The sequence below is a fragment of the Marmota monax genome, unplaced genomic scaffold (assembly GCF_021218885.2).
Source record: "Marmota monax isolate L192 unplaced genomic scaffold, Marmota_monax_Labrador192_F-V1.1 WCK01_AAM20220418_F8-fsc00025, whole genome shotgun sequence".
Taxonomy (NCBI): Eukaryota; Metazoa; Chordata; class Mammalia; order Rodentia; family Sciuridae; genus Marmota; species Marmota monax.
The window spans coordinates 1,591,162-1,723,210 of record NW_026691950.1 but is presented as its reverse complement, the minus strand read 5'-3'; the positions used below and the strand labels follow the sequence as shown (position 1 = coordinate 1,723,210).

The following is a 132,049-nucleotide window of genomic DNA, read 5'->3' as shown; positions in this document are numbered from 1 at the left end:
TGTGATAAGATCCGGGCTCCAGCCCGACCTGCGCGCCGCCCTGACTCAGACCCACGACCACAGGCTGGACGTGCCTCGCTATCTAGCGTAGGAAAACACTGTTCCAGAACTCGGTCCGGCCCATTGTCGGTTGGTATAGCTCCAGAAAATCCACTGCGGTCGCTTTTGTTCTGGAACCATTGTAATGCCATTATTATTCGATCATCTCAAGGACTCCTAATTATTAAGAATGGTTATTTTTGGTTCCCTTCGGTGTATGAGACAGGTATTCCACGGAGAGGCCCGAGATAGGTTCAGGAGCCAGATGTTGATCTTTGACCAATTTGGATATTAATACCGAGCTGTGGAACTAAAAGCTTGGTTTTTAAACTTGAGTGTGCATCAGAATCCCTAAAGAGCTCGTCAAAAAGCGAATTGCAAGGTCTCATCCCTAGAGTGTGGGGTGGGCCTAAGAATTTACATTTAACAAGCTCCCAGCTGCCGCTCATTCAAGGACCACACTGAGAACCGCTGAATTAACTAGTGAACATTTGTATAGAAGAGAAAATTGGAGAAATAGAAGCTCCTTGGGGGATGGGTTGCGGGAGGGAGAAGATTTACTTCTGAAGCGGAGGCCCTACAAAGGTGTTTGGCGCCAGCAGGCACTCAACAAATATTGAATGAATAAGTGAATAAAGAATAAAGTACTCTGGGCTTGTGGCTCAGTGGTAGAGCGCTTGCCTCTCATTTGTGAGGCACTGGGTTCAATTATCAGCACCACATATAAATAAATGAATAAAATAAAGGTCCAACAACCAAAAATAAAAAGTAGATAAGGCCAGGGTTGTGGCTCAGTGGTAGAGCGCTTGCTTAGCATGCGCTAGAAAATGTTAAAAAGAAAATAAAGAGTAGAATATTCTCAATGGAAAATAAGTTTGAAAGTGGTTGCTTGGGTTTACAGAAAGTAACATGAGAGTGGGGGCGTTGTGGCTCAGTGGTAGGCACTGGGGGGTTGGATTCTCAGCACCACGTGAAAAATAAGTAAAGGGATTGTGTCCATTCTACTAGAAAATTTTAAAAAGTAACATGGTTTGGGTGTTGAATAATACATTTTGGAGTAATAAAGGTTATTTTAGAAGTGACTACTTTGTGCACTTCCTATACCTAGCCAATCAGTAAAGTATCTTATAAAAATATCACATATACTTGATCTTGCAAAAGTAACTAAAACTCCAGGTAAGGTGGTGCACACCTGAAATCCCAGTGGCTCGCAAGGCTGAGACAGGAGGATAGCAAGTTTGAAGCCAACATCAGCAACTTAACAAGGCTCTAAGCAACCTAGTGAGCCTCTGCATCTGCGTCAGAATGAAAAGTAAAAAGGCTGGGAATGTGACTTGGTGTTTGAGCTCCTCTGAGTTCAGTTCCTGGTACAAAAAAAAAAAAAAAAAGGAATATTTTATTCCAGTTCCCTCCCATACCATCTCTCTTGGCCAGTTTTGGTTGGTTTCCTCATCTGTGAAATAAGGAAGTTGGATTTGATGATCTATTTAAGTTTTAAAAACCTCAGAATTTTAAAGCATCATCTCAAAACAGGTCCACAAATGGGTAGACATAAATGATAAAACCCTTATAGCAGAGCCCCCTAGTGGTCCTAAGAGGAGTCAACTGTATATTCTACATAGATCATGGTACAATGAATTATTGCCATAATGTAAATCAAGCAATGCTATATGTATTTGTGCCAGTATATTTAAACTACATTATTTTGAGGTGTGTAAACTCTTCTAAAATACTTTACACCTACCACTCTCATTCAGTCCCCAATCCTAATCTTGGAATTCTAAAGAAACTTGGAATACTCAAATCACAAGGGGCCAATGAGAAATCTGATAATTTCTTTTGGCGGGGTGTGTGTGTGGGGGGGAGTTAGTAATTGTTTTTTTCAATGCTGAGAATTGAACCCAGGGCCTCTTGCATACTAAGCAGGGATTCCATCACTGAGCTATATGCCCTAGTAGGTTTGGTAATTTTTATTTGGGGAGGTACTGGGGATTGAACTCAGAGGTGCTTTACCACTGAGCTACATCCCCATCCTTTTTTTTTGAGGTGCTGGGGATTGAACCCAGCGCCTTGAGATAAGCACTCTACCAGCTGAGCTACATCCATCCACAGCCCCCCAATCATTTTTGAGACAGGGTCTCACTGAGTTTCTTAGGCCTCTCTAAATTACTGATGCTTGCCTTGAATTTGTGATCCTCCTGTCTCAGGCACCTGAGTTGCTGGGATTATAGACACATGCCACCAGGCCCAGCAGGTTTAGTAATTTTTAAAATGCACATAAACATTAACTCTGCAGTTCCACTTCTAAGAATTCATTATATAATCCTTCCAGAAAATAACAATCTCATTTTAACTGATATGAAACAATCTTTTTGCAAATACATTTTAGCTGGTAGTGGTGGTATGTGCCTGTTATGCCAGCTACTCAAGAGGCTGAGGCAGGAGGATGGCAAGGTTGAGGCCAGCCTGAGCAATTTAGCAGGACCCTGTCTTAAAATAAGTACTGGGGTTATACCTCAGTGGTAAAGTACCCCTAAGTTCAATCCATAGTATCAAAACAACAACAACAAATACATTTTCTTTTCCTTTTGGTGTATTAACAATGATATGGGGCTCTGGGTGTACCTCAGTAGTGAAGTGTGCACTTAGCATGTACAAACCCCTGGGTTCAATTCCCAGCACATAAAAAAATGCATTTTTACATATCTTTACCTATTAGCATAATATTTTATTAAGTTAATATTAGGAAAGGGTTAATTTTAAAGAAAAATAGCATAAACTTGTGGTAATTTAATATTCCACGATTTTGCATTTTTTAATTAAGGAGAAGACATTCTCATATTTCCCAACTAAAAAGTAAACAAAAGCAATATGATAATTAGAGCATCAAATGTACCTAGCAGCTTGGGAGGCTGAGGCAGGAGAACTGTGAGTTTAAAGCCAGCCTCAGAAAGTTAGCAAGGCGCTAAGCAAGTCAGTGAGACCCTTGTCTCTAAATAAAATAAAAATTAGGGCTGGGGATGTAGCTCAGTGCTTAAGTGCCCCAGAGTTCAATCCCTGGTACCCCCGCCTTTCCAAAAAAATTGTATCTAGACTGTAAGTAGACTTCACAGACTTATTGCTTACTAAGAATATTTTTTTTTAATATTTATTGAGTTGTAGATGAACACATAGTATATTTATTTATTTATTTTTTGCTGTGCGAGGATCGAACCTAGTGCCTTACACATGTGAGGCAAATGCTTTACCACTGGGCTACAGCCCCAGCCCCACCAAGAATATTCTTTCTAAAAACAAAAACCCGGGCTGAGGCTGTAGCTTAATTTGAACAACTCTTGCTTAGCATATATGAGGCCCTGGGTGCTATCCCTACCACTACAAAAACAAAACCTCATTACGCATGCTAAATGATTAGATTTATATTTATATTAAAACAAGGCTTTCTGACTTTTACACACACACACACACACACACACACTGTGTGTGTGTGTGCATGCATGCATGCTGAAGATTAAACTTCATGCATGTTAAGCAGGCACTCTTATCACTCAGCTACTTCTCTAAGACTTTCTTAGAGAAAGAGTGCTTGTCTTTCACTGGACTTCCTTAGAACACCTCATCCCAAGATTTTTATTTTTTTGTATCTATTTACTATTTTATACCTATTTACCTAGGTATTTATTTTGTGCTACTGGGGACTGAGCCAGGGGCACTCTAACACTAAGCTACATCCCCAGCCTCTTCTATTTTTTATTTTTATTTTTTTAATATCATTTTTTATTGTTGTTTATTTTTTATGTGGTGATAGGGGTTGAACTCAGGGCCTCATGCATGCTAGGCAGGTGCTTTACCACTGAGCTATCTCCCCAGCCCCCTCTAGTTTTTACGTTGAGACAGTCTTGCTAAATTGCCCAGAATGGCCTCGAACTTGCAGTTCTCCTGCCTGGACCTTCTGAGTCACTGGAATTATAGGCATGCACCACAGGGCCTGCTTTCCTAAGAATTTCTTTGTTCTTGTCCTGTCCTTTTTTTTTTTTTTTGGTTGTGGTACTGGGGATTGACTGGCAAAACCGTCTCGAACACAGTAAAAAGTGCTGGGGCATGTAATTCAGTAGTAGAGTGCTTACCTAGTGTGAGCAAGGACCTGGGCTCAATCCCCAGAGCCACAAAAAAAAATTAAGAAAAAAAAAAAAAAGGATCATTGGCATCAGAATAACTCTGGGCTGGGGGTATACCTCACTAGTAGAGGTCTTATCTAGCACTTATGAAGCCCTAGATTCAATATCTAACACTAGAAAAAAGAAAAAGAAGGACTGATTGTGGCTCAGCGGTAGAGCGCTTGCCTAGCACATGCAAGGCCCCAGGTTCGATCCTCAGCACCACATTAAAAAAAATAAACAAATAAAATAAAAGTATTGTTTCCAACTACAACTAAAAATAATATTTAAAAAAAAAGAAAAAAGAAAAGAGGGCTGGGATTATGGCTCAGTGGCAGAGTGCTTGCCTTGCAAATATGAGGTACTGGGTTGGATCCTCAGCACCACATAAAAATAAATAAATAAAATTTAAAAAAAAAGAGAAGCTGGTATATGTTGAGAGCCACAGCCGAAGGGGCCCCAGCAAACTTTCAGACTGCCAGCTGATGATTGGCTCACAGCGCCCCAGCAACTTCTAGCTGATTGGCTCCTCTGCAGTGATGCTCATTGGGCTGTTTCCCTGCCCTTTCAGACCACAGAGCTGCTCATTGGGGGACTTTTTTGGCTCCGCCCACGCGACCCAGCCAATGGGTCTCAAGAGCAGGAGGAGTGGGGGAGGTTGAGAGGCTTGTGGGAAGCCGGTGGTGGCAGTTGGGCTCTGAGGGTTTTTCCTGAGGAGCTGTTTTGTTTGGCGTGTGTGGTTCTAAAAATAAAGTTTGTTTCTTTTGACAAGTGGCTCCTGAATTGTGCCCAGCCAGACTGCGGCAGGTATATTTATTAAAAAAAGAAAAAGAAAGTAAACCACCAATAGTTAATTATAGACCAGGTATTTACTGATCACATAACCAGCATAATTTATAGAAATGAATAGGGATAAAATGATTTTTTTTTTCTTTCTACTGGTAGTGTAGGTGATCCCAAAGTTTATATTTATTGGCCTTTGAGCCACTGACCAGTTTCATAAGTAATTTAGCAATCTTATTTCAGCATTCTTTTCCCCACTGGCTATTTATTCTTAGTTCCTTTTTTCTTTTTTTTTTTTTCCCAAGGAACTCAAAATATTTTACTGGCTTTTATCTCTAATGAATTAATGAAATGAATTAACTATTTGTATGATAATCTGAAAAAAAAAAACAATTTAGTGCCTATAATGCTAGCAATTTGGGAGGCTGAGCAGAAATTGCAAGTTCAAGAATAGCCTTGGCATCTTAGCAAGTTCTTGCCTCAAAATGAAAAGATCTGGGGATATAACTAAGAGTATCCATGTGTTCAATCCCCAGTACAACAAATAAACAAACAGGAAACTGAGCTTTACCTGTGCTTAACAATGATAAGGCAACATCCCCTTCACCCACAAGAGTTGTATCAGAATGGGACTGGGAAAACACAAGATTGAAATTAGACCTACAGGGCTGGGGATGTGGCTCAAGCGGTAGCGTGCCCACCTAGCATGTGTGCGGCCCAGGTTCGATTGATCCTTGTGTCTGCTGAAAACTAAAAAATAAATATTAAAATTCTCTCTCTCTCTCTTAAAAAAAAATTAGATCTACAGGCTTAAAATACCCCAAATGCCCAGGTTTCAACAACAACAAAAAAATACCCTGAACCAGGAAGATCCCATCAAATAGGAAAAAGATATCTAGTAGATGTCAATGTCAAGATGACAATAATGATACAATTATTTGACAAGGATTTTTTTTGAGGGGGGGGCCTCAGAATTAAACCCAAAGCCTTGCATGTATATGTGCTTTACTACTGAGTTACAACCCCCAGTCCTCGATTTAAAAGGATTTTAAAGCAGCCATCAAAAAACACTCCAACAAGCAATTATGAATATGCTTGAAACAAGTGAAAAGATAGAAAATCTCAGTGAAGAAGTAGAAAATCTTTGGAAAGAAATAGAACATATAAAGGTGAACCAAATGGAAGTTTAGAACTCTAAAATGCAATAACCAAAATAAAAATCTTAATGAAAGGACTCAAAATAAGAATGAAGACAATAGAAGAATCAGTGAACTTAAAGATAAAACAAAGTAGAAACTAGCCCATCTGAATAGCTGAGAGAAAATGGATTTTTAAAAAAAAAATTTTAGTGGTAGGCATTGGACACAATGCCTTTTTGTTTTATTTATTTATTTTTATGTGGTGCTGAGGATTAAACCCATGACCTCACATATGTGAGGCGAGTGCTCTACCGCTGAGCCACAACCCCAGCCTCCCAGAGAAAATGACTTTTTATTTATTTATTTTTGATCTGGGGATTGAACTCAGGGCTTTGCCCATGCTAATAAGCATGTGTTCAGCCACTGAGCTACATCTCCAGCACTAGAAAGTAGATTTTTAAAAAATATTAACAGTCTCTGTTGGACTATAACAAAAGATCTAACATTCTTATTATAAGAATTATAGAAAGAGAGAAGAGAGTAGGGCTAAAGTATATTTGAAGATCTAGGCATGGTGGTGCACGGCTGTACTCCCAGCAACTGGGGAAGCTGAGGGAGGAGGATGGCAAGTTCAAGACTAGCCTTGGCAACTTAGGGAGACCCTGTCTCAAATAAGAATTACTGTGAGTGTAGCTGAGTTGTAGAGTGCCTCTAGATTCCATTCCTGGTACCATGATAAATAAACAATATGTTAGAAATTGTTTAATTTGTATTATAGTTTGGATCTGGAATGTCCTCCAAAGGCTCATGTTGAAGGCTTGATCCCAAATGCAATATTGTTCAGAGGTGGATCCTTGCAGAAGTGATGGGATCATGAGAGCACTGATATGAATGAATTAATCCATTTATGGATTTATAACTTAATAGGCTATTGAGAATTGGTGGAAACTTTAGGTGAAGAAACCCAGTTACAGGAAGTAGGTCATTGGGCTTGTGCCCTTAAAAGGTATATTTTGTTCTTGGTGCCTTCTTCCTGCCCCCTTTTTTCTACATGGCCAATGTGGGGTGAGTAACTCTGCTCTGCCACATGCTCCCTGCATTATCTTCTGCCTTGCCACAGGTCCATAGTGATAGGGCCAAAAGACCATGAATAGAAACCTCTGAAACTGTGAGCCAAAATAAACCTTTCCTCCTTTTAAGTTGTTCCTCTGAGGTATTTTGTCACAGCGACACAAAGCTAATGAATACAATCTGCTAAAATAGGTAGTGGACTTGAATTATGTAATTGAAATGGGGCTGGGGTGTGGCTCAATGGTAGAGCTTGTCTAGCATGTGCAAGGCCCTGGGTTTAATCCTTAGCAATCTCTCCCAAAAATTGAAATAGAATTTTATGGCCGGAAGTTCTTTTAGAAGTAATTTAGTTTCAGGGGTTTGTGGGTATAGCTCAAAGGTAGAGCATGTGCTTCACATCCACAAGGCTCTGAGCTCTGAGTTCAATCTGTAGCAACAAAAAGAGAGAGAGAGAGAGAGAGAGAGAGAGAGAGAGAGAAGAAATGTTAGACCAAAATTCCCTACATTTTTTGAATTTCAGGGTTAGAAAGTTTCCAGAAAGCTACAGCAACAGGTAGTAAGTGCTGGAGCCAAAACTAGTACCTGGAATCTTCAGGGTATGATATCACTATTCTATGCTGTAGGGAAATGGGAGAATAAGTGAAAAACAAACACCTTTCCTCTGCATTCTATATGTAGGATCATATTTATTGTGTTTGCTGTTTAGCTTTCACACAATAGTAAATGCTAATTTTGAGCATGTAGTCAACAAATGTTGGTTTTTTTATCACTTGAAATACAAATACATCCAAGTAGCCCCATTCTGTTTTTATGCAGCAGTTATTTTTAAATCTTTTTTTTAGTTGTATATGAACACACCCCTGTTTAATTTTATTTGTTTTTATGTGGTGCTAAGGACTGAAAAACAGTGTCTCGCAAGTACGAGGCAAGTGCGCCACCAATGAGCCACAATCCCAGCCCAGCAGTCGTTTTTTTTTAAAAAAACATATTTTTTTAGTTGCAGATGGACACAATATCTTTATTTTATTTGTTTATTTTTTTTTAATGTGGTGCCAGGAATCAAACCCAGTGCCTCACACATGCTAGGCAAGCGCTCTACCACTGAGCCACAACCCCAGCCCTAGCAGCAGTTATTTTTTTAAGCACACACATTCAGCTTTACATTATTTCCTGGATCAGCCTTTATAAATGTTATGCAGTCTTCATTCTGTTATTCATCTTATCACCTACTAATCCACTCTCCAGTTTGTGTAAACTGCAAATTTGATAAGCATGTATCCTCCATGCTCTTCCATGCTTAGCCATTCATTAAAATGTTTTAACAGAATGCAGTGAAAGAGGCCTTATAGAAACTGCTAGAAAATTGTTTCAACATTAGCACAAGTAAGTTCAGCTTCCAACAAATTGTACTATTGTCCAGCCTTCCTTGTCCACAAGGATTTGTCAAACACTTCTAAAACCACAGACATACAAAGTCCATACCATTTTCATTCTTCTCTCCACCCCAGGGATGCTCTGCATCCCCAGCCCTTTTTATTTTTTATTTTGAGACAGGGTCTTGCTGGCCTTGAACTTACTATCCTCCTGTCTCAGCCTCCGGAGTCATTGGGTTTATAGTAGTTGTGTTCTACCATGCCGAGCCACAAAATAAATTTTTAACTACCTTAATAGAGTAGTTTTATGGATTGGAGCTGGATCCCTCCAAAGGCTTACATGTTGACTGCTTGTTCCCCAGTGCAGTGTTCACAGGCAGGGCTTTGGGAAGTGATAATTAGATCATGAGAGCTCTAACCTCATCAGTGGATTAATCTATTGAGGGATTCAAAACTGAATGGGGCTGGGCATGGTGGCACTTAACCTGTCATCCAGTGACTCAGGAGGCTGAGGCAGGAGGATCTCAAGTTCAAAGACAACCTCAGCAATTTAGTGAGGCACTCAGCAACTTAGGGAGACCCTGACTCAAAAACTAGTTCAGTATTAAGAGCCCCTGGGTTCAATCCCTAGTACCAAAAACAAACAAAAAAGCAAATGGGGCTGGGCATGGTGGTACATGCCTGTAATCCCAGTGACTTGGGAGGCTGACGTAGGAGGATAGCAAGTTTAGTGCCAGCCTCAATAATTTAGCAAGACCCTAAGTAGCTTAGTGAGACCCTATTTAAAAACAAATACACAAACAAACAAATAAATAAAAGAGGTGGGGATGTAGCTCAGTGGTAAAATTGTCCTTGAGTTTAGTCTACAGTACAAAAAAAAAAAATCCAAAAAAACCAAAACTTTGCTGGATTATTTGGAAGTGGTGGAAATGGTAGGAGATGAAGAGCTGTGGGAGTATGTCCTTGGGGACTGTGTCTTATCTATGAACCCTTTCTCTCTCCTTCTATACTTATGGGCTCCCTATGAAATGAGAAACTTTGCTCTACCACATCCTTCCACCATGATGTTCTGCATCATCCCAGTGCAAAGCAATAGACCCAGTTGTCCTTGGGCTGAAACTATGAGCCAAAATTATTTTGTATTTTGGTAACAGCAGCAAAAAGCTAACACAATTAGTAATGAATAATAATTACTATCATTCATTACATGGCCAGGCCACGACTTCTCTTTCATTAACTTCATTTATTTATTTTTGCTGGTGCTGGGGATTGAATCTGGAGGTCTGGCAAATGTTAGGCAAGTACTCAGCCACTGAACTATATCCCTAGTTCCTGTATGTTATTTTTAGTTTAGTCCCCTCAAAAACTTTCTGAGAGGGTAGGGGATACAGTTCAGTGATAACAGATCAGTGTATTTGATCTCCAGCACCTCATACACACAAAACCTTTATACGGTAGATATTATTATTTAATTTTTACTGTAAGAGAAGAACTAAGGATCCTTACAGCATATGAAAGTGTGGTCTGTTTTTAACTAACTACCTGTTCATTGCTTTGCTCCCTTTTTTTTTTTTTTTTTTGAAACTGGGGATCAAACTCAGGGCTTTAGCCAGACCAGGAAAATGCTTTATCACTGAACTACACATCCCAGCCTCTTAAAAAAAAATTTTTTTAACTGTCTATTTATCCATCTATTTATTTATTTATTTTGATGTTGCCAGGGATTGAACCCAGGGCCTGTTGCATGCTAGGCAAGCACTCAGCCACTATGCAACATTATCACCCCTTAATTTTTTTTTTTTACTTAATTTTTTAACTTTTATTTTTGTTGTACTAGAGATTGAAGTGTCTGGCACTGAACTATATCCCCAGCCCTTCTAAATTGTTTATTTTATTTTGAGACAGGATATTGCTAATTTGCTAATTTGAGCTTTCTATTCTGTCTCAGTCTCTCAAGTAGCCAGGATTCTAAGCATGTGCCCACTGCACCCCAGATCATGTGTTCATTTTTCTAAATATTATTGGCCACTTGTTGTTTTATTGACTGGGAGGAAAGTAGAAGGTACTTGGAGAATTTGTAGAGAAAGTGTTTGCGTTTCCATTTTGGTATTTTGTTTTGTTTTGTTGGTGGTGGTAGTGGTGCTGATAGTGGTTTTATTTTGTTTTGTTTTGTTTTGTTTTAATGGAGCTAGAAATGAAGGGAATGAAATGCATCTCCTGAGGAGCAATCTTGGGGGAAAAGTTATGTTACTGATGGGGATTTTTTAAAATCGGGTCTTTGCTGTGTCATGTATACTATAATCCCTGTTATTTATCACTGGCTTCAAAGTTAGAATTTTTGTTGTTATTGTTTTGTTGTAATAAGATTCTGAGTGAAATCGGTCTCAAGGAAGTCCTTGTGAGGGCAGAACTAGCCCAAAGAAGTTCTATTACACGTGTTTTACATGAGCAGCTTAGAGGAGTAGAATATCCAAGTCTCACTTTTGGTACGTAGCACAACAAGATTAGAATTCAGTCTCATCCGATTCCCATGCCAATGCTCTTCCCTTAGCATCTGATCAGGAAATGTAAGATCATATAAGAGAAGAAAAGCACTTAGTTTATTAATTTTATTATTTTGCTTATTTATTTTATTTTGTGGTGCAAGGGATCAAACACAGAGCCTCAGGTGTACTAAGCATGGTGCTCTACCACCAAGCTACATCCCAGCCAAGAGCACTCAGTTTAAATCCAACTTCTTTTTCAGCAAATTCATGCAATGCCCTGTTTTCACCATTTTTCTGAAGAGTTACAAGCCATTTGTCTAATTATCCATTCCAGAATTTTGCCAAGGAAAATATGCTTACGGGCATATAGTTTCTTCTTTTAGAAAATGAGGACATTTGTCCATCTCCAATCATATGGCACCTCTCCTGTTCCCAACGAAGTCACCACCACATTTCAGGTTCTTTCAGAAAACTAGAGAGGTGAAGTTTTGTTAAGAACCTGGGTGGTCTCTTACCCCTTCACCTGTTGCAGATTTAAATTCCTCCTTACCATGTACATCCTACCTCTTCTAATTTGAAGAAAATTCTCTATGATGGAAAATGGAAGCAAAGTAGGAGTTGATTAATTCTGCTTTTTCCTCTATCATGTGTTATCATTACACCTTCTGTTCCTTGTTCTTGCTTGAAACATCAATTTCCCTCATATTGCCTTTATATATTACTGCTAGAGTACACCATTATTACAAGTTAGTATTTTTGGACTAACCTACTGAAATATATTTCAGACCATTTCTTTCTTTTTCTTTCTTTCTTTCTTTTGATTCTGGGGATTGAATCCAGGGGTGTTTAACTGCTGAATCATGTCCCTAGCCCTTTTCATATTTTATTCTGAGACAGGGTCTCACTAAATTGCTGAGGCTGGCCTCAAATTTTTGATCTCCCCCCTCCCACATTGCTGGGATTACAGGTGTGCCCCACCATGCCCAGGATCACAGACCATTTTATACAAAACTTGGCTTTTGAAAATATTTTAACTACTCCAAAGCATTTTTATTGCTGTTCTCTTATGTAACAAATAATATCTACAGTTCATGAAGTCTCCTATTTGTATTATTTTATCTAAAATGTAGAGTTTCACATAGTAATTCAACTACTTTTTTTCCCTTGGTACTGGGGATTGAACCCAGGGTCACTTTACCAGTAACATACCCAGCCCTTTTTTTTTTTGGTACTAGGGATTGAACCCAGAGTTGCTTAACTACTGAGCCATATCCCCAGCCATTTTTTAATATTTTATTTAGAGACAGGGTCTCAATGAGTTGCTAAGTGCCTCCTTAAATTGCTGAGACTGGCTTTGAACTCGTGATCCTCCTGTGGCAGCCTTCAAACTGCTGGGATTACAGGTGTGCGCCACTGGGCCAGCTACATCCCCCGCCCCCCTGCCCCCCTTTTTTTTAATAGATATTTTAGTTGTAGGTGAACACAATATCTTTATTTTTATTTATTTATTTTGTTATGTGGTGCTGAGGATCGAACCCAGGACCTCACACATGCAAGGCAAATGCTCTACCGCTGAGCTACAAACTCAGCCCACATTCCCAGCCCTTTTTACTTTTTATTTTGAGACACAGGCTTGCTAAATTGCCCAGGCTGGCCTCAAACTTGTGATCTTCTTGCTTCTGCCTCAGCTTCCAGAGTTGCTGGGATTACAGGCATGTACCACTGTATCCATCTTAAAAATAGAAATTCTATTCAGACTTTTTTTTTTTCAGTGCTAGGGATTGATTTCAGGGGTACCCTACCACTGAGCTACATCTCCAAATTCCCCCACTTTCTTAAGACATGCTCTCTATATATTACCCAGCTTCCTGAGTAGTAGGGATTACAGTCTTTCACCACTACTCCTAGCTGTTTAGGCCATCTCCCCCACAACCTTACATTTTAATACTTAATTTGAATTTCCATTTATTTCCCATTAAAAGAATGCTTCCATCATTTTGTGTTTCTCTGAAAGATTAGCAAGAACCCTTGGTTAGTGGTTAAATTTTACATTCATTTGCTTCATTTTTGTATTTTGAACTTCAAAAAATGTGATTCAGATTGACTCTAAATGGGCATCTTAATATTTAGCTACTACAAAGTTTATGTTTAGCATTTTCATTGCTTCATCACTTTTCTGTCTATCCTAAATTCTCTCAATGAGGCAGGATTTTCAGTTCAGTCCAATAAACTGTTCTAAAATAGCCAGCACATGTTAGTCCTGTCCTTTCCATTGGATTATAACTGTGAGTCAATCTCTTTCTTTAATGCACTAACAGCATAATTGGAAACACAGCCTTATTAAAAAATAATGTAACAGTGTGTCATGTATGAAATTACCAAAGTATGTAAAAGGGAGCGAAGTAGTGCTGAAGAAGAATCAAATAAGAATTTGAGGTTCAGAAAAGTGTCACAGATCTGTTGCAGTCAGCAGATTTGGAAGAATGAATAGGTATGGAACAAGAAGTCAAGGTGGAAAATACATCCCAGGCACCCAAAACACCCAAGGCCCAGATGGTGAGTGCAAGACACAAAGCAGTGATCAAGGTTGTAGTACAATGCAGCCTTGTGAAGATTTCGGAGTCCAGATGTAAAGAAATTAATTTTGTCCTCAGGATGCAGGGGGATCGAAAGTTCTAGGCCAGCCCGGTGTGGTGAAACAAACCTATAATCCCAGTGGCTTGGGAGGCTGATGAAGGAGGATTGCAAGTTCAAAGCCAACCTTAGTAACCTAAGGAGACCCTAAGCAACTTAGTGAGACCCTGTCTCAAAATTAAAAATAAAAATAAAGGACTTGGGATGTTGCTTAATGGTTAAGCACTCTGGGTTCAATCCCTGGTACGGGGTGGGGGGATGTTTGAAGTCAACCTGCACAACTTTGAGACCAAAAATAAAATGTGTAGCTCAGTGGTAGAGCCTCTGAGTTCAATCCCCAGTACCAAAGAAAACCAAAAACCAAAAAACATACATATACCTATTTCCCACATTTTTGTAATAGTCGACAAATGAGAATCCATTATTTTAGGGAAATGCTTGTTCAAACCCAGAAAGCTGGAACTACTGAGCTACAACTGAATTCTCACATCTGGTAAATCTCTGAAGGAATAGATCTGCCTCTTTGAGACAGATGGTCTTCAGAAAAAGATAATCAGTTCTAGGAGAAATAGAGGAGCACCAGAACCAAGGAAACATGTCTGCAAATCACCCCTAAAAGGGTTATCTTGAGAGATGGAAAGTTTGAGCAGCCTGTTTGATAACATTTCTTGTTCATGCTGTTGCCCTTCAACAATAAGCTTTTACAATTCTTTAGCTTTAGCATTATTGTAGTAGGCTTGGCAATATCATGAATTTCATCTTCTCAGTTTGTGCCTGATGGCAGCTCAGTGGAGAATGTTCTAAAATGGAATACAGTTTCCTAGCCCCTTTACATTTGGTAAGTGTTATCATCAACTTACAAGCAAATAAATGCTTTATGATTCTTGTTTTTTTAATCTATAAAACAGGGATAATAGAGCTAAGCATATACTTAATAAATATAACTGGGCACAGTGGTACATGTCTGTAATCCCAGCTACTCCGGAGGCCAAGGTAGGAGCATCCCAAGTTTGAGGTCCGCCTGGGTAACTTAGTGAGACCCTGTCTCAAAAAAAAGAAAAGGCGAGTTGTATAGCTCAGTTTAATCCCCAGTACCCATAAAAAAGTAATAAATAAATAGATAAAGAAGGAAGGAGAACTACAAAAAGTATAAAACATTTTTTTCTAAAAAATATAATTTTACTTGTCAGATGAATGGAAATTGTGCAAATACAAAATATTATTGCAAACACTAGAAGGCAATATTTTCTATAGAGGCAAAAAGGGAATATAACACAAATTTCTTGTATTTTTTTTAACATTTGTTGTTTTAGTTGTAGTTGGACACAATACCTTTGTTTTATTTATTTATCTATTTTTATGTAGTGCTGAGGGTCAAACCCAGGGCCTCGCACGCGCTAGGTGAGTGCTCTACTGCTGAGTCACAACCCCAGCCCAATTTCTTGTATCTTAAACTTCTCCTCTAGCCCAATTTCTATTCAAAACTCAGAACAAAAATTACACTATGACAAATTTTAAAAACATACATTCTTACAATGCTCTAAGCAATATAAAGGGAAAGGAAGACTGGCGAATTAAAGAATATATTGAAAAAATGTATTTCCAATAAAACAGAGAAAAAAAGCTGCAAAAGGGATAATGAGAAGAAAATGAGGTCAAAGCAAATTTCTTTCATACAACATAATATATGGGATTGTTTTCCACATCATAGCCCTTTGTCATGTTATACTGAAAATGCTAATTTATAATCAATTAGTGGTTCTCTAGCTCTGCATTGGTTTCCTTTTCCAATCTTCTCACCCATTCCATTTCTCTCAACTGAAACTTACAGGGAGGATACTAGAAATCATAAGGATCTATAATGGAGGGAGACAAGGATGAGGAGTTTGGATTTACCATGGAAATGCAAAGCTGTTTTGATAGTACTGGCTGGTAAAGTAAAGTAGACAAATTAGGACATTTATCCCTCCATAAATGATTACATCTGAACACTTACTTGAATGAGACTTATAAAGGGATTTAAGAGATTCCGAAAGACAGAAAATAGATTGGCCTGGGTTACTGTGTTCGAGGGTTAAAAAAAAGACAAAAACAAAAAAAACATTTATGGGACTTTAGGTTCCACAAGTTCTCCCTCTCCTCTCCTCTTTTATTCTTGACAATTAAAGGAAACCAGGGGGAGCCAGAGAGCTGGTTAAGATTTGATCTGGGTTTAAAGAAGGATCTAGAAGATGACTTCTATTAATTTAACCTTTTAGGAAACAGACTTGAAAATCACAGAATTGTCCAAATCAGTCATTGATTGTTTGACTTGTATCTGACTCTCAGAATACCGAGACTCCGAAAAGCCCAGGCAGTCATAGTTGGAGACTTAGGAAATGGTGCTAATTGTGGTTTGAAGTCAAAAATCAAAATGATTCATCTAGTGAACTGAGCACTAGATTGGTAGCACTCTACCATTGAGCTACACCCCCAGCCCTATTTTATCACTTCATATTAGGAGGAGTCCATAGAACATAATTGAGGGTGGTATTAATCTCTGAATTAGGGGGAAACTTTAACAAGCAGTTAGTAATTTTGTGATGTTCCCAAACTCCTTGGAGGCGAGAAACCATTGAGAACTTATTAAACTCAATAGGGTAGTTCTGATGACTGAAGATATTCTTTCTTCGGTTTAGACCTTGATATCGTCAAGAAAAATCACTAGGGGCTGGGGATGTGGCTCAAGCGGTAGCGCGCTCGCCTGGCATGCGTGGGACCCGGGTTCGATCCTCAGCACCACATACAAACAAAGATGTTGTGTCCGCCAAATACTAAAAAATAAATATTAAAATTCTCTCTCTCTCTACCTCTCTCTCAAAAAAAAAAAAAAAAAAAAAAAAGAAAAAGAAAAATCACTAATCCCAGTTACTTAGGACACCGAGGCAGAAGGATTTTAAGTTTGAGGCCAGGCTGGGCAACATTCAAAATGAAATTAAAAGGGCTGGGGATATAGATCAGTGACGCTGCAAAAGAAGGAGAGAAGGAGGAGGAAGAGGAAGAAGAAAAGGAGAAAAAAAGAAAAGGAAAATCATAATTTAAGTCCTTGAGAAATAGACTTATATAAAACCAAGGAATTTTGAAGTTCAAAATGTTACCCAAGACCACAGCCAGACATCGAAGATATATATACCTCTGGTGAAAAATTCTTAAGAGGTCCGCCTAGGAGGAGGGATAATATTATTTTGCAGCATAGTCAGCCTTCTTAACAATGATTTGTGCTGACCTCCCTCTCCTCTTATAGTCCCTGTTTGAAACCACAGGGCTTAGACTGGGCAGATCAAGGAAGAAGGACCTAGGGGAAGAAATCTTTTCTGACTTCAGGAGCAGGATTTTTTTCCTGCCCAGGAATGCACAACTAGTGTTGCGCAACTGAATGTGTTGAACCAGAGGTGCTTGAGGCAGTGCAGAAGCATGGATAGGAGCCTTCCATTTATTAATGGAAGGAGGGCCCAGAGAGGACTCTCTCCTAATAAAGTCTTTGGGTGTTTTCCCTTACGGAATGCACGGTAAAGTTCAAGAGAGCAGCTGTTAATCCTTGTCCTTTCTATATTATAATTCTCTCTTGTAAATAAGTACTTTCCTGCCCAGCATAGTCTTGTGCTAATATTGTAGACACTGAAAGGACAGGGTGGTGAGGAAAGGGCTCTTCCACATTTCTTTTAAGCATCCCAATAGAGAAAAAGGTTTAAGCCAGGTGTGATGATGCACACCTATAATCTCAGTGACTTGGGAAGCTGAGACATGAAGATCACAAGTTTAAGGCCAACCTCAGCAATTTAGCAAGACCTCAGCAAATTAGTGAGACCCTGTCTCAAAATTTAAAAATAAAATAAAAAAGGGCTGAGGATGTAGCTCCGTGATAAAGTGCCCCTGAGTTAGATCCCCAGTACCAAAAAATAAAGAGAGAAAGAAAAAGATTTAAACTCATCAAGTAGACTGCGGCTATTGATTGGAGGCCTCAATTCCTTGCTACATGGACCTCTGTGACATGGAAATTGGCTTCCCAGAATGTATGATTCAAGAGATACCAGCACAGAAGACAGCCTGTGTGTCCTAGTGTCAGTCATAAACCATATTCTATTGATCATACAGATCAATGCTAATACAGTGAAAAAACACACAGAAGATTGCATTACAAATATATAACAACAAATTCTACCTTTAAGTAAAACTACAAAGCACCAATTAAAAAATGAAAAAAATTTTTTAAAAAAGTACACAGAGGGAATAAATACCAAGAGACAAGGATCTTTAGGGGCTGTCTTGAAATTTGGCCACCACAGATGAAATTCCTAAATATAAATCCCACTCCCGCCTTTGTTTTTTTCCTATACTCCTGACCTCTTTTGTATTTTGTTTTGATACAGAGTATTGCTAAACTACCCAGGTCAGCCTTGAATTTATGATCCTCCTGTCTCAGCCTCCTGAGTGGCTAGGATTACAAGCTTGTGTCACTGAACCTAGCACAAAAACCTCTTTTGATGATAATTTCCTGTGACTTCTCATATGGAACACATTTTAGGAAATGCTGTTATAAGTAACAGAAATTCACTGAAGCTTCTACAATGTTATGTCATGGATGCATGCTTTAGAAGATTGTTAGCAGATGGAAGAGGTAGAACACCTGTAATCTCTGTGACTCAGGAGGATTGCAAGTTCGAGGCCAACCTCATCAATTTAGTGAGACCCTAAGCAACTTAACAAGGGCCTAGCAACTTGGCTAGACTTTGTCTTAAAATAAAAAGGGTTGGGGATGTAGCTCAGTGGCAAAGCACCCCTGGTTCAATCCCAGGACAAACAAACAAACAAAAAAGATTGCTGGCAGAACAGGTTGAACACATTGAAGGAAGAGGAAAAAATTAGACTCCAGTAAGAAAGTTTTGTGATGTTGTAGGAGAGAGGTGATGACAATGGGAAAATGACAATTGGGAGATTAAAAGAAGGAAATAAGATAGAGCATGGGGGCAGAGATAGTGGGGCAACGAGACTGAAAGAGGGAGATGCACAAAATGACTCCAATTTCTACTTTAAGCAAATAGGTTCATGATGTATCTATTAACCAACACTGGAAATAATGAGGAACAGATTTGGAAGAAACTTTGATGAGTCAGTTCTTCCAGTTTTGTTCTATGGATCTATTTAGATTGGTGTATCAATTAGTATGACTTGGAATACAATAAACCCATACTCAAATGGGCTGAAACATTAAGGTTAATATTGAGCTCACAAATTGGAAATCCAGAGGTGGAATGGTTGACCTAAGGTGTCCCCAGTTCTATCTCCCACTGATTCTTTGGGCATTCTTCTTCTTTACTATTTTTTTGTTTTGATTTTTTCTTTTTCTTTCCCTCCCTCCCTCCCTCCCTTCCTTCCTTCCTTTCTTTTTTTAATGGTGCTTTACCATGAAGCCGTATCCCCAATCTAATCTCAAACTGTTTTTTTAAGAAGCTACAACTATTTTGGCCTCACACCTGAACATAATTATGTTGGGGGGAAAAAAGAGGTTATCACTTCCTGTAGATCTCTCTTTACTAACTTGTCGATGCCTAGGTTGGATCTCACTTAGCTCAGGACTAAAATATTCTTTGAGGGTAGAAGGAATGTTCTGTGCTCATTTAACAAATCACTAGCAAAGGGGGTTGGATAGGATCTATAGACCTTCCCATCCATTACACCGTAGTAGGAACTAGGATGTAAAGGGTGTAGAGAAGATTACAAAGTTCACTTTAGTGAGCCCAGCCAGCAGGTGGAAATGTGATTCTAAAATACAGATTTGGAAGTCATTTGAAGTGACATTAATTTGAAGCTTTGGGAGAATTTGAGATTACTTAGGGTGACAGTGTATTGAAGAACAAGAGAACAATGAAGAAGAGTTACATTAAAAGGGCCAATGCTGAGAGATGGGAGCCAGCAAAAGAAAGTGAGATGGGGCCAGAAAGGCAGTTTGTGGAATCAGGGTAGTGACAATTATCCATTATCTCTCCAATTCAGTGTAGTTCTTCATAGACCAATGCCCTGTCATTTATTTCCTTTTCTCTCACACAATATCTATCAAAGTTTCTTGAACACACGGCAAATGCTCTGTTATCGTCTATTGATTGATTTTCTGCTGATGATGGGAAATATGATCAAGAATATGAATTGTATGGATGTATTAGGAGAAGTATAACCAAAAGCAAGAACTCTGGATTTTCACTTCCTTGTCTCTTCTTGAGACGGGGTCTTACTATGTTACCCTGGCTGGCCTCAAAGTTGGGATCTTGTTGCCTCAATCTTCCATGTAGGCATGCCTACATGCCTATAAGCCCAGCTACCTGGAAGGCAGAGAGTCAGAAGGATCCCAAGTTTCACCCTAGTCTGCTCAATTTAGTGACACCATATCTCAACAAAACAAAACAACAACAACCACAGAACTAGATTGGAGATGTAGGTCAGTGGTGTAGATCGTGCTTAGCATGTACAAGGACCTGGGTTTAATAACCAATACTGCAAATTTTATATATATAATACCCAATACTGCAAATTTTATATATATATAAATTTTCATTGTTGTTGCTAGGGATTGAACCTAGGGCCTTATGCATGCTAGGCAAAACTCTTTACTACTGAGGTACACACTGCCCTAAAAATAAATAATATTTTTAAAATTATATTTTTATTTGTAGATGGACACAATGCCTTTATTTATTTATTTTTATGTGGTGCTGAGGATTGAACCCAATGCCTCATGCATGAGGGACAAGAGTTCTACCACCCAGCCCCAATTTTTTAAGGTTTTTTTTTTTTTTAAAGAGAGAGAGATTTTTTTTTTTAATATTTATTTTTTAGTTTTCGGCGGACACAACATCTTTGTTTGTATGTGGTGCTGAGGATCAAACCCCGGCCACACGCATGCCAGGCGAGCGTGCTACCGCTTGAGCCACATCCCCAGCCCAATTTTTTAAGGTTTTTAAGGAAGCATTTCTGGAGCACACCTGTGGCTTTGGATACGTTTTTTTGAAATGTATTTACTGTGTGAACATACTTTATACAAAGATATGAAAAATTGTGCTCTATATGTATAATAAGAATTGTAATACATTCTGCTGTTGTGTATTTAAAAAATAAAATCAATAAAAATATATTTACTAATAATATAACAAATATGTTTAAAATGTAAAATTTGGGGGGGCCGGGATTGTGGCTCAGCGGTAGAGCGCTCGCCTAGCACAGGAGGGACCCAGGTTCAATCCTCAGCACCACATAAAAAAATAAAGGCATTGTGTCATGTCCATTTACATCTAAAAAATAAATAAAAATAAATAAAATTTAAAATTTTTATTTAAAATATTAAATGCTTGTCTTTTGTATTTGAAACAGTGTACATTGTATAATGTCAGTTTAGTTGTTCTCTTGTTATGTGTATACTCTCAGAAAAAGTTTAAATGTATGTGTTTGGGCTATGAGAAGATAAAGGCAAAGAATCATCTTTTTTTTTTTTTTTTCTTTTTTGGTACTAGAGATTGAACCTAGTAGTGTTCTACCACTGAGATATATCCACTCCCCCTTTTTTTTAAAAATATATTTTTTAGTTGTTGATGAACCTTTATTTATTTGTATGTGGTCCTGAGAATCAAACCCAGTGCCTCACACATGCTAGGCAAGTGCTCTACCACTGAGCCATAACCCCAGCCCCCCCCCCCCTTTTTATTTGTATTTTGAGACAGGGTGTCATGCCCAGGGTGTCCTAGAACTTGCAATCCTCCTGCTTCAGCCTTCTGAGTAGCTGGGATTATAGTGATGCAGCACTGTGCCCAGCAAAGAATCACCTCTTTATCATTCAGCTCAATCTCTGTTTTAAATTTAACACTTTGATTTTCCATTATTTTAATTGTCATGCAACGTTCTTTGGAAATTTATTTTGGTGGGATTATTTTGCTTCATTGAAAGTAGGTGAGTATCTGTTAAAAAATCCCCAACACACCAGGAAGCATAAAGACCTTTTTTTTTAATATTTATTTTTTAGTTATGGGTGGACACAATATCTTTATTTTATTTTTATGTGGTGCTGAGGATCAAACCCAGTGCCTCATGCATGGTAGGATAGCGCTCTAACTCTGAGCCACAACCCCAGCCCATAAAGACTTTTTGATTGGGTGGTTCTTTGAAAGATTTAGTATCAGGTTAGTACCATGCACTGACTACTGCTTAACAGTGGAACTTTTTTTTTTTTTAACTCAGTTTTTGTTTTGTTTTTTTTTTGTTTAGTTGTAGGTGGACACAATACCTTTATTTTATTTACTTATATGTGGTGTTGAGGATTGCACCCAGGGCCTCACACATTCTAGGTGAGTATTCTACCGCTGAACCACAACCCCAGCCCCACAGTGGAAATTTAATTTAATTTATATAATTTATAGAAAAACAGTTTATGAAGTTTTCATTTGGGGTCATCATTTTGGGTTGAATTCTCATGAGCTTTTTTGTGGGGGTGGGGAATTGAGCCCAAGATATTTAACCACTGAGCCACATCCTCAGTTCTTTTTATTTTTTTGAGTCAGAGTCTCACTAAGTTGCTTAGGGCCTCGCTAATTGCTGAAGCTGTCTTTGAACTTGTGATCCTCTTGTTTCAGCCTCCCAAGTTGCTGGGATTACAGGTATGCACCACCGAACCTAGCATAAGCTGCTTTTCCACTTTCAAAAATCACTAATCACTAATCACCCTGTATAGGTCATTAAACATTGGCCTATGGAGACTACAGTTTTGGAGGAAGGTGTTTAAAAATTCTGGCTCTGAAATCAAAGCTGAGATGACTTTATAATTCTCAGTTTCCTCATCTGTAAAAAGGTAATAATAATGTTATTGGTAGCATTATTGGGAGAATTACATACTGTGTCTTACACAAAACACAAGATCTGGCACATCAAAAGTGCTCAAATATTGCTGGCTAATGACTATTGGTTTTACTTTAGCCTGTCCCCAATAATCTATCTATTCTGCTTGAAAGTAATTGGTAGAGAGAGTCATCCATGATTTAATGGCAGTTGTTGCTTAATGTGATTTCCAGTATTTGGGTGGAGAACTGCTTATCAAAGCCAAGAACTACGTGTTCTCTTTCTATATTATGTTTATTCAAACACTTAATAATCACAGTGTTTGTGTTTGGCCTTATATTTCTTGGGAGTTCTATGACTTAATCATTGAAAATTATATCTGGTATTAAATTATGTTTCTAACTAGAGTCAGTTTTCCAGTATGAAAAGTAGGCGTCCACCCATATAGATAATCCTGTCTAGAAACATTTGTCCTAGATTTTGTCTCCAGCTCAGATACAAATACCTTGCTTTCTAAAATTTCAGGGTAGGGATTATTTGCTTATATGTTGTACTTTTAAAATATTGCCAAAAATTACCTATCTTTCATTATTATCTGTTGGACCCAACTGATCTTATGCTCTCTCACAACTTTCGCCCTGGCCTTAGTTAACTTATACTGAAAAAAAAAAAAAAAACCTGAAAATTCTTCCATGAGAAATTCCTCCTCCTCCTCCTCTTCTCCTTCTTCTTTTTGTATTGGGACTTGAACCCCAGGATACTTAATTGCTGAACCATACACCCAGCCCTTTTTTATATCTTATTTAGAGACAGAGTCTTGCTAAGTTGCTTATGGCCTACACTAAGTTGCTAAAGCTGGCTTTGAACTTGCAATCCTCCTGCCTCAGACTCCCAAGCTGCTGGGATTACAGGCATGTGCCACCACACCTGGCAGTTTTAAACTTCTTTCCAATTTCAATTTATGCTGGATGTTATAAAATATTTCACAAAGGGCTGGGGGTATAGCTTAGAGTCAAAGTGCTCGCCTAGTCTAGGCTCTGTTTGATCTCAGCACTGCAAACAACCACCACCACCAAAACTATTTAATAAAATATAACAATTTATCCATGAACGCCTCTCCTTGGATTTTCTCACAGTCTCATTTTATTATTAACTATGATGTCCTTAGCTTGGCATTAGGGATGCACATCAGATTGTATTTAATGATCATAACATCATTTGTTGGAATCTGACCATACTCTTCACAAACCGCACCCTGATATCATACCAAATGAAGGTTTTGTGTATTTTTTGGACTTAGGATCTTACTATGTTGTCCAGGCCAACCTTGAACTCCTGGGCTCCAGCAATCCTCCTGCCAGACTTCCATGTGGTTAAGTATTGTAATTTCGGATAAACTGCTATGTTTTGAGACTTGTTGGAATTGGGATTGGAGTAGCCAGTTTTGACCCCATTCTTAAGGAGTGAGATTCTGGAGTTAAGATATTCCGCTTATTAATTTTTCTCAATTTCCTCCTATATTAGGTAATATTACATCTTTTTTTTTTAGTGTGTGTGTGTGTGTGTGTGTGTTTATGTGTATGAGGGAGGATACTGGGGATTAAACCCATGGGTACCCTATCACTGAGTCACATTCACAGCCCTTTTTAAATTTTTATTTTGAAATAGCATCTTACTTTCTGAGGGTCTTGCTAAGCAATTGGAAGGCTGGTCTTGAGCTAATGATCCTTCTGTCTCAGTCTTCCTGTTGGGATTATGGGTGTTCATCACTATGCCTGGCTTCTTTTAGAATATTTTAAGATTAATCTCTATGCACATACTAATAATTGTAGTTAAATGGGGTTCATCTAATATGTTAGTCAGCTTACATTATTACAACAAAGTACCTGGGATAATCAACTTGAAAAGAGGAAAGGATAAAGCTAAGAATATTGCTCAGAAGTAGAGCACTTGCCTATCATGTGCAAGGTCTTGAGTTCAGTCCCAAGTACTAGGGGGAAAAAGAAAGAAAAGGGTGTTTTTATTGTTTCTGTTCGTTTGTTTTTTCCTAGTTTTGGAGGTTTCAGTCCATGGTTGGTTAGTTCCATTGCTTTTGAGCTTGTGGTAAGGCAGTATATTATTATAGGAGCATGTGGTGGAGAAAGACAATTTACCTCATGACTGGGAACAAAAAAAGTGGAAGGAGCTGAAATCTCACTACCCTCTTCAAGGGCACATCCCATGATTGAGATCTCCCACTGGGCTCCACCTCTTAAATGTTCCATCATCTCCAACTCCTGTTTCCCCTGAGATTAAGGTGGGGGGGGGAGATTAGAGAGGAGCAGGGAGAGAGGAAGAGGAAGAAAAAGAAACATGTCCATTTAAGAAATAAATTGCAGTGGCAGAGCAGCAAGGGCTATATTCAAAGCATAATGTGGAACTGTTACTTTCCTGCTTGTTATCTGCAATTTATTTGAAAAATACTTCTTGCCAAATTGCAAGAACCAGTGGCTTTTTTATGTATTATTTTTATTTTTTTAATAACTTTATTTAATTTATTTATATGTGGTGCTGAGGATCGAACACAGGGACCTGAACGTATGAGGCAAGCACTCTACCACTGAGCCATAACCCCAGCCCAAGCCAGTGGCTTTTGGACCCCCATGTCTGCTTCAATTCCACAGGCAGTTCTTCTCTGCAACACCCAGACATTTTTTTTTATTTTGACAGGGTCTTGCTAAACTGTCAAGGTTAGCCTGAAATTTTCAATCTTCTTGCCTCATCCTGGTATTATAGGCATGCACCACTGTGCCTGGCACCCTGCATATTGTTTGGCTTAATTTGTTAATTCACTAATTTGAGGGAGATAAGGAATATGATGTCTAGTCATTGAATGTGAATTTTCCCCCTTGTTGTACCACGTGGGCAGAGAAATTAATGTCTTTATTTAAGGAAATGTAATTTAGATGACCAGTATTTTAGTTGCAGTTTTTTAGTAGTATTGGCTTCAGTCACTAGGTATGCAAAGCCAAACTCTAATGTATTATACAGGAAGAAGAGTCCCTCAAATCCCCCACCCTCTAATGCCTCTCTCTCTCCCTTTTGTGTATGGGGTGGGAGAGTAGAGTACAGGGGATTGAAACCAGGGTGCTGTACCACTAAGCTATATCTCTAGCCCTTCTTTATTTAATTTTATTTTGGAGACAGGGTCTCACTAAGTTGCTGAGGCTGTCTAGGAATTTGTGATCCTTCTGCCTCTGTCTTTGGAATTCTAGGCAGTACACCACCACACCTAGTCTACACTTTAATACTTACGTGGGCTCTTTGGCTGGATCTAGGAACCAAATTAACACAAGGCAGATTAATAAGAAGAAAGCAAATTTAATTTTAAATATACATGAGGATTTCCACAAAACAGTGAAATCTGAAGAAATGGCTAAAACATTTATACTTTTTTTTTTTTTTTTTGCAAGCAGGGAGGGAGTGAGAGAGGGATAGGGTCTCACTAAATTTTCTGGCCTCATTTACAATCCTCCTACCTGAGCCTACTAATTAGCTGGGATTACAGGTATGCACCACTGCACCCTGTTTTTATGCGTTTTAATCATTACTTATCAAGGCTCAGTTCTGCGGGTTACATAACAGCCAATATTTCGGAGATGAGTTAGTAGGAAAGGAAAAATGAGGAAGGAAAAATGGCCAAAACCTTGTTCTAATGGCCATTTCAAAGAATTCAAGTGGTGAAAAGATTTTTATGAGGAGGGAAGAAAAGGTATGGGACAGGAAAGCTGGGTTCTGAGTTGTATATCTTCAGAGGGTGTTTTTCTTTCTCTTAGTTAGATATTCCTGTGATTACAAATGATCTTTAGCTCCTGAGGCAGTTCTGTAATTCTTTAGATAACTATATCATTTTTCATTTAAGTTAAACATTCTTGTTCATATATATACATATATATGTATATATATAGTTGTGTTATCTATCTGTATATCTTCTTCCTATATATATTAGCTGTTGATGGACCTTTGTGATGCTAAGAATCAAACCCAGTGGCAAGTGCTCTACCACTGAGCTACAACCCCAGCTCCTATTCTTTTGATTAGAGAACAAGATTAGAAAGTTTGTGGCCCACATTTTGATGTCATTTGAAGACCACCAGGTGATCCAGTTCTGAAAAACTAAAGAAATATTACTGATTAGGGGTTTCAAGCACCATTTTTTTTATCTTTGTCCCCATTTCTTGGAATAGTTGACACTACTAGTTAATATCTTAACCATTTAAAGTGTTTTTTTCTGGATATGGTGGTGCATGCCTATAATTCCAGGGCCTCAGGAGGCTGAGGCAGAAGGATCCAAGTTCGAGGTCAGCCTCAGCACAACCTAACAACCCTGTCTCAAAATAAAAAATAAGGGCTGAGGTTGTGGCTCGCACATGTGAGACCCTGGGTTAGATCCTCAGCACCACATAAAAATAAATAAGTGAAATAAAGTTATTGTGTCCAACTACAGCTAAAAAATAAATGTTTTTAAAAATAAAATAAAAAGAGCTTGAGATGTGTAGCTCAGTAGTAAAGCATCTCTGAGTTCAATCCCCAGTACTGCAAATTAATTAATTATGGCAGTTTTATTTTAGAAGTTACAACATTGAGCAAAACTAAAAACAATGATTTATTATGTGCACGTTTGAATATGTAACAATAAATCCCATTGTTATGTACAACTATAATGCACCAAAAAAGTATGGAAAAGAAAAGTAAAAATAATGAAATGTATGAATTGTATGGAACATGAATTGTATCGCAATAAAACTGTTTTTTAAATTAGTTTTTTCTAATTTGTTATATATGATGGCAGAATGTAATTCATTTCATATTACATATATAGATAAGCACAATTTTTCAAGTCACTGGTTGTACACAAAGTATTTTCACACCATTCGGGTCTTCATACATGTACTTAGGGTAATGATGTCCAACTCATTCCATCATCTTTCCTATCTCCATGCCCCCTCCCTTCCCTTCCCTCCCCTTTGCCCTATATAAAGTTCCTCCATTCCTCCCATGCTCCTCCCCACCCCATCACCATTATAAGTAAGCATCCTCATATCAAAGAAAACATTCGGCCTTTGTTTTTTGGGGATTGGCTAACTTCACTTAGCATTATATTCTCCAACTCCATCCATTTACCTGCAAATTTTATTCTCTTTTAATGCTGAGTAATATTCCATTGTGTAATATTCCAAAGTTTCCCTATCCATTCATCTACTGAAGGGCATCTAGGTTGGTTAGTTATTGTGAATTGTGCTGCTATAAACATTGATGTGGCTGTGTTCCTGTAGTATGCTTTTTTTAAGTCCTTTTGGTATAAACCGAGGAGTGGGATAGCTGGGTCAAATGGTGGTTCCATTCCAAATTTTCCAAGGAATCTCCATACTGCTTTCCAGATTGGCTGCACCAATTTGCAGTCCCACCAGCAATGTATGAGCATATCCTCCCACATCCTCTCCGACACTTATTGTTGTTTGTATTCTTGATAGCTGCCATTCTGGACTGAGATGAAATCTTAGAATAGTTTTGATTTGCATTTCTCTGATTGCTAGAGATGTTGAACATTTTTTCATATATGTTGTTGACTGATTGTATATCCTCTTCTGAGAAGTGTCTGTTCAGTTCCTTGGCCCATTTATTGATTGGGTTATTTGTTGTTTTGGTGTTAAGGTTTTTGAGTGCTTTGTATGTCCTAGAGATTACTGCTCTATCTGATGTGCTTATGGTAAAGATTTGCTCCCGTTCTGTAGGCTATTCACCTCAATTATTGTTTCTTTTATTGAATCCATCCCATTTATTGATTCTTGGTTTTATTTCTTGGGCTATAGGAGTCTTTTTTTTTTTTTTTTTTGAGAGAGAGAGAGAGAGAGAGAGAGAGAGAGAGAGAGAGAGAGAGAATTTTAATATTTATCATGCCAGGCGAGCGCGCTACCGCTTGAGCCACATCCCCAGCCCTATAGGAGTCTTATTAAGGAAGTTGGGGCCTAATCCAACATGATGGAGATTTGGGCCTACTTTTTCTTCCATTAGGTGCAAGGTCTCTGGTTTAATTCCTAGATCCTTGATCCACTTTGAGTTTTGTGAATGGTAAGAGATAGAGAGTTGGGTTTTTTTTTTTTTGTGTGTGTGTGTGTGTATGTGTGGCGCTGGGGATTGAACTCAGGGCTTTGTGCATGCAAGAAAAGCACTCTACCAACTGAGCTATATCCCCAGCTTGAGAGATAGAGGTTTGATTTCATCCATTTACATGTGGATTTCCAGCTTTCCCAGTACCATTTGTTGAAGAGGCTATCTTTTCTTCAATATATGTTTTTGGTGCCTTTGTCTAATCGGAGATAACTGTAATTATGTGGGTTTGTCTCTGTATCCTCTATTTTGTACCATTGGTCTACAGGTCTATTTTGGTGCCAATACCATGCTGTTTTTGTTACTACTGCTCTGTAGTATAGTTTAAGGTCTAGAATAGTAATGTTACCAGCTTCACTCTTCTTGCTAAGGATTGCTTTGGCTATTCTGAGTCTCTTATGTTTCCAGATGAATTTCAGATTTTTAAAAAATCTTTATTTTTATGTGGTGCTGAGGATTAAACCCAGTGCCTCACACATGCGAGGCGGGCGCTCTACCAATGAGCCCCAGCCCCAGCCCTGCTTTTTCTTCAATAAAGCTGTTTCTTAAAATTAAAAAAAAGACTTTGCAAGGTAAAGCTGATCTTGAATAAGGTGACAAACAAAATGGTGCAGTTATTACCATGGTTATACAAAAAAACAACAAAATGTGAATGACAGGACAAAGGGATCTCTGGACAGTAAAAAATCCTAGGGAAATCACTAAGACATATATGAGGAAAATAAAGATTGTGGAAGATAAAGGTTACTTCAGTGAGTTTGTTAATTCAGGTTCATTACAGTCTCAATTGTCAGTGTCTGGTGATAATGGCTATTTTCCTGCCTTTGTGTGGGGAGAATACCCCTCATAAAGGAATATTTGTGGCTTTTTGCATATAGGAAGAGACGGTCAAATGGCTTGCTTTTTTGAGACAGGTCTGTCTTATGTTGCCTTGGCTGGCCTCAACTCCTTCTCTCAAACCATCTCAGGTTCCTGAATAGCAGGACTATAGGTATATACCACCAGTTTTAGCATCCAAATGCCCTTTTCTGCAGTTACAGTTCCTAAAGTGACTTCAGCTTGAAATAATCAATGTAACAATTTGACATATTTTGGGATGGTGTATCCTTAACTCCTTCAGTATCAAGTTCTGTCTGTATCCACTTAAGTACATGTGAAGTAATAACAGGCCAATATAATATAATGTACTTGCCAGCTATGGGTTGGACTTTTCCTTCTGGGAATAATTCCAAAGTCTAATCGCAAACATTGTATTTTCTATTGGCAAATAGAATAATTATTATTATCAGGTGAGGTCATGCATGCTTGTAATCCCAGAGGTTTGGGAGGCTAAGGAAGAAGAATTTCAAGTTCAAAGTTGTTTCAGCAGTTTAGCAAGGTCCTAAGCAGCTTAGCAAGACCTTGTCTCAAAAAAAAAAAAAAATTGAAAAAGGTTTGGGGATGTTGCTCAGTGGTTAGATGCTCCTGGGTTCAATCCCTGGTAGCAAAAAAAAAATAATAATAAATATTATTATTAATGGTTTGAGCTTCTGTGACTGCCACTGGTAGATGTGGTCATCTGGCCAATTGCATAGATTGAGTTCTTTTATGTCAACCTATTTCATAGACTTAGGTTGCCATTTTAAGAGTTCAAACTAGGGCATCAACTTGTTGATTCCAATCACCTTCAGGCATTGCATGGGGTTCCTTTAGTGAGAATTACTGATTCTTCTGTTATTGCTAGGGACAAACTTATAATTCAGCTTCTGGGTCCAACTTGTTCTCTTCTTCTTTTTCAGATAGGTCTGTGTTGCTCATGCTGGGCCTAAAATCCTAGGCTCAAATGAAAAGTGACCCTCCTGCCTCAGCCTCCCAAGTAGCTGGGTTTACAAGTGTAAACTACTGTGCCTGCCTTTATATTCTTTCATGAAAAATTTTACCATATACTAGGTACAGTGTAGCTGCTTTCCATATTGAACCATGACCTTTTTTTAAAAAAAAATTTGTTTTTTTTTTAGTTACACATGACAGTAGAATGTATTTTGACATATCATAGATACTTGGAGTATAACTTTACATTTTTGTGGTTGTACATGCTATGGAGTTACACTGGTTGCATACTGAGCCATGACTCTTGATACTGAACTATTTTCAGTGAATCAGGACAATATCCTAATGTCTTTGAACAAACTGTTGAAATCAGGATCCCAGAAGAGAAACAGCAGTAGGCAAGGCCTGGCATAAGTAATTCTGAAGGTTCTCATTTTGTATTTCCAACTAGAAGTGATCAAAGAGTAGATGAATATATTATTCCTTTTAAAATTTTACCTGAGAGGCAGAAAAGTTGTGTTGGCTTATGCCTATTATCCTACCTACTTGAGAAGCTGAAGTGGAGGATCACAAGTTTGAGTCTAGCTGGGCAACTCAGTGAGACCCTGTCTCAAAGTAAAAAATTATTTGAAAAGGGCGGGGGATGTAGTTCAGTAGAAGAGCCCCTGGGTTCAATCTCTAGTGTCTCTTTCTCTCTCTCTCTCTCTCACACACACACACACACAAATTTACTTGATGGGGAAAGATTTCCATTCTAACATTATATGTATACCAATAATACATTCAAGTAAGGGAGACTCCTACATAGCATACAGTTTAAAAAAAAAAATACATTCTAGCGGGTGAGGGGTTATCTCAGTGGAAGAGTTAAGTATTTTCTTAGCATGTGCAAAAACCTGGTTTGATCCCCAGCACCATCCTCTGCCCTGTGTGATCATAAATTCTAAATTTTAACTTTTTTTTTTTTAGTTGTAGATGGACATAATACCTTTATTATTTTTTTAATGTGGTTCCAGGGACCGAATCCAGTACCTCTCGCATGCTAGGCAAGCAATCTACCACTGAGCCACAACCCCAGCCCTTAACTGTATTTTTTTTAATATTTATTTTTTAGTTGTAATTGGACACAATACCTTTATTTTAATGTGGTGCTGAAGATCGAACCCAAGGCCTCAGATGTGCTAGGTGAGTGCTCTACTGCTGAGCCAAAACCCCAGTCCCTTAACTGTATTTCAATTTGTATCACTTAAAATTTGTATCACTTAAATCAATTCTATCACTTTAAAGTGCTCATTAGCAAGTCTAACCAGTATTATACATTGAATTACTATATTCAATAGACCTGAAAGTTTCAGCCAGGTTATTTCATCCAGTCTTGTGTTCATCTCATATACCCAAACTGAACATAGGGAAAATCTAAATAATAATCTTGAGCTGAATATTGCAAAAAACAAGAACACACTAACAGATGACTAGATGAAATAACTTCCAAACAGTTTTGAACTAGGGATGAATACTGCATTGATTCTCCATTAATAATATCCTTGAACATTTATTGGTAGGAAGAGTTTTAAAGGATTATAAAATTTGTAATGCTATAGTTAGGATTTGATCAAAGAAACAGTAGCACTATGAATAAGTTTTATTATAGAAATTTGACATTACACAATTATTGGAACTAGTTAAATAGTTTATGTATGGTTTTGTTTCAATATCTGGTGCGGGGCCTGATGTTAGTGTGGCAGACAGCTGGGAAGAAAAGACATGAATGGAGAACAAGAACAAATGGAAATCCATGAGGACAAGCAGGAATCTACCTTGGTTCCTTACTATCTACAAGGCTTTGATATTATAGGGAAATTATAGAGAAGCTAGTGTTCTTGTGTGTGTGTGTGTGTGTGTGTGTGTGTGTGTTGTGGTCCTGGGGATCCAGCACATGGGCACATGGCAAGGGCTGTACAGATGAACTACATTCCCAGCCAAAAGGTATTTTTCCAATTATTTAAGGGGAATAAAAGTGTCCTTTGGAAATGTTTTATTTATTGTTACAGATAGTAATTACATGGGTGTATACATACATAATCATTAAGTAAAACTACACTTAATCCAAATGAACCTTTCTCTCTTTGTCCTTATTTTTTAATATTTATTTTGTTAGTTGTAGTTTGACACAATATATTTATTTACTTTTATGTGGTGCTGAGGATTGAACCCAGGGCCTCACACATGCTAGGCAAGCACTCTACTGCTGAGTCACAACCCCATCCCATCTCTCTTTGTCCTTAAAATGGAAGATTGCGGGGCTGGAATTGTAGCTCAGTGGTAGAGCGCTTGCCTAGCATGTGTGAAGCACTGGGTTCAATCCTCAGCACCACATAATAAATAAATAAAATAAAGGTATTGTGCCCATATACAACTAAAAAAAAATTTTTTTAAATGGAAGATTAGAGTAAGAAATGAAACATGCCTTCTTTTTACAATGGGTCTGGTTCAAAATTTTGATGTTATCGTCAAAATATTAGTTACAGGGATGGGGATATAGCTCAGCGGCACAGCACTTGATGAACGTGCACAGGTTCTGAGTTCAATCCCCAACACCCCAAAAGATATAAAACAAAAAAAAACCATGATTGCAGATAACTGTGCTAGATACCTCTCTTTTTCTTTTCACCCTTCCACTGCTTCAAATGAGCTTGCTAGTCCTTCCTTCTCCAAGTTTGCTCAAACATATTCCCCTCTAGCTGTAGTCAGTTGGACCTGGAGTGGACCAAGATGGGCTCTCTGGCTTCTCTCTCCTAAATTGGAGTTGTGATCAAGAAACTCCAGAAGTCTCTTTTGATTGCTTGAACTGAAAATTGTTATGTAGCTGCTATGAATATGCACTGCATCTATATGGGCTTGTGTATGTGTGGTGGTGGGTGCAGTTATCTAGGCCCCTGCTATACTGTGATTTTTCTTTTCTTTTTTAAAGAGAGGGGGGGGGGAGGGAGGGAGAGGGGCAGGGAGAGAGAGAGAATTTTTTTAATATTTCAGCGGACACAACATCTTTGTTTGTATGTGGTGTTGAGATTGAACCCAGGCCGCACGCATACCAGGCGAGCGCGCTACCACTTGAGCCACATCCCCAGCCCTACTTTGTATTTTATTTAGAGACAGGGTCTCATTGAGTTGCTTAGTGCCTCCCATTTGTTGGTGCTGGCTTTGAACTCCCAATCCTTCTGCTGACAGGTGTGCACCACTGTGCCCAGCTCTGAGATACATTTTTTTTAAATATTTATTTTTTAGTTGTAGTTGGACACAATACCTTTATTTTATTTCTTTATTTTTATGTAGTGCTGAAGATCAAACCCAGGGCCTTGCACATGCTAGGTGAGCATCTACCACTGAGCCACAACCCCAACCCTGTGATATATGTTTTTTTTTTTTTAATATTCTTAGTTGTCGATGGACACAATGTTTGTTTATTTAGTTTTTTTTTAATGTGTTGCTGAGGATCGAACCCAGGGCCTCACACATGCTAGACAAGTGCTCTACCACTGAACTACACCCCCAGCCCCTTGTGATATTCTTCTATGGAAATCTGAGCAGACTAATACAACCATTTTTTTTTAAATAAAAAAAATAAAAAACAAAGACACCAACCAAACCCCTGCCCCCCCCCCCAAAACCCCAACCAACCAACCAACCAAAAACACAGGTGTGGTGGTACATGCCTGTAATTCCAGTTATTTATGATGTTTGTGAGTTCAAGACCAGCCTGGGCAATTTAGCCAGACCCTATCTCAAAACAAAATTAAAAAAAAAAAAAAGGTGGGAGTGTTCTGCTTATTGGCAGAACACTTGCCTAGCATGCATGAGGTACTGAGTTCAATCCCAGTACAATAAATAAATAACGACTTTTTTATTCTAAAAAAAAAAAAAACATATGGATGTGAAAAAATTCAAACCATATAAAAGGTCAAAAAGTCACAGGAGGGCTGGGATCATAACTTAGTGGTAGAGCACTTGCCCAGCATATGTGAGGCACTGGGTTTGATCTCAGCACTGCATATAAATAAAGGTCCATCAACAACTAAAAAATATTTTTAAAAAAGTCATAGGATACAGTGGTGCTTGCCTGTAAGCCAAGCAGCTCAGAAAACTGAAGTAGGAGGATTTACAAGTTCAAAGCCAGCCTCAGCAACTTAGCAAGACCCTGTCTCAAAATAAAAAATAAAAATGAGCTGGGGATGTGGCTCAGTGGTTAATGTCCCTGGGTTCAATCCCCAACACCAAAAAAAAAAAAAAAAGTCATAAGGAACTCTTTTACTCCCTTCAAGAATGACCAATGTAATGTCAATTTTTGCTTTAGAAGAAGAAAAGTTTGTCAACATGCATGCTTTATGTATTCATAAATGTTTTGGGGAATATGTTCTCCAAACTATGACTATATATCACCAAGATTTTTAGATCCTAAGACACAATGTAACATTTATCCTTCCCATTATCATTTTACATGTCATTTATTTCTGTATTTCTCCAATTATATAAATGAAAATTAGTATCTTTATGCTATATTACTCTCATTTAAGATTATTTCATTAGGATAAATTCCTAATAGTGAAATTGGATCAATGAATGTATTTTTATGGAACTTGAAATATTGCCAAAAATTGGTTTCCCAAAAGATATGTGCCAATTTACATTTCTATCAGTAATGCTAACAGAGACTAACATGAGATACCCCTTTTTAAAAATATTTCCTTAATATGGTAGTCAAAAAAAGAAACCTTGCTTTAATTTACATTTTTAAATTACTGATATTGGAAATTTTCAAATATTACTCATTTGTATTTCCTTTTTGTGTATTAACAATTCATATTTTATATCTACATGTTTGGAGGTGTTAATATCAACCTTATTGATTTGTTATGAGCCCTTCATATAGTATATTACTTCTTTATCAGTAAATACTGATTTGTTCCATTTATAATTGATGTTTCTTTTAATTCTCTAAGCCCATTCAACAAATATTTATTCTATCTTTATGCTTCAGGTACTGTGGTAGGAATTATCATTAAGTTGCTTTACATATTGAATCTTTAGTTCATCCATTGTTTAAAGTTTATAAAGATTGAACTTAAAGATCAAAGCAAAACCCCACACAAGATGCTATAGCACAGAGTCTGTGGGTCAGAGGTTGCCCTTTCTAGCTTTCATGAGATTGTGGTAAAACGTTGAACAGGGATGGAATCATCCAAATGCATAATTAAGGTTGCAGGATCTGTGAAGAGAGTACACTCACATGCCTGGCAAGTGGGTGCCCTATTTTGCTAAAAACTTTTGTTCCTCTCCAAAGTAGAGTTTTTGTGGGCTGTTTGAATAGAATGGCAAGATGACTGGCTTCCCCCAGAGCAAGCTATCCAAGAGAATGAGATAGAAAGCTGTTATCAGTGCCTTTATGACAGCTTCAGAAGCCATATTATCTTCCTGTTGTACTCTCTTGGTTAAAGTAACCTTGACACAAATGACTAGAGAAGACTCAATCCTGAGAGCTAAGAATCACTGGTGGCCAGTCACAGAATCCCACCCTTTTGATTTTCTTGCAGAGTACTTTATAAAGAATTCTGTGCAGCACAAAATTCTAGTACATTTTAATTTTGTTCAACACTCTTAAAAACAGCTGTGTTTTCAATCACATGTGCACATGGATGCACCCAAGCACACAAAACTTTCTGTTTACAGAGTTCCACAAATTAGAGACCTTCTGCTACAGTGTCAGCTCATGAACTTCATAAAGGCAATAGATTCCACTTCAAAAATGTCTGAATTTGAATAAGTAGAGGTCAGGATTGCATTTAAGGGCCAAGAAGGGCTTTTTTTGGGTACAGGGGGTTGAACTCAGGGGCACTTAACCACTGACATACATCCTAAGCGCTTTTTTTGTACTACTACTTCTTTCTTATAGACAGGGTCTCACTGAGTTGCTAAGGGCCTAGCCATTGCTGAGGCTGGCTTTGACCTCTGGATCCTCCTGCCTCAGCCTCCCAAACCACAGGCCTCAGCCACAGCACCCGGTAAGAAGTTTATTTTGTACCAACTCCTAATAACAATTAACTAAGGAAACACTTGGAGTTTTACCAGAAATCTTTAGTTTTCTAGGAACCTTTACCGGTGTTCAATATCTACTTTATTACAAAATAAAACAAAAAAATTCTTGCAGATTATAGTAATTTGCTTAAGGTGATTCAGCTTGTAGAGGAGTAATTAACCAAATTGAGAGAGAAGCTGGGTAGGTGAAAAGATTACCAAGTCAGAACAAGAAAGACAACTATAGCTTTCACCTCTCCTATAGGATAGGGCAAGAGGTACTTCTGTAAAATCTTTGGGACTCACACTTGTTGCCCAAACGGCCTCAAACTCCCAGGCTCAAGCGATTTTCGTGCCTTAGCCTCCCAAGTAGCTGGGACTACAGACAGACACGCACCACCAGGCCCGGTACTGGTTACAGTTAATCAAAGTTCATCAATTCACGGACCTAAGAAAACAAAAGCATAGTCCTAAATTTTGCCAACTTTCCTCTTTTAGCGATTAAACTGAGGCTAGAATGGGAAAGTAGGAAGCACCAATTAAGTCTACAAAATAAAATTTAGTTTTTTTTTGAGAGACTGCGGAATGAACCTAGGGATGCTTTACCACTGAGCTACATCCCCAACCGCCCCCTTCCCCCCCTTTTAAAATTTTATTTAGAGGCAGGGTCTCACTGAGTTGCTAAGTGCCTCGCTAATCTGTTGAGGTTGGTATTGAACTCGGGATCCTCCTGCTTCAGCCTCCGGAGTTGCAGGGATTACAGGCGAGCGCCACCAAGTCCCGCCCTTCCCTTTTAGAGACAGGGTCTTCCGAAGTTGCCCAGGCTGGTCTCGAATTTGCAATCCTCCCTCCTCAGTCTCACCAAGTACCTGGGATGACCGGCATGCTCCACAGCTCCTAGCTTTAAAAAAAAAGAAAAGAAAAGAATTTCTTAATCCACAAACAGCATCCTTATTCCATTTCCTTAAAACCAAAGCAACAAAAGCTTGGGTTGGTTGCCTAACAAAAGCGTTCCCCTCCACCTCCTAACGAGCAGCTCATCTTTGGTCACCTAGTCCTTTTAATATTCCCGTTGGTTTTGTGGTACAAAAGTGTTCTAGAGGGTAAAGGGAGTCACATACTTCTTTAATCCTCAAGCTCCAATTTTCACCTGGGCTTGTTACCAATACACCACCCTCTCTACAGCTGTACCGGGTTTCAGCTGAGATCAAATTGTGCTTACTTCTACCTCTACCTCGGTATTCTAAAGACTATGGTCACGGAGGGACTCTAGCTCAGCAAAGAGAGCCTTGCGAGAAGACAAAGTCTACCAAAGAAAACGGGCTCCGCGAGATAAATCAACAAACGTGTGTCCTCACCCTGCTTCCTTCATAGTCCTCTGCCCCACCCTTCCCGACCGGAACCACATCCCCGCGCTTCGCGCCCCCACGCATGGCGTGACGTGAGAGCCCGAAGCCGCTCGAGCCCTCGCAGCCTCCCACCGACGCCCTGGACAGGCACTGGGCGGGCGCATGCTCGGCGGGCGGGGCCTCTGGGGTCTCGAGGCGCTGCAATCTGTTGCGCCGTCGTCCGCGGGAGCCGGCAGATCCGGGTCTCGTGGCTAAGAGTGACGTGGTCAATCGAATCCAAACAGAGGCGGGGGAGGACGCCGGCAGCCAGGAGCACCAGCGGCAGCGGCGTCCGGAGCAGCCGCAACGTTCCGGAAGCCCCAGGCGGTCTTTCTGCCGAGACTAGGTCCCGGCCCCCACCCTCCCCGCCCCGTCGGTTGTTGTCTGGGCGGGTGAGTGTCTCCCCTCTCCCACCGCCCTTTGCCGGCCCACCTTCCCCTCACCCCGGTTTTTCCTGGGGACTCCTCAAGCTCTTGGGGACTGCGGTGGCTGCGGCACAGAGGGGCTGTTTCTGGGTCGGTGCTTTCCCGGCCGCCAGACTGGCGGTTCAGCACCGGAGAAGCCCGCTACTGCCGAGCGTGCGTGCCCCGGAGAGCAACCAGGCAGACCGCTTGCTGTTCGGCTTTCTCTGCAGGAAGCCCGAGTCGGGGCTGGGCGAGAAAGTGAACGGGAGCCACGGGTGGTTTTATTTTTAGGGCCAGACAGTCAACACGGGTGGAGGCATATAATGGAGTAAAAAGTAGAGAGTCGTAGCTGGAAGGGAAAAACTCAGCCACCCTGAAATCCACACTATTTCGTTTACCCGTCTTCAGCCCTTTCTGGATATGATGAAGTCACTAGGATGCGTCCTTTGTTGTGACTGAGGATACAGGAAATCTGCCATCCTGGAAGCGAGAGCTTTTTGACCCCTGTTCGGTTGCGAATTTTAAGGATTCCCATTTTATTCGTTTAATAAGTGGGACCAGGGCAGACGGTAAAGAGGTAGCGCCCGGTATTGGAACGAATACTGTGCGATAAGTCCCGTGTTGCTGTTTAAAGCCAAAGTTCGCCAGAGTGAGTGGCTGTTTAACATGTTAGGATTTTAGCCAAGATGGCATTTGTTAGCCATAGAATCGGTAAGCTATTTTCACTTGCCCCCGTTAGCAAAATCAAGGATGTGGCTTTACTAATAGAATTTTTTTTTCGTTCTGCATCATACGAGTGGGATGAACTCCACTCATGTAATATCTACATTTGTGGAAAGGACCTTCCAATTTTTGTGTTGTTTTGTCAAACTGTTACATACAGCAACTTGGAAAGCAGAAAACCTTCCAGGTATTTTAGTCTTGAGACCCTTAAGGAGGCGTTCTCACTATCCAGGGAAGATAACAGAATGCTTGTGTTCCCACTTCAGGTGACTGCTTACGCAGATTCCTTTAGTGTAGCTTGCTCCCAGCCTGCTTCCCTTCGTGATAAAGACATCAGAAAACCAAACCACCTTCGCGTCCTAACGCGATTCCGAAAAATGAACATAATCCTCTCAGATAACTCACTAGTGGAGTTGTTTCTGTGGTAAACAGCAAGAAAGACCAACAAAACCGTAATCAATTGCCCCCTATCAAATCCAGGATGAGTTCTCTTAGGAGTTTGTTTCTTCCTTGAAGAGTATGTCCTTGTGGTGGAACATGAACTTCTTTGAACCTTTCATCCTGTGATTTAGAATCATGCAGATGTTGAATGAAGAAAACTGTTTTCTCTTTTTTTTAGCTTTTGACCTTGTATGCTAACCTAGGACTGAATATTTTTGCTTAAACAAAATGCTTTGTTATACTTGGAGACACTATTGATAAAAGCAGATAAGCAAAAAGAAATAATCAGCGAGGTGTGGTGTTGCATGCCTGTAACCCCAGTGACGGGAGGCTGAGGATCACAAGTTTGAGGCCAACCTCAGCAATTTAGGGAGTAGTGGGGCCCTATTTCAAAAAGGGTTGGGGATGTGGGTCAGTGGTTAGTTAGGTGCCCCTGGGTTTGATTTCTGGTACCAAAAAAGAATAATCAATACGTCACCAGAAAAGTATGGTATCATACCAAATATGCTTTTCTGCAACTTGCTTTTTCACATACGTGTACTTTTTTTGAGTAATAAATTTTTTTGCAGATTTAAACTTTGGACCTTAACTTTCAGGGAATATTTTCTGTGTTGGAAAAACTAATTATTAAAGTGGTTTTAAAAATTTGTCTCACCACCCCCCCTTCCCCGAAAAAAAAAAAAAAAAAGAAAAGTTTACCTCCCAAATCTCTATGATGCCATTTAAGATTTAAGAAATTAATCTTCATTATGTGTGACAAAGTAAGGCTTAGCTTAACTCTTGGGAAATCAGGCACAGGCCTGAGTTGACAGTATGGAAGTTTAAAATGTTTATTTAATGGTTTCATTGAGGTTAAGTTCAGTTATACTGTATTCCAAATTCTAATCAACTGTTCAGGACCTTAGTAGGAATGTCCTGGAAGATTTTACTTTACACAACATGCTTAATGTGTTTATTGACATTGGATCTGAGGGTTGTGCCCATTTAGTCTAGTTTTCAACATTGGCACCAAAATAACCTACTCTGGAAGGTAATGTTCTCTTCACCTCAGCTTCAAAGGATAAATACCATGAAGTGTCCTAAATCTGCTAATAACCTCCTTGGGATGGATTTCTCATAAACTTAGCTAAAACCTGTAAATGTCTATTTTCATTCTTTCTCTTTTTTCTTTGTAGTATTGGGGAGTGTGCCCAGGGCTTCATGAATACTAGGCAAGGGCTCTACCATTGATTCACATCCCTAGCCCTCATTTTTATTCCTTGAATAATTAGTTCCAGGTGCTTACTACTTGTTATGTGACTTAATTCTTTCACCTTGATTTGCCTTAAATTATAGCATTCAATATGTATTCACTTCTTCCCATCTCTGCTGCCACCACTTTGCCACACTGTCACCATCTCTCACCTGATCCTCTTGAATAACCTTATGGTCTCCCTCCTTTCATTTGGGCTTATATATTCCTGTTATCATAGCCTAAGAGATCCTTGAAACTCATTGTATCACCTTCTTGTGGAAAGTGTCCTATTCCAATTCAGAATAAAAAGCAAACTCCATATAAAACTTGCCAGGTACTACATATTTTGACATTGCCTTTCTTTCTTACTTTGTAACCCTCTGCCTAGTTCAGTGCTTTGGAGTCTAGTCACCTATGTGTCTTTTAGTTTCTGTTCTCTTCAGCATTGCTGTTTTTGGTACTTGCCAAGCTAGATCTTGCTTCAGGGCCTTTGCAAGTGGGTTTCATAATTCTTTGAGATCTTGCTTTTGTTGATTCTGTGGTGCCATTCAGGTGGCAGTTCAGATGTTGGCTATTCAAGGAGATGACCCTGTCTTTCCTTTCTGTTATTTATAACAACACTTCACTATCCTGAATTCCCCCCTTTAAAATTGTCTGTCTCCATTGGAGATTAGTTCTTTGAGAATGAGGGCCTTGTCTGTTCTTTTATTCTTGCTTTAGGCCAGTCCTTTCTATGAAAGAATCTAATTTTAGCCTGTTTTTATGGGATAGTGCCTGAATTCTCTTCAATAGTTTTTAAATTTATTTTTTAGTTGTTGATAGACCTTTATTTTATTTTTTTATATGCAGTGCTGAGAAACCAACCCAGTGCCTCACACATGTCATGCAAGTGTGCTACCGCTGAGCCCCAGCCCCTCTTCAATAATTCTTTAATGCAGTTCTGAGGATTGAACCTAGTGTCTCAGGCATGCCAGGCAAGCACTCTACCACTGACCTACATCCCAAGCCTTCAATAACTCTTGATATCTGGGCAAGAGAACACTCATCATATTTCAAACCAATGAAATTAAGCCCTGGAGAAATGCATCTGTAGGCTCCTCAGGTGACTGTAATATACATTAAAGTTTGCAAATGTCTCTTAATATTTTAATATTTTCTGGGAGATTACTTTTAGCTTTATAGTAGTAATGATAAGTTCTTTTATTTTTATTTTTTATTTTTTTTTGGTGGTGCTGGGGATTGAACCCAGGGACTTGTGCATGCAAGGCAAGCATACCACCAACTAAGCTACATCCCAGCCCCCCTCCTTTTTTTTTTTTTTTTTAACACTATCAGTTACTAAGCTAAAAATTACTCTCATGTATTTTTTGTTCAACTGCAAAGCAACACAGATGAGGAATTCCTATTCCCATTTACAAATGAAGTTCAGACATAGTAAGTGGTACAAGCTTGGATTTAAACCTCAATCTGTGATCTTTATCATTGTACCCTACTGCTTCTGAACTACAGCATTTGGAACTGTACACAGTACTTTGGTTAAGATAGGCTATGTTTTGTTAAAGGACAGGATATATTATTCTCTGCTTCATTTCTGATCCTGTCTTCAAGGCTCCATGTTTTTTTTGTTTGTTTTGTTTTTTTTTCTGGTTGTTGTTGTTTGGTTTAGCCTGAAGTTGTTTAGTTGGGAAATGGCCTTCAGAAACACTCTATGCTACTGGGGAAACTGAAGTGGGAGGATTTCTTGAGTTTAGAAATTCAAGGCCAGACTGAGCAATATTGTGAGACACTGTGTCAAAAAAAAAAACAAAAAAAAAAAAACATAGACTCCCAGTTTGTCTTGCTTTTTTTGTATTGAGTTCTGAGAGTCTATTGACCTAAAAATAAATTCAGAGTATTTATTCCTTCCATGTATATTACATAGCATTCCCCATATCAGAAACCATTCTACTTGCTGGGTGTGGTGGTGCACGTCTATAATCCCAGTGGCTTAGAGGCTGAGACAGGAGAATTGCAAATTCAGAGCCAGCCCCAGCAACAGCTAGGTGCTAACTAACTTAATGAGACCCTGTCTCTAAGTAAAATACAAAATAGGGCTGGGATGTGGCTCAGGGGTTGAGTGTCCCTGAGTTCAATCCCTGGTCCCCCCCGCCCCCCCTGCTCTGCCCCCACCAAAAAAAAAGAAACTCTTCTTGCTGGGCTTGCCATGATGGCCCATGCCTGTAATCCCAGTGATTCAGGAGGCTGAGACAGAAGGGTCTCAAGTTTGAGGTCTGCCTGGCAACTTAATAAGGCACTAAGCAACTTAGTAAGATCCTGTCTCAAAAAATAAGAGCCTGATATGGTGGCACATGCCTGTAATCCCAGCAATTTGGGAGGCTGAGGTGGGAGGAACAAAAGTTCAAGGCCAGCTACAGCAATTTAGTGAGACCCTAAGCAACTTAGTGAAACCCTGTCTCAAAATTTAAAAAAGGGCTGGGAATGTGGTTTAGTGGTTAAGCACCACTGGGTTCAATCTCGGGTACCAAAATCATAAATAAATAAAAAAGACTGGAGATGTAGCTCAGTGGTAAAGTACCCCTAGGTTCAATCCCCAGGTACCCCTACCATCACCAAAAAAACAAACAAAAAACCAGGAGCCTGAGGCAGGAGGATTGTAAATTCAAGATGACCCTGGTATAACTCAGTGACAGATACTTGTCTAAACATCCAATTAAATGGATTATATGTGTAACTCAGTGGTAGAGCACTTGTCTAGCATGTGTAAGTCCCTGGGTTTGATCCCCAGTACTTCCCCTTGCTCCACATCACTTATCACCTTCTACCTCTTGGTAAGTCATTTGAGTTCTTTCTTTATTGATTTTTACTTTTTGGACTGCTTTTGGATGATCATAAACTACAGAGAGTTCTTAATGTAAGACTTCTTTCCAAATGAGTGAAAATAATGTTAAATTTGATTGTTACATTGATTTTGGGGGAGACTTCAACCCAGAGAAGTACTGGTTGTTTTATAGTTTTCCTTTATAGTCTTTCAAACTGGCCACGTCTATTTCTGTGGAGACTCAGTCCTTTACCAGAGCTCTAGCCTAACCCACTTTAGACTTCTATAAACAGCCAGGCTCTCTCCTATCACTTTACCTATTTGTAAAATTGGAAAGTTGTAAAAGAAGTAATGTATAAAACCAACAATGAATGCATAACCATCTTAGAAGTACTTTCTGTATATGTATTTCCTTGTCTTTTTTTAAATTTTAATTCCAGTGGGGGCTGAGGATGTAACTTGGTGATAGAGTGCTTACCTAACATTATGAGGCCCTGGGTTCCATTCTCAATGCTGCAAGAAAAATAAAATTGATGTAAAGGGTATATACCCACATATTTTTTTAAAGATTTTTTTTTTTGTAGTTGTTGATAGACTTTTATTTTATTTATTTATATGCGGTGCTGAGACTCGAACCAAGTGCCTCACACATTCGAGGCAATCCCAGCCCCTACCCACATATTCTTTTATACTTTTGTTTTGTTTAATATAGTGAGCTTCTCAGCTTGTCCTTTAGAGACTTTCTGAACATGATTTTTATGGTGCTAGAGATTAAACCCAGGACCCTAAATATGATTTTTTTCTTGAACTACTAGATCTTGAACCCAGGGGCACTCTACCACTGAGCTATATATTCCCTGCCCTTTTAATTTTTTTATTTTAAGGCAGGGTCTTATAGGTGGGTACAGTGGGGTACACCTGTAATCCCAGTGAATCAGGAGGCTAAGGCAGGAGGATCCCAAGTTCAAGGTCAGCCATAGCAACTTTGTGAGGCCCTAAGTAACTTAATGAGACCCTGTCTCAATAAATGGGTTGGGGATGTATCTCAGTGGGTTCAATCCCCAGTACCAAAAAAAAAAAAAAGAGAGAGAGAGGGTCTCACTAATTTGTGTAGGCTAGCCTCAAACTTGCAATCCTCCTGTCTTCAGCCTCCCAAATAGCTGGGATTACAGGCATGTAACACCACGCCTGGCCTAAACATGATTTTTTAAAAAAATAAATTTTTTATTGTAGGTGGACACAATCTCTTTATTTATTTATTTTTATGTAGTGCTGAGGATTGAACCCAGTGCCTCATATGTGCCAGGTGAGCACTCTACCACTGAGCCACAACCTCAGTCCCCTAAACCTGATTTTTAACTGACTGTATATTATAAGATATTTTGAATAAACTGGCTTGGAGCTCAGTTAAGGTTGGAAATGAATGGTTTTATTACTATTATAATACTGTGATGGTCCATTGCTTTAAATAGTTAATCAAAGCTCTGAAGAATTACATAGTCTAATTTTAATATATGCCATATTAAAGACACCTTAATGATTTGAAACAAAGGATTTTAATCATAATTCAACAGCTATAAACAGTGTACATGTACTCAGGTATGCCTAGAAAATATATGAAAGTATATTTCATATATTTGCAAGTTCAAAGTAACCCTAGAATGTGAATCAAATATAGGTAAGGATGTAAAGTGTCACTGAGGAAAGAAGAGGTAATATCTAAGACTTAACACTATGATCTGAAAGTAGAAGGTGTCTCTGAGGAAAGTAACTTACTTTTCTGTTTTTTTTTTTGGGGGGGGGGGTTGGGGAAATGGTATTTGAACATTTTAACTTGAAATATCTATTGATTTAAAATAATCATCTTAGGAAAGTATGTTTTCTAAGCTAAAACAATTTTTAAGTGGATAGTAGAGCCTATACATATATTTAGTAACATTTTAAATTTTACTATTTTTATTTTGGAGAAAGTTTCCTTCTCGTTGCTTATTTTCATATTGAATTTTCACTTCCCTTTTTTCTTTTTTTAAATTTAAGTCAAAGCACAAATATATCAGCTTTGTAAAAGTACAAAATAAAGCTAGTTTATGCTTGCCTGCACGTATTGACAAGTATTATAAGTGCAAAGATTTCAAAATTTAACACCTAATAAAGGTACTCCACATCAAGTTAGGGATGCAATTATCATCTTCAGTGGTACACATGAGAATTAGAAGTCAGTGTTTGGCTGTTGTGTTTTGTCTTACAACATAGTCTGTTTTGTTGTTGTTGTTGTTGTTTGTTTCTTTGTACTGGAGATTGAATCTAGGGGTGTTTTACCCCTGAGCTACATACCCCATCCTTTTATATTTTGAGACAGGGTCTAGCTATGTCACTTAGGGCTTCACTAAATTGCTAAGGCTGGCTGGCCTCTGATGTTTGATCCTCCTGCCTCCTGAGTCACTGGGATTACTGTTGTACGCCACTATGCTCAATACAACAGTTTGTTAAAACATGAATTTATGATTGTCCTTTGGTGCCAGGACCTTCAGAGACACCAAAGTCCAAGTCTCTTAGATACACATGGTGTAGTATTTATGGTGCACATATATATGTGCACACAACCATATATCCTCCCACTCCCAGCTGGGGATTGGACCCAGGGTCTTGTGCATGCTCAGCAAGCACTGTATCGTGATCTACAATGGCAGCCAACCTCAGATATTCATTTTATTTTGAGATGGAGTTTTGTTGCCCAGGCAGGCTTTGAACTCTTAATCCTCCTACCTCAGCCTCCCAAGTACCTGGGATTACCAGCATGTGCCACCATACCTAGTTCTCATATATTCTAAATACATCCCTATATTATTTTTTGTGTTGCCTGAAAAGACCCAGGGCCTCACTTATGATCCTCATGTCTCAGCCTTTTCTGAGTAGCTGGAATTATAGACGTGTGCCACTATGCTCAGCTCATTTGTGATAAATTTTACCCCTGGACCTTGACCAGGTAGAAAGAATCTTTGGTATCATACATGAGTAAATTACAACCAGGAAAAGACAAATTAGTAGGTGCAGAACTGAGCTTCAGAATACAAGGTGCCTTTCTTCCCTTTTATGTAGAAGAATGATAGCTGTGGTCCCAGGGGAACACAAAACACTCCAGTATAGGCCTGAGTGTTAAAGGTACTTTAGATTCGAATTGGCCCATTACTTTTTCACTTATAAAGCAACCTTACAAATTCTTGGTCTTTAAAAAAAATTATTTTTAAACATGGACACGTGCCTTTATTTTATTTGTTTATTTTTTTATGTGGTGCTAAGGATTGAACCCAGTGTCTAGACAAGCACTCTGCCACTGAGCTACAACCCTAGATCCCTTACTCAGTCTTTATGTAACCTTTTAAAATAAATAGTTTTAGCTATCATTTCTCTTTTATAGATAAAGTTACAGAGAGGTTGATTATTCATTTCTTAGTAGTGCTATTACTTGAATTTTATCTAGAATATTTTCCTTCTGCTATCCCATGTTGTCTTTGCAAGTTCAAAGTAATCCTAGAATGTGAATCAAATATAGGTAAGGATGTAAAGTGTCACTGAGGAAAGAAGAGGTAATATCTAAGACTTAACACAATGATCTGTCTGAATGTTTGTGTCTCCCAGAATTTGTAATTAAACCTACAAGTGTTACACACCTGTTATCCCAGTGACTAGGGAGGCTAAGACAGGAGAATCTGAAGTTTGAGGGCAGCCTCAGTAACTTAATGAGGCCCTAAGCAATTTAGTAAGACCCAGTCCCAAATAAAAGAGCTGTGGATGTAGCTCAGTGGCAAAGCATCAATCCCCAGTACCAAAAAGGAAGGAAGAAAAATGAAAAGGAAGCAAAAAAAAAAAAAAAAAAAAAAACCCTCTAATTGGCAAAGTGATAATATTATGATATGGTAGGAGCCTTTGGGGATGATTTGCTCATGAGGGCTCCTCATGAATAGGACAAATTCCCTTATAAAAGCAGCCCTAGATGCCTTGCGTGGTGGCACACACTTGTAATTCCAGTGGCCCAGAGGACTGTGAGTTTAAGGCCAGCCTTAGCAACTTCCTGAGGTCTTGAACAACTTAGCAAGACCCTGTCTCAAAATAAAAAAAAAAGGACTGGGAATGTGGCTTAGTGGTAGAGTACCCCTGATTCAGTCCCTGGTACCAAAACACATAAACGAACAAAGCCCTTGAGGGCTATTTTGCTTCCTTTCACCTTATGAGGACACAGAAAAAAGCACCCCCCCCCCAGGCACTGAGTACACTTTTTGATTTGGGACATTCCAGCTTCCCAGATTGTGAGAAATAAGTTTCTGTTTTTATAAGCTATGCAGTCTATGGCTGGTCATAACTGGCAGATGTGGAATAAGATCTGATTGGGAATTTAACTGTGACTTCCTGTCCAAACTTTGTCACATTATATATGCAATCCTGGTCAAATTACTACCTTATCTGAAAAAGTTTTCCTCATGTTTGTTTATTTTTTGGGGGGGGATTGAATCCAGGGGTGCTTTAATAATGAGCTACATTCCCACCCCTTTTTTAATGTTTTATTTTAGAATTCATTAAATTGCTCAGTGCCTTGTTCAGTTCTGAGGCTGGCATCTAACATTTGATTCCCCTGTCTCATCCTTTTTTGTTGATGTGCCACTGTGCCTAACTGTTTTTCTCTCTCTCTCTTTTTTTTTTTTTTTTTCCTGTACCGGGGATGGAAACCATGGTTGCTTGACTGCTAAGCCACATCCCCAGCCCTTTTATTTTTGAGACATGGTCTCACTAAGTTGCTGAGGATGGCTTTGAATTTGCCTCAGCCTTCTGAGCTGCTGGGATTATAGGCACATGCCACTGTGCCTTGTTTTCCTCATTTTTTTAAAAAAAATATTTACATTTTAGTTTTTGGCACACACAACATGTTTTGTATGTGGTGCTGAGGATCGAACCCGGGCCGCACCCATGCCAGAAGAGTGTGCTACCGCTTGAGCCACATCCCCAGCCCCAGTTTTCCTCATTTTTAAAATGGATAATTTTCCTGTTTTGATGTTATCAGAAGGGTTTTTGTTTATATGTGAAAGTAACTAGTAAAGCTACATTCCTTTTTTTTTAACTTATTGAGATATCATTTTTTCTCATTCTCCATTTTTTATTGGTGCCTTATGTTTGTACATATTGAGTCAATATAACAATGTAATTTGACCAATATCACTCCCCAGCTAGTAAAGCTACATTCTAATAAAAAACTATTAAGGCATAGCTATATTTGTTTCAGCCCAATCTCTGATAAAAAATAAAGTAACTGGTCATGGTGGCACATACCTGTAATTCTAGCTACTTGGTAGACTGAGGCAGGAGTATTGCAATTCGAGGCTAGCCTCAGTAACTTAGACAAACTTAGTGTCTCAAAATAAAACATAATAAGGGCTGGGGATGTAGCTCTGTGGTAGAGAATCTCTGGACTCAATCCCCAGTACTGAAAAAAGAAAAAAAAAAAAAGAATAAAGTAGGACTAGAGGTAAATCTTAGTGGTGGAATGCTTGCCTGGTATGTGAGGCCCTGGGTTTGGTCCCCAGTACTTCAAAAAAAAAAAAAAAAATGAATAGAGTAAACTCAAATAGAACATGCTGGTGGCAATTCTAATAGTTTCTAAAATGTTTCACTATTAGTTTTAAAACTGGAACTTTATTCAGTAAAATTGGTGCTTTATTTTATTTTATTTTTTATAAAAATGCATTAGAATACTTTTTCTGAGTTTTGTATTCTGTTTTGTTTTGAGGTTCTGGTAATGGAACCCAGAGCCTTTTGCATGGTAGGTAAGCACTCTACCACTGAGCTAAGCCTCCAACCCTATTTTTCCAAAAATAAAATCCCCCTTCCCCATAATCCCAAGTCCCACAAAACAAAAAAATGGCATGCATTCTAATTTGTTACTTCTCTTGCTATGGGTTGAAAGAATGTTTATATCATTCTTCTTCATTGTAAAGATTCAGCTGGCTTTGTGAAAAAGTGATTCCATCATAAATCATGTACTTAATATACATTAAATTGTTAATTTTCTGACCTTGAGTTAGCCTTTGTTATCTCACAGGAAGAGCCTTGTAGGGTGTGAGGGAAATGGAGGAGATTGTTTGGCATCTACATAAAAACATTTAAAACCAGTTGAGATGATAGTGTGGCACATAAATGTAATCCCATCTACTCTGGAGGCTAAAAGAAGAAATGGAAAGTTTGAGGCTCCTTGGGATGTAACTCTGTAGTAAATGTACAAAGGAAGAGGTAAAATCCTGCTACCCAGAGATATGATGTTCAAGTTTTATTTTTTCCAACTTTTCTATTCTTGAGTGTTTTCCTGTACCTTTTAAAATGTGTGCATGTGCTGTTTATTTTTATATCCTTTTAAATAATAAATATGTGTAATCTTATTACACATATAGAGCACAATTTTCCATATCTCTGTATATAAAGTGTGTTCACACCAATTCATATCTTTATACATGTTTTTTTTTGCATTACAATTCTTATTACACATATATGTGTAATTTTTTTCATATCTCTGTATATAAAGTAGGTTGACACCCAATTTATGTCTTCATAGATGTACTTTGGATAATGGATGTCCATCACATTCCACATCCTTGCTAATTCCCTGCCTTCCCCTCCCATCCCTAGTATGTGTCATAATTTAAACATTCCCTTTGAGACATTTAATTGTTTTTCACTTTTTAAAGCTATGATAATTTGTATGTAAAATTTCATATTTCAGATTATTTTACTTGATATAGTAGTATACTTATTCAGGGGATGTGAACATTTTTAAACTTTTGGATTCATATTGTCAGAAAATTTATTATAGTTTATAATCTCAAATGCAATTATATGTGGCTCCTTCATATTTTTAAGAATCTGTATATTATTAAAATATCTGGGGCTGGGATTGTGGCTCAGCGGTAGAGTGCTTGCCTAGCACGAGCGAGACCTGAGTTTGATCCTCAGCACCATATAAAAATAAAGGCATTGTGTTGTGTCCATCTACACCTAAAAATAAATAAATAAATAAATATTTTTAAAAATGTGTGAATATGGGCTGGTGTTGTACCTCAGTGGTAGAGGCACTGGGTTCAATCCTCAGCATCACATAAAAATAAATAAAATAAAGGTATTGTGTCCATCCATAACTAAAAAGTTTTCTTAAATGTCTGAATATTAGTAAAAATTTTTTTCTAATTGCTTTATAATTTTTTTGAGCTTGTTTTGTTGTATATATCTTTAGAAAGTCCTTTTCCAAAGGTCGCATAAATATTCACTTAAATTATCTCTACAGCTGGGATGTAGTTCAGTGATAGAGCACTTACCTAGCATGTGTGAGACACTAATATTGATTTCCAGCACCACACATACACAAAAAAATTGCTACAATCTTTGTTTTTTTTTTTTCTTTTTTTTTGCTAGTGAGTTTTCCTAGGATGATTTATTGAAATATTTTTTATTCATATTTTATATGGAAGTAAAAATTTTATTTATTTTTTAGTTGTTGTTGGACACAATACCTTTATTTTATTTATTTACTTTTATGTGGTGCTGAGAAGCAAACCTAGGTCCTTGCATGTGCGAGGCAAGCACTCCACCGCTAAGCCATAACCCCAGCCCCCAAATTTTTTATATAAAATAAAAATTAGAAAAAAAGATTGCTTTCTATATAGTGGGTTATAATATTTTCTTACACTACTTCTTCATCCACCACCTTTTTCCTGCTTGCTGTTCCAGTAATGATAAGCATCCAGATATCTTTGATTCTGGCTATACTTTGGGAAAAGATCTAAAACAAAACTAGTCTAGGCCTTCTCTTTTTTGTTCTGTCTAACATGTGTGTTTTGTTTTTTGTGTGTGTTTAGTATTGAGGTTTGAATCCAGGAGTTCTCTACCACTGAACTACACCCATGGCCTTTTTTTAATTTTTTGAGACAGGGTCTCACTAAATTGCCAAGGCTGGTCTCGAACTTGAAATCCCCTTGTCTCAGCCTTCCAAGTTGCTGGGTTACAGACAAGTTACTGGTATTGTAAACATTTGCCACTGCCCCAGGCTTTTATTTTAGAACTAATTCAAAGACTGGGGATGGAGCTCAGTGGTAGAGCAAGTGTCCAGCATGTGCCAGGCCCTGGGTTTGATCCCCAGTACCACATAAAGCCCACAAAACTAAGAAAATACTATACCTGCATTAATAGTTGGTGGTACATAACTAACTATTCTTTCAGTAATTCTCTGTATTTCCAGTGCTGGTGATTGAACCCAGTGCCTCATGCATGCTAAGTGCTCTATAGCTGAGCTAAACTCCATTCTTAATTTGGTATGAAGTGCTCAATAGCTGAACTAAACACCATTTCTAATTTGGTACTCTTAATTATTAAGGCTTACACAAGAGAGTGAGTAGGGAGGATAAAGGTAAATTTTTAAAAACTCATTTTGCAATAAATGATTAGTTCAGATTTAGATTAAAAAAACCTTTAGGCTGGGTATGGTGGTGCACACCTGTAATCCTAGCAACTCCAGAGGCTGAGGTAGGAGGATCACAAGTTCAAAACCAGCCTCAGCAACTTAGTGAGGTCATATCTCAAAATTAAAAAAAAGGGCTGGATGTGGGCTGGGGTTGTGGCTGAGTGGTAGAGTGCTTGCCTAACGTGTGTGGCCCTGGGTTCAATTCTCAGTATCACATATAAATAAATGAATAAAATAAAGGTTCATCAACAAAAGATATTTTTTTAAAAAAGGGTTGGGATGTGGCTTAGTGGTTAAGCACCCCTGAGTTCAATTCCTGGTATCCCCCACCCCTTCAAAAGAACAAAATTGACTTTAGAAGTGTCAATTTTAGGGTCTGTTTATATACTTTATAATTTCTTCATTGATATTGGGATTTAGTTCATTCTGTACTGTATTAACTATTAACTCTAACCAGCAAATTTGGTAATTACAGAATTAGAATACCTTTTATTATATATAGCAGTTCCCCCTATCCTGTAGATAACGAAGTCCTGAAAATATTAGGTGGAAAATTCCATAAGTAAATGATAAGTTATATATTGTGTTTCATACTGAGAATGATGATGAAATCTCATCCTTTTCTGCTCTGTCCCACCCAGGAAGTGAATCATTTCTTTGTCCTAATGCATTCGTCCATACTGTATATGCTGCCTGTCAGTCACTTGGTTATCATCTAGGGTGTCAGATGGTCTCTCAGAATGTGTTCAAGAAACTTTTATTTAATAACACCCCCAAAGTGCAAGAGTCTGGTGGTGGCCATTTGAAAGTGCCAAAGAGAAGCCATAGTGTTACCTTAAAATGAAAAAATGTAATTTCTCCACTTAATAAGGAAAGGGAAAAAAAAAGGTATATGCAGAGGTTGCTAGGATCTATGGTAAGAAGGAGTTTTCTATCTATGAAATTGTGAAGGACAAAGAACTGTGTGTTAGTTTACTTTGACATCTCAAAGTGCAAAAAAATATTATGGTACAATAGCTCATAAAAGAAAACATTAATGTATTTTGAGGGAAAAACTACATTTTTATAACTTTTATTAATAGTATATTGATTTTCGTTTTAATTTTTTGGTACCAGGGATTGAACCCAGGGGTGCTTAACCAAAGCTAAGCCACCTCCCCATCCCTTTTTTATTTTTTGAGACAGGGTCTCACAGAGTTGCTTAAGGCCTTGCTAAATTGCTGAGGCTGACCTGGAATTTACAATATACCTGCCTCAGCCTCACGAGTTGCTGGGATTACAGGCATGCACCACTGTGCTCAGCTATTGTACATTGTTATTATATCTTGTTGTGCTATTATTAGTTATTAGTGTTGTGCCTAATTTTTAAATTAAACTTTATCAGAAATATGTACATATAGGAAAAAACATAGTGTATATAGGGTTTGATACCATCCTCAGTTTCAGGTATGCAGATAAGGAGTACTACTCTATTAACTATTAACTCTAACCAGCAAATTTGGTAATGATTAAAGGGTCAGATGGAGGGTCCAGATAATTTAGCATATTCATTTCAAGAGAAAATAGATGTATAATTATTTGTCCTTAAAGCCAATGGGTTTAGAAGAGGGGTTACTCTTAAAAAGTTAAGGACTAGGGCTGGAGTTGTAGCTCAGTGTTAGAGCACTAGCCTAGCATGTGTGAGGCACTAGGTTTGATGCTCAACACCACCATAAAATAAATAAAACAGAGGTACTGTGTGCATCTACAAATGATATATATATGTATATATATATATATATATATATATATATATATATATACACACACACATACATGTATGTATATAAAAGTTAAGGACTAGTTAAAGTTAAAAGTTTGGTACTGGGGATTTAACCCAGGGGCTATTTAGCAGTGAACTAAATCACTAGGATTACAGGCCTGTGTCCCCACGCCTAAAAAATAAAAACTTAAAACTCTTTGAATAATTGAAATATTCATATGGTATAAATTCAGAATAAACAAATGCCCCCTCCTTTTTTTTTCCTTAAGAGCTGAGATCTTGTTATGTTTCTAGGATTCCTTAATCCCAAATTCCTGGACTGAAGAGATCCTTTTTCCTCCTCCTTGTAGCTGAGACTGCAGGCATGGGATATTCCTGGCTACAGAAGATACAGAAATGTATACACAGTAAAGTCTTCTATTTCTGCTCCTAGGCACATAGGCCATAGTCAGCTAGTTACATAATTATTTTAAAGTATTAAATTTTTAAGGTTTAGAATTTAGAACTATCTATAAATGAACACCACTATTTTACTATTGTGTGGGAATTTCCACATCAGCATTTGATTTTTGTTTTGGGTAATAGTTTTTGTTTACATGTGGGTAAATTGTATTTATATATAAACATTTGTACCCATATATAAATGTATAATTTGATTCAAAATGTAAAATGTATAGAAAATTAGGAAACCAAGAAAAAAGTCGTTATCTGATCACCACAATAGTAACTAGTATAATCATTTTTTATATTATTTTTTAGTTGGACACAATATCTTTATTTAATTAATTTATTTATTATGTGGTGCTGAGTATCAAACCCAGGGCCTCACACATGCTAGGTGAGCACTCTACCACTGAGCCACAACCCTAGCCCTAGTGTAATCATTTTAAGGTAGAATAATCTTTTCCAAGTTTAAATTCTGGGTACATAGTAATTCTAAATACTTTTTTAACCACAAGAATTTCACATGGAGCGTGATGGATTTCTAACATCCTTTTTATGAGGGAAAGGAAATTAGTAAATGTTTTTCTTGTAAGAAGGAGCAGAGAACTACCCTCTATTGAAGAGGAAAAGGGAATTAGTGATTAGAGAGGGGTTAAATAAGGATACATATTTTTATAGTACAGCTTAAGAAAAAATTAAGGCAAAAACCCAACTTGCAGTAATTGTGGATCCTTAGAACTGTTTTTTAAAAACTTTTATTTATTATTTACTTGATGCTAGGGATTGAACACAAGGCCTTGTGTATGCTGAGCAATCACTCTACCACTGAACTACACCTCCAGCTCTTTTTCTTAAAGTAAGGGATTAATTGGAAATGTAGAGAGGATAAGCTGATAGTCAGATTACACCATTTGTTATATTTTACTATTCCATGTTTTGATGGTCAGTATCATGGAGGATTTATTTAAAAAGGAAAAGAAAGAAAAAACTTTCCAAGTCTTAAGTTCAGTCTATATCTACTACCACAATGGAGTCTGAGCAACAGAAGTCAAAGACTCAAAATCATAAAATATAAAGGTAGTGAGTGTTTGGATAAAAAAATAAAAATGACTGCTGCACAGGATTCTGCCTCAAATCAAAATTTATTAGCCTCTAGATGGGCGTGGGGACACAGGCCTGTAATCCTAGTGATTTAGTTCACTGCTAAATAGCCCCTGGGTTAAATCCCCAGTACCAAAAAAAGAAAAAAAAAAAAAAAAGTAGACTTTTGGTACAACTACAGGATGGGTGGTTCCAAGAAGATTCTGGAAATCAGTGGATAATGTTGAATAACAATTGCCTGTTATTACTAATTCAAGATAAATAAAATGTCAGTAATCTTTCTTTATATCACTTTAAAAGGGTTTTCCTAATATCATCTGGAACTAATGTTCTAACCCAAAGTTCCCATAAATTTTCCAGTTGCTCAACCCAGAGTTTCCTACTATGTTTTTTTTTTTTTTAAAACTCAGGGGTGCTTAACTACTGAGCCACATCCCCAGCCCTTTTTTATGTTTTATTTAGAGACAGGGTCTCACTGAGTTGCTTAGTGCCTCGCTATGTTGCTGAGGCTGGCTTTGAACTTGTGATCTGCCTGCCTCAGCCTCCTGAGACACTGGGATTACAGGTGTGTACTACTATATCCAGTTCTATTATGTTGTTTTTTATGAGCCCTCTTTTTTAAAGTACTGTCTTTATAGGTGCCATTTTATATTCTGCTTAATTATGTTTGTTCACTAAATACATAAACCTTTTTCTTTTACTACAATTTTTTTTTCTCACTCTGAAACCGGTATACTTTAATCAAACAAACAAAAATACAGGTTTTTTTTTCTTGTGACAAGGTCTCTCTATGTATGTTACCAAGGCTTTTTTTGAACTTCTGCACTCAAATGATCCTCTTATTTCAGCCTCTGGAGTAGCTGGGACTTCGGGCACATGCTATCAAGCCTGCATCACACAGAATGTATTACAAAGTCAGTGGTTCAGTTTTCATAGTTGGTCCACATATTTTTTTTATAATACTACCACTTGAATCCAAGGTCTCACACATGCTGAGCAAGCACTCTACTGTTAAATTACATCTCCAGCTCTAATTTTATTTTGAGACAAGGTCTCAATAAATTGCCAAGATTGGCCTTGAAATTATTGTCCTCCTGTTTCAGCCTCCTGAGTGGCTGAATTACAGGTGCATGCCACCTCTCCTAGCTCTTGTTTTATTTTTAAAATGAGTATGCTATATTATGCAGGCTAACTTAGAACTTGTGGGTTCAAGTAATTGTCTTGTCTCAGACTCCCAAGTAGTGTATACCACAATGCCTGACTGATCTGAATATTTTTAGTTCTTGATACCTATTGCCAAATTGCATCCCAGAGGGTTGAGAGTTGTAACAGTTCATTATAGGATTAATAATATATGACTAAACTTCTATTGAATTTTTTGTTTTTAGGTTAAAATTTATATTAATTGCATTTAATTAATGATGCAACTAAGGTACTTTTTCACACTGTTGGGAGAATTAAACCCAGAACCTTTTATACATGCACTCTTTCACCGAGCTACATCCCCAGCCCATTTATCTAATTTTTTCCCCCTCATTTCTCTAATTTTTAAATTAGCTGTATTGACTCATTTGGGAATTATCTTTTCCCTTAGGCTTTACCTATTTAAAAAAAAATTTAGTGGAACTGGGCATGGTGGTACATGCTTGTAATCCCAGAGGTTTTGGAGTGAGGCAGGAGAATCAAAAGTTGGAAGCCAGTTTGGGCAACTAAGTGAGACTCTATGTCTAAAAATAAAAAGCTCTGGTGGTCAACATCCACTGATAGACCTTGAACAATTTGCTGTGTTCTTTTGGTTTGCACTAGGATGCAAAAGAAAATAATCCCTGTGCTTTCTGTCTTTGTAACATTCCAGATTGAATTGGGGAACACATCTATAGAAAAAGAAAGAAAGAAAAAAAGTCTGGTGGCGGCTCAGGGGTAAAGTGCCCCTGGGTTTAATCCCCAGTACTGGGAAGAGGGATAAGTAGAGACACTACCGGCTGTTTTAACTGTTCTCTTCACATTTAAGAGATTTATTTACCCTTCTGCTCATTAGCCCTTGATTTTTAGTCATCTTCAGGGTTTTGTTTTATGTAAATCTCATGACCAAGACTTTGTTAATCCTGTTGTATTCTTTAGAAATTTTGTTTTGCCTGTTAAATTTATTAAATATGGAAAAGTTGCTAGCCATTAGTAAAAGAAGAAGAAATAAGGCCATTTTAGGTAAAAATCAGATAATGGTAGTTCCATCCAAATTAATATGAGAACTATTTTGAGTTAATTTAGTTTGTGGTTGTATTATATGCTTTAAAAATTCATGACTGATTCTCTCAAGCATTTTATTTTAAAAACATTTTTGAAATATTTACAATTTTGCATTGCTGTGTTACAAAAATAGCGAACCCTTTTGAAAATTATTTTTATGATCTTGAAGATTACATTTTATGTTTTGAGCATATTTGTTACCCCTAGGAATTAGTAAAATTTAGCCCAGGGCACTTAACCACTGAGCCACATCCCCAGCCCCTTTTTATTTTTAATTTTGAGACAGAGTCTCATTAAGTTGCTTAGGGCCTTGCTAAATTACTGAGGTTGGCTTTATCCTGCCTCAGCCTCCCTAGCCGCTGGGATTACAGGTGTGCACCACTGTGTCCAGCTCTATTATTGGCTTTTTATTATTTTTTTAAAGATATTTATTTTTTAGTTGTAGGTGGATACAAAATCATTAATTAATTAATTAATTTTTATGTCGTGCTGAGGATTGAACCCAGGGCCTCTCCTGTGCTAGGTGAGCGCTCTACCGCTGAGCCACAACTCGAGCCCCTATTATTGGCTTTTAATCTACTATTATTACAATAAGATTGAGAACTTTTTGTAGATTATTTGCTTTTCTTTCATCTAGATATCTTCAAAGTGAAATTAAAATTCTGTTTTCACATATTTTTCTACTAAAATAACTATCATTTCAGACTGTTAACGAGTTAATGAAACTATAAATCATAGAAAAATAGTTCAAATCCAAGACAGAAACTGAAAATAACATAATAACATGAAATTGGGTTGAGGAGGTAATTAAATGGTAGAACACTTGCCTAGCATGGGCAAAGGGCTCTGGGTTTAATCCCTAGCACTGAAAGCAATGTTTTTGAAGAAATATTTGGGAAGGGTTTACTTATTTATTTTGCAGTACTGGGGATCAAATCCAGGGCCAATGCATGCTAGACAAGAACTCTACCACTGAGCTACATCCCAGTCCTTTTTATTTAAATACATGGGCTTGATAAATTTGTGATACTCCTGCCTTAGCCTCCCAAGTAGCTGGATTACAGGCATGTGACACCTTACCTGGTTTATTTTAATTTGCTTTATTATTTTAATAAATATGCCAGTATCTTCCAGAGTTATGTTAACGGAATTAAAGAGTGATAATAAACCTTGGGTTTTCATTATCTGGGGGAAGGGTTTCTTTTGACAATTTCCTTCAGCTTTTTTCCTTTTTCAGAGATGATTTTTTGTGGCTATGAGGGGCTGAGGCTCTTTATTTGATATTTAATAGACTTGGAAGACATTTTTCATTATATATTTAGGGAGGAAAGTGTTTATATGATGGTAAGCGAGTGTGAGTTCACATTAGTTGTATTGATGAAAAAATACCTGGTTACCTGGTTGATATGTATCCTTGTGTGTGTGTGTGTGTGTGTGTGTGTGTGTGTGTGTGTGTGTAGAAGACTGAACCCAGGGCCCTGGGCATGCTAGGCAAGCATTCTATACTGACTTACATTCCCAGTTCTTTTTTAACTTTTATTTTTTGAGACAGGGTCTTGTTAAGCCATACAGGCTGGCCTCAAATTTTTTGATCCTTTTGCTTTTGCGGTCTAGAAGAACTGGGATTACAGACATGAGCCTCCACACCCATATGGGATATATCCTTTTAAGGAGCTTTTACATTGTAATTTTTTTAAAAATTGAAGATATTGCCAGGCTTGGTAGCTCCTGCTTGTATTCCTAGTGACGTGGGAGTCTTAGATAGGAGAATCAACAAGTTTGGAGCCAGCCACAGCAGCTTAGAAAGGCCCTAAAACTTAGACCCAGTCTCAAAAAATAAAAAGGATTGGGTATGTGGCTCAGTGGTTAAGTGCTTCTGGATTCAATTCCTGGTTTAAAAAAAAAAGCCAGTAATATAAAGTACTCCCAAAATCAGTAAGAGAAAAAAGAATTTGAACAGGAAGATATATAAATCCTGGTAAATTTGAAAAACTGCTCACTCAGTTTTGTTAAAATTGGGAAATAAAAACAGGGATACTCTTTGAGCCTGACATACTGACAGAGTTTTAAAAATTGATTATATCTACATACTACTATATAATTAGTAATCTGTAGTTGTACTCTATAATTTGTAATATATACTATGTACTGTTGGTAGAATTGTTTTAACTAGGGATGGATTATGTGTAGTTTATTCGTACAGTGCTTGTCTAGCGTCATATACAAGGCTCTGGGTTCCTTCCCCAGTACCACAAAAATAAAATGGTAAAGCCTTTTTATGCATTCCTTTAAATCTGGAGATTTCTTTTTCAGTCTTACAAAATATAGGTACAAAGATGGTTGTTGCAATATTTTTTAAAAATTGAAAATGCCATACTTAGTCTCCAATGAAGGAGTGCTTAAGTTATTTTATTTATTCATGTTTTAGAGTATTATATAGCCATTATAAAGTGAGATAGAGCCTTGTTTTTTTGTGTATATGTACCAGGAATTTTACCTGAGCCACATCCCCATTAAAAAAATAAATAGATAGATAGATAGATAGATAGATAGATATAAATAAATAAATGAATAAATGTATAAATAAATTAAATTTTTTTGGTGGGGAGGCGGATACCAGGGATTGAACTCAGGGGCATTTGACCACTGAGCTACATCCCTAGTCCTATTTTGTATTTTATTAGAGATAGGGTCTCACTGAGTTGTTTAGTGTCTCGCTAAATTCTGAGGCTGGTTTTGAGCTAGTGATCCTCCTGCCTCCACCTCCTACCTCCACCTCCCCAGCCGCTGGGATTACAGCATGCACCACCACGCCTGGCCTAAATATATATATATTATTTTTTAAAAAATATATTTTTAGTTGTAGATGAACACAATGCCTTTATTTTTTATTTTTATTTTTATGTGGTTATGAGGAACCCCGTGTCTCTATATGCAAGGCAAGTGCTCTGCCACTGAGCCACAATTCCAGCCTTAATATATATAATTTTTTAGTTGTCGATGGAACTTTATTTATTTACATGCAGTGCTGAGAATTGAACCCAGTGCCTCACACATGCTAGACAAGCGCTCTACCATTGAGCTATAACCCCAGCTCCCATATCCCCATTTTTTGAGATAGGATCTTGCTGAGTTGCTTAGGGCCTCAGAAATGTGGCCGGCTTTGAATTGTGATACTCCTGCCTTCAGACTCTGGCCTTATTAAGAACTATGCCACCATACCCAGCTGAGTTTTATATATTGAAATGAAAGTTCTCCAAGACTTAAGTTACAGAAAAGCAAGATGCAGAACATATAAAACACATACCAAACACCTCATAAAACTACACACACACACACACACCCACCCCTGTGTGTGTGTGTGTGTGTGTGTATAAATGTGTGTTAAAAGACCTGAAAGTAGGGGCTGGGGCTGTAGCTCAGTGGTAAAGCGCTTGCCCACATGTGTGAGGCAGTGGGTTCTATCCTCAGCACCACATAAAAATAAAGATACTATGTGTTCATCTACAAATAAATAAATATTTTTAAAAAGACCTGAAGGTATTCATTTGAGACTGTTAAGTGATGACCTTTGGGGGAAAGGAAGAATTATGGAGAGAATAGGAAGTTTGATATTTTCCATTGTACTTTATGTACTCTGGTGACCCACTGAAATTGATCTGATAAAAATATAAAGGACTATCTTTGCTGTTGTTACTATTTCTTACTAAGAATTTTGGCCTTATTAAGATCCAGTCCTGTCCTACCCCCACCCCGCCCACTGGGGATGTCACCCAGGGGTGCTCTACCACTAAGCTACATTCCCAGCCCTTTTTATTTTTTGAGACAGATCTTGCTAAGCTGTCCATGTTGGTCTAGGATCTGCAGTCCTCCTTCCTTAACCTCTCTAGCAGCTGGGATTACAGGTGTGCATCACAATACCTGGTACCTTCTTATGAACTGCTTTTAAGGAATCAAGTCCTCATTCTAAGCCTAATTCTACAACAATAATTTTTTTAAAAGCACTTTTTTTTTTTTTGTACTGGGGGTTGAACTCAGGGGCATTCAACCTACATCCCCATCCCTATTTTGTATTTTATTTAGAGATAGGGTCTCACTAAATTGCTTAGCGCCTCACTTTTGCTGAGGCTGGCTTTGATCTCATGATCCTCCTGCCTCAGCCTCCCAAGCAACTGGGATTACAGGCTTACTCCACCATGCCAGGCGAAAAGCACTTTGTAGTAGAAGAACGATATCTCCTTTTTAACCAGAATTGTAAGCAGGAAATTAAATTTGATTCTCCAAAGCTGAAATTACATAAATCAAACACCCTATCATGAGGTAAAGTGTTTTAAGGTTCTAATAGCCAATGATAAATTGGTTAATAGCTTTGGAAAATTCCCTCACCACATATAGAAACAGGTGACTCAACTAATTTATTACTTCCAAACTCTACGAGGAAAGGTTATATTACTTGTAATAGAGATAGAAAATGACCCAGATCAGCAAATAAGGGGAATTGTTTTTGCTTTCTCAACATACAGAGCACATTATTTCACTTCGTTTCTGTGCTGTGAATTGTTTAAGAGTGGATGGGTTTGAGAGCTTTAAATATGTGTACTTATTTTACTTAATACTACATTAAAAATGACCTATGAGCTGTGTTGGTTAGTATACCTAGAGTCACATTGCTATCATAAATATTTGTTATATTAGGAAGATGCTGATACATTGGTGTCAAATATCAATCAAATGAATATGAAAATATAAAGGAGTAGTGTAGGAACTCCTTAGTACTTATCACATAACTGCATTGTCAACTCATGTCTAGTTTATTTTCATCTAAGCCAATATATAATTCCCTTATTCCCCCTGGATGATGATGATGGTTTTTCTGAAGTACTGGGGATTACAACCAGGGCCTCTTGAATGCTAGCAAGTGCTCTACTTTTTGAGCTACATCCTCAACAATCCTCCCCCAATTATTTAAAATTTTGAAAATTTTAAGTGCATATCCATGGTTTTATGACTATTTGTAACAATATATTAACACATTTTAAAAAATTTTTGTTGTTATTATTGATGGATCTTTATTTTTTATATGTGGTGCTGAGGATCGAACCCAGTGCCTCACACATGCTATGCAAGTGCTCTACCACTGAGCCACAACCCCAGCCCATATTACACATTTTTAAGAAACAAATAGTAGCTGAGTGTGGTTGTGTACACCTCTAACCCCAACCACTCTGGTGAGTCTGAGTCAGGAGGATTACAATTTTCAGCAACACAGTGAGGCTTGTAGCAACTTAGACCCTGTCTTTAAAAAACAAAAAAAGGACTAGTGATGGGGATATACTCAATATTAAAGCACCCCTGAGTTAAATTCGTGCCAAAAAAAGTAGTAAAGGTAGTTATCCTTAATGAACATGCCTTGTGTGTGTGTGTGTGGGGATGGGGGATTGAACTCAGGGGCACTCCCACCACTGAACCAGCCCTTTTTTGTAATTTATTTAGAAACTGTCACTGAGTTCCTTAGGGCCCCACTAAGTTGCTGAGACTGGCTTTGAACTTGCAATCCTCCTGCTTCAGCTTTCTGAGCCTCTGTGATTACAGGCTTGCGCCACTGCACCTAGCCAGGATCATGCCTTTTTGATATTAGCGTTGTTTTCTAAAATTAGGGGTATAGAGGAGGCTAACAACTCTATGAATCAGGAAGGGTAAAATCATTATTTCAAATTTCTTTCTATTGAAGACCTCTTTGAGGCAGATTTACCAAGTTCTGATTCAGTAACCCTGTTCTCTCTCAGGATAGAGCAGCTTCTTGTCCTATCTGGAGACCAAGGGATTTAAATATGGGGTGGGTGGGACTGCTTTTTTTTTTTTTTTCTTTTTTCTTTTTGCTCTAGTGCTTTAGCTGTAGATATATATTGAGATTGTTCTTGGGTCTCACCAGCTGTGTCCATTGTGTTAAAAAAAAAAAAAAAAAGGTTGTAGGGAATAGACAGCCTGCTCCAAGTTCTCTGGAGCATTTTTTCATTTCTCTGAGTAGATAAAAGGTGATCTTAAAATGGAAACTGTTAACTGGAAACTAAGTAGTAATTAAAACAGTTTGAGTTTACGTGAAGGAAGTTCTTCAGAAGCTCAGCACTAAATCTCAGGAATGTCATATTTATAAATGTACTTTTTCATTTACTTGTGATTAGTCAAGACTGGAATATAATTAAAAATTCTAGTTTGTTTACATTGTTCCTGGCATTTATAGATATATAGAGAATAAACATTGTCAATAATTCAGTTAATATTTATTCAGGAATACAGTGGCTGAAACAGTAAATGAGGTGTTTGGAGATGGTAACAACTAAGGTTCCTGTCCTGAAGAATCTTCCCCCCCCCCCAGGGGAGAGGAATAAAACCTAATTTTGTTAATCAAACAGATTAGAAATAAGCAGAGAATTGAAAATAACTGTGTTTTACCATTTTAATGTATGGTACAGTGATAAAACCAAACTTTTTTTTTTTTTTTTTTTTTTTTTGCTACTAGGGATTAAACCCAGGGGCACTTAACCATATCCCCAGCTCTTTCTTAAAATTTTATTTTGAGATGGGGGTCTCACTAAGTTGCTTAGAGCCTTGCTAAATTGCTGGGGCTAGCTTTTTTTTTTTTCTATTTTTTATTTGTTTTAATTAGATACACATGACAGTACAATGATCTTGACATGTCATACATTTGAATCAGATGGGGTATAATTTCTCATTTTTCTGAGTGTACAGGTTGCAGAATCACATTGGTCATGCAGTCACATATATACATATGGGAGTAGCTTTGAACTTGAGATATTCTGCCTCAGCCTCCTAAGCTGCTGGATTACAGGAGTGTTACACTGTGCCTGGCTAAACATTTCTTTCTTTTAAATATTTATTTATTTATGTATCTTTAGTTTTAGGTGGATACATATTAGTTTGATTTTATGTGCTGCAGAGGATATAACCCAGTGCCTCATACATGCTAGGCAAGCACTCCACCACTGAGCCACCACCCCAGCCCCCTAAACATTTTTTTCTTTAGCAAAATCATTCTAGTGCTTTCTTAAAATTTCCATGCTCAGAGGCTTTGGAACTGGGTAGGTATTCAGCATTTTGTAATTGCATTTATTTTTTTTAAATCTTAGTAAAATTTCTTTTAATTTTAACCAATACCATTGGTCTGGGGGTTTACAGATATGGAGGACCAAGGACCAATGTTAGTCTCCGCTTGATTATATCCACGTCAGCAGTCTCTACCCTATTGAGAAATTTCAAGGGTGAATTTTATCTACCCATCAAGGTAGATTATATTTACTTTGAGAGGTTTCTGTGTTGTATGTGCACAGTTCACTAACATGAAAGCTAGTCAGTTTTTTTAACATTTATTTTTTAGTTTTAAGTAGACACAGTATCTTTTATTTTACATTTATGTGGTGCTGAGGATTGAACTCAGTGTCTCAAGCATGCTAGGCCAGCACTCTACCATTGAGTCACAACCCCAGCTCGAAAGCTAATCAATTTTAAAGATATGAGAGGCTGGGCATGGTGGTGTGTATCTGTAATCTCAGAGACTCAGGAGGCTGAGGCAGGAGGATTGCAAGTTCAAAGCCAGCCTCAGTAACTTACTGAGACCTCAGCAATTTAGCAGGACCCTGTCTCAAAATAAGAGGGGCTGGGATTGTAGCTCAGAGCCCATGGATTCAATCTCTGGTACCAAAAAAAAAAGAAAAGGGACAGAATAGTCTTGGACAAAAACATGAATTAATCACATTTGTATATTGTATTTCCTAGCTTCTGGAAGACAGGGCTCTCCAGTTTAGGCTCTACCTCCCTTCTATTTAGCTCTGACAAACAGGTTTTAGGTGGGAGGTAGATTTGCCCTGATGGTTCTGCAACTTAGATATTTCCCCAAATCACCACATATAAATCTAATTCTTTCCAACACCTGTATAGGATTTCATATACTATCATTTATTTCATCAGAACAACCCTGATAGACACTTTGCATAACCTTTGTATTCTCTTATGATATTCTAGTGAACATTCTTATAAAAATTTTTGCATTTTGGGGAACTAGAGGTGTAGCTCAGTGGTAGAGCACAAAGCTCTGGGTTCAATCCCCAGCAATCACTCACCCTACCCCTGCCATCAAATTTGATATGTATTTTGATATGAATATCCAAATTAATTTCACCGTCTTTCTCTTTGTGTGGTAATGGGAGTTGAACCCAGAGCTTTGTGCTTGTTAGGCAAGTTACATCCCTAGACCTTTTTATTCTTATTTTTGAGATAGTCTGGTTAAATTGCCCAGGCTGACCTTGAACTTGTGATTCTCTTGCCTTAGCATCTCAAGTAGACGGAATTATAAACACGTGTCACCAATCTTCTGATAGGTAAAAATGGCACTGTTTTGATTTACATTTCTTTCATTTTGTGTTTGCTTATTGGCTGTATTTTTCTGTGAACATGGTCTTTGCCTATTTTTCCGTTAGGTTGCTATTTTTATACTGATTTTTCAGTATGAAAATATTAGCCCTGATATATAATGCAGATGTTTTTTCTAAGTTTGTCTTTTCATTTTATAGTGTATTTTATTTATTATTTACTGTTTTTGTATATGTGTGTGTATGTATGTACACACACATATGTGTGTATATGTATGTACACACACATATATGTGTGTGTATATGTATGTACACACACACACATTTAAGTTGTTCATAGACCTTTATTTATTTATTTATATGTGGTGCTGAGAATTAAACCCAGTGCCTCACACATACCAGGCAAGTGGGCTACTGCCAAGTCACAGCTTCAGCCCCTTATTTACTGTTTTTGATTGTTAAACTCGATATGTTCCTTTATGGTTTCTTAGCTTTTTGTCCTTCTGTGTGTACCCTAGTCATTTTCTTGCAGTTGTATGTGTGGGTTAGTTTGTGGACATTATACTGATCCTTTTTTATTTAACTATTTCTATGTGTGACTTCATTTTAAAAAGTTAAATCATTCATGGATTCTAAAATTTATTTTAGATTAAAGAATGAGGATAGTGGGAGAGCCAATTATCTGAACACAGTTTATGGAATACTTTGTTTTCTTCCCAGTGATTTTATATGCTGTCATCAAAATCTATATATTTCTACAACATGCACCATTATCAATGTCCTATTGAAAGAGCATTTTAACTAGGTTCCCTTTATCTAGTCAGACTTCTCTCAGTTTTCCATATTGCAGCCAAATGATCTTTTCAAAGTGTGCCAGGATAAAACTATGGGTTTTGCATTGCTCTTTGGGTAAAGACATAATCCCCAACAAGGCCTGAAAGACTCTGTGTGGCCTGGCCTCTTCCTAACTTCTTTGGTCTTATTTCAGACCATTTCCTCTCCCTGTACTTTGCCTAAAAAACTCCTCCAAGCACTAAACTGAATCAATCATTGCACTCATTTCATTTGTTCTCCCATCTCTCAGGAATCTTGTCATCTTTATTGCCTGATGTTCAGAGGTTTTAAAACCACTATTCATTTATTCAGTTTTCAAAAATTGCTTTAAAGAGAAGGTTAAATCTGGTTGCTAGTACTCCATCTCGGCCTCTCTGTTTTTCAGAATCAACCTAGCTATATCCTAACTATCATTATTAATTTCCTTCTGTAAACCTTGGTATCAGCTGGGTGTGGTAGCACATGCCTATAATCCCAGCAGTTATGGAAGCTAAGGCAGGAGAATTATGAGTTCAAAGCCAGCCTCAGCAACTTAGCAAGGCCTCAAGCAACTTAGCAGACTCTGTCCCTAAATAAAATATTTTAAACAGGGGCTGGCAATGTGGCTAAGTGGTTAAGCACCCTTGGGTTCAGTTCCTGGCACCAAAAACAAACAAACTTGGTATTATTAAAGATACCTTAATTTTTTTTCTTTCAGACTACTTTCTTGATGAGGTAAAGGTTGCTTTAAATTTTGATTACTGGAACTAATAAAAGATAAAAAAGTAATTCAGAAGAGGCACTATCATCCTAAGTGGGCCCACTTTAAAAGCATCTGAAGATGTTTGCTTTTTAGGAAATTGGTCTGATGGCAGGTGGAGTAAAATTCACTTGTATAGATTCATAATTCATATGATAAATTCATAATCTTATAGAATTAGCAATAAGTACACAGGTGTAGGTCATTAATAAATATGAACTATATAATTAAATATATTATGAATCTATACAATGAATTTTTTAAGGCTCAAAAGAATGAGTAACTGAATAGTAGTCTTATACTATTTTTTCCTTCCTCCTAGATTTAAACAGTCAAGTAAAATCAAGCTGGGTAATCATGGCAGAAGGTGGATTCGATCCCTGTGAATGTGTTTGCTCTCATGAACATGCGATGAGAAGGCTGATCAATCTGGTGAGATAATCAGGACAGTCCCATTCAGAACAATCTGTATTTCTGTTTGTTTGTGTGTTGTTTTTTTTTTTTTTTTTTTTTTTTTAGTTGATTCCATAGTTTTACTTAATTTATTTATTTTTGTGGTGCTGAGAATTTAACCTAGGGCTTCACACCTACTAGCAAATACTCTACCACTGAGCCACATCCCCAGCCCCTCCTATTCTGTTTTTGTGAGAATATTGGTTATTGGAGGTTTTCATCTGATGAGCACTAAAAAAAGTATTTCATAATTGAAATTCCATAGTGGATTGAATTATAACAATTAAAGCTCTTAATTAGAGCAGTTCTTTCCATTATTACCTTTATTTATATAGGTTTATGATGGTGAAATTAGCTATCATAGGTAAATAAACATGTACAGCCTTTGTTGCTGTATAGCATACAATTATTTTTAGTTTCATAGAACTTCTTTGCCTGCTAAGATGCAGGCAAAAGCCACAGTTCCTGTTTATGGATTTGTATTATGTGTGTGGTGCTAGGGATCAAGCCAGTGCCTTGCCTATGCTCAGCCAGTATCTGCCACTGGGCTATACACCCAGCCCAAAGTATATATTCATTACTATTATAACAGTTGTTTTGTTTTATTTATTTTATTATTATTATTTTTTGATACCAAGGATTGAACCTAGGGGCACTTAACCATTGAGCCACATCCCCAGCCCTTTTTTGAGTTTTATTTAGAGACAGGGTCTCACTGATTTACTAAGTGCCTCTAGCCAGTTGTTGAGTCTGACTTTAAACTCATGATCCTCCTGCCTCAGCCTCCCAAGATGCTGGAATTACAGGTGTGTGCCATTGTGCCCAGCCAGTTGGTTGTTTTTAAAACAGTTTTATATAGGTGTATATTCTCATGGGCCACTTAAAGCAGGTGTAAACATTTGTTCAAATAAATTGTTGATAATAAGTAGATTTTCTATCAATTCAGTGTTTCTTTATATAGTGATTAGAAGTATGCTTTTTGTAGAATTAGCATGTACTATCAGTTTTAATCCTTAAGAGTGTCTGAATAAAGTATATACTTATAAATGAAATTAGATTCTTTTAAAACTTTTTATTCTTTTTATACATGACAGTAGAATGTGTTTTGACATATTATGCATATATGGAGTATAACTTCCCATTCTTGTGGTTGTACAGGTTATGGAATTACACTGGTCGAGTATTCATATATGAACATACTGCTGTTTTTCCTAGTCCCAACCCTCTTTCCCTTTATTCCCCAAAATTAGACTCTTGAAGGTATAGAAATATAATGGGAATATCAATCTCTGATAAATGGATGTGAAAATACATGGGTCCCAGGAGAGATTTTTTTTTTTTTTTCTTATACTGGGTCTGGCTGTGTTGCCCAACTTGGTCTTAAATTTGAACCTCCCATCTCACTCAGTCTTTCCAGTAGCATTATAGGTGCATATCATCATACCTGAACCAGGAAAAAAATATTCTTAAAAGATATTTTCTCCTGTTTGTTTATAAAGTAAAAAACTGAGGTTTGGGTTTTTTTTTTTTTTTTTTTTTTTTTTTTTGCAATGCTGAGAATCAAACCCAGGGCCTATTGCCTAATAAGCAACTGAGCTATACCCCTATCCCCTCAAGTCTAAATTTAATCAAATATAAGGCAAAAATTTTAAAACACTGATAGTAATAACAAAAAACACGCTGGGTGTGGTGGTGCATACCTGTAATCCCAATGATTTGGGAGGCTGAGGCAGGAGGATTGTAAGTTTGAAGACAACCTTGGCAATTTAGTGCATGTGAGGGAGGCACTTTACCAACTGAACTATATCCCAGCCCTAAAAGTTTACATTCTTTAGTCTATGGAAGGTGTTTCATGTATAACGTGGTGATAACAAAAGATTCCAAAGAGAAAGAGAAACTACTTTGATTCAGTAAGAAAACCTGCTGATTGAGTTTGATAAACATTTCTTCAAATTGAATCTTACTTTTAGTTTTTATTTAATGTATATTTAAAAAAAATTTTGTAGTTGTAGATAGACAGAATTCTTTTGTTCTATTTGTTTATTTTTATGTGGTGCTGAGGAACAAACCAGTGCCTCACCCATGCTAGGCAAGTGCTCTGCCGCTGAGCTACAGCCCCAGCCCTTAATGTATATTTTAATGTGACATTTCTCTTTAATTATGGTATGTACATTTTAAGTTTTACATTTACATTTTTTATGCATTTGTTATTTATTTTGGTGTAAGACACTTACTAAAGATAGTCTTATTTTACTAGAGCTTTATAGTTATACATAGTATGTTGGGTTCATCCCAACAAACTCAAACATGCATGGAATTCAGTTCCTGTTCATGATCTCCTGCTGTTCCATCTCTCCTGTTCTCCTTCTCCCATTGTTTGTTTACTAGACTTCCTTTTACTTGTCTATTAATTTGTATGATTGGTTCTTTTTTTTAATATATATTTTTTTAGTTGTAGATGGACACAACACCTTTATTTTATTTACTTATCTTCATGTGGTGCTAAGGATCGAACCCAGAGCCTCACATGTGCTAAGCAAGAGCTCTACCACTGAGCTATAGCTATAGCCCTGAATGGTTCTTTATGATGTCCTTTCCTCCTCCTTTCCTTTATTTTACTCCAGCTTCTCATGCTTCCTTTTTATGATATTGGTGATTAACTCCAGGGTGCTTTACCATTGAACTACACCTCCAGTGCTTTTTTTATTTTTTTATTTTTGAGACAGGGCCTCACTAAGTTGCAAAGGCTGACCTTGAATTTGGGATCCTCCTGCCTCAGTCTCTGGAGTCTCTGGGATTATAGGCGTGTGCCATCACACTTGGCTTAAATGAGGTCTTTAAATTTGTAAATTCAATGATTTGTGTATACTACTGTTGTTTACTTTAGAAGTATTTATGGTAGTGAAAAATTATAAACTAAATGCCTATCAGTAGGGCAGCGGTTAGATCATGGCATATGCATGTGATGGAATCTTAAGTTACTGTTTACCAAAAATGATGATGTCTTTAAAGAATGTTTAATTTCGGAAAATACATATATGAGATGGGGTAGGAATTCTTTTTTGTAGTTTCCTGTGATTATATATAATATATATATATATATATATATATATAAATATATATATATATATATATATATATATATATATATATATCAGGAAAAGGTTATTTAACAAAAACTATCCATTTAACACCATCAGTATTTTTTTTTTATCATACAGTAGGCTTTTCTACATCTCAGATTCCATTATCTTCTACTCTTACTTCAGAGGACCTTTTTTCTTTTCTTTTTTTGGTACCAAGGATTGAACTTGGGGGCACTTGACCACTAAGCCCATCCCCAGCCCTATTTTATAATTTATTTAGAGACAGGTTCTCACTGAGTTGCTTAGTGCCTCGTCCTTGCTGAGGCTGGCTTTGAACTCTTAATCTGCCTGTCTCTGCCTCCCAAACTGCTGGGATTACAGGGATGCACCACCACACACGGCCCTCAGAGGACTTTTTTTCTGAGCACCTATGATCTGATAGATATATGGAATTCTAAGTTAATTCCCCCTCTATTTTAAATGTAAGTTATCTGAGGATAAGTTTGTGTGTGTGTGTGTGTGTGCGCGTGTGTGTGCGCGCGCGTGTTGCTGGGTATTGAATTCAGTGCCATGTATCATGCATATAGTTTTTCTTTATTAATTACAATTACCAAAATGTAATTGTGTTCTCAGGAAACTTATGTTATAATATAATTACAGAACAGCAGTTTGGTCTCATTTTCTAAAAATGGACATTGGTTTATTCTTGTAATAAAGTAATATCTCAGTATTAATTTGGAATTTTTATTTTTTTATCTCATGTAATAAAATCAGATTTTCTTGTAGCCCATTGTTTCATCAGTTTCTAAGGATTTAAAGTGCTAATAACTTGTATAAACCTGGGGAAACTTGAAGATCTTAGTGGTTGTGTGTGGTTGGTTAGTTGCATACTGGACTGTGATTTATATTTGCCTGTTTTGTGGAAATAGATGGGCTTTGCAGTTAGGATTTAACAATTAGTTCTTTTTCATAAATAATAAAATATATACTACTATAAATAATACTAAAGCAAATAGAACTATTCATAAATCTGTTATGAATTCCATTTATTTATTTATTTATTTATTTTGTACTGGTGATTGAACCCAGGGGTGTTTAACCACTGAGCCACATCCCCAGCCCTTTTAAATTTTTGAGACAGAGTCTCACTAAGTTGCTTAGGCTCTCCCTAAGTTGCTGAGGCTGGCTTTGAATTTATTTTATTTATTTATTTTTTAAAAAAATATTTTTTAGTTGTAAGTGGACACAATATCTTTATTTTTATTTATTTATTTTTTTGTGATGCTGAGGATCAAACCCAGGACCTCACACATGCAAGACAAGCACTCTACCCCTGAGCCCCAGCCCAGCCCTGGCTTTGAATTTATAATCATCCTGCCTCCGCTTCCTGAGATGCTGGGATTATAGGTGGCTGCCACCATGCCCAGCAGTTATGTGTTTTTTAATAAAGTTATAATTAGCTATGCACAATGGCACACATCCATAATCCCAGCCACTCAGGAGGCTGAAGTGGAAGGATCCTGTGTTCAAGGACAGCCTGGGCAACATAATAAGATTTCATCTCAGGGAAAAAAAAAAAAAAGCCAGGTGTGGTGGTACATACCTGTAATGCCAGATGTTCAGGAAGCTGAGGCAGGAGGATCACAAGTTCAAAGTCAGCCTCAGCAAGTTAGTGAGACCCTATCTCAAAAAGGGTTGGGTATGTGGCTCAGTGGTTAAGTGCCCCTGGGTTCAATCCTTAGTACCAAAAAAAGAATAAATATGTATTTTTGCTTGCTGTGGCAGTACATATATTAAAACTGGAATGATACAGAGAAGAATGGCTCTTGAGCAAGGATGACACACTGATTTGTGAAACATTCCAAAGGATCTACTCCTGCGCGCGGTTTGCACCTCAATTTAAATATTTAAAAGCTGTATTAATTCACAGTTTAACTTCTTTTCCTGATTTAGTAATGATGACAGTTAAGAAGTTCTGGTTAATTTAAACAGAAAAGACTTTATTAAGATATTGCCACAGGTGCATGGGGCTGGGGTTGTGACTCAGCGGTAGAGTACTCGCTTAATGTGCAAGGCCCTCAGTACCACATAAAAATAGATAAATAAAATAAAGGTATTGTGTCCAACTGTAACCAAAAACTAAAATTGTTTTTTAAAAAAAGATATTGCTACTATTGCTCTGTAGTATAGTTTGAAATCTGGTATCGCTATACCATCTGATTCACACTTCCTGCTTTTGGTATTCTGGATCTTTTATTTTTCCATATGAATTTCATGATTGCTTTATCTATTTCTACAAGAAATGCCATTGGGAGTTTGATTGGCATTGCATTAAACCTATAGATAACTTTTGGTAATATCGCCATTTTGATGATGTTAGTTCTGCCTATCCATGAACAGGGTATATTTTTCCATCTTCTAAGATCTTCTTCTATTTCTCTCTTTAGGGTTCTGTAGTTTTCATTGTATAAATCTTTCACCTCTTTTGTTGGGTTGATTCCCAAGTATTTTATTTTTTTTTTGAGGATATTGTGAATGGGGTGTTTTTCCTTATTTCCATTTCAGAAGTTTTGTCGCTGATATACAGGAATGCCTTTGATTTCTGCGTGTTGATTTTATATCCTGCCACTTTGCTGAATTCATTTATTAGTTCTAGTAGTTTCTTTGTAGACCCTTTTGGGTCTGCTAGGTATAGAATCATGTCATCTGCAAATAGTGATAATTTAAGTTCTTCTTTTCCTATTTTTATGCCTTTAATTTCTTTCGTCTGTCTAATTGCATTGGCCAGTATTTCAAGAACTATATTGAATTGAATAGAAGTGGTGATAGAGGGCATCCCTGTCTTGTTCCAGATTTTAGAGGGAATGCCTTCAATTTTTCTGCATTCAGAATGATGCTAGCCTGAGGCTTAGCATAGATAGCTTTTACAATGTTGAGGTAAGTTCCTGTTATCCCTAGTTTTTCTAGTGTTTTGAACATAAAGGGATGCTGTACTTTGTCGAATGCTTTTTCTGAGTCTATTGCGATGATCATATGGTTCTTATCTTTAAGTCTATTGATGTGCTGAATAACATTTATTGATTTCTGTGTATTGAACCATCCTTGCATCCCAGGGATGAATCCTACTTGATCATGGTGCACAATTACTGGTACCAAAACAGGCGGGTGGTCCAGTGGTACAGAATAGAGGACACAGAGACCAATCCACAAAGTTACAACTATCTTATATTTGATAAAGGGGCTAAAAGCATGCAATGGAGGAAGGATAGCATCTTCAACAAATGGTGCTGGGAAAACTGGAAATCCATATGCAACAAAATGAAACTGAAACCCCTTCTCTCACCATGCACAAAAGTTAACTCAAAATGGATCAAGGAGCTTGACATCAAATCAGAGACTCTGCGTCTGATAGAAGAAAAAGTTGGCTCCGATCTACATATTGTGGGGTCGGGCTCCAAATTCCTTAATAGGACACCCATAGCACAAGAGTTAATAACAAGAATCAACAAATGGGACTTACTTAAACTAAAAAGTTTTTTCTCAGCAAGAGAAACAATAGAGAGGTAAATAGGGAGCCTACATCCTGGGAACAAAATCTTTACTCCTCACACTTCAGATATAGCCCTAATATCCGGAGTATACAAAGAACTCAAAAAATTAAACAGTAAGATAACAAATAACCCAATCAACAAATGGGCCAAGGACCTGAACAGACACTTCTCAGAGGAGGACATATAGTCAGTCAACAAGTACATGAAAAAATGCTCACCATCTCTAGCAGTCAGAGAAATGCAAATCAAAACCACTCTAAGATACCATCTCACTCCAGTAAGATTGGCAGCCACTATGAAGTCAAACAACAAGTGCTGGTGAGGATGTGGGGAAAAGGGTACACTTGTACATTGCTGGTGGGACTGCAAATTGGTGCAGCCAATTTGGAAAGCAGTATGGAGATTTCTTGGAAAGCTGGGAATGGAACCACCATTTGACCCAGCTATTCCCCTTCTCGGTCTATTCCCTAAAGACCTAAAAAGAGCATGCTACAGGGACACTGCTACATCGATGTTCATAGCAGCACAATTCACAATAGCAAGACTGTGGAACCAACCTAGATGCCCTTCAGTAGACGAATGGATAAAAAAAAATGTGGCATTTATACACAATGGAGTATTACTCTGCATTAAAAAATGACAAAATCATAGAATTTGCAGGGAAATGGATGGCATTAGAGCAGATTATGCTAAGTGAAGGTAGCCAATCCCTAAAAAACAAATGCCAAATGTCTTCTTTGATATAAGGAGAGCAACTAAGAACAGAGCAGGGAGGAAGAGCATGAGAAGAAGATCACCATTAACAGGGATGAGAGGGGGGAGGGAAAGGGAGAGAGAAGGGAAATTGCATGGTGAAGGAAGGAGACCCTCATTGTTATACAAAATTACATATAAAAGGAAGTGAGGGAAAAAGGGAAAAAAAAAAAGAGAGAAATGAATTACAGTAGATGGGGTAGAGAGAGAAGATGAGAGGGGAGGGGAGTGTGGATAGTAGAGGATAGGAAAGGCAACAGAATACAACATACATTAGTATGGCAGTATGTAAAAAAGTGGATGTGTAACCTATGTGAATCTGCAATTTGTATACAGGGTAAAAATGGGAGTTCATAATCCGCGTGAATCTAATGAATCAAATATGATATGTCAAGAGCTTTGTAATGTTTTGAACAACTAATAATAAAAAAAATTAAAAAAAAAAAGATATTGCCAGGTGGAGCAGCACACGCCACTCTTGGCAATTTAGTGAGATCCTGTTTCAGTAAAGGTCTGGAGGTGAAACTCAGAAGTAGAGTGTCTCTGGGTTCAAACCCCAGTACCAAAAATAAAGGAACGAAAGAAGGAAAGAAAGGATGGATGGATGTGACTCACATTGATGAACCTGAATAAGGAGGATGAAAGGGAGGGTAAGTGCTCTGAACAGAATCCAAACACATGCCCTTAGTACTAATCCAGCCAAGATGCTGCTGCTACTGGATGCCAGACTTTTGTATAAACAGTTGTTGTTGTTGATGCATTATAGCCATTTGGATAACTGATAGACATCTTAAACTCATGTGTAACCAAACTTATTATCTTCTTCCCAACCTTACATTTTTCAGTTTTCCCTAAATACTTCTTTATTTTGGTTGCTCAAAGAAGCAACTTTTGGGTTGTTTTTTACTCTGTTCTTTCAATCCCACATCTGAGACAGAAATAAATCCCTTTGGCTCAACATTAAAAATATATCCAGAATCCAGCAATTTCTTACACCTCCAGTGTAATATCCTAGTCTAATCCATAGTCATTTTTGCCTGGATTACAGCTGTTACCCTCCTTTTGGATCTCCTTGCTTCTAACATCTTGCCATACTTTACCTATTCAAGTTTAGTTTCACCACACCACTGGAGCTGAAATGATTGATTTCAGATAAATCAAATAATATTTCTACTTTGCTCCAAAGTAGTTTCCATGACACTCAGAGTGGAAAGGCAAAATTTACATGTCCCTACATGATCTGTCCCCTTCCACCCTACCCTTCTCCCTTGCTTACTTTGTTCTAACAGTTTTGACTGCCTTGTTTTTTTCTGGAGTAGAAGATAAGCAGGATGCAGTGGGGTATACCTGTAATCCCAGTGATTTGGGAGGCTGAGGCAGGAGAATCACAAGTTCAAGGCCAGCCTTAATAACTTAGAATGTCTTTTTTAAAAAATTAAAGAACGTTGGGGATATATATAGTTCACTAGTAAGCACCCTGGGTTTGATTCTCAGTATTCACGCCCCCCCCCAAAAAAAAAAAAAAAAAGGTAGAGAGATAAGGCATCGAGATGGATGCATGGATGTTAAGGACCAAAAGGGAAGCCAGGGTAACTAACCACAAACCTCTGAAGTGTTTCTAAAGTAGAAAGGAAAAGAAAGAATGCAAACTGGTGTGGTAGCATAGACCTGTAATCCCAGGAACTCTGGAGACAGGCAGGATGATCACAAGTTTGAAGCCCCACTGGACTTTTCTGTTTCAAAAAATAAAAAAGGCTGGAGATGTAGCTCTGTTCCTGAGTTCAATCTCCAGTACTGCAAAAAAGGAACTGCTTCAGGAATGAAATGTACTATAAAGCCTTAGAATGAGTCTTCCCTGCTTGAGAGCTTAGAGGCACTCTAGCTTGCTTACATGCTTTCTTGATTAGGGAAGCTATTTGTATATGACATATCCTTCACTAATATGCAGAGAAGTTTAAAAAAGTAAGAGAGACACTATGTACTCAGGTGTGTATCTATACTAGAAGATAAGATGAAATAGATACTTAAAAAAATTGGGGATAGGGGTACTGGGGATTGAACCCAGGGGTGTTCAACCACTGAGCCACACCCCCAGCCTGTTTTTTATTTTTTAATTTTGAGACAGGGTCTCACTAAGTTGCTTGGGGCCCCACAAAATTGCTAAGACTGGCTTTGAACTTGAGATTCTCCTGCCTCAGCCTCCTGAGATGCTGGGATTATAGGTGTGAACCACCACACCAGCTGAAATGTTATTTCTTTTTTTATTTTTTCTTTTTTATTGTTGGTTGTTCAAAACATTACAAATTTCTTGATATATCATATTTCACACTTTGAGTCAAGTGGGTCATGAACTCCCATTTTTACCCCATATACAGATTGCAGAATTACATCAGTCACACATCCATTGATTTACATATTGCCATACTAGTGTCTGTTGTGTTCTGCTGCCTTTCCTATCCTCTACTATCCCCCCTCTCCCCCCCTCCCCTCCCCTCCCCTCCCTCTACCCGCTCTACTGTCATTCATTTCTCCCCCTTGTATTATTTTTCCCTTTCCCCTCCTTCCTCTTGTATGTACTTTTGTATAACCCTGAGGGTCTCCTTCCATTTCCATGCAATTTCCCTTCTCTCTCCCTTTCCCTCCCACCTCTCATCCCTGTTTAATGTTAATCTTCTTCTCATGCTCTTCATCCCTACTCTGTTCTTAGTTACTCTCCTTATATCTAAGAAGACATTTGGCATTTGTTTTTTAGGGATTGGCTAGCTTCACTTAGCATAATCTGCTCTAATGCCATCCATTTCCCTGCAAATTCTATGATTTTGTCATTTTTTAATGCAGAGTAATACTCCATTGTGTATAAATGCCACATTTTTTTTATCCATTCGTCTATTGAAGGGCATCTAGGTTGGTTCCACAGTCTTGCTATTGTGAATTGTGCTGCTATGAACATCGATGTAGCAGTGTCCCTGTAGCATGCTCTTTTTAGGTCTTTAGGGAATAGACCGAGAAGGGGAATAGCTGGGTCAAATGGTGGCTCCATTCCCAGCTTTCCAAGAAATCTCCATACTGCTTTCCAAATTGGCTGCACCAATTTGCAGTCCCACCAGCAATGTACAAGTGTACCCTTTTCCCCACATCCTCGCCAGCACTTGTTGTTGTTTGACTTCATAATGGTTGCCAATCTTACTGGAGTGAGATGGTATCTTAGGGTGGTTTTGATTTGCATTTCTCTGACAGCTAGAGATGTTGAGCATTTTTTCATGTACTTGTTGATTGACTGTATGTCCTCCTCTGAGAAGTGTCTGTTCAGGTCCTTGGCCCATTTGTTGATTGGGTTGTTTGTTCTCTTATTGTCTAATTTTTTGAGTTCTTTGTATACTCTGGATATTAGGGCTCTATCTGAAGTGAGGAGTAAAGATTTGTTCCCAGGATGTAGGCTCCCTATTTACCTCTCTTATTGTTTCTTTTGCTGAGAAAAAACTTTTTAGTTTGAGTAAGTCCCATTTGTTGATTCTAGTTATTAACTTTTGTGCTATGGGTGTCCTATTGAGGAATTTGGAGCCCGACCCCACCGAATGTAGATCGTAGCCAACTTTTTCTTCTATCAGACAGCGTGTCTCTGATTTGATATCAAGCTCCTTGATCCATTTTGAATTAACTTTTGTGCATGGCGAGAGAAAGGGATTCAGTTTCATTTTGTTGCATATGGATTTCCAGTTTTCCCAGCACCATTTGTTGAAGATGCTATCGTTCCTCCATTGCATGCTTTTAGCCCCTTTATCAAATATAAGATAGTTGTAGTTTCGTGGATTGGTTTCTGTGTCCTCTATTCTGTACCATTGGTCCACCCGCCTGTTTTGGTACCAGTACCATGCTGTTTTTGTTACTATTGCTCTGTAGTATAGTTTGAAGTCTGGTATCGCTATACTGCCTGATTCACACTTCCTGCTTAGCATTGCTTTTGCTATTCTGGGTCTTTTATTTTTCCATATGAATTTCATGATTGCTTTCTCTATTTCTACAAGAAATGCCGTTGCGATTTTGATTGGAATTGCATTAAACCTATAGATAACTTTTGGTAATATCGCCATTTTGATGATGCTAGTTCTGCCTATCCATGAACAGGGTATATTTTTCCATCTTCTAAGATCTTCTTCTATTTCTCTCTTTAGGGTTCTGTAGTTTTCATTGTATAAGTCTTTCACCTCTTTTGTTAGGTTGATTCCCAAGTATTTTATTTTATTTGAAGATACTGTGAATGGAGTGGTTGTCCTCATTTCCATTTCAGAGGATTTGTCGCTGATATACAGGAATGCCTTTGATTTCTGCGTGTTGATTTTATATCCTGCCACTTTGCTGAATTCATTTATTAGCTCTAATAGTTTCTTTGTAGACCCTTTTGGGTCTGCTAGGTATAGAATCATGTCATTTGCAAATAGTGATAATTTAAGTTCTTCTTTTCCTATTTTTATGCCTTTAATTTCTTTCGTCTGTCTAATTGCTCTGGCCAGTGTTTCAAGAACTATGTTGAACAGAAGTGGAGAGAGAGGGCATCCCTGTCTTGTTCCAGATTTTAGAGGGAATGCCTTCAATTTTTCTCCATTCAGAATGATGCTAGCCTGAGGCTTAGCATAGATTGCTTTTACAATATTGAGGTATGTTCCTGTTATCCCTAGTTTTTCTAGAGTTTTGAACATAAAGGGATGCTGTACTTTGTTGAATGCTTTTTCAGCATCTATCGAGATGATCATATGGTTCTTATTTTTAAGTCTATTGATGTGGTGAATAACATTTATTGATTTCCGTATATTGAACCAGCCTTGCATCCCAGGGATGAATCCTACTTGATCATGGTGCACAATTTTTTTGATATGTTTTTGTATCCGATTCGCCAGAATTTTATTGAGGATTTTTGCATCTAGGTTCATTAGAGATATTGGTCTGTAGTTTTCTTTCTTTGAAGTGTCTTTGTCTGGTTTAGGTATCAGGGTGATGTTGGCCTCATAGAATGAATTTGGAAGTTCTCCCTCTTTTTCTATTTCCTGAAGTAGCTTGAAAAGTATTGGTATTAGTTCCTCTTTAAAGGTTCTGTAAAACTCTGCTGTATACCCATCCAGTCCTGGGCTTTTCTTAGTTGGTAGTCTTTTGATGGTTTCTTCTATTTCCTCAATTGATATTGGTCTGTTTTGGTTGTCTATATCCTCCTGACTCAATCTGGGCAGATCATATGACTTAAGAAATTTATCTATGCCTTCACTATCTTCTAATTTATTGGAGTATAAGGATTCAAAATAATTTTTGATTATCTTCTGTATTTCTGAAGTGTCTGTTGTGATATTGCCTTTTTCATCCCGTATGCTAGTAATTTGAGTTCTCTCTCTTCTTCTCTTCGCTAGCATGGCTAAGGGTCTGTCGATTTTGTTTATTTTTTCAAAGAACCAACTTTTAGTTTTGTCAATTTTTTCAGTTGTTTCTTTTGTTTCGATTTCATTAATTTCAGCTTTGATTTTAATTATTTCTTGCCTTCTACTTCTTTTGCTGTTGTTTTTCTCTTCTTTTTCTAGGATTTTGAGATGAAGTATGAGATCATTTATGTTGAGAGCCACAGCCGAAGGGGCCCCAGCAAACTTCCAGCTGTCTTTTCTCATTAGCTCATGAATATGCTCTTTGTTGAGAGCCACAGCCGAAGGGGCCCCAGCAAACTTCCAGCTGCCGGCTGATGATTGGCTCACAGCGGCCCCAGCAACATCTAGCTGATTGGCTCCTAGGCCCCAGCAACATCTAGCTGATTGGCTCCTCTGCGGTGATGCTCATTGGGCTGTTTCCCTGCCCTTTCAGACCACGGAGCTGCTCATTGGGGGACTTTTTTGGCTCCGCCCATGTGACCCAGCCAATCGGCCTCAAGAGCAGGAGGATTGTGGGAGGTGGAGAGAAGCTTGTGTGGGAGAGAGAGGCTTGTGGAAAGCCGGTGGTGGCAGTTGAGGCTCTGAGGGTTTTTCCTGAGAGGCTGTTTTGTTTGGCGTGTGTGGTTCTAAAAATAAAGTTAGTTTCTTTTGACAAGTGGCTCCTGATTGTGCCCAGCCAGACTGCAGCACATTTATTTGTTGGTTTTTTCTTTTTTTAAGGAATGAACTCCAAGCAATGAATTTTCCTCTTAGAACTGCTTTCAATGTGTCCCATAGATTCCAATATGTTGTGTCTGTGTTTTCATTTATCTCTAAGAATTTTTTAATTTCCTCCTTGATGTCTTCTATAACCCATTGATCATTCAGTAACCTATTGTTCATTCTCCAAGTGATGTATGCTTTTTCCTTCCTTCTTTTATCGTTGATTTTCAGTTTCATTCCATTATGATCAGATAAGATGCATGGTATTATCTCTACTCCTTTATATTGTCTAAGAGTTGCCCTGTGACATAATATATGATCTATTTTTGAGAAGGATCCATGTGCTGCTGAGAAAAAAGTGTAACTGCTTGATGTTGGGTGGTATATTCTATATATGTCAATTAAGTCTAGGTTATTAATTGTGTTATTGAGTTCTATAGTTTCCTTATTCAACTTTTGTTTGGAAGATCTGTCCAGTGGCGAGAGAGGTGTTTTGAAGTCTCCCATGATTATTGTATGGTGGTCTATTAGACTCTTGAACTTGAGAAGAGTTTGTTTGATGAACATAGCTGCACCATTGTTTGGGGCATATATATTTATGATTGTTATGTCTTGTTGGTGTATGGTTCCCTTAAGCAGTATGTAGTGTCCCTCTTTATCCCTTTTGATTAACTTTGGCTTGAAATCTATTTTATTTGATATGAGTATGGACACTTCTGCTTGTTTCCGAAGTCCATATGAGTGATATGATTTTTCCCAACCTTTCACCTTCAGCCTATGTATGTCTTTTCCTATCAAATGCGTCTCCTGTAGGCAGCATATTGTTGGGTCTTGTTTTGTGATCCATTCTACTAGCCTGTGTCTCTTAATTGGTGAGTTTAAGCCATTAACATTTAGGGTTATTATTGAGATATGGGTTGTTCTTCCAGCCATATTTGTTTATTTCTGTTACTAAACATGGTTTGTTTTCCTCTTTGATTATTTCCCCCCCCTTTACTGTCCTACCTCGCACTGTTGGTTTTCATTGTTATTTTCCATTTCCTCTTCCTGTAATGTTTTGCCAAGGATGTTTTGAAGAGATGGTTTTCTAGCTGCAAATTCTTTAAACTTTTGTTTATCGTGGAAGGTTTTAATTTCATCTTCCATCCTGAAGCTTAATTTTGCTGGATACACAATTCTTGGTTGGAACCCATTTTCTTTCAGTGTTTGAAATATGTTATTCCAGGATCTTCTAGCTTTCAGAGTCTGTGTTGGAAGATCAGTTGTTATCCTGATTGGCTTACCCCTAAATGTAATCTGCTTCCTTTCTCTTGTAGCTTTTAAAATTCTCTCCTTATTCTGTATGTTGGGCATCTTCATTATAATGTGTCTAGGTGTGGATCTCTTATGATTTTGCACATTCGGCGTCCTGTAGGCTTCTAGGATTTGGGATTCTGTCTCATTCTTTAAGTCTGGGAAGTTTTCTCGTATTATTTCATTGAATAGAGTGCTTATTCCTTTGGTTTGGAGTTCTGTACCTTCCTGTATCCCAATGACTCTTAAATTTGGTCTCTTAATGTTATCCCATATTTCTTGGATGTTCTGCTCATGGTTTCTTAACAGTCTTGCTGAGCTGTCTATGTTCTTTTCAAGTTGAAATACTTTGTCTTCATTGTCTGATGTTCTAAGTGTTCTACTCTGCTGGTAGTATTCTCCATTGAGTTTTTAAGTTGGTTTATTGCTTCCTGCATTTCTAGGATTTCTGTTTGTTTGTTTTTTATAACCTCTATCTCCCTGTATAGTTGATCCTTTGCTTCCTGGATTTGTTTGTGTAATTCATTGTCGAAGTGATCTTTCATTGTCTGATTTTGCTGTCTAATGTCTTCCTTGATACTCCAGATCATCTGAAGCATGTATATCCTGAATTCTTTATCTGACATTCCATCTGCTGCAGCTGTTACCTCTTCTAAAGTTGAGTTGACCTGCATTGCTTGTGGTCCTTTCTTTCCTTGTCTTTTCATACTGCTTGCGTTTCTTTCTGCTTGGTGAAACTGTTGTGTTTTTGAAATGTTTTTTTCTCCTGTATATTTATATTGCTCTTGTATAGTTGAAAAGTCTCCCTTGCAGGGTCGGGCGGCGGTCTGCCTACCTAGCAGGCGCGGGCGGCGGCTCTGCTCTCTCCTTACTCCAATTGGGGTGTCGTGACTACCACGCCGGCAGGTCACTGGGACTGTTCCGGGCGCGGGCGGCAGCTCTGTTCTGCCCCTACTCCAATTGGGGTGACGAGTGTACCACGCCGGCAGGCCACCGGGCCTGATCCGCCGGTCGGTTGCAGGTCTGCCTACCCTGCAGGCGCGGGCGGCGGCTCTGCTCTGCCCCTACTCCAAATGGGGTGACGTGTCTGTCACACCGGCAGGCCACTGGGCCTGTCCCGCTGGTCGGTCGCAGGTCTGCCCACCTTTCGGGCACGGGTGGCGGCTCTGCTCTGCCCCTACTCCAATTGGGGTGACGTGTGTACCACGCCGGCAGGCTCCTGGGCCTGATCCGCCGGTCTGTCGCAGGTCTGCCTACCTTGCAGGCGCGGGCGGCGGCTCTGCCCTGCCCCTCCTACCACGCCTGCGGACCGCTGGGCCTGATCTGCAGGTTGGTCGCAGGTCTGCTCACCCTGCGGGCACGGGTGGCGGTTCCACTCCGCCCCCACTCCAATTGGGGTCACGTGACCACCACACCGGCGGGGCCTGATCTGGGCGCGGGCGAAGGCTCTGCTCTGCCCCTAATCCAGTTGTACCACGCTGGCAGGCCGCTGGGCCTGACCCGCCAGTCTGTCACAGGTCTGCTTACCTTGCAGGCGCGGGCGGCGGCTCTGCCCTGCCCCTCCTACCACGCCCGTGTACCACTGGGTCGCGTGTCTGCCCACCTTGCGGGCGCGGGTGGCGGCTCCGCTCTGCCCCCTCTCCAATTGGGGTCACGTGATCACCACGCCGGCGAGCCGCTGGGCCTGCTATGGGCGCGGGCGGCAGCCTGGCTCCTCCCCTCTGGCTCAACGACAAATCGAGAGAGACTCGGGTGTCTGTGCCTCACCTTCCCTACCAGGAGACCAACTGTTTCTGTCGCCGCTGGTATTGATGAAGTTCTCTCCTCTCCCGCTTTCTGATGACATCAGATCTCTGCCATGTTGGTATCCTATGCGAATGGCAGCATTTCGATCCCTTTGCCAGGTAACCAAAGCAACGGGTGAGTCCTGACCGGCCCTCAGCAGGACCCAGACCGAGAAGCAGTTTCCGTGGGCTCCTTAGCCCTGGGCCAGAGCAGTTCCGGGAGCCGGAACTCAGCCGCTCCGTGCTCGGTGTATGCTCTGATAAGAGCAGGCTCCACGAAGCAGTTTCCGCGGGCTCCTTAGCCCTGGGCCAGGGCAGTTCCGGGAGCCGGAACTCGGTCGCTCTGTGCTCGGTGTATGCTCTGATAAGAGCAGGCTCCAAGAAGCACTCAGGCACTGAGCCTGAGTAATCTGTCTGCAAGCCGCAGGCGAATGGCAGCCTGAAATTACCTGTTCTATGGCTGAATGAGCTGCGGTCAGTCGAAAACAGGGATGGTGACGTCAGCTCTCCAAGATGGTGGCCGCTGGCCTCCTCTGTGGTCTGACCGGTGTGGAGAACCGAAATGGACCGCTTCCTTCCCCGTCTCGAACCCAGAATTCAGCACTGAGTATGGTGCTTGCACGGCTGGCAGAAACTGCAGCGCTGTATCCCTGCGCCACTATCTCCTCCTCGTTTCCCAGCGCGTGCTGCAGACTCTAGCCACGGGGTGATTTGCTGAATAAGCAGTGTTACCCTCCGTGCGACAAATCTCTCGCGTTTGAGTCCCCATAGCCGATCCTCGTGCGATGGAAATCCTTCCTCCAGGTTCCGGAGCACCCCACTATTGCTGGAAATTCCTAACAAGATAGCCTTTAGCCGTCCTGACTTGTCATACTCCCACACAGTGACGCGGAACACGGGGGCAATGCACTCCCCTCGCCGCCATCTTCCCTAAATTAAATTCGAACTGTTATTTCTTGAACAACAATATAAACACTATTGTGAGTATAAAGGGAAACTGATTTTAGATTTTTGGAAATGCTCATAAAAGTCAGAAATGTCTTTGAGATGTTTGTATGTTTGTAAATGTATTTTTAAAAAAGGTCAAAAGGACTGTACCTGAGACAGTGGTTATTATAGGGAGGGTCTTAAAGGAGCCTAACCCACGAGAAGACTTGATGCAAGTATTAGGATTTCCTTTGTAGCTGAGGAAACTGAAGTACAGAGATGAAGTTATTATTCCAGGTTCTGAAGCTGACTAGAGAGTGGCAGATGCACATTCAGTGCTAGAAGTTTCATTGTAGGCCCTGAACTACTACTTGAGTATCATGTTCTGCTCTTCTAGCACCTATAAGTTAGATGCATAGGTGATCAGGGGGTGGGGACATATGTGAGGATGAGGGTTAGGAATAGGATCCTGAGAGAGACATTGAGTTTTTCCATTTTAGAACAATGTGAATGCATGAATGCCTTACCTATTTAAATGAAATAAACATTTCATAATCTGCTTCAAAGGCATTATAATAGTACAATTACACATAAAATTAATAATTACAGAAGTTTTTTTTTTTTTTTTTTTTTACTGAAAATGAGTAAATGTAAATGATTTATTTAGATAGGGTACACATGTGTACCATGGTGTTGTGACACACAACTAAACTAGTCAGGGTCACTCCAAATGAATTTGGGGACTAAATAAGGACATAGGCACAGAAAGTACCTTTTCTTTGTGTTCAGTGACCTATCCTCAGCCACAGCTCCCACAAGAGGGGTAAGGCAGGCAAAAAAGAGAAGGAACACGCTTTGAACCTGGATTTATTAGGGAGAAGCCATTCAAATGAGGCAAGGGGTCAGGTTTCAGGGGGTTGAGTCTAGCTTCCTGATGTCTTGCTTGTGAACATCTTGGAAGGTCACACCCATCTCATGGGCTATGTGATCATCAAAGGCAGAGCAAGCTAAAGGGACACCTACGTGCACAGCCCAGACAGAGCAGCATCATGAGTCCAGTGCACTTTATGCGCTCAAAATGCTCTCAGCGCACACACAGCCCATGGCTGGCTTGCCACACCATGGTACCCACCAAGCTTTTCAATGGTTTAATTTTATTTATTTATTTATATTTTTTACAATGCATTTTATTTTTATGTGGTGCTGAGGATCGAACCCGGGTCCCGCCCGTGCCAGGCAAGCGCTCTAAAGCTAAGCCACAATCCCAGCCCTCAATGGTTTTAATAAAACTCAACTCTTTTTTGTTTTTTCCCTTTTCTTTTGGAACTAGGGCTTGACCCCAGGGCCTTGCTCATGCTAGGCAAGTACTGTACCATCAAGCTATATCCCAGCTCTTTTTTAAAAATTTTATTTTGAGACAGGATCTTGTTAAATTGTCCAAGCTGACTTTGCAACCCTTCTGCCTTAGCCTCCCAGGTAGTTGTGATTACAGGTTTGTGCCACCATGCCTGGCAGTTTTAAAAAAAAAAAAATTGTTTTTAGTTGTATATGGACACAATACCTTTATTTAATTTATTTATTTTTATGTGGTGCTGAAGATGGAACCCAGTGCCTCACACATGCCAAGCAAGCATTCTACCACTGAGCCACAATCCTAGGCCCAAGCCTGGAAATTTTAATAAGATCTTTTATTACCTTTGATGTCTAAATTGATAGGAATCATTCTCATCATTGTTTATAAAAATAGGAAAGCACTTTTGTGTCTGCTAAGGCTCCACTGCTGCCTGATCAGTTCTTAGGTAAGTTTAGTACAAAGAATAAAACTTGTTTTTCATTCATTTTATTATCAATCTGCAATATGAAATGTAGAGCAGATGACCATCTCTGTGTTTTATGATAGGATTATTCCCAATTACATGTTGTAAATGAACAGGGCTTTAAGTTCAAGACTGACATGACTGCAGTACAAAGAATGCCCATTTTAGGGTGCTTGTGACAGAGGTTTACTTTGATTTTAGTTTTCTCATTGAATTACAGAAGTGTTGGATTAGTCTTAATGCAGTTGTATTTTTCCAGATACATGTTTGTTACAGGAATGTTTAGAAACATTTTTTTAAATGGATATGTTAAATCATGGACATTTTTCTTTTCTAGCTTATTACTTCAGAGTTTTAATGCTTGTTCAATATTATCTAAAAGGACTCAAAGAGGTAAATAAGAGCAGATATACAATGAGTTCTTTTAATTAAAATCAGACTCTTTGTCATGTTACATATAATTCTTTTTTTTTTTTCTTTTGTGGTATTGAACCCAAGAGTGCTCTATCATTGAGCTACATCCCCAGCTCTTTTTCTTTTGAGACAGGGTCTATAAATTGCCAAGGTTGGCATCAAGCTTGCATACTCCTTCCTCAGCCTCCCAAGGAGCTAGGATTACAGGCATGTGCCGTCATACCAGCTGTTCTGTTTTATTTAATAGGGGAGAATACCCAGTGATAAATTTGGAGTTTTAGTGATATACTAGTAGAACCCTACCACATACAAAAAATAGTGCCAGCACCAAACTGTGGTCTAATCATAAATCATTCTTTTAAGTTGTTTGGTGTCCTTTAGGGGAAAAAAAGGACAAAGAGAAGTCCAAGGTATATCCATGTAGCTACTTTATGTAGTATTCATTTGGTGGAGAAAATCATCCATTTCTTTGCAACCATGAAAACATTCTAGAGACAGTTCATTTCTGTTTCAATTAAATTCATTTGAAGAATTATTCTGGTTTACTGTCTTCCTTTTTACCTACTTTTTTCTTCTGCTCTTCTCTTTAACTAATTGTCTCTTGGTATATAATTTCTTCTATTAGTGATAGAAGTTCCAGAAAGAGAACAGTTATAGACATTTGAACTTGAATTACTGGAATTATTTTCCCTCTTCTCTTTAAAACCTAAAATTTGGAATGTACATAATCCTCCTTTTTTTATTTCTTTTAAATTGTTGAGTTACATTTCTGTTGAGAGCCACAGCCAAAGGGGCCCCAGCAAACTTCCAGCTGCCAGCAAACTTCCAGCTGCCGGCTGATGATTGGCTCACAGCGGCCCCAGCAACATCTAGCTGATTGGCTCCTCGGCCCCAGCAACATCTAGCTGATTGGCTCCTCTGCGGTGATGCTCATTGGGCTGTTTCCCTGCCCTTTCAGACCACGGAGCTGCTCATTGGGGGACTTTTTTGGCTCCGCCCACGTGACCCAGCCAATCGGCCTCAAGAGCAGGAGGATTGTGGGAGGTGGAGAGAAGCTAGTAGGGGAGAGAGAGGCTTGTGGAAAGCCGGTGGTGGCAGTTGAGGCTCTGAGGGTTTTTCCTGAGAGACTATTTTGTTTGTCGTGTGTGGTTCTAAAAATAAAGTTAGTTTCTTTTGACAAGTGGCTCCTGATTGTGCCCAGCCAGACTGCGGCATTTGGTGGCCCGTACGGGGAACGAACCCGCGACCTTGGCGTTATCAGCACCAAGTGTTTACAAGGTCAATTATCTAAGGTAATACAAGGAGCTAATGAACCTTATGCTGAATTTGTAGATAGGCTTATTCAAACAGCTACCAGAGTTTTTGGGAATACAGAACAAGCAATGCCATTACTAAAACACCTGGCTTATGAGCAAGCGAATCGTTGGTGCAGAGATATCATTAGATCATGGAAACATGAAGATTTAAACACATATATTAAATTATGTAGAGACATTAATGAACAAGGGCAAATTGTGGCAGCTGCAGTAAAACAGGCTTTAGATGCCAGGCCAAGAACATGCACCTCCAATGACATCAGATAATCCACACCATCGAAGCCCCCTACCAATGTCAGGAGTGTGGAGAACGCTTCATTTGCCATTCAACCCTGAATTGCCACCTGAGTATTCACACCAGAGATCGCGGGTTCGTTCCCCGTACGGGCCACCAAATGCCGCAGTCTGGCTGGGCACAATCAGGAGCCACTTGTCAAAAGAAACTAACTTTATTTTTAGAACCACACACGACAAACAAAATAGTCTCTCAGGAAAAACCCTCAGAGCCTCAACTGCCACCACCGGCTTTCCACAAGCCTCTCTCTCCCCTACTAGCTTCTCTCCACCTCCCACAATCCTCCTGCTCTTGAGGCCGATTGGCTGGGTCACGTGGGCGGAGCCAAAAAAGTCCCCCAATGAGCAGCTCCGTGGTCTGAAAGGGCAGGGAAACAGCCCAATGAGCATCACCGCAGAGGAGCCAATCAGCTAGATGTTGCTGGGGCCGAGGAGCCAATCAGCTAGATGTTGCTGGGGCCGCTGTGAGCCAATCATCAGCCGGCAGCTGGAAGTTTGCTGGGGCCCCTTTGGCTGTGGCTCTCAACACATTTCAGTGCTTAATCCAAATCGCATAAATCTGCATCTTTAATTTACTGAAATTTGCCTCTGTATTAATGTACTGTAAGCATCTGATCTGAGAGACCCATGCTCAGATTCTTCCTTATAGGTTGAATGACCCTGTGAAGTATACCTGATGTCTACTACACTTAAATAAATCACATAAGATTTTGGGCTAGGGCTGGGGATACAGCTCAGTAGAGTGCTTGCCTTGCATGCACAAGGCCCTGGGTTCAATCCCCAGCGCCCCCCAAAAAAAAGAAAAAGGAAAAGAAAGATTTTAGGCTGGGGCTGAGCTCAGTGGTAGAGCGCTTGCCTAGCACATACGAGGCACTGGGTTCAATCCTGTGCACCAAATAAAAAATAAATAAAATAAAGGTATTGTGTTCATCTACAACTAAAAAAAATATTGGAAAAAAAAAGAAAAGATTTCCTGGATCTTCCCTGGAAGAAGAATATGTGTGCTAGAAGTTTCACGTGAGACCTCTGTACCCAGCACACATTGTATCCAGTATTTTTGTTAAGTGTGTTTTTAAAATTTTGTACAGCTATTCATAGTGGTGAATGCCTATTATCCCAGTGGCTTGTGAGACTGAGGCAGGAGATCACAAGTTCATTGTCAGACTCAGCAACTTAGTGAGGTCCTCAGCAACTTAGGGATACCTTCAAAAAGGGCTGGGGATGTGGCTTAGTGGTTAAGTACCCTGGGGTTCAATCATTATTACCAAAATAAATAAGTAAATAAAATTTTGGATGCTATTTAATTATTTAACAAATTAATGTATGGATATGTTCTTTAAAAAATAAGACTTAACTCCCTCTACACTTTTTCACACCTGGCATATTCTCTGCTTTCCTAGATGAATTTTATTTGTATCTTCCCAGACCTTTATAATAAATATGTTTTTAGATACTACAGTATATCTCTATTTCACCCAATTTAATAATAATGTTGAGAATTTTTCATGTTGCTATGAAGACTTAATCATGTAATTAATTTTTGTTTTAGTTAAAAAAGCAACAGTGGACATAAACAACCATTTATTAAGCTTAAAAATTGTGCAGATGGAATTCACACAACTTGTTTGTGTATAATGTCTTTGTTCTTGACTGGAAAACTCAGGGTCGGGGCAGGAAGCATCTGAAGGCTTGCTCATTCCCTACTACTTGAGGCTGGTGAGTAGCTGAAACCCTAACTAGTACTGTCAGCCAGAGTACCTATGTATGGCCTTTCCATGTGGCTGCTTGCCTTCCTCACAGTACGGTGGCTTGGTTCCAAGGTCAGGCATCCATCCTGAGTTAAGATGAAGAAGGGGGGAAAAAAGGCAGCGGCTTTATATATATATATATATACACACACACACACACACACATATATATACATATACACATACATACATATATTCCATGTATATATGTCAAAATTCATTCTACTGTCATATGTATAGATATACATGTGTGTGTATATCTATACACATGACAGTAGAATGCATTTTAACATATCATATATACATGGAGTATAACTTCCCATTCTTGTGGTTATACAGGATGTGGAATTACACTGGTAGTGTATTCATATATGAACATAGGAAAGTTATGTCCAATTCATTCTACTGTCTTTCCCCCTTCCCTTTCTCACATTCTCCCCTGTCCAATCCGGTGAACCTCTACTTTCCCTCACTATTGTGAGTCAGGATCTGTATATCAGAGAAAACATTTGGTCTTTGGTTTTCCGGGATTGGCTTCTTTCACTTAGCATGTTATTCTCCATTTCCATCCATTTACTGGCAAATGCCATAATTTCATTCTTATGGCTAAGTAATATTCCATTGTGTATATACACACCACATTTTCTTTATCCATTCATCTGTTGAAGGGCACCTAGGTTGGTACCCTAGCGTATCTATTGTGAATTGAGCTGCTATGAACATTGATGTGGCTGCGTCACTACAGTATGCTGATTTTAAGTCCTTTGGGTATAAGCTGAGGAGTGGGGTGACTGGGTCAAATGGTGGTTCCATTCCAAGTTTTCTGAGGAATCTCCATACTGCTTTCCAGAGTGGTTGTGCCAATTTACAGTCTCACCAGCAACGTATGAGTGTACCTTTCCCCCCCACATCTTTGCCAAAATTTATTGTTACTTATATTCTTGAAAATTGCCATTCTGACTGGAGTGAGATGAAATCTCAGTGTAGCTTTTTAAAATATATTCTATTTTTTTAGTTGTAGGAGGACACAATGCCTTTATTTTTATTTATTTATTTTTTACATGATGCTGAGGATTGAACTAGTGCCTCACCCACGCTAGGTGAGCACTTTCCACGGAGCCACAACCCCAGCCCCTCAGTGTAGTTTTAATTTGCATTTCTGTAATTGCTAGTGATGTTGAACATTTTTTCATATATTTGAGACCATTCATATTTCTTCTGTGAAATGACTGTTCAGTTCCATTTATTGATTGGGCTATTTGGTTTTTTTGGTGTTCAGTTTTTTGAGTTCTTTATATATCGTGGAGATGAATGCTCTATCTGAAGTACAGGTGGCAAAGATTTTCTTCCATTCTGTAGGCTCTGTATTCATATTCTTGTTTGTTTCCTTTGCTGTCAAGAAGCTTTTTAGTTTGATACAATCCCATTTATTGATTCTTGATTTTACTTTTTAGGATTCTTATTTAGGAATTCAGTTCCTGAGCTGACATGATGAAGATTTGGGCCTACTTTTTCTTCAAGTAGATTCAGGGTCTCTGGTCTAATGCCTAGGTCCTTGATCCACTTAGAGTTGAGTTTTGTGCAAGGTGAGAGATAGGGGTCTCATTTTACTACATATGGGTTTGCAGTTTTCCTAGCACCATTTGTTGAAGAGTCTATCTTTTCTCCAATTTGAGTTTATGGCGCCTTTGTGTAGTAGGAGAGAACTGTATTTTTGTCGGTATGTCTCTGTGTATTTTATTCAAGGCAGCAGCTTTTTATGACCTACCTTGAGAACTCATATATAGCACTTCTGCTCTATTGGTTATAGCAATCACTAGCCTGGCCATGTTCAAGAGGAAGGCAAATAGATTCTACCTCTTTTTTTTTTTTTTTTTTTTAGTTGATGATCACCTTTATTTTGTTTATATGTGGGGCTAAGAATTGAACCCAGTGCCTCACACATGCCAGGCAAGTGCTTTACCACTGAGCTACAACTCCAGCCCATAGATTCTACCTCTTCATGAAGAGTAGCAAGATTCTGGAAGAGTGTTCACTTCGGCAGCACGTAAACTAAAACTGGAAAAATATAGAGAACATTAGCATGGTCTCTGCACAAGGATGACACACAAATTTGTGAAGTATTCTTTTATTTATTTATTTTTGGTACTAGGGATTGAACCCAGTGGTGCTTAACCACTGAGCTACATCCCCCACTTTTTGTATTTTATTTGGAGACAGAGTCTCACTCAGTTGATTAGGGCCTCGCTAAATTGCTGAGGTTGACTTTATGATCTTCCTGCCTCAGCCTTCTGAGTCACTGGGATTATAGGTGTGCGCCACTACTCCCAGCTTCCATATTTTAAAAATATTTTTAGTTGTACGTGGACACAATACCTTTATTTTATTTTATTTATTTTTTTAATATGGTGCTGAGGTTTGAACCCAGTGCCTCTCACATGCTAGGCAAGTGCTCTACCACTGAGCTACAATTCCAGTCCTAAGTGTTCCATAGTTTTTAAAAAGAAAAGTTCTGGAAGAGCATGTGTGACTTGGAAATACTGTGGCTGTTGCTGGAAAAACCAGCTATATATTTCTAGAAATTTTATATGCATATTTCTATGTATATAGGTTATCTCTAATTTACATAGAAGGGATCATATTACATATACATTATGTGGATTGTCACCCCCAAATTCATATGTTAAACCCCCTAATCTCAAATTTGTTGATACTTGAAAGTGGAGCCTTTTAGAGGTAAGTCATGATAGTGGAGCCCTTCTAATAGGAATAGTGCCCTTATAAGAAGAAACATGAAAGAGATCTCTCTCTCTACCTGTGTGCATATACCAAGAAGATATCCATCTACAAATCAGGAAGAGGGCCTCCATCAGGAACCAAATTAGCCAATACCTTGTTGATTAATGTTTGTTTCAGCTGCCCAGTGTATGGTATTTGTAATTTTATCCTGAACTGAGATAGAAATTGGTACTGAGAATTAGCATGTTATTGTAACAAATACCTAAGACATGTGGAAGTGGCATTGGAACTGGGTAATGCATATAGGCTGTAGAGTTTTTAGGTACATGACAGAATAGATTGATGTTGCTGTGAGGGACTTTGGGTAGAAATGTGGACTTATAGATAATTTGGAGAGGTTCAGAAAAGCAGAGTTATAGAGAAAGCTTCTATCTTAAAGAATACATAAATAATCAAGTACATAATTTTGGTAGAGATACAGTAAGGTCTGATATGGTCTTGGACATAAATGAGGAGTGTATTTTTGGACAATGCAAAAAGTTGATCTTTGTTACAAAGTGGCAAATAGTTTAGCTGAATTATTTGTGATCTATTATAGAAAATAGAACTTGTCAATTATAAAATTAGATATTTATTTATTTATTGGTACTGGGAATTGAACCCAGAGGTGCTTTACCACTGAGCTATATCCCAAGCCCTTTTCATTTTTTATTTTGAGAGAGGGTCTCACTAAGTTGCTTAGGGCCTTGCCATGTTGCTAAGGCTGGATTTGAACTTGTGTTTCTCCTACTGAGTTATTGAGATCACAAGTGTGCTCCATTGTACCTGGCAAAATTGGATATTGAGGTGAAGAGATTTATTAGCAAAGTATTGAAGGAAGTGAATTGTTTTCTTCTGACTGTTTATAGGAATATTTGAAAAGAGAAAAATGAATTGAAAATGGAATTAAGCAAAAAGGAACGAGAACTTAAAAGATTTAGAAAATTTGCAGCCTATCCATATTAAAAAAAATAAGAAAGTGAGTTCATTAGAGAACATCAAGGGTGTGGTAGACTTACCATTTGCTAAGAAGATTATTGTATGTGTGAATCATAGCATTAGTCAGCAACTCATGCAGGAAAATGCCAGGTAGAACTGAAAGGGAAAAAGACAGGGTGGAATGAAGGAGTGTTTTTTTGGACTTTTTGGATTTTACAGGACAGGACCATAGAGCTGTTTGGTTGCAAATGTGCCTTATTTTTCAAGACAAGGGAATAATGAGTCAAGTATCCTTAGAGCTGCCTCCATAGTTTCAAAGGGGAGGTTCCATCACCTCCCTATCAACAGACACTATGGTTCTGCCCAAAGCTTTACACCCACCAAAACCTTGGGGTCAGAGCTTTTTGGAGTTGTAGTAGCAGCCCAAACTAAAACTATGCATTTCTACAACTGGAGGGATTTTTTTTTTTCATTTAACCTATTTTCATACTTGCAAATCAATGTCAGGCTTGTTTTTTGTAGTACTGGAATTTTGTCTTTTTAAAAAAATTTTTGTTTAATTAATTAATTTAATTAATTAATTTAATTTATTTATTTATTTTTATGTGGTGCTGAGGATCTAACACACTGCCTCACGTATGCTAGCAGTGCTCTACCACTGAACTACAACCCCAGTCCTTGAAATTTTGTCTTTTAATAATGCAAGTAATATGTGACTATCTATGAAAGCTTGAAGTAATGTAGATATATGGAACAAAAATGTTAACATCCCCCTTTCCAATTCCCCGCTCACGACCCATTGCAACTCTTGGCTGCTATTACTTGTTCACATTGTGGACCTTCTAGTCACATTTTTATGCACTGATCTTCCTTTATATGTAATCACAGTAAACTATACTGTAAGTGTAAATTATGCTGTTGTCTTTTCATTGTCAGTAACTTGCATGATGATTCTTGGTTCAATAAAGTAATTATACTCAAAAAAAAAAGTATTTTGTAGGGTTAGGGAAATTTTTTGAGAAAATCAGGAGTGGTTGCTATACTTGTATATCATTTAGGCAAAATAGCTCAACCTGTTAGTGTTAGACATTTAAAAATATTTTTAAATATTTAGACTTAACCTGATTATTTTTAGCTTTCTTTTTTTAAATATTTATTTTTTAGTTGTAGTTGGACACAATGCCTTTATTTTTTAATTTATTATAAAATTTATTTTTTAATTTATTAGGTTCAATTCCCAGTACTGGGAAAAAAAATAAAAACTGGGTGGCAGTTATTGTCAGTAGATAGTCCACATGTGGGTCCCCATTCCTCACAATGCAGAAAATATTTTGTCTGTGGTTCCATGTTGTAGATATTGCCATGCCTATTTGCTTCATAGTACATGTTATCCTTGGTTTTTCTCTGTTATATTTACAAGTGATTTTTCCCTGGAGTAGCCAAATCAGCATCAGTAGTACAACTGTATTCCCAAAACAAATAAAAAACAAAAACAACAACAATAAAAAACCCAAGATGCATTGTGAATTAGGCTTCCTTGCTTAAAGAGTTTCATCAAAACAGATTACTGGGTGCAGTGGCATATGGCTCTAACCCCAGCAACTCAGGAGGCTGAACAGGAAGATTGCATGTTCAAGCCTACCTTCAGTAACTTAGCAAGACACTATCTCAAAAAATACATACAAGGAGCCAGAGTTGTGGCTCAGAGGCAGAGCACTTACCTAGCACGTGCAAGGCCCTGGGTTCAATCCCTGGCACAAAGTAAAAATAAAAAAAATAAAATAAAGGTATTGTGTCCATCTACAACTAAAAAAATATTTTAAAACATATAAAAATGTCAGCGGATATAGCTCAATGATAAAACACTCCTGGGTTCAATCCCCAGTAACAAAAAACAAAGCAAAAAGTTAGATTCTCCCATTTTACTAAATATATTGTTTTTTAATTTATAAAAAACACCCATCAGGGCTGGGGTTGTGGCTCAGTGGTAGAGTGCTTGCCTAGCACATGTGAGGCACTGGGTTCAATCCTCAGTACCACATAAAAATAAAAAAGATAAAGTTATTGTGTTCATCTACAACTAAAAAATAAAAATAAAGACAATCAAATTAGGTGTTTGAATCTGACACATTGAATATATGCATTACCCTACTCTCATTTGGAAAAAAACTCTGCACCCTATACTAGGAATGTGGTCATGATACTTTGGCGCCTCATTATTCAGAGCCTACAGTACAGCTTGCCTGTGAATGTGAGGGGTTGTAAGGGGGTTGGAGGTGTAGCTTTGTGGTAGAGCATGGGCCTAGCATGTGCAAGGCTCTGGGTTCAATCCCTAGGACCAAAAAAAAAAAAAAAAAAAAGAAAAAATATAGCCAGGAACCCATAAATGGTCAAGATCCAATACCTGCTCTCAGAAGGATTCCCAAAGCCTCACTGCAGATTAGTCTAAGCCAGGCTCCTGATGAATGATGAATAATTTCTATATATTTTTGTTTTTGAAATACTAGGTATTGAATCAGGACTTAGCATATGCTAGCATTCTGCCACTGAGCTACATCCCCAGCCCCATGATGAATAATTTCTGACATTCTTGGTTGTTGTGTGTGTTTACGAGTGTATGTATTTACTCATTTTTCTTATCTTTGTTTTTGAAGTACTTGGGACTGAACCCAGGGAGTCGCACGTGCTAGGCAACCACTAATCATTTTTCTTTTTCTTAAAGCTAAAATGGCTCCTTTTTGCGTAGCAGTGAAGAAAAGCTTTTCTTGCTGAAAGTGATAATTTGACTGCCATTCTTCTGACTTCCCTTACCTAGAAATTGATACAATTTCCATATTAAACTGATAAAATTTCTGAATTTGTATATGAGTTAAATGGGTTTATAAAACTTGTATAGCAGGACAAGTTAAGTTGTATATTTCTATTTTTTGTTTTTAAAGTATAATCCTTTCTGGTGACACTAAAAGAGGTCTCCTAGTGTCTAGGAAAATATGGCTGTGTTGGTCTTAGTGATTACTGAGTAATTATGTACCTTCAGTCATTTTCACATTACCCTTTTCATTACCAGTTCTATTCTACTTTTTACAGAAACTCATTGAAAATATTTTGTAACCTCTAACTGTGGTTGAGCGAATGCTTCATAATGATAATGATATGTTAACAAAAATTGTTAACTTAAGGATCACAAGTTTGAGGCCAGTCTTGGCAATTTAATAAAATCCTATCTCAAAATAAAAAATTATAAAGGGCTGGGGAGCTGGGCACAGTACTATATGCTTATGATTCCAGCAACTTGGGAGGTGGAGGCAGGAGGATGTCAAATTTAAGGCCATCCTGGGCAACTTAGTGAGACCTTGTCTCTTTAATTTAGCTGTACCCCTACACCTCCCAAAACTCAGTTTCTTCATTTGGTAAGTCGGAATAATAGTATCTGCCTCCTGCCAGTGATTTTAAAGATTAAACAAAATAATAAGTTAAACTTCTTGTACCTAGCACATTGAAAGTTCTCAATAAATATTTGTTATAGTAATTAAAAGTATGTGGAAAAGTGCATATTTTTAAGATTTCTAGTATGTATACTATATTTTACCACATAGTCTTTACATATTTTATGCCAATTTTTTTTTGCAAAAAAATGAGGTGTGACCATTATGTGAAGCTTTTTATCACTTAAAAGTCATTTATTACTAACGTGTCTTTGGTGCAAGATTTGGAATGTACATTAATGCAGTGATGATGCTTTCATGCAGTGAAATATAGTAAACCAAGCACAGTGGCACATGCCCGTAATCCCAATTACTTGAGAAGCTGAAACAGGAGATTCACAAATTGGAGATCATCCTGGGCTACCTTAGTGAGACCCTTTCTCAAAAATTTAAAAAAGGCCTGTAGATATAACTCAATGGTACTGTACACATCTAACCTGCCCAAGGCCCTGGGTTCAATCTCCAGCACTGGAAAAAAAAATATGTGTGTGTGGAGATATATCTACACAAACACACACACAGAGATGTATATGGATATACATATATGTGTATTTTCTGTGGTACTGGGGATCAAACTGAGTGCTTTATGCACTCACCTACACCCTCAGCTCAAAACGTCTTTCCAATAATTATTGTCCAATTTTGGTCAAGTCTAATAGTTAATTTTTCTTTCTTCTTATTCGCTTCAGTTGCGGCAGTCCCAGTCTTACTGCACGGACACAGAATGTCTTCAGGAATGTACGTACCAAAGGGGCAGGAGGAGGGTTGGCCTTGGGAGCAGAATTAGAGGTTGAATGAATATTGTCAAAAGTTGTTCCAGCAATTTGCTCTTTAAGGAAATGGTTTTCAGTAATGTATTTGCTACTTAAATATTTCATTTTTTAACTTACACATTGATTTTTATCTTCCTCAAAAACAAACCCAACCGGGAGTGGTGGAATATGCCTATAATCCCAGCAGCTTGGGAGGCTTAGACAGGAGGATCTCGAGTTCAAAGCCAGCCTCAGCAAAAAGCAAGGCACTAAGCAACTCAGTTAGACAGGCTTTATATAGAATACAAAATAGGGCTGGGGATGTGGCTCAGTGGCTGAGTGCCCCTGAATTCAATCCCTGGTACCCCCACCCACAAAAAAAAAAAAAAAAAAAAAAAACCAGGCTGGGGTTGTGACTCAGTGGCCATGAGGCCCTGGATTCTATCCCTAGGACTGAAAAAACAAAAAACAAACATAACCCTGTCATTGGATAAAGTTATAAAATCACAAATAAGAAAAAAAAAGGAGAGACTTTCAGAATACTAAGTTAGCCGGGCACAGTGGGACACACCTGTTATCCCAGCATCTTGGGGGCTACGACAGGAGGATCACAAATTCATGTCTGGCCTCAGCTACTTACTGGAACACCTAGACTGCTAGCTCACATCCTCTACTCTTTTCCTAGCATCTATTTGGCAGGCATGGGAAATTTGAGGGAAGGAAGGAGGCCATTCTTTCCCAGGTTTGGAAGCTTTGGGGGAGTTGATTCTTTTGGCTCTATGTTATCATTCCCAAGAGAGATGGGCAGTAGAGAGGTTTTTCCACATGGCTTTATGGACAAAAGTGATTGTAAGTGAGAATCAAAGCAGGAAGATGGATCTCATATGGTAATTGACAGACTTGGTGACCATTATGTGACACCTTCTTTTTTAAAAAAAATTATTCTTTTTAGTTATACATGACAATAGAATGTATTTTGACATATCATACATACATGGGGTATAACTTCCCATTCTTGTGGTTATACAGGATGTGGAATTACACTAGTAGTATATTCATATATATAACACAGGAAAATTATGTCCAATTCATTCTACTGTCTTTCCCATTCCCATCCCTCTTCCCTTTCTCCCATTCTCCTCTGTCCAATCCAGTGAACTTTCACTGTCCCCCACCATTGTGAGTCAGGATCTGCATATCAGAGAAAACATTTGGTCTTTAGTTTTCTGGGATTGGCTTCTTTCACTTAGCATGCTATTCTCCATTTCCATCCACTTACTGGCAAATGCCATAATTTCATTCTTATGGCTAAGTAATATTCCATTGTGTATATACACACCACATTTTCTTTATCCATTCATCTGTTGAAGGGCACCTAGGTTGGTTCCCTAGCTTATCTATTGTGAATTGAGCTGCTATGAACATTGATGTGGCCGTATCACTAAAGTATGCTGATTTTAAGTCTTTTGGGTATAAGCCGAAGAGTGGGTAACTGGGTCAAATGGTGGTTCCATTCCAAGTTTTCTGAGGAATCTCCATACTGCTTTCCAGAGTGGTTGTGCCAATTTACAGTCTCACCAGCAATGTATGATTGTACCTTTTCCCCCACATCTTTGCCAAAATTTATTGTTACAAAATTGAGGGAGGGAAGATGGCGGCGAGGGGAGTGCATTACCCCCGTGTGCTGCTTCACTGTGTGGGAGTATGACAAGTCAGGACGGCTAAAGGATATCTTGTTAGGAATTTCCAGCAATAGTGGGGTGCGCCGGAACCTGGAGGAAGGATTTCCATCGCATGAGGATCGGCTACGGGGACTCAAACGCGAGAGGTTTGTCGCACGGAGGGTAACACTGCTTATTCAGCAAATCGCCCCGCGGCTAGAGTCTGCAAGGCGCGCTGGGATAGAGACGCAGGGTTACAGCGCTGCAGTTTCTGCCAGACGCGCAAGCACCGCACTCAGGGCTGAATTCTGGGTTCGAGACGGGGAAGGAAGCGGTCCATCTCGGTTCTCCACACCGGGCAGACCACAGAGGAGGCCAGCAGCCACCATGTTGGTAAACTGACGTCACCACACCTGTTTTTGACTGACCGCAGCTCATTCAGCCATAGAACAGGTAATTTCAGGCTGCAATTCGCCTGCGGCTTGCAGACAGATTGCTAGGGTTCAGCGCCTGGGGGCTTCTTAAAATCTGATCTTATCGGAGTGAACACGGAGCGCGGGGCGGCCGAGTCCCGGCTCCCGGAACCGTCCCGGAACCGCCCTGGCTCCGGGCTGCGGAGCCTGCGGAGGCTGCTTCTTGGACCCTGCTAATATCAGAGCAAACACGAAACACCAAGAAGCCGAATTCCAGCTCCCGGAACTGAGCCCGCGGGGACTGCTTCTTGGAGCTTACACTTATAGGAGCTTACACCGAGCACAGAGCGGCCGAGTTCCGGCTCCCGGAACCGTCCCGGAACCGCCCTGGCTCAGGGCTGCGGAGCCCGCGGAGGCTGCTTCTTGGACCCTGCTACTATCAGAGCATACACCAAACACTAAGCGGCCAAATTCCGGCTCCCGGAACTGAGCCCGCGGGGGCTGCTTCTTGGAGCCTACACTTATAGGAGCTTACACCGAGCACGGAGCGGCCGAGTTCCGGCTCCCGGAACTTCCCTGGACCGGGGCTAGGAGCCTGCGGAAACTGTGTCTCGGTCCGGGTCCTGCTGAGGGCAGGTCAGGACTCACCCATTGCTTGGGTTGCCTGGCAAGGGGAACGAAATGCTGCCATTCGCATAGGATACCAACATGGCAGAGATCTGATGTCAGCAGAAAGCGGTGGAGGAGAGATCTTCATCAATACCAGCGGTGACATAAGCAGTTGGTCTCCTGGTAAGGGGGGTGAGGCTCAGTCACCCGAGTCTCCTCAATTTGTCCTCGAGCCAGAGGGAAGGAGCCGGGCCACCGCCAGCCCCCGGAGCAGGCCCAGCGGCTCGCCAGCGTGGTGACCGCGTGACCCCAATTGGAGAGGGGGCGGAGCGGAGCCGCCACCCACACCCGCCAGGTGGGCAGACCCACGACCCAGTAGTACATGGGCGTGGTAGGAGGGGCAGGGCAGAGCCGCCCTTCGCGCTTGCAAGGTAAACAGACCGGTGACAGCCTGGCGGGTCAGGCACAGTGGCCTGCCAGTGTGGTACACACGTCACCCCAACTCGAGTAGGGGCAGAGCAGATCCTTATCCCACGCCCGGATCAGGCCCTGCCGGTGTGGTGGTCACGTGACCCCAATTGGAGTGGGGGTGGAGCGGAACCGCCACCCGTGCCCGCAGGGTGAGCAGACCAGTGATCAACCTGCAGATCAGGCCCAGGGGTCCGCAGGCGTGGTAGGAGGGGCAGGGCAGATCCGCCGCCTGCGCCTTCAAGGTAGGCAGACCTACAACAGACCGGCGGATCAGGCCCAGGAGCCTGCCGGCGGGGTACAAACACCACCCTAATTGGAGTAGTGACAGAGCAGAGTCGCCTCCCTTGCCAGGAACAGACCCAGCATCCTGCAGGCGGGGTAGTCACGACACCCCAATTGGAGTAGGGGCAAAGCAGAGCCTCCACTCGTGCCCGAATGGTGGGCAGATCTGCGACCGACCAGCAGGACAGGCCCAGTGGCCTGCTGGTACGACAGACACGTCACCCCAATTGGAGTAGGGGCAGAACAGAGCCGCCACCAGCTCCCAGAACAGGCCCAGTGACCTGCCGGCGTGGTAGCCACGACACCCCAATTGGAATAAGGAGAGAGCAGAGCCGCCGCCCGCACCTGCAGGAAAGATACGCAAGCAGTATGAAAAGACAAGGAAAGAAAGGACCACAAGCAATGCAGGTCAACGCAACTTTAGAAGAGGTAACAGCTGCAGCAGATGGAATGTCAGATAAAGAATTCAGGATATACATGCTTCAGATGATCTGGAGTATCAAGGAAGACATTAAACAGCAAAATCAGACAATGAAAGATCACTTCGACAACGAATTACGCAAACAAATCCAGGAAGCAAAGGATAAACTATACAGGGAGATAGAGGTTATAAAAAACAAGCAATCAGAAATCCTAGAAATGCAGGAAGCAATAAACCAACTTAAAAACTCAATGGAGAATACTACCAACAGAGTAGAACACTTAGAAGATAGAACATCAGACAATGAAGACAAAGTATTTCAACTGGAAAAGAACATAGACAGCTCAGCAAGACTGTTAAGAAACCATGAGCAGAACATCCAAGAAATATGGGATAACATTAAGAGACCAAACTTAAGAGTCATTGGGATACAGGAAGGTACAGAGCTCCAAACCAAAGGAATGAGCAGTCTATTCAATGAAATAATACAAGAAAACTTCCCAGACTTGAAGAATGAGACAGAATCCCAAATCCTAGAAGCCTACAGGACGCCAAATGTGCAAAATCATAAGAGATCCACACCTAGACACATTATAATGAAGATGCCCAACATACAGAATAAGGAGAGAATTTTAAAAGCTACAAGAGAAAGGAAGCAGATTACATTTAGGGGCAAGCCAAGCAGGATGACAGCTGATCTTTCAACACAGACTCTGAAAGCTAGAAGATCCTGGAATAACATATTTCAAACACTGAAAGAAAATGGGTTCCAACCAAGAATTGTGTATCCAGCGAAATTAAGCTTCAGGATGGAGAATGAAATTAAAACCTTCCACGATAAACAAAAGTTTAAAGAATTCGCAGCTAGAAAACCATCTCTTCAAAACATCCTCGCCAAAGCATTACAGGAAGAGGAAATGGAAAATAACAATGAAAACCAACAGTGGGAGGTAGGACAGTAAAGGGGGGGGGGAAATAATCAAAGAGGAAAACAAACAATGTTTAGTAACAGAAATAAACAAATATGGCTGGAAGAACAACCCATATCTCAATAATAACCCTAAATGTTAATGGCTTAAACTCACCAATTAAGAGACACAGGCTAGTAGAATGGATCACAAAACAAGACCCAACAATATGCTGCCCACAGGAGACGCATTTGATAGGAAAAGACATACATAGGCTGAAGGTGAAAGGTTGGGAAAAATCATATCACTCATATGGACTTCGGAAACAAGCAGGCGTGTCCATACTCATATCAAATAAAATAGATTTCAAGCCAAAGTTAATCAAAAGAGATAAAGAGGGACACTACATACTGCTTAAGGGAACCATACACCAACAAGACATAACAATCATAAATATTTATGCCCCAAACAATGGTGCAGCTATGTTCGTCAAACAAACTCTTCTCAAGTTCAAGAGTCTAATAGACCACCACACCATAATCATGGGAGACTTCAACACACCTCTCTCGCCACTGGACAGATCTTCCAAACAAAAGTTGAATAAGGAAACTATAGAACTCAATAACACTATTAATAACCTAGACCTAATTGACATATATAGAGTATACCACCCAACATCAAGCAGTTACACTTTTTTCTCAGCAGCACATGGATCCTTCTCAAAAATAGATCATATATTATGTCACAGGGCAACTCTTAGACAATATAAAGGAGTAGAGATATTACCATGCATCTTATCTGATCATAATGGAATGAAACTGAAAATCAACGATAAAAGAAGGAAGGAAAAAGCATACATCAATTGGAGAATGAACAATAGGTTACTGAATGATCAATGGGTTATAGAAGACATCAAGGAGGAAATTAAAAAATTCTTAGAGATAAATGAAAACACAGACACAACATATCGGAATCTATGGGACACATTGAAAGCAGTTCTAAGAGGAAAATTCATTGCTTGGAGTTCATTCCTTAAAAAAAGAAAAAACCAACAAATAAATGATCTCATACTTCATCTCAAAATCCTTGAAAAAGAAGAGCAAAACAACAGCAAAAGAAGTAGAAGGCAAGAAATAATTAAAATCAGAGCTGAAATTAATGAAATCGAAACAAAAGAAACAATTGAAAAAATTGACAAAACTAAAAGTTGGTTCTTTGAAAAAATAAACAAAATCGACAGACCCTTAGCGATGCTAGTGAAGAGAAGAAGAGAGAGAACTCAAATTACTAGCATACGGGATGAAAAAGGCAATATCACAACAGACACTTCAGAAATACAGAAGATAATCAAAAACTATTTTGAATCCTTATACTCCAATAAATTAGAAGATAGTGAAGGCATAGATAAATTTCTTAAGTCATATGATCTGCCCAGATTGAGTCAGGAGAATATAGACAACCAAAACAGACCAATATCAATTGAGGAAATAGAAGAAACCATCAAAAGACTACCAACTAAGAAAAGCCCAGGACTGGATGGGTATACAGCAGAGTTTTACAGAACCTTTAAAGAGGAACTAATACCAATACTTTTCAAGCTACTTCAGGAAATAGAAAAGGAGGGAGAACTTCCAAATTCATTCTATGAGGCCAACATCACCCTGATACCTAAACCAGACAAAGACACTTCAAAGAAAGAAAACTACAGACCAATATCTCTAATGAACCTAGATGCAAAAATCCTCAATAAAATTCTGGCGAATCGGATACAAAAACATATAAAAAAAATTGTACACCATGATCAAGTAGGATTCATCCCTGGGATGCAAGGCTGGTTCAATATACGGAAATCAATAAATGTTATTCACCACATCAATAGACTTAAAAATAAGAACCATATGATCATCTCGATAGATGCGGAAAAAGCATTTGACAAAGTACAGCATCCCTTTATGTTCAAAACTCTAGAAAAACTAGGGATAACAGGAACATACCTCAATATTGTAAAAGCAATCTATGCTAAGCCTCAGGCTAGCATTATTCTGAATGGAGAAAAACTGAAGGCATTCCCTCTAAAATCTGGAACAAGACAGGGATGCCCTCTCTCTCCACTTCTCTTCAACATAGTTCTCGAAACACTGGCCAGAGCAATTAGACAGACGAAAGAAATTAAAGGCATAAAAATAGGAAAAGAAGAAATTAAATTATCACTATTTGCAGATGATATGATTCTATATCTAGCAGACCCAAAAGGCTCTACAAAGAAACTATTAGAGCTAATAAATGAATTCAGCAAAGTGGCAGGATTTAAAATCAACACGCATAAATCAAAGGCATTCCTGTATATCAGCGACAAATCCTCTGAAATGGAAATGAGGACAACCACTCCATTCAAAATATCTTCAAAAAAAATAAAATACTTGGGAATCAACCTAACAAAAGAGGTGAAAGACTTATACAATGAAAACTACAGAACCCTAAAGAGAGAAATAGAAGAAGATCTTAGAAGATGGAAAAATATACCCTGTTCATGGATAGGCAGAACTAACATCATCAAAATGGCGATATTACCAAAAGTTCTCTATAGGTTTAATGCAATGCCAATCAAAATCCCAATGGCATTTCTTGTAGAAATAGAGAAAGCAATCATGAAATTCATATGGAAAAATAAAAGACCCAGAATAGCAAAAACAATGCTAAGCAAGAAGTGTGAATCAGGCGGTATAGCGATACCAGACTTCAAACTATACTACAGAGCAATAGTAACAAAAACAGCATGGTACTGGTACCAAAACAGGCGTGTGGACCAATGGTACAGAATAGAGGACATAGAAACCAATCCACAAAACTACAACTATCTTATATTTGATAAAGGGGCTAAAAGCATGCAATGGAGGAAGGATAGCATCTTCAACAAATGGTGCTGGGAAAACTGGAAATCCATATGCAACAAAATGAAACTGAATCCCTTTCTCTCGCCATGCACAAAAGTGAATTTAAAATGGATCAAGGAACTTGATATCAAATCAGAGACGCGCCGTCTGATAGAAGAAAAAGTTGGCTACGATCTACAGTCGGTGGGGTCGGGCTCCAAATTCCTCAATAGGACACCCATAGCACAAAAGTTAATAACTAGAATCAACAAATGGGACTTACTCAAACTAAGAAGTTTTTTCTCAGCAAAAGAAACAATAAGAGAGGTAAATAGGGAGCCTACATCCTGGGAACAAATCTTTACTCCTCACACTTCAGATAGAGCCCTAATATCCAGAGTATACAAAGAACTCAAAAAATTAGACAATAAGAGAACAAACAACCCAATCAACAAATGGGCCAAGGACCTGAACAGACACTTCACAGAGGAGGACATACAGTCAATCAACAAGTACATGAAAAAATGCTCAACATCTCTAGCTGTCAGAGAAATGCAAATCAAAACCACCCTAAGATACCATCTCACTCCAGTAAGATTGGCAGCCATTAGGAAGTCAAACAACAACAAGTGCTGGCGAGGATGTGGGGAAAAGGGTACACTTGTACATTGCTGGTGGGACTGCAGATTGGTGCAGCCAATTTGGAAAGCAGTATGGAGATTTCTTGGAAAGCTGGGAATGGAGCCACCATTTGACCCAGCTATTCCCCTTCTTGGTCTATTCCCTAAAGACCTAAAAAGAGCATGCTACAGGGACACTGCTACATCGATGTTCATAGCAGCACAGTTCACAATAGCAAGACTGTGGAACCAACCTAGATGCCCTTCAATAGACGAATGGATAAAAAAAATGTGGCATTTATACACAATGGAGTATTACTCTGCATTAAAAAATGACAAAATCATAGAATTTACAGGGAAATGGATGGCATTAGAGCAGATTATGCTAAGTGAAGCTAGCCAATCCCTAAAAAACAAATGCCAAATGTCTTCTTTGATATAAGGAAAGTAACTAAGAACAGAGTAGGGACGAAGAACAGGAGAAGAAGATTAACATTTAACAGGGATGAGAGGTGGGAGGGAAAGGGAGAGAGAAGGTAAATTGCACGGTAATGGGAGGAGACCCTCAGGGTTATACAGTGGAGGGGGTAGAGAGAGAGGAGGGGAGGGGAGGGGAGAGGTGGGGAGGGGGGAGGGTGGATGATGGGAAGGCAGCGGAGCACAACAGACACTAGTATGGCAATTTGTAAATCAATGGATGTGTAACTGATGTGAATCTGCAATCTGTGTATGGGGTGAAGGTGGGAGTTCATAACCCACTAGAATCAAAGTGTGGAATATGATATGTCAAGAAATTTGTAATGTTTTGAACAACCCACAATAAAAAATTAAAAAAAAAAAAAAAAAAATTTATTGTTACTTATATTCTTGAAAATTGCCATTCTGGCTGGAGTGAGATGAAATTTCAGTGTACTTTTAATTTGCATTTCTCTAATTGCTAGTGACACATCCCTTTTTGAGGAGACTCAGAAATAAGAATATCTTGAGGGGAACTAATAAAACAGCATTATAGTCTAAGACTGTAAGGAACTGTGACATTCACAGGATGGTGAAGTGCAGCACAGTTGGATTTCATATACATTTACTGAAATGAGATTACTTTGTGGTTTTTCACTACGATATTATAAATATATCAATATCTGACCTTAAAAATATTTATTGGTCTGGGGGTATAGCTCAGTGGTAGAGCTCAGGCACTGCAAAAAAAAAAAAAAAAAAAGTTAATAATTTGTTGTGAGGATGCACTAGTATTTAAGTGATTCCCTTTTGTTGGAGTCCTGGGTTACTAATATATTTTTTGCTATTATAAACAATAGCAAATAATTTCAAATTTTTTATTTTTATTTTATTGTACTGGGGATTGAACCCATGAACACTTAACCACTGAGCCACATCCCTAGCCCTTTTTTTATTTTTTATTTTGAGACAGGGTCTCACTCAGTTGCTGAGGGACTCACCAAGTTGCTGAGGCTGTCTTTGAACTCGTGATCCTATTGCATCAGACTCCCAAGCTGCTGGGATTACAGGCATTTGCCACCCATGCTCAGCACAAGTATTCTTTTAATGTAGATGCCAGGAAGGAAAAATAGTTATTTCCTCAACTCCTCATAGTTCTTAGCTGGAATACGTATATATGTATAACAGAAAATAGATAAATAAGAGAAAAACATGTTTATTGGTACAGGCAGTACACACGGGGGAGAAACCTCAGTGAAAAGTAGCTCTTAAAGCAATAGCTTAGAAATCTTACTTATATAGCATATTCAACTAGGATCAATAAATTTGCAGAAAAATTGACAGGACACTTAATAGAAGGAGGTTTTAGGCTTCCACGAATGGAAAAGCGTGGGAAGGAAAATATAGGACAAAACTTATAGAATAAGGTTTGTTTGAAAATTCCTCTGGTGCTGATAAAGAGTCTAGAATTGGGGCTGGAGTTATGGCTTAGCATAGAGCGCTCGCCTCGCACGTGCAAGGCATTGGGTTCGATCCTCAGCAACACATAAAAATAAATAAATAAACAAATAAATAAATAAAAGTTAAAAAGAAAGAGTCTAGAATTATCTCCAGCAAATAAATAAATAAACTAATAAATAAATAAAAGTTAAAAAGAAAGAAAGAGTCTAGAAATTATCTCCAGCAAAGAATTTATATCCTGTCCTTTGGCAGAAAATGGTAGGATATACGGAGAGCTTTTCTTTAATTTGCTATTTCTTAATTATCTTGAGTTCAAAAATAATATTTATGTCAAAGAGGAATATTTTAGAGTGACATGTTCTGAGGTTTCCTTCACACATTTAAAGGCTTTTGACACATGACCAAATTATTTTTACTCTTGTGTGTGGTGAACCTAGGACCTTGTGTATGCTATGCAAGCACTTTGCCCTGAGCTGTATCTCAAGTCCCTAAATTACATTTATTAATAGGTTAGTTACTTATATTTAATATCTCTGAAGTCAGGCTTTCTTTTATTTTGTATTTGAATCTAAGATAAGATAATAAGGTAGCAATGTAAAGAGACTCCTTACCCCTCATTATTATTTGTGTTGCTTTGTGAATTGGGTGTCCCACCAACTCCTATAAATGCAACAACTAGAGAAGTATGAACTAGTACAGTGCCTAGCATAAAGTAGAATTTTTGTTAGAATATAGACTGTTAGTGCAGCTAGGTAACACATGAAATCGGTGGTCTGCACTAAAGCAGTAGTGACGCACATTTGTGTTAGGGTGGTGGTTCCCCCACTCCATGTTTCTTAATCTGCTTCTTTAGTAGCATCCATTAATCTAAAATGTGCAGCTCAAATATTTGCCTCAGCAAGGAAGCTAAACCCCGCTTTTCTAAGTTGAAAATAATCTTATGGAACTTCTATAATAAGTGTTTATTGTATGTGCGGTTTTTGTGACTCTTGGATCCAGCCCACCTATAAAACCAAATATATTGTATTCCTGTGGACAAAATGTCATTCCATTACTACAAATAGAAAGGCAGAACTCTTGAGCTTGAATATTCATTTAGCCATATTAGCAAGTTATTTCCTCCCTAAAGTTCCTTTAGCTTTTGAGGAAAATCCTTTCTTGGAGTCATGCTTTTAAATAGTTAGAGCAGTAGGTTCCTCTAATTTCTCCAATGAGCCTATAATTCTCCCCCCACTCTCCCATGATTTGGAGACAGGGTTTTGCTAAGTTGCTTAAGGCTTCAGCCTCCTGAGTTGCTGGGATTACAGGCGTGCACTACTGTGCCCAGCCCTAATTCTTTTAAAAATATTAAGTTTAAAAAAAACTCACAGTGGTCCTGTAAAAATGAGAAACAGATGTTTTCTTATTTTTGCCCAAAATTCTTTAGAGATTTTCTGTTTAATGCATAATAGAAGCCAAAGTCCTTATTATGACCTATAAGGTCTACATGATCTGACCTCTGATATTCTTTTTTTTTAATATTTTTTTTAGCTGTCAATGGACCTTTTATTTATTTATATGTGGTGCTGAGAATCAAACCCAGTGCCTCCCACATGCTAGGCAAGAGCTCTACCACTGAACTACAACCCTATCTCTGATATTCTTTTTATTTAATACTTTGTTATGTTCCAAATTTACTCTACATCTGAACTCTGGTTCACTTCACTACAATTATATTGGCCTCCATTGCATATCCCATAAGCTCCTGATCAGGAATACTTGCTACTTTTTTCTACCTGGGATGTTCTTTCAAATAGCCTCACAGCTCACTGTCTCAGTGAGACTTCCCTTAGCCGTATAAAATGCCTTTCGTTCCCCATACCCCATTCCTCTTTACATTTTTCCATTTAGCACCTATCTCTCGCAACTATATATTTTATTTACTTAGGTCAATCCCCATTGTAAGTTCCTCAAGGGCAAAGATAGCTAGAAGTGGGTGGAAACTCTTTTCATCTGTTTTCTGTATTTGTAGCACCAAGGCAGTAATTTTCTTATTTCCCTGTATGCTTTGGTAGTTTCTAAGTCTAAACCATGCCATCTTCTTTCAACATTTCCTTCCTTAATCTGCTATATCTTAAAGTCACCACATTTTGTTGTCATCATGTTTTCCTACCATGGAAAGCAACCATGTGAAGAACATTGCTCTGCCTTTCGCAGAACAACCTTTGAAGACAGTTCAGGGACTGGGAGTGTAGTACAGTGGCAGAGTGAGTGCTTGACATGAGGCGGCACTGGGATTAATCTCCAACACTAAAATAAATAAATAAAGACATAGTTCATTTTGTCCTTTCTAATAGGATCTCGCATTACTGTTTATTGCACTGTGGTTTGTTAATGATCAGAAAATTAGCCTGAGAGTCTTTAATGTTTGTTTATTTTTCATGGTGCTGGGCATCAAACCCAGGGCCTCAGGCATATTAGGCAAGCCTAACTCTACCTTTGAACTATGCCCCCAACCTTCTTTTTCTTTTTTAATAGAACCCTTTAAACAAAGCGGAGGATGGTTTTCATTCAGCCTATCTCCCTGAAATCTACTAAACTGAAACCATGGAATACCCTTACAGAACACAGTTTGAAAATGGTAGAATAGCAGGACAACATTAAGGAACTATGGATATCACCTTTGACTTCTCATTCCTTAAATCCTTTTGGTTTTTTATTTTTAACATCTAAATATTGTTCCCTTCATCTCTACCTTTGCTGGGGATGCTTAATTGTGTCCTCTTCATCTATTGTCTTTGCTCTGCCTATAGAATCTTACTTGGTTTCCTATGTTCCAAATTTAATTCTCTTACAATAACCATCATCATCTTTCTGAAATTCCATACCAGAGTCTGACATTCCTGCCATTAAAGCCTTTAGTATCACCCCCATCCCCATCACCTGTAAAGGCAGTTCTAACTTAACATGACATGGGAGACTTTTCACAGTCCAGCTCATCTCCATTACTCCTCACATCTACTCTGTGTGCTCATGACATTCCCAGTAGACAACATGCTTCTGCCTTTGCTCATGTTTCTCCATCTTCTCCTCAACCCATTGCCACCAGTCTTCTGGCTAATGAGCGCCAAATCATCTTTGAGGCCTGTCTCAGATTGCATTATGGTTTTTTGTGATGACTGTATTTCAGATTTTGAACTTGTTCAAGGCTATGGCTTACTTGCATTTGTACCTTTCATACCCTTTGTGGTCACTATAGAGTGTTGCATGTATTTGAGATGGTTTAATTGAATGTGGAATTCATTTGTTTCACGTGGTAGCAGTTCCACTGTTAGCAGCTCTAGATGTTGCATGATTCCTTATATTGAGCTAAATTCCACTTTTATTGTGATGTCTAACCACAGTTTTGCTTTTTAAAAACATGTATCGAACAAGTTTGCTCCTTCTCTCAAAAGACTGCATTTCAGAGAAAGAGTTGTATGGAGCATTTCAGCTCTATGGTTAACTTAATTTTGGAGTAAATCAGCTTGAAATTTGATAACTGTACTGAGGATAACATGATTATGCAACCAAAAATTATAGGGTTAAATCCTACTGGTACCTGTCCACTTTCAGTGCTGTTCTATTTCTACTTTTCCCACTGGAAACTTTCCTAAGTTTATAGTGAAAAATCCTTCAGAACCTCTCAACTCAGGGAGTCTCCCTCTCGCTCATCTTCGTGATTTCTAACAACTTCATTGTGAATATTCCACTTGGTGTTGTGGGTTTTTTTTTTTGGGCAGCATTAGGGATTGAATCCAGGGTTGCTTTACCACTTAGCTACCTCCCCAACCCTTTGTATTTTATTTTGAGATATAGTCTCACTATGGCTGGCCTCAAACTTACAGACCTGTCCTAGCCTCTCAAGTCTCTGGCTTTACAGGCATGTACTACTGTACAGAGTCCACTTGGCACCTTATTTGTAAAGCTCTGAGTATCAGTTCTGTTCATTTGCTTGTAACCAAAGACTTCATGCTTAAGCAAAACAGGAAATGCTGTATTTTTTGATTTGGTATCTTACCAGATCTAGAATGAGAAGTACTCAAGTCAAATAATTTACAGGGAATTCTTAGGGAAAGATTTTTATCCCCCTTATGATTGTGTGTGTGCATTCACAATTATAAGTGCCAAAAAGTTATTATTCTTTTTTAATAGAACCCTTTAAACAAAGCATAGTGGGCACATAATTTGGCCCATTGAACTCTCTGAACTAATTTTAAAGTAGTAACTCATTATTTGTGTTTATTTGCTGTATATAGTGTTGGAAAGTGTGAGAAGCATACTTTTCCAAACCTGTCTAACCTTGATTTTCCCCTGTTCTGACACTTTATAAAATAGAGCTTTTCATAAAGGATGCAAATAATCACAAAAAAACCTATAGTGACCTCATTGGTTCCCTGTTTGTAAATATTTTATGGAGTCTGAATCAGTTTAGATATTAAGTGTTCTTCAATCCCATGATATTTTAGGGTACCTTTTTTGGTGGTGGTGTTGTGAATAAGTTTTTACATATTTACATATGGTTCAGAAATTAAGAACTTACCTGGTACATGCATGCCTGCAATTTCAGCAACTTGGAAGGCTGAAGTGGAAAGATTGCAGCCTGGGCAACTTAGACCCTGTCTTAAACAAAGAAATAAAAAAAGTCTGGGGATGTAGACAATAGTAGAATTAGTAGTAGAATTAGACATTAGTAGTAGAATGCCTCTTAATTCAATCTCTAATACAAAAAAATAAATAAAATAAAAAGAACTTAATCAGAATACACTTAAAAGTTGTCTTCCTACTCACATTTTCTATCTCCCCAGGTCATTTGTGTAGGTATTAGCCTGTGCACCTTTCCAAAGTTTTTGTTCATGTACAAGCAAATATAAATACACGTATATGTATAAATATATATATTCTCCATCCTGCTTCCTTTTACACACTGTTCTTCACCTGCTATTTTTTCTATCCCCCCAAAAAGCAAATCTTGGCTGGCCATGTCTCAGTGGTAGAGTGTGTCCTTAGTAAGTGCAAGGCCCTGGGTTTTATCCTAATAACCAAAATAAAAATTTTAAAAGGCATATTTCAGAGAGACTTAACATTTTTTGTATCTTCACAGTATCCCATTGTATGGATGTACCATAATTTATTAATCAGGGGCTCTTGATTAATCAGGGCTCTTGAGGTTTGTTTCTAATTTTTTGTTAATAAGCTTGCACACTATGTCAATTCTAGTGCCATTCTTAATTTTGTGGGACTGCTGGAAACAGAAAAACATTAGCTATTATTTTATTTTCTTCTTCTTTTTTAAAAATAATTTTTTAGTTGTCAATGGACCTTTATTTTTGTTTGTTTATATGCAGTGCAGAGAATTGAACCCAGTGCTTCATATATACTAGGCAAGCCCTCTATCACTGAGCCACATCCCCAGCCCTATTTTGTATTTTATTTAAAGACAGAGTCTTACTGAGTTGCTTAGTGCCTTGCTTTTGCTGAGGCTGGCTTTGAATTTGGGATCCTTCTGCCTCAGCCTCCTGAGCAGCTGGTATTATAGGCATGCACCACTGTGCCTAGCTCAGTTATTATTTATTGAGATGGGCCTTGAGTTATTGAAGAATTGGAAGGTAATTGGGGATTATCTCAGAGGGAGAGTATTTGCTTATCATGTGCAAGGCCCTGGGTTTAATCCCCAGCACTGGGTAGGTAAAAAGGAAATGATCTTATCAAACCTTGGAGGTCACAAAAATGATATCCATTTTAGCCTTTTTGCTTGGGCTGGGGGTGGATTTACTAGGGGTTGAACCCAGGAACGCTATACCATTGAGCTATATCTCCAGGCCTTTATGTTTTTAATTTGAAAACAGGGTCTCACTAAGTTATTTAAAGTCTTATTTAGTTGCTAAGGCTAATTAATCTCCAACTCGTGTTTCTCCTACCTCAGCCTGTGCAACTCTGGGATTATAGACATGTTCTACCATGTCCTGCCTGGTTTAGGCTCTTAAAAAAAAAAAAAAAAAAAATATATATATATATATATATATATATATTGTAGATGGACACAATACCTTTATTTATTTTTATGTGGTGCTGAAGATCAAACCCAGTGCCTCACACATGCTACCACTGAGCTATACAGCCCCTGTTTAGACTCTTAAGTAGAGAAATTCTTATGCCTACACCCATACTTTAGGAATTTTGGAGACATCCTTCTCTTGTTTTTCTTTTTTTTTTCAGTTGTACATGAACACAATGCCTTTATTTTGTTTATTTATTTTTACATGGTGCTGAGGCTCAGACCCAGTGCTTCACACATGCTAGGCAAGCACTCCACCACTGAGCCACAACCTGAGCCCCTTTTCACTTTTTTTTTCATCTCCTCCTGCCACCTGTTCAATTATTTACCAGTTATTGTCCTTCTTCCACCCTGTCACCATTTATATTTGTGCCTTTTCCATTCCTACTTTACCATTTTATCTAGCCTGCTGTTTCACACCAGGATCTGTCTGCATTCATTCTTTTCTATGTTCTAATTGATCCTATTACTGGTACAGGATAGTTTATCAAATATCTACTGTGTACCAGCACTGTGCTAGCTTCTTTTTTGTGTATTGACCATTTAAATCCTTACAACTACTCTGTGAGATGATGGTGATATTTGTTTCATAGTTAAGAAATTGAGGCACAAAGGTTACCTACTACTATATACTACTAATAAGTAGTAGAATCAAACAGCTAAGAGATGGTCTCAGTGCCTTCCTTTGGTATTGGGGGTTGAACCCAGGGACACTTTACCCCTGAACTACATCCCCATCCTTTTTGTTTTTTGAAATAGGGACTTGCTAAGTTGCTGAAGTTGGCTTCAAACTTGAGGTCCTCCAGCCTCTGCCTCTCAAGTCACTGATATTATAGTTGTATGACATCTCACCCAGTGGTCTAAGTTCTTTAAAAATTATAACCTAATTTAGGAGAATTTAAAAGTTCTCTTTTAGTTAGATAATTTATAAATGCTGTATTATTTTAGAGAAAGCAGAGGAAAGAATGGCAGAGAAAATGGAGATTTTAAAGGAAAGAGAGGGATATAGGTGAATAAATAGAGGTTAGTTGTAAAAGTGTGCCAGATGGGGGGAGATGATGGGTGTCCCAGAAGAATTGAATTTGTGTAGTTGGTATATGTTGCCAACCAAATTAGCATTGAACTATTTTTATATCAGATTCATTTGTAAGGCTTTTAAATGATATTGGTATTTCTTGGCCACACCCCTAAGCTGCTCCCGAATCACATGGTGTCAGGCAGGACCTCAGAATCTGTAATCTTGGTCACAGGATATTCTGATACACAGCCAGGCCAGGGAACCATTGGCTAAAGAAGTATGGAGTGACTAGAGCAGAGGACATGTTTTCTGAAAAGTGGTGAGAGATACAGTTAGATGAGTAGAGCCAAATCATACAAGCAAAGGCCAAGCTGAAGAACTTGGAGTTGAAGCAGTAGGCAGTGGAGAAAGAGTCATTAGGTGAAATCAGCAGAGAATGTTCAGAATGGTGGCTAACCAGCCTCTGGCCGCAATATGCAGGAAGGAGGAAAGCTGTGATAGAACCACAGTAGGAGAGTAGGAGACACAGGGAACTAATAGAGAGCCTCAAAAAGGAGCAGACTTTTTCTTTCAAAGGATACTGGGCTTCTTTTTTGGCAGGGGGTGGGTTGGGATGGGATTGAACCCAGCAGCGCTTAACCACTGAGCCACATCCCTAGTTCTTTTTTTTTTGGGGGGGGGCGGGTTACGGGGATTGAACTTGGGGGTACTCAGCCACTGAGCCACATCCTCATCCCTATTTTGTGTTTTATTTAGAGACAGGGTCTCACTGAGTTGCTTAGGGCCCCACTAAGTTGCCGAGGCTGGCTTTCAATTGGGGATCTTCATGCTTCAGTCTCCCCAGCTGCTGAGATTACAGGCATGTACCACGCAGGCTCAGCACAAATATTCTTTTAATGTATGTGACAGGAAGGAAAAATAATTATTTCCTCAACTCTCACTATCAACCTGCTCTGACGAGATGAGCTAGGTTTAAAGGAGCTGGCTGCAACATTAAACTAAGAAAACCACGAAGAAATCACACAACACATGGACATGAGTTTCTCAGATGGAGGGTGGGACTGCTCTGTGACCTCATGGGTCTTCTCCCATTCTGGAAGGCAAGAGAATGTGCACCCGGAATCTCTTTATTTTTATAGTGGAGACGGGGGACACACAAAGGAGCTTCAGTGGAATGTTCTTCACCAAATAAGGCAGGGGATAAAGTTTCAAAGTGGGGTTGCCAATCCCATTGGATAATGCCCAAGTCCAGGGCTAGAGCAAACTCCTTTGAAGGTGGAGGCCACTTGCTTCCCACAGTGCATGTGCGATGCCAGACCAAACACCCCCCTTACTCAAGGCTGAGAGAGGATGCTCAGCCCTTGGGCAGGGCTGCCTCCCAAATTAACATTGAACTATTTTTATATCAACTCAACTATGCCTGGCAGTTTTTTGTTTTTATTTATTTATTTATTTTACAGATAGTCTTGCTAAGTTGTTTAGGGCTTCACTAAGTTGCTGAGACTGGCTTTAAACTTGGTCGTCCTGCTGCTTCAGCCTCCCCAGTCACTGGGATTACAGGCCTGTGCCACCATTCCCCTCCCCATCTTTTTTTTTTTAAATTTTTATTTATTTTTTTAGTCATACATGACAGTAGAATGCATTTTGATATATAATACATACATGGAATGTACATACATCAATCATATTGTCTATTCTGTTGCCCTTCCTATCCTCCCTACTCCTCCCCTCCTCTCCCATCCTTTCTCTCTATCCAATCTAATGTGACACACTTTTTTTTTCCTTTTTCTCATTACAACATCATATTCCCTTCCCCATCTTAAAGGATGTTTTGTCTATAAATAAGAATTTGTTGAACTTGCAATGTGAGGACTTGCAAAGAATATGAAAAAACAAAGCATTAAGTTGCAAAACATGAATTGACTTTGGGTAGACTTGTAGTCTATATAAGTAATTAACCATTTTATTTCTGAGCCAGGGCACTAGTGATAATATAAACCAGGCATGGTGGTGCACACCTGTAATCTCAGCAGCTCAAGAGCCTGAGGGAGGAGGATCACAAGTTCAAAGCTAGCCTTAGCAAATTAGCAAGACCCTGTATCAAAATAAGAAATAAAAAGAACTTGGAATGTGGCTCAGTGGTTAAGTGGATCTGGGTTCAAACCCTGATGCCCCCCCCAAAAAAAAGTAGTAGTAGTGATAGTATATACAAAGCATAATTATGTTTCTTTGACTAGCCTTAAATAATCTAGTTTTACATAACTAGTTATAAACTTGCTTATCCCTTTTTGAATCCATGTTTTTCTATTTTACTACCCACAGAACTAATAATTTTCAAGAATGTGTGTCATTATGTGATATTGTCAGAGATTATGACAGCAAACAATTAATGAGATTGCCTCCATCAAAATCCCATCTTTGACATATACCAGTTATATGAGATTGGGATTTAGTTCCCTATTTCCCAGTTTTAATCTATAAAATAAAGATTATAGGGGCTGAGGCTGAGCTCAGTGGCAGAGCGCTTACCTAGCATATGTGAGGCACTGGGTTCAATCCTTAGCACCACATAAAAATAAATAAAGGTATTCTGTCCATCTACAACTGCAAAAAAAAAAAAGATATAGTACCCACCATAGAGTAAGATTGTTAAAAAGGATTAAGAGATAGTACCTAGTTCAAAGTAGCAACTCAAGTCTTAGCTATTTTTAATAATAAAAAATATTTATTTAAAAATATTCATGCAATAGTAGAGAGGAAAAAGGAGGCAAGAATAGATATAGGGAGATCAGATAAGAGGTGGTGATAGCTTCAACACATGGGTGAGTGGGGGGAGTGGGCAGATCTGAGTGATATTTAGGAAGTAAAATTGATAGGACTCTCATAAAATACAAAATGGAGGATTATTGAGAAAGAACTTCCCTGCTTGGGCAACTGGATGAATGGAGACCTGGTTTGGTAGAGGAGTGGGACAGGGAAGATGGTAATAGTTTTAGTTTGAAATATTGAGAATGTTAAGCGTAAGATGGGATTTCTGCATTTTTAAAGAAGCTGTTGAATGACTCTAATGTACAGTACAAATTAAGAAATATTGACATAGGGAGAAAAAGGAGAAATATTAATGTAGGTAAACAGTTGGATATTGAAGTCTGAAGTTCAGAAGAGTTGAGTGAGGCTAGGTGTAAATTTAGTTGCAGTCTGCATGCAGAATGTAAATGAAGGCATAGGTGAGGATGAGTGTGTGGAGAAGAAAAGTTGACTGAAGAATTCTAAATTTTTTTTTCCTTTCTTTCTTTCTTTTTTTTTTTTTTTTTTTTTTTGGTACCAGCAGTGCTCAGCCACTCACTGAGCCACATCCTCAGCTCTTTTTCGTACTTTATTTTGAGATAGCGTCTTACTGGGGCTGGCTTCAAACTCACAACCCTCCTGCCTCAGCCTCCCAAGCCGCTGGGATTACAAGCATGTACCACTGCACCCTGCAAATTCTAAAATCTTAAAACTTGGAATACTTGGAAAGTGTGCATGTAAAGAAGTGCCCAAGTATTAGAAAGAAAACCAGGCAGTTGTGATAATGACACATAAGACAAAGGTGATGTAGACAGTAAATGTAGAAAATTCTCATGACATTAGGTAACCCTAGGTACCTTGGCTGTTTCTAGTAAAATGACTGGGGTTGGAACAGAAGCTCTATTCCAATCTGGTCAATTCTTGGGCCAGCCCAGCTCTCAAGCTGATTCTGTCTCCTTTGGTTACTGAGGCCTTTGGCTTCAGTATAGCCACTGATCCCTTCTCTTTTCAGAAGTCAGCCTTGGGCCTCTGGACCCTAATGTGTGCATCATCATAGTTTCAGCATCTTGTCTGGATTTCTTTTACTTCTTCTAATACAGGGAAACCAAAACCAATGTAGTATTAATAGGCTAGAGATACTATGTTTTTCTCTAGATAGCTAATCTTTTGTACTTTCAATTTTTAAAAATTGAGATCTTTAATAATTTCACTTTTGCCAGGCATGGTGGTGCACACCTGTAATCCCAGCGGCTTGGGAAGCTGAGCCAGGAGCATCATTGAGTTCTAAGTGATCCTTAGCAATGGTGAGGCGCTAGGCAACTCAATGAGACCCTGTCTCTAAATAAAATCCAAAATAGGGCTGGGGATGTGGTTCTGTGGTTGAGTGCCCCTGAGTTTAATCCCTAGTACCAAAATTAAATAAATAAATAAGTAAAAATAATTTCACTTTTAAATATCTGTTTCATTTATGTTTTCACCTTGTATCAAGCCAGATACTGTGCTAGACACTTATTAAATAAGACGTGGCTGCCTCAAGGATCTCAGAAATAGAGCTACACACACACACACCCCTCTCTTCTTTCTCCTGATAAATACATAGATTTCAACTTTTTCTGAAAAAGAAGGCCAAAATAATCTTTCATAAAAGGGACATTTTAATTTATATAGTATACAACCTAGATGTTCCCTTTTCCTTACATCCTGTTTTTTCTTTTTTAAAATATTTTTTTAAAGAGAGAGAGAATTTTTAATATTTATTTTTTAGTTTTCGGCAGACACAACATCTTTGTTTGTATGTGGTGCTGAGGATCGAACCTGGGCCGCACGCATGCCAGGCAAGCACGCTACCACTTGAGCCACATCCCAGCCCCTTTAAATATTTTTTATTGTCATTGAATCTTTATTTATATGAGGTGTTGAGAATCAAACCCAGCCCCTCACACATGATAGGCAAGTGCTGTACCACTGAGCTACAACTCCAGTCCCACATCCTGTTTTTAAGATTGTAACTTAACTGTAACTCATTGTTGGAGTGCTTGCCTAGCATGTATGAGGCCCTGGGTTCAATCCCCAATACTGAAAAAAAAAGTAGATTGGGGGAGGGGGTTATAGATTTCAGCAAGTCTATGGATTGGTGGCCTTGTGGGTTCATGAACCTTCCACATGATATACAAAATTGTTGAATGTGCATATTGTGTTAAATCTTACAGTGGACAAAGTCCTTAATTTTCATCATATTCTCAGATGATTATTACCCCAAAATATTAAGAACTATCACACTATTCAAAATCTTTATTTGTTGTCGGGCATGTTGGAGCATGTCTATGATCTCAGCTAGTCAGGAGGCTGAGTCGGGATGACTAGAAGTTCAGGGACAGCCTCTTCAATTTAGCAAGATCCTATTTCAAGGACTGAGGCTATTTCAAGGACTGAGGCTATCACTCAGTGGTAGAACACTTGCCTTGCATGAATGAGGCATTGGGTTCGATCCTTAGCATCACATAAAAATAAATAAAGTCATTCTGTCCATCTACAACTACAAAAAAAAATTTTTTAAAAAAGATCTATTTCAAAATAAAACGAAAAGTTCTGGAGATATAGCTCAGTGGTAGAGCACCCCTGGGATTAATCCTCAGTACTTCCAAAATAAAATATATATATATTGTTATTTGGTTTATGACTATTTAACATCATGTGCCATGTAGATTTTTCTTACTGATGGAAAAGGAAATTAGGGCTGGGTTGTGGCTCAAGAGCAGAGTACTCGCCTAGCACGTACAAGGCCCTGGGTTCAATCCTCAGCACAACACATAAATAAATAAAATAAAGGTATTGTGTCCAACTACAATTAAAGAAAAAATATTTTTTAAAAAAGGAAAAGGAAATTGAAGATATACTCCACAATTGTTCTTCTCTAAATTACTTTTTATTTTAGTAGAATTTTGAAGCTGTACTTAAACATTAGACTTTGTTTTTACATTGATTTAACAATAGTATAATCAGGCCACAGTTTTGCTACAAATGCATTTTTTGTTTATCTCTAGTACCAGGACCCTCTGGTGACAATGGCATCAGTATTACTATGATCTTGATGGCCTGGACGGTTATTGCAGTGATCTTGTTCTTGCTGAGACCTCCTAATCTAAGAGGATCCAACTTATCCGGAAAGCCAACCAGTCCTCATAATGTAAGTGATATGAATTATAAATCCTTTTTGGTTGAGTGCATGTATGTGACGTGGGGAGGAGGAAAAGTATTTTGGCTAAAATATCTTTATTAATAAAAGGAAGACTCAATTCATGGAGTGAGTTTTTCCTATATGTTGCTATTTTGCCTTTTGAGGAGTTAAACATAGAAATAGTAGTAGTCCAAAAATAATTTTTAAAAATTTTCCTATCTTTTTTTTTTTTTTTTGGTACCAAGGGCACTCTGCCAGTAAACTACCTTTTTTAGTTTTTTATTTTAAGAAAGAGTCTCACTGAATTGCTGAGACTGGCCTCCAACTTGCCTTCCTCCTGCTTCAGCCTTCTGAGTTACTGATATTACAGGTGTGCACTACTGTGCCTGTCTGAATTCCAATCTTTCCTTATATAAGGAACATCAGAAACAATCCAGCTTCTAATCCACAGCAGTATTGCTCAAATCTCAGTCCTGCATTGCCCATTCTATCCATTTCAGTTGATCTCTCCCCTCTAGCCCCAGAAACACTCTTATCCAGCTTCATCCACAGCAGTATTGCTCAAATCTCAGTCCTGCATTGCCCATTCTATCCATTTCGGTTGATCTCTCCCCTCTAGCCCCAGAAACACTCTTACCAGCTTCATTTCAAATGTTTTACCCTCTTCTGTTCTGGATATTAAATACAATAAAGATTTTGAGCATATCTGGCTACATCCTGTTTTCCTATCCTTTTCTTTCAACCCCATTTTCTAGCATCACAGTAAATTAACTTAGAGGAATTCCTTATGTTGACGAATCTTTATAGTCATGATTGCAAACATTTGTAGAATCTTCTAAGTGAAAAATATAAAGTGACTCAACAGAGAGTTTTCCCTACTATCTTTAATAAAAGCTTCACTAAAGGATTCTTTTTAATCCTTACCAGAACAAGTATTTATGCATTATTTTTTTCCATTTGATATGTTGTAATCTCTTTAAAAATTTTATGCACATGTTAATTAGATCAGTTTAGCTATTCTACAGTCATATACCATTTCAAAACTTGTTGTATCTGATAAATATATACAATTTTTGTTTGTCAGTTTTACTAAATAAAATGTAAAAAACATCTATAGGATGAAATTTGTTTCAAAATAAATTTCTATGATAGATTCACTTTAAATGCTAAATTCTCTTCTTCAAACTTCACCATATTGAATTCCTAAAATAATTGCTAATTTTCCTCAATATTGTAGTATTAATATTAAAAATTCAGTTAAGGACTGAGGTTGTGGCTCAGTGGTAGAGTGCTCGCCTAGCACGCACAAGGCTCTGGGTTCCATCCTCAGCACCACATAAAATAAATAAATAAAATAAAGGTATTGTGTCCAACTACAACTAAAAAATAAGTATTAAAAAAAATTCAGGGCTGGGGATATAGCTCAGTTGGTAGAGTGCTTGCCTCGAATGCACATGGCCCTGGGTTCAATCCCCAGCACCACCAAAACAAAAAACAAATGACAAACAAAAAATTCAGTTAAGACTAATTTTGTATATAAGGAGAAAGCAAATGTGCAGTGTTAATAGGTCAGTGCTTTGATTTTAGGAGCAGAACATTTAGATATATTGTATGCTGTCTTAAGAAAGAAGACAAAACCAGCACCAGGTTTCACACCTGTAATCCCAGTAACTCAGGAGGCTGAGGCAGAAGAATTACAAGTTGAGGCCAGCATGGGCAACTTAGACCCTGTCTCAAAATTTAAAAAATTTTAAAAAGGGGCTGTGGATATAATAGAATGCCCCTGGATTCAATCCTCAGCACCACCAAAAATAAAAATAAAAAAAAAATAGCACATATAAAAAGTTTTAAGTGTACTTTTTCTTGGAGAGAGGGAAGAGTTCATAAAATTTGCATATTATCCTCATTGTTTCCTCCGTAGACTTTTTTCTTATACTGTGTGTGCAGCTTTCTTACTTTTGTATCAAAAAGTAACTTTCCCAGTGTTTGGAGCTAAAAAAATAAAAAATAAAAAAAATCCATCTTTTTTTTAAAAAAATTGTTTTTGTAGTTATAGATGGACAGCATGCCTTTATTTTTTTATTTTTATGTGGGGCTGAGGATCGAACCCAGTGCCTCACATGTACAAGGCAAAGGCTCTGCCATTGAGCTACAGCCCCAGCCCCCAAAAATCCATTTTAACCTGACTTAGTAGAAGCCATTAAAAATGACAAACGCCTTAACCTCAGTTCCTTAAAGACTGCAGGTTCTAGGAATAGTAGTCCCTCTGTCCTAGTAATAAGCAAGAACAATATTAATTCTGATTCCAGATAGAAATATTGATCACCCTTAACTGGGTATGTCAGGGTAAATAAATAAAATCTTTCTGAAGACTGTAAAAGCTCTCTATTCTCTTTAGTTCAGATACTTTGTATTTCAAATAACAAAAAACAATTCAAAGTGATTTGAATAAGTGACTTTATTAGTTTACACATAAAAAATCCAAAGATAGGTTCCATGTTTAGAAGGTTAACAGTTTCTTTTATCATTAGCTTATTCCAAGGTGGGCTTCCCTGTGGCTACAGGATGGCTGCCAGGAACAAATAGAGCCTCAAGCTTCTTCAATGAGATCCTGTAATGAGAAACAAAAGTCTGAAGCTTCATAATGAATGCACTAACTGAACCCATCACTTTAGCAAGAAGAATCAAACTAACTTTATTAGCTTGAAGATCACCCTTTCTTCCACACCACAGGGAAGAATGAGACAAACATTGCAGAATATATGAAGAGTCCAAATGAGTTTATAAGTTTATAGTTTGGGATTGGAGGGTGGGAGCATTGCTACTCAGTTCTTACTTATTTGTGTTAGATTGGTTGCACTAGGATCTAAGGAGTCCCTCAAATAATTTTTTTTTTTTCAATGCCAGGGACAGGATCCACCAGCTCCTCCTGTGGACTAACTTTGTGATATGGGAAGTGAAAATAGTTAACACCTTGCAAGACCAAATGAACGAAGATGACCAGAGTACTTTTAACCCCATTAGAACTGTTTTTCCTTTTGCATCTGCAATATGGGATGGTATTGTTTTCATGAGCTTCTAGAAATTTCACTTGCAAACTTATTTTTGCTTCCTGTGTTTATCACCATTCCCATTTACAGTATATTTGAGTAAATGATTATATTTAAAAAGTCACGTGTGGCTTTTTTGGTTGTCCTAAACTTTAAACATTCCACTCATTCTGTTTGTAACTGTGACCATAATTTTTGGGTGATGTGTGACCTGATTGAAGGAAATTTGAGTTTTATGCATTTAAATATTTTAAATAGTTTTGATAGGCTCTTAAGGTTTTTTTATTCATAAGGTATTTATAAAGTTATTTGGGGTTACCTGGGATTATATGAAAGAAAATGAGAACCACACTGTATTTACATTTACTTTGGTAGTTTATTAGTGGGTGGCAGTTTTCTCTAGTTCTTGGAACTGTGGCAACTTTTGGAATATTTTACAAATTATAGCTGAAATCTGTATCATATATTGCAACTGACTTATGTGGCTAGACCAGGAGGAGAAGTGAAATGGTTGTTTTAATAATTTTTTTACTCCCTTTAAAAATGTCTAATGTTAATTTTTTTTTTTTTTTTTTTTTTTTTGCGGTGCTGGGCATTGAATCCAGGGCCTGGTACATGCTAGGCAAGTGCTCTATCGCTGAGCTATCTCCCTAGCCCAAGAATACTTTAAATAAACATGAATAATCAATATGGTAGATAATTTACAGTCCAGTATGACATTTGCAAGCCATACCCTAGCCTTACAAGGTTCATGTGAAAGGAGGGGAAAAGTTTATTCTTTCTCTCTTTGCCAGGAATAATCTATCTAGTAATAACTTAAGCTATAATTTATTTTGTAAATGAGTGCCTCTCAGGACACCTCTCTTTGTTCTAACACTTCCCTGTTAAAGTGAAACTTTCTTACATCTATATTGGGGCTTAATAGCTTACTGACATTTGAATGCCTATTTACTTATTTACTCTATTTGAAGAAAATTTTGAGACTTTTGTTATCCTTCCAACTTCAAAAAAATTTTAATGAAGTTTTGTTTTATTCCAAGGGAAAAGGAAGAAAATTAGAAACAATCAAGAATATTTTCCCACCCCTTACCTCATTCCTGTTTGGTAATGGGATGGATTGGGGTGGAAAAGAACATTGATATAAGTGAAGTTTGAAATGCATAAAAAAGTAAAAGGTTACATTGTTTTTGCTGAGTTTGGCAAAAAAGTAAATACAAATTGCTTTAAAAAATGTCTGCACAACCCATGTGGTTATGGAATTTTTTTCCTTAACAAGTGATTACATATGATTTATGGGGCTAGAAGATACTTTGTTATCAAATGTAAGGATTTTTACCTAGGTCAGTCTAGCTTTTCATTGTACAGATCTGAGAAACTATTTGTGTGAACTAAATAAACTTCTCTATATTATTGTACTGTTTAATAGTCTCTGATACAATTGTGTGACACTCATAGGGTGTTTCCCCCTTTATTATGATTACATTAGAGGCCATAAACATTGTAAAGGCATCATTTCATTATATAATCTAATGTGAATGCTTGCATTCCTTCTTGTGCATCTTTGTTTTGTGCTCAACTTCTTGAAATAATATAACCAGCTCTTAATTACTTATGCTGATAAAGTGGTAATATTAACACAGGTAAGTTAAATCTTGGATAAATGAACACCACAGAGTAAAGATTTGTCTTGCAGTGGCCCACTGGAAGCTTTCCCATCTCTATCCATAGCTAGTAAAGTATTTAAAGCAGAAAGGTGTTGAATGGCATATATCAGCTAACTGCCTGATGCAGTCCTTTATCTGCTGTGCCTCTTGAACATAGAAGGCTCACCCATATATCCTAACATCTGTTCCTAACTCACTAGAAAACCAATCCCGGGAGAGATGCTAATATATTCACTGAGTCTGTGGATCATAATTTAAAATTGGCTTCTGTTCAAGTGGCCAAAATATGGATAAAAATGTCTAGTATTAGAGACCTGAAATTTTTGAATTCTTTCATTTTTGTCACATACACTTAATTGGCATTGTATCTAAATACATTAGGCTTTTCCTATATGAATCTACTACTAAGTTAGTAATAGAAATTCTTAGTGAACTGTTTAGTCCTGGGGTTTTTGCTTTTAAAATTTCTTTGCATTTCTGAAAAGTCATTGTACTGCACATAAAGTGTTCTTGTTAACCTAACTAGTGATTTATGTTATTATATTTAATTCTTAAAGCTTCAACATGTGGCCTTTAAATTGAGCACATTCTTAAATCATTCCTTACCTTGTAAACATTCACTTGAAATATGGCTATAATCCTTTTAAAATAATCTGCATAAAAGAAAGATGAGGCTTACATTTTTATTACTTTGGACTCTTAAACATTCTGCAAATGCTATTAAGGGGAGTTTATTTTGAGGGTTGAGGGTGTAACTCAGTGGTAGAATGCTTGCCAGCATATACAAGGCCCTGGGCTTATCCTCAGCACCACCAAAAGAAAAAAAAAAGAGTTTATTGTGTTTTAGAGTCATTTAATGTTCTTAAAACAATGGTAATTTTGGCTTTGCTTTTCATATGGAAAAAGTTAACGTTGGAACGCTTTATAGTAAAAGATTTTATCATGTATCTATCTAAGCACTGCCCCCATTGTCAGCAAGTCATATTTTACAATTTGCAGAGATTTTTTATTAGTATCTTTATGGTATGTGATATGATACTGTGTATGGAATTACCAACATCTTAAAATTTCAAAGGAACATTGAAAATCTATTGCTCTGAATGAAAATCTGTCACTCTAAATGGGTATGTGCTCAAATTTGACCAGTTGAGTTTAAGACACAAAACAGCAACTTGAAGAAGGAAAAATGAAGAGAGTTTACAATTAATGGATTAAATTTTATTATTGTAACAGTAGGGTTAGTCTTATATTTCTAAATGAAAAATCATATGTATTGTTACCATGTCTGATGATTACTTTGTTAAAAGCAAAAGTGGTCATGTGATATACTAAATGTAAATTGCTGTTTTTAAATGTTTAAATCATGCCAAACAAATTATGTCTGTGCCATCCAGGATTTATTGTTAATCTTTTACTGAGTACTTGGATTGGGTTTAAGGGCTTGTACTATGCACTTTTTATCAATGAATAAATAGAAAATGTTAGTAACGCTTTTTGTTTTCTGTTTGGCTTTTGTGGAAAGAGAAGCACTTTCATTTAGTAAAATGTTAACATTTATGTTAAAGTTTTTTTGTAAGACTGCTTACCCCTAACTAAAGAGAGAACTTTAAATTATAAGAAACAATATTTATATAATAGCGGTATAGGGCCAGTATTCAGAAGAGATTATAAGAATCCCCAGGATATTAAATTACAATTACATTTCTTCATTATTTTCTTTCTTCCTAGAATACAGAGTCAAATTGACATTTGCTTTTAGGGAGTAATATTCAATAGTGTTAAATATTTGAGCTTGTTATATGCTTTTATATGTTAATATACATAATTATACATGTAATTACATGTTACCTAAAAGGAGTGAGACCTGTAATTATACAGAGAAAATACAAAAATGATGATATGCTTTTGCTCTGACCTGGAATGTGTCCAGATACTAAAGATCATTAATATCCAGATGCATGTTAAAATGGTACAATTGCTGTGACATTCTAGTGTCAATGTCTGTGCAATATCTTTAGTGTTACTTAAAATGGCAAAATTTGTGAAATAATTTTAGTCTGAAGTTTATCATTACATGTCAGTGGGTAAAGGAATTCATGATAAAACTTAATGTTTCATTAAATGACTCTGAAATAATAGTTTTTCTCTCAGAAAATCAAATTCAAATAGAATAAATTTTTTGCTTCTTGCCATTTCATCTGATGATTTTCTCAGTTCTGTATCTCAATTTGTGAAGTCCCACCAGTCCCTAAAAGATGTTACACAAACACCAACCATGATATTCTCTCTCTCTCTCTCTCTCTCTGGTACTGGGGATTGAACCTAGGGGTGCTTTACCACTAAGCTACATCCTCAGCCTTTTAAAATATATTTTGAAAAGGTCTCACTAAATTGCTGTTGGCCTTACTAAATTGCTGAGTCTGGCTTTGAACTTGCAATCGTCCTGCCTTAGCCTGAGTCACTGAGATTACAGATGTTAGCTTCTGTGCCAGCCAGGATTCTTTTTCACATTCAGATTTTTTTTCTTTTCAGTACTTCCACATATGCTAGACAAGCACTCTACCACTGAGCTATTTCTCAGCCCCACAACCAGACTTTTTAAAAACGAGGCATGATGGTACACACCTGTAATCCCAGTCATTTCAGGAGGCTGAGGCAGTAGGATCGCAACTTCAAGGCCAGCCTCAGCAACTTAGCAAGACCCTGTCTCAAAATAAAAAGGGCGGGGTATGTAACTCAGTGGCACAGCACCCCTGCGTTCAATCCCCAGTACCAAAAAGTTAAAAATAAAATGGGTTAACAGTTAAATCTTTTCCCATTAGTTGGTTTTCATGAAACTTTAATGTGAATATCTTCTCAAATGGATTATATTCATTCAATAAACATTTCAACATTTGTTTGATTATTGCTTAACTATGTATATTTTAAAATGGATGTTATTCAGGATTAGATTACTGAAACAATTTTGAAACTCACATGCCAAAATGGATGTCTATTGAAGGGGTAGGGAGATGTCTGGAAGGCAAGGGCATATGTAAAAGTGAAAAGCAATTTTAGTTTGAAGAATAAAGCAGCTTGGTTTGGGGTTGTGGCTCAGCAGTTGAGCACTCGCCTAGCACGTGCAAGGCTCAATCCTCAGCACCACATAAAAATAAATATATTGTGTCAAACCACAACTAAAAAATATTTCTTAAGAAGAGAATAAAGCAACTTTCATGGGATAATTCTAGCACTACAGAATAAAAAAGATTGGGAAGGCTACAATTTTCTCCTCTACAACATCCCAGGATTTTTTTTTTTTTTTGTTATTGTGTCCCAGTATTTCAAGAACTCAACAGTCACATAGATAAGTGCCCACTGGCAACAGGTTGAATTCCTTGTGCTCTCATATTAAATTTTCTTGATGGTAATCTCTGAAAACATTAAATATATGTAAAGAATTTTGGGTTAAAGAAAGACAGCTGATGATTATTTTTCTGGGGGTGGGGAATATCGGGATTGAACCCAGAGGTGCTTAACCACTGAGCCACATCACCAGTCCTTTTTTATATTTTACTTAGTGATAGGATCTTGATAAGTTGCTTAGGGCCTCGCTAAATTGCTGAGGCTAAACTTGCGATCCTCCTGCCTCAGCCTCCCTAGCCCCTGGGATTACAGGCATGTGCCACTGTGCCCAGCTTAATGTTCTTTATTATCCTGTAATTTTCATAAGGTAAATACCCTGACACAATGATTCAGTCCCCATAATCAACTCTTCATGTAGTTCTCAAACTTATTTTTTCATCATAGCCATCTTGTCATGTACATTATAATGTTTAATTTTGTTGCCAGGAATGATGGTGCACATCTGTAATCCCAGCAACTCTGGAGGAATATTGCAAGTTCAAAGCCAGCCTCAGCAATTTAGGGGGACCCTAAGCAATTTAGACTCTGTCTCCAAATAAAAAAGGGCTGAGGGAGCTGGGGTTGTAGCTCAGTGGTGGAGCGCTTGCCCAGCATATGTGGGGCGCTGGGTTGGGTTCTCAGCACCGCATACAAATAAATAAAAAATAAAGGTCCAGGGGGGAAAGGAAGAACAGCAGAATAAAATAGACGTTATTATTGCTGTATGTATATACATGACTGCATGACTAATGTGATTCTGCAACCTGTACACTGAGAAAAATGAGAAATTATACCCCATCTGATTCAACTGTATGATATGTCAAGATCATTGTACTGTCATGTATAACTAATTAAAACAAACAAACAAAAGAAATAAAGGTCCACTGACAACATTAAAAAAAAGAAGAAGGGCTGAGGATGTAGCTCAGTGGTAAAGCACCCCTGGGTTCAATCCCTAGTACCAAACATTTTTTAAATGTTATCAATATTATTTAGACTTGGGACAAAAATAAGTTAGCTTTATGTGAGCCAGGCCTAATCACCAATGTAAATAATTCATTCAGGTTTTTAGCTTTTCTCATAGCTAAAAAATACACCAAAAGAACTTGGGATATACTTGTGGTACAGTGCTTGCCTAGCATGTGCAAGGGTCTGTGTTTGATACCCAGCACTACAAAGAAGAAAACATAAAAATAATAAAAATGTATTTAATACCAAAGACTCAATGAATCTCAAACCTCTTTGATGTCAGTACCCCAAAGAGCTTTTGTTTATTTTGGTTATATCTATCCAGTATTTACTATAGCCAAAATTAAAACTGAAGACATGTGAAATTATTAAGTATTTTAAAATAACAATAAACCCAATATATGTTCATGGCAGATTTTACATTTTTGCAGATTTCTGACTTACTGTACAACAGCTGGATAATCATCTATTTTGCAATCAGTCTGTTGCAATATGTTCTCTTCATATGAAACTATACATTAGTTGTCAATACTAAAAGACTTGGTGTATTGATGGGGCTGGGGTAATGGCTCAGTGGTAGAGCGCTCACCTGGAACACATGAGGAACTGGGTTTAGTCCTCAGCACCACATAAAAATAAATAAATAAAGGTATTGTGTGTCCATCT

At 38.3% G+C, this 132,049-nt stretch overlaps 2 protein-coding genes and 4 non-coding genes across 7 annotated transcripts; 5 read left to right on the top strand and 1 right to left on the bottom strand.

The window, feature by feature from the left end:
• Positions 1–36,117: 36,117 nt before the first annotated feature.
• LOC124093037 (uncharacterized) lies at positions 36,118–38,893 on the bottom strand. The gene is made up of 4 exons (XM_058579090.1): positions 38,757–38,893; positions 38,563–38,707; positions 37,925–38,296; positions 36,118–37,467 (listed from the first exon to the last, which is right to left on the bottom strand). Exons 1-4 carry the CDS (start codon positions 38,891–38,893, stop codon positions 37,360–37,362), a joined length of 762 nt encoding a protein of 253 aa, XP_058435073.1. The 3' UTR covers positions 36,118–37,359.
• On the top strand, positions 38,210–128,518 carry Smim14 (small integral membrane protein 14). 2 transcript variants are annotated; one of them, XM_046451363.2, is made up of 5 exons: positions 38,210–38,346; positions 67,908–68,017; positions 99,020–99,068; positions 122,183–122,325; positions 125,224–128,518. In XM_046451363.2, exons 2-5 carry the CDS (start codon positions 67,943–67,945, stop codon positions 125,254–125,256), a joined length of 300 nt encoding a protein of 99 aa, XP_046307319.1. In that variant the 5' UTR covers positions 38,210–38,346; positions 67,908–67,942; the 3' UTR covers positions 125,257–128,518. The 2 variants fall into 2 exon arrangements, with proteins under 2 accessions (XP_046307319.1, XP_046307405.1); XM_046451449.2 differs by lacking the exon at positions 38,210–38,346 and adding an exon at positions 43,566–43,584.
• Positions 57,130–57,254, top strand: LOC124110218 (small nucleolar RNA SNORA31). Its single transcript, XR_006857228.1, has one exon. It is a non-coding gene; the product is annotated as a small nucleolar RNA SNORA31 (small nucleolar RNA).
• LOC124110086 (U6 spliceosomal RNA) lies at positions 72,888–72,995 on the top strand. Its single transcript, XR_006857175.1, has one exon. It is a non-coding gene; the product is annotated as a U6 spliceosomal RNA (small nuclear RNA).
• On the top strand, positions 93,157–93,263 carry LOC124109995 (U6 spliceosomal RNA). The gene has a single exon (XR_006857155.1). It is a non-coding gene; the product is annotated as a U6 spliceosomal RNA (small nuclear RNA).
• Positions 123,729–123,801, top strand: Trnas-cga (transfer RNA serine (anticodon CGA)). Its single transcript has one exon. It is a non-coding gene; the product is annotated as a tRNA-Ser (tRNA).
• Positions 128,519–132,049: the final 3,531 nt, after the last annotated feature.

Excerpts from the sequence above, each read along its gene's own strand:
- LOC124093037 (XM_058579090.1), bottom strand. The coding sequence starts at position 38,893 with ATGGGAATCCTTAAAATTCGCAACCGAACAGGGGTCAAAAAGCTCTCG. Across the intron at positions 38,297-38,562 it reads AGAAAGCCGAACAGCAAGCG|TCTCGGCAGAAAGACCGCCT; the intron begins GTCTGCCTGGTT and ends GCCGGGACCTAG. Across the intron at positions 37,468-37,924 it reads AGGACTATGAAGGAAGCAGG|CTAGGAGCTGTGGAGCATGC; the intron begins GTGAGGACACAC and ends TTTTTTTTAAAG.
- Smim14 (XM_046451363.2), top strand. The coding sequence starts at position 67,943 with ATGGCAGAAGGTGGATTCGATCCCTGTGAATGTGTTTGCTCTCATGAA. Across the intron at positions 99,069-122,182 it reads CACAGAATGTCTTCAGGAAT|TACCAGGACCCTCTGGTGAC; the intron begins GTACGTACCAAA and ends GTTTATCTCTAG. Across the intron at positions 122,326-125,223 it reads AGCCAACCAGTCCTCATAAT|GGACAGGATCCACCAGCTCC; the intron begins GTAAGTGATATG and ends TTTCAATGCCAG.